Source organism: Ictidomys tridecemlineatus, unplaced genomic scaffold, assembly GCF_052094955.1.
Source record: "Ictidomys tridecemlineatus isolate mIctTri1 unplaced genomic scaffold, mIctTri1.hap1 Scaffold_69, whole genome shotgun sequence".
NCBI lineage: Eukaryota > Metazoa > Chordata > Mammalia > Rodentia > Sciuridae > Ictidomys > Ictidomys tridecemlineatus.
The window spans coordinates 386,696-530,874 of NW_027524892.1; the positions used below are offsets into that span (position 1 = coordinate 386,696).

The 144,179-nt window shown below is 42.0% G+C and overlaps 1 protein-coding gene and 1 long non-coding RNA gene across 13 annotated transcripts; one reads left to right on the forward strand and one right to left on the reverse strand.

Annotated features, from left to right (window-relative positions):
• The first annotated feature begins 27,685 nt into the window (after positions 1 to 27,685).
• On the forward strand, positions 27,686 to 117,338 carry LOC144374416 (palmitoyltransferase ZDHHC19-like). Of its 12 annotated transcripts, none has more exons than XM_078037251.1 (17): positions 27,686 to 27,774; positions 28,196 to 28,338; positions 47,940 to 48,095; positions 48,530 to 48,603; positions 50,228 to 51,126; positions 51,600 to 51,693; positions 63,376 to 63,497; positions 64,007 to 64,146; positions 64,599 to 64,768; positions 65,203 to 65,308; positions 75,360 to 75,597; positions 77,276 to 77,307; positions 77,791 to 77,895; positions 80,282 to 80,519; positions 82,211 to 82,242; positions 82,727 to 82,831; positions 86,655 to 86,819. In XM_078037251.1, exons 5-16 carry the CDS (start codon positions 51,111 to 51,113, stop codon positions 82,811 to 82,813), a joined length of 1,380 nt encoding a protein of 459 aa, XP_077893377.1. In that variant the 5' UTR covers positions 27,686 to 27,774; positions 28,196 to 28,338; positions 47,940 to 48,095; positions 48,530 to 48,603; positions 50,228 to 51,110; the 3' UTR covers positions 82,814 to 82,831; positions 86,655 to 86,819. The 12 variants fall into 12 exon arrangements, 10 of the variants coding, with proteins under 10 accessions (XP_077893377.1, XP_077893386.1, XP_077893385.1 ...); XR_013433820.1 differs by lacking the exons at positions 27,686 to 27,774; positions 86,655 to 86,819 and adding exons at positions 86,917 to 86,954; positions 117,158 to 117,338 and having other exon boundaries at positions 28,066 to 28,338; XM_078037254.1 differs by lacking the exons at positions 27,686 to 27,774; positions 86,655 to 86,819 and adding an exon at positions 117,158 to 117,338 and having other exon boundaries at positions 28,066 to 28,338.
• Positions 117,339 to 137,246: 19,908 nt separating this feature from the next.
• Positions 137,247 to 138,588, reverse strand: LOC144374418 (uncharacterized). The gene is made up of 3 exons (XR_013433824.1): positions 138,502 to 138,588; positions 137,866 to 137,946; positions 137,247 to 137,449 (listed from the first exon to the last, which is right to left on the reverse strand). It is a non-coding gene; the product is annotated as an uncharacterized LOC144374418 (long non-coding RNA).
• Between the last annotated feature and the right edge of the window lie 5,591 nt (positions 138,589 to 144,179).

Sequence of the window (144,179 nt, forward strand, 5' to 3'; positions counted from 1 at the left end):
TCCACTCCTGGTCCTTGCTGGGCACAGCACAGAAGGCCCAGTGACACAGGAGGTCAGTGACACAGGAGGCCAGTGAGGTGCACCCTGCCTGGTGGCCCTGGCCCTGTTGCTCTCCAGCCCTCCTGAGGCTCAGCCAGGAGGCAGGTTGTGCAGTCTCTATGACAAGATTTCACACTCTGTCCAGCGGCTCTCAGAGCGGCCCCTTGGATGGGAAGCTGCCCTTCCTTGCTAGGGGAAAGGGGCCGTTCACTCCCTTCCACTCCATGTTGTGGCACACTCTGGACTGTGGCCATCGTCCCTGGTCACACTCTGGACTGTGGCCCTCACCTCCCACTCACTGAGAACCGCTGAGAGCCTTCTCCTGAGTCTGCCGCTGGGGATCATGTCCACAGCCCTTCCCTGGCCTGGAGGCTGAACCCAAACCCCCACTCAGAGGGTCAGGGTTCCCTCCCCACCCTACACATGAGGCCTCAGGGCACGCACATAGTGGCCTTGACACAACCCAGGGAGAAGGAAGCATTGCCCACTTCACAGGTGCCCGGCGGTGGCGGGGGGCACGTCTCACCTTCCTGGAGGAGCTGGAGGCAGGCTTCAGACTTGGCAGGTGCAGACCACCAGTCTAGGTGGGTTCCTCTCAGAAAGAAAACAGTTTATTCCAGATCAGCTTCAGCTTTAATCTGTGTCCATTGATTAACTTTAATATGTGTATCCACTGTGGGAAAATGATCAGATCTCTCAAAAGATTGAAAATCCAATCAGAGACTAGACTACGGGTCTGGAATTGGGACCAAGGAACCTCATCTGCAGTGGACTAAATCCTGGAAAGACTAATGAGGTCTCCCTGGAATCCGATGCCATCTCGGCCTCTGGTCTGGAAAGCCACCGGCCCGCTCTGCCCCTTTAGCAGCACACAGCTGGGAGCTCGGGGGGCACGCAACCTCCTCGGTCCTCAGCATCTCGGTTTCAGCAGAAAGGTCAGGCAGCACACTGACCTCAGGGTGAAGGGCAGGGCTTCCAGGGCAGGGCTCCCAGGGCAGGGCTGGGGCAGACTTCGGAGACCAGAGGGGACTCTGGCCTTGCAGGGCCCACCAGCCCCTTACCAGGCCTGGGGTCCCCTCTTGGCCTGCACCTGCGAGTTCAGCACCCTCCTCCTCCAGTTCTGGTGCACAGTCTGTGGACCAAGAAAGGACTAAAACTGAAGGGACCTGAAGAGACCCCCTGGGCCCAGTATCTCCCCGTACTGCCGCCAGAGAGAGCACAGCCTGAGGGTCCCAGAGGAGAGCCCTGGGGTTCTTCAACCAAACCTGGCCAGACCTGAACTACCTGGCATTGGTGAGGTCAGGTTGAAAGGCAAATGCACTAACCTAAACAAAAGAGTGTCCACCTTGAGAGGGCCCCACACCTGGTGACCAGGCACTTGCTGCCAGAACGAGGTCTTTTTATTCTTCTTTCCTCTCTTTCTTACTTTCTGCATTCTTTGGGAAACCATATCTGGTTTTAATTCAAATTTCAAGGAAAATACCAAAATTTTGCTTTAATTGTCTTTGTCCAACTTCCTGGGAGTCTGCGAGTGTGTGCTACCCTACTTTCATATCCCCTGCATCGCCTGTGTGGAGTCCTTCCGTGGGGACTTCCCAATTGTCAGAGCTGAGCAGCTACAGGCCCACTGCTCAGATGACCAGCAACTTACCAAAGTGTCTGCATGTAGCTGTGGGGACAAGAGCCCCCACCCCTGTCAGGGCCACCCTCCTCTCAGCCCAACACTCTTAACTCAACAAACAGCCATGTTCCATGAAAAAATGTGAAGCTCTTATGTGACTTAAAGTGCTCATAGGGAGTTGAGTTTGCACTGGAAGCACTGGACCACGGCCACCTGGGGGGGGGCAAGGCCTCCTTCCTCTTCTCCTCTGAGCCCTGCTGAGACCCCTGGGCTCACCTGGTAGCCCAACCAGCAAGCAAGGGTCTCGGGGAGGAGCCTGCCTCTCGGGATCAGGGCCTGAGCTCACCCTTGCCCTCCTCCTGGCCACACTTGGCTTGTTTGGATGCTGTCCCCCACTGTCTGACCAGCCACCACCCAGGGCTGTAGCTGGAGAGATGCTGGTGTTGGTGCCCTGGGAAGCAGCCCACAAGTGACTATGTGTTCAGGCAGCCCTGGTGCTGCCCACATCCAGGGCTCCTGCAGAGAAAAGTGGTAGGGCCATGAGAGAGGCCATGGCTTTGCCAGGCCCAGTGGAATCAAGGGCCGAGGCTGAGACAGGGCAGAGACCTGACCTAATAACCTGGCAATGCCCCGAGGGCCTCACATCCCAAATACAGGGAATTCGAAGAAATCCCACTTCCTAGGGCCTGCATAGGCCAGGGGTGAGGTGGGACCCTGTAATTCTAACGAGGGAGACTCTTGGTAAATCGGCTGAGAGGCAGCGCTGTGTGCTCCAGGTCCTAACTGGCCTCCAGCTCAGTCTCTGCAGTGCCCCTGAGAGGAGCCCTGCTCATTGTGTTGTGCTCCGCTGAGAAGGGCCCCGCAGAGCCTCTGAGTTGTCCAGAAAGGAGGTTCTCAGTGCTGCATCACCGGGGCCTGTGCCCCAGAGCCACAGATTTCTATGCCAGCTCCATCGCCTGAGGCTGGGCTACATCTTCCAGAAGAGCAAGGCATCCAGAGATCCTCAGAAATCCACTGCTGGGTGGGCACGTGCTCGGGAAGCAGAAGGAGCGCTGAGCACTTGGAGGACCTCCAGAGAGGCCACCCCATGCTGCTGAGTGTGGGGGACATGAAAGAAGAAAGGGTTGGAGAGACACAGGAAGCAGGTGCAGATCTCCCCGGTTCCCCTCAACCTGCCTCTGGGAAGGGACTCTGCAGCATCCCTGGACCCCTCCCTGTGGCTCAGAGGTCAGACGTCACTCTGTGTCCCAGTGGGCAGCATGAGAAGCTCACTCCATCTCCTCGTGCCACGTCCAGAGGATGAGATCCCTGGGTCCCTGGGGTCTGATCTCCTGCCGGAGACCTACAGGTGCTGGCTCCCCACCTGCCCCGGCCCTGTTGGAGGAAGGTCTCCTTCATCGTCATCTGCTCTGACCTTACACAGAGGAAAAGGAGAGGGTCTCCCCAGGCCAGAGGCCAGCTGTGCATCTGCTGCAGGGCGGATCAGGCCCGGGAAGGCCTGGTGCTCTCCTGGAAGAGGCGGGAGGCCTCTGCTTTGCTGTTCCAGGAATCCACTGCAGGAAAGAGCCATCCTCTGCCAGCGCGAGCTCATTAAATGGCTTCTGCCGTATTAATCTTTTGTTTCTGCTTAATGGAGGTTACGGTGCATGGGAGAAGGTAAGTGTAAAGGGCAAGGGCTCAGTGCAGAATCTCCATGGGAATGGCAGCTGGGTCTCCAATTGGTGGCTAGCTCCCTGGCACCCACCCCCGCACCCTCTTTATGAGACTCGGGTGGGCAGCACCCCACTCAGCAGCCCGCAGGTCACAGCCCGGGAGGTCGCCAGCTGCGGAGCCCGGCCCACCAGCCTGCCCAGGGCCTGCCCTCCACATCTCCAGGAGTTTCACCAAGTCAGCAGAAAAGCACTGAGTTGAGAGATTTCCTGTGAGCAGAGAGCATGTCTGCGCAGCGACGTTTTCAAAGAGGGGAAAGAGGACTTCTGCCGGGTAGCAGCAGGCTCTGCAGGGCCCGCCAGGCCAGGGCAGGACTCCGTGAGGAGCAGGAGCATCCCTGGGAGCTCCCGGGAGGCTGACCACGGCCTGGGAATCAGGACTTCCCGCGGTGCTGCTGGGGCCCAACAACCCCCGATGAAGGGGCTCCAGGCCACTGGGTCCTGAGTGGCCTTCCCAGAGGAAGCCAGCGAGCAGGACCCAGAGCAGACTGGGAGGCCAGGGAAGGCCAGAGGCTGAGAGGAAAATCTGGAGGTTCTGGCCAGGGGGACACATCTTCCCCCCAGAATATTTCAGCTTCATAGTCTCTATAAATGTTCTCTTTTCACATTCTGGGGTGCTGGGGCTGCTGCTTAAACATATGCTCTGAGGGAGACACAACTCAGCCCAGCACTGTCAGGCTCCTTTGTGAGACCTGCTTCCCTGCCTGGTGGCACTCTGGGTCCCATCCCGGCTCTCCTCTCTGCCCACTCGTGCCCTCTCCAGACCTCTCGGCCACCTACTCAAGCATGTGGTCAGGGTTGTCGGGAGACTTCTCAAGCTCCACGCCTTCAACACCAAAGTGAACCCTGGTCGTGAAAGCTGTGCGTTGGCTCCTGAGTCTGTGTTCTGCCTCTCCGTGGATTTAGTTAAGAGTTCACCCACCCTCCATCTACCCACACCAGCAGTATTTACCAAGCTCTGGGTCTGGACTGCGTTTACACACAGAGCTCCCAACAGAAGGGGAATGTCAGGTTTGAATTAAATAATCTCATGGACCAAGGGGAAATGTCACCAGCAGCACCACCAAGAGACAGAGAACAGACCCACAGGGCACAAATCTGGGGAGCCTGGCCAGGACACTTTCCAAGGGACCGGGGATAGTGTGGGAAGGACTGGGGAGCCACAGGAGCACGAGGGAGGGTGTCTGCTGAGGACGTGGCTGGCTTTGTCTGCTGAGGACTAGGGTTCTCCACTGTGGTGAGTACCCAAGAGCCGTCCTTCAGCTTGGAAGAGTGGTGACTGGGTCAGTGGGACAGAGACCAGCCTGGAACAAACCCAGGGGAGTGGGAAGAGCTCTCCCAGGAGGCACACCTTCGTGGGGAGGGGCGGAGGGGCAGCCAGGTGGAGCTGAGGTCAGGATGGTCCTGAACTGCACTCACCTGTCCTTAACAGGTGAAGAGAGGCCGTGTCTGGGAGCTGCCCACCCCTCCACCCAGCCATCTGTTGCTGCAGCCTGAGTCCCTCCTGGGCAGTGCCCTGGTTGCAGAGAGCTCTTTCCCGCCTCACTGCCCTTCATGGGACATCCTCAGCAACAGCTGGCCACTGCAGGGCTATTAGGGCCCAGCTCCCTTGCCTCCAGAGCAATCCAGGACATCTGCTGTCCGGTCTGGAGCTTTGTTGGCCACTGACTGCACTCCTCACAGTGCTGACCCTGATACCACTGCTCCCAGGCCACCCTCCCCATGTCACTAGGCCAGGGGCTCCTCTGCAAAGGACACTCTGGTCCTCTGTTCTCTTTGGTACACAGGGCCTTCCTTGCCTTGAGGAACAACAGGAAGGCTGGACTCAGTGCTCCCTGGACCCCCTTCCACTCCTCATAGCGACTCCCTGTGCAGCTCATGGGCAGCTTGCCGAGGGACCACAGCCCTGCAGATCTCTGAACCTGCACACGGTGGCTAGAGGTGCCAACAGTGCTCGGCCTGCCTTCTGACCCTTGGGCCTGCTGTAGTCAAGTGCATCCTGCAGCCACAGCCCTCCTCCACTTCTGCCATTCCCTCTGCCTATGACAGGCAGTTTTGATGCATGAGAGCTGAAAAAAAATGATTCTCTTGAATGTGCCAAAATGAAATGAAGAAAGATTATTAACCTGCATGAGAAAATTCAAGCTTCACAAGTTGAGGTGGCTTCAAGGAAACAACCTAAGAGTGAAGGATAGGGCAATCAGTCAGCAATTAGGATTTGGAGCAAGCCTTCAATAATGAGAAGTATATCATCCACACCTCTCATCCTGGGAGAACTGAACAGCCATCACATGCCCAAGACCACCTAGGTAAGAACGTGGCTCAGAAACGTTGGTTTTATTGGGAATTCAAAACTTATTGCTGCTGGGCATGGTGGCACACGCCTGTAATCCCAGCAACTCAGGAGGCTGAGGCAGGAGGATCACAAGTTCAAATCAGCCTCAGCAACTTAATGAGATCCTGTCTAAAATTAAAAAAAAATTAAAAAGGGGTTGGGGATGTGATTCAGTGGTTAAACACTCCTGGTTTCAATCCTTGGTACACACACAAAATAGTTATTGTTATCCTGAGGGTAGATTGTCAGACCCACTCTTTGTAGGTACTTATTTCCTTGTTGAAAGATTCTATGTGTGCTTGATTGTTGTAATTGTTTTTTGACATCTGCCTATTTGATTACAAGGGGAATTGTACAGGGTCATGACTGTTCATGCCTAATATCTACCTTGGCATAGGTAGGTGCTTAATAAACATTGGGCTGGGTGAATTGGTTGGATGAGTGTATACATGGATAGAAGGGTACATGAATGAGAGGGTATACCGATGGATTAGTGGATGAATGTAAGATGGATGGAAGAATGATGGAAAAAATGGTTGGTGGGATAGATGGATGGATGGATAGATGGATGGATGGATGGATGATATGTAGATGGGTAAATGAAAACATAGCTGGGTGGATGGATAGAAGAATACATGTATGTAGATGCCCTCTTAACTTTTGAAAAGTGACTAGTGAGACAAACTGTCAGCATGCGCACACACGAATTATCCACACTCTGGGGATTAGGGGCACTAAGCTTCTATATACCGGATATGATCACTGCTATAATCTAACACCTAACTAAAGACAGTCTTACTTTTGGATGGTCTCCTATCCAAAATAAACCCATTTGCCATAACTATGGATTATTTCTTTCTCATTCCTTCAGGGGACCAACATGATATCTGTTTGATGAGTTTGACAACCTGGGCTTTGCTCTGATGACTTTGGCCATGGTTGGAAGATGGTCTTACATATCAGTCCCCCCATCACTGGATTCCTTTTCTGTTTAGACATGGTTACTCTCCTTCAGGTGCCAACTGTGAGCTCTACCAAGCTGACCTCCTGAACACTCAGGCTGGGAAGCACATTACTTTATACTAGTATTTTGTCTGTCCTTACCAAGAACTGACTTTGCCAGACACCTTACTAGATGTTTCATCCCGAAGGAGTCCTTGTCTCCAAGTCACAATGGCCTGTGCATGTCAGTTGTGAAAACTGTGGCCTGCATAGATCAAACCTTCTTGAATAGATGTAGACAGATAAATGGAGAGTTGGAATCCTCATCAGTCTGATGCCAAGCCAGTTCACTAGGCTTAATTAATCTACCACCAGCCAAGGGAAATGGATGCTAATTCACTGGGCAGTTGCTTTGTTAAGTCTAAGCACTAGAAAGAAAAGAAAGACTCGCTTTGTGAAACTAGTTTCGGGACACAGTGGTGTACGTGACCTGTGCAAGCTATACAAGACACAGCTAGTGATTCTACTCCAACACACAGAGGAGAGGTCACACTCCTATCCACCAGGGTGTGGGTCTACTGCAGGGTCTGACCAAGGGCTTGTTCCTGCCACACTTCACATTGCTCTTGGAACACACTTAGCTCTGCTGACAATGCCAGGTGCTAGCTCCCCAGGTCCCTCTCCAGTCAGACAGCCTCAGGGACAGGAGAGTGGCATGTTCACTTCATTTCTACCACCTGTGGACTCCCCAAGGGCACACCCTGGCTCTTGGGGAGACCAGGGGGAGAGAACACCCAGAACCTGTCATTTCAGTTCATCCACCATCAGCAGTTTGGGGAAACTGAGTCATCTCCTATTACATCAGTTCCACTTGAAAGAAGACGGAATACCAACCTGGAGAGGTCACTGCCACTGTGACATGAAATACCATATTAGAAATCACAGTATAAGCCAGATGTGAGGGCACCCCCTGTAAGCCCAGCAACTCAGGATGCTGAGGCCCAGGGCTGCAAGTTGAAGGCCAGCCTCAGCAACTTAGCAAGACCCTGCTTCAAAATAAAAAAATTAAAAGGGTGGTGATGTGGCTCAGTGGTCCAGCACTCCTGGATTCAATTCTCAGTACCAAAAAACATACTGCGTTATGAGTTCTGGAGTAAAAAGTGGTGCATTATTGTGAACTTGGCTTAACAGTGTGTCACATCACAACTTCTACTCTCCCTCACCAGGAGCACAACCTGTTAACTCCAGGGGTTACAGAGAGAAGAAGCAGAGACGTGCCGCCTGTCCAGAGCTCCACATATTTTCAGGCCCAGTGTCTACATACACTCCCTTTAAACCAGGTGGTCTTGGCACCGGAGAGCAGCCTGCTGCCCAGCATCAGGTTCAGTCCCTGCTCCATGGGCCTCCTCCTTTGAAACTGGTGCTGGGGGCTCTGCTGAGGTCCACAACCCAGATCCCACAGTCAGCATATAGATAAGGACTCTGGACATTGTTACTCACAATTCACGTTCAAGCACAGCACAGTGAGCAGCACTTCCACCCAGCAGGATGGCTAGACCTGAAGGGCTGGATGAACTGTCGGTTCCTGGAAGGTCAGGAACCTCATGTGCGGGAGGGAGTGCACAAGGTACAGCTGCTTTGGAACACACCTGTGCATTTCCTCACCTATGAACACGGAGTTAGCTACTGTGTGACCCAGCAGTTCTCCCAGACACGTTCCATGAGGAGTGAAAACACATGCACACACACTGCCACACGGATGTTTATAGCACCATTATTCCAAAAGGTGGAAACGACCAAAAGTTTGTTATTTGACAGGTGAATAAAGAATGTGTCAGACCAGGCAGTGGGATCTCATTTGGCCACAAAATGAAATGAAGAACTGACATCTGCCTCGATGTGGATGAGCTCTGAGAACACGTTAAGCAGGAGAAGCCGGTTATAAGAGCCTGTAGCACAGTATGCTGTGGTTCAGAGAAACCCCTGGAGCAGGTGTTATAGAGACATGAAGCACTGTGGTGGCCACCGGAGCGGGGTGCGGGCACTCTGCCCCACTGGAAGTGATGACAAAGTGGATGGGATTTCTTCCTGAGGAAATTAGATTCTAAAACTGGCAGTGCTGTGGGTTGTGCATCACCATGGAATGCCAAAGCCCACTGAACTGCACTCTATATGGGTCAACGACATGTTGTTTTGGGACTTGAATCTCGACTACGCTGCTTTTGCAAAACCCCACTCGCCCAAAGCCGCACACACCAGAGTTCTTGTCTCATGCCTCATGAGGGTTTTCAACCCCCACCCCAGCTTGTCAGAAGTAATGGTTGAGAGGAGAGCCATTAAGATGATGATAATTAAGTTAAGCTGTCTATAATTGCTGTGACTGGATGATGCTAGATTGAAACAGGCTGTGTATTCAATTGTATATAGACCCCTGCTGTCCGCCTGGGCGCCAGGTGGGTCTGGGTCTTCTGTGAGCCTGATAAAGGTCTGTAGGACAGACATGTCCTGGCCAGGTCAGTCACTGTGTGACCCTCCCCAAACTCAGGCTCTGGATTAGAGGGGAGCTGAGCCTTTAGAGTGCACTTACTGTAGAACCCTCACCCCCAAGCCAGGGTGGGCGTGTGGGGCCACCAACAGCCACCAGGACCCTCTGTCCCACATGCTGTTATCAAGAGCAGCAGCATCCAAGGGAGGATTAAGCTAGGTCCAAAGTCCTGGGGAAACCAGTCAGCACACTCCAGGCTGACCGCTTCCCTTCTGTGTGATGGATTGTGTTCACTGACGCAGGGAGCCCCCAAGGAGGGAGCAGATAAACGGAGTCCTAAGGAGCCCTGGAAAACACCACAGTACTGAAGACACGCGGCACGACCACAGGCCACCGATTCTTTTGAGGACAGGAATGGAGTCAAAGCTGAAGTCTCTGGGAACACCTGGCTGAGCAGGGCTGGCCTTGGCCGGACATCAAAGCCAGCATCCGATGAAGGGTGCTCAGGACCACCCTCAGATGAGGCCCCACGCTCCTGTAAAAGGGTGCTCTGGGTGGTCCTGCGCTCCTGTGGAAAGGTGCTCAGGACCACCCTCGGGCACCGCCCCACACTCCTGTGGAAGGGTGCTCTGGATGGTCCTGCACTCCTGTAAAAGGGTGCTTAGTACCAACCTAGGACACCACTCCACGCTCCTGTGGAAGGGTGCTCCGGGACCTCCCTTGAATGCCGCCCCACACGTGCCTTTTGCAGGAGGGCAAGGAGAAAGACTGGGAGTTGAGGACAGGGTTAGCGCTGTCAGCAGCTCGACTGCACTGGGGAGGGCGCAGGTGGCATCGGAGGCAGACGGGCATCCTGGGTGTCGCTGGAGCACCCTTTCCTTAAGGAGGAGCACACTTTCTGATAATTATTTCCTTTCTATCCACGATGCAGTGATGGCCTGTGGTGAGCTAGGGTCTGTACACCGTGAAGCTCTGGGTTCTACTCTCCTGGGAGGAGCCGGCTCCACGCAGGAGTCTCCCTGTCTGATGTGCTTCGCCCTTGCCTACCTGGGTGGGGGCTGCGGTCTTCTTGGAGGGACTCGGGACTTGTATTTCTGAACCTTCACTAGTTTCTTTCTCTTTTCCCAACTCATCTTTCCTTAAATTAGCGTTTCTCTGTTGGTTTGAACAATCACAGCAGATGTTCATTGAACGCTGATAAACGCTCAGGTCTGGTGCCGTCTTTCAGGGTTCTTGGTCAGGTTCCTCCTGAAGCCCGTCCTGTTCTCGCCCCCTCCGGCTCATGTGCTAATCACTTTTCTGTCTCCTCTGTGCCTCTTCGAAGGTAGGTAGGTTGGGAGCCTGGGAATCCTGCTGCACAGGACAGCTGTTGACCTCAGGTTTCCATCCTGTTCTGCAGGGATTACAAGCTAAGGCACCAGAGTATCTGACGGATTTAATTCTGGCATGAAAACAGTTCATGGTAGAAAACTGACATTTTAGATCTGCAAGTGATTTTGAGACTCATTTAAGACAGGTGTGTCATTTTTAAAGGGAAAGCATGACTTTGGACAGTTAGGAACAGGATGTGGCCCAGTTCCTGCTTTTGGAATAAAGGCCAGGGAGTGGGTGGGGGGCTTGAAGGGCCCCTCCCACCCCAGCCCCTCCTCCTCAGGATGTGACCCTGTTGGGAAAAGAGGCAGCGCAGCTGGAGTCATTTTGAACCGAGGCCATCCTGGAATGGGGCCTCTGGTGCACACTCCTGAGGGCCAGTCCTGGGGAACAGTGAGGACCGTGCCCTCCCCCTGAATACTGAGCCCAGTCTGTCTCCCTCCTCCTGCCCTCCAGAGCTACTAGGAAGAGCTTTCTCCCTTCCCTCACTAGGACAAGACCTTTGGCCTCTATTTTTCCGCAGAAGAACTACTTTCTCTCTGCAGTCCTCCAACACTGAATCTCCCCCTCCCCCTCCCACCACACTGCAGCTCAGGGTGTCTGTCTGACCTAAATCGCCCTCTTCCCATGTCTCCGAGGTGACAGTTGCTACAGCCCTGACACGGGATAGGTTAAGATGACTCACACGGTTTTTCATTTAACCGGAAAATATCGAGGAAATAAATCACATAAAATGGGTCCGGAGTGGCTGTCCCAAGCTGCTCCCACTCTGGACTGGCTGCGGCCACATTGGGATGCCAGCGACTGTGAACCTTTTATGATTAACACTTAATATTTGTATTTTTCTTTCTATTTTACTTCCCTTTTTATTAGTGTCTCTATTTTCCAGCTGACTCAGTTATTAGTCTTAATTACTTAGCATATAGCATATTTTGGAATGATAAACATGAGTCCTTAAAGTTTGTTTTTATTTATTTATTCATTTTTTAACAGAGGATTGAACCAGGGGTGCTTAACTACTGAGCCACATTCCCAACCATTTTTACTTTTTGAGACAGAGTCTCACTATGTTTCTTAAGGTCTTTCTGGCCTCAAAGTAGCAATCCTCCTGCCTCAGGATTATAGGCATGTGCCAATGCATCTGGCTTGTATTGTTTTTCTTTAAAAGCTGCTTTAAATATTTTGTATTCCTTGAATTTTCATGCAAATTTTAGAATCATTTTGGCAATTTCTGCAAAAAATGGGATCTGGGATATTAATAGGTATTGTGTTGACTATGCGGGTCCATTTTGGACATATTGTCATCTTAACAATGCTGAGTCTTCTGATCTATGATCAAATGACATTTTCATTCATAAAGGCTTCCTCAAATTAATTCAACAGTTATAATCTTCAGAGTATAAGTTTATAATTATTTTGTTAAGTTTATTTTTAATGATTTTGTTCTTTTCAATAGTATTGTGAATAGAATTGTTTTCTTAATTTCTTGATTTTTGTTGATGTGTGTAGAAATATAATTTATTTTGTATGTTGATTTCATCAAACATCTTTATTCTGATGAATTTTTAGCTGTTTTCTTGGGATTACATACATATAATTAAGCAAGGTAAAAATAGAGTGCTACTGTACCCCCTTCTCATCCAGATTTTCCTGTACTGTCAGGTGACCTTGGCCAGACCTCCAGTACAAGGTGATAGGAGCTGGGAAGCCCAGATGCACTGAAGTCGTTCCTGATGTAGGTAGAAAGCACACACGATTTTATATTTAAGCATGACGCTAATTGTCTACCTTTACAGATGCCCATTACAAAGTTGACCTGCACATGAGGTACATAATGAAGTACAATGCTAGTTGTGAGCTCTTACCCAGGACAGTTAACAAATGGCTTTGTTCCTGGCATAGGTAGCGAGTACTCAGTATATCATAATTATGTGTGATGTACTCAGTATATCATAATTATGTGTGATGCTAGTTGTGAGCTGTTACAGATGCCCTTTACCCAGTTGAGTTGCTCCTGATTTCCGCAGAACCTACTCAGCTTTTCATAATTAAGTATTATGTTAGTTGTGAGTTTGGACAGATACCCTTTACCAAGTTGAGTGATTCCTGATGTTAGTAGGAAGGACTCGATCCTTCATACTTAAGAAGGTGCTAGTGATAAGCTTCACAGATGTTCTTCACCAAGTCAGCTGCTCCTGAGGTTTCAAGAAAACACTCAGTCTCACGATTACGCCAGGCTCCTGAGAACCTTTACAGATGCCCTTTACCACCATGAGTTGTATCTGATGTTAGCAGAAAGTACTGTTCCGTAATTAGCTACGATGGGTGTTGTCACCTTTTAGAAATGCCCATAACCAGGCTGAACTGTTCCTGAAGTTACCAGACAGTGCTCAGTCTCTCTGACCTGTGTACAGTGCTAGTCTGAGATATCGCAGGGTTGTTTCTCCAAGGTGCGTGGCTGCTGGTGTGAGAAGGAGCACTTGTCCTGCATCATTAGGAGTCAGGCTGCCAGGGGGCTCTTGGTATTCCCTATTTCACTGGCTCCTGGTATCCGTGGAAGGAACTCAGGCTTCCATAATGACATGGGAGGCTAGTCGTAGGTCAGCAGAGGCTCAGTCTTTATAACTAAGGATCTGGCCCTTGGTGCCCTCAGAAACCCTTTCCCCTTGCCCCCTTGAAACCCTCCTGACGTTGGAAGAAAGCAGTCTGCCTTACATCACACCCTCCCTGTGACCTTGACAGCTGCCATGTAGGAACTCGAGTGACTCCTGATTTACTAAAAAGCAGTTGTTTGTAACCACGCATGATGCTAGTTGAGCACTTTCACACATGCCTTCACCAAGTTGGAGCAAGTCCCTGCCAAGCCCCTGGGTAAGTCCTCTGTCACGGAGGGGGAGCATTTTGTCATACTTCCCATCTGTTTTGTAAGCACGTCTCACGTGTCCTTTGCTCTATTGATAGGATGCATTAGAGCGTTATGTGTACGCGTGTTGAGACTGTCTTGTGTCCCAGGATCCCACATGGTGGTTGGGCACGAGCCTTTAGCGTGTTCTGCCTTGGTTGGCTGTGAAGGATTTTCACTCCATAGTGCAGACAGTGTTTGTTTTCACCTTACAAATCGGCACAAGTGGGACGAGAGGAGGTCGTCCCAGCCCGGTGTGTCACAGGTGGGAATGGTGGCCTGACTGGAGCCCATGTTCCACATGTCCACTCTCTGGAACATGCCAAGTTCAGGGGACACATTTGCTTGATGCCACTGCAGATTCTAAATCAGGATCAGCATGTTGTGTATCCCATGGTCTCCCAAGGGTTCTGTTTTCTCCTATGGCAGATCATTTTCTCAACTGATGTCTTTGGGAAAAAAATGTAAAATTGTTTACTAAAAATCTAATATGCTAGTCTAATGGAGTTTCTGCCCAGCTGCCACAGGTGATCATTTCACACAGTACGCATGTGGGAAAATTCCACGTGAACATCCTAAATGTGTCTAATTTTTGCTTGACAGTGACACCTCAGGCAAGTGGGAGACTGGGAATCATGCTGCGAAGCTACACATGAAACCAGGCGCCCCTGGCCCCCGTGCGCCAGCCAGGGTGCCTGTGGAGAGAGGCTGGAGTAGGCCCCGATGCTGCCGGTGCTTGACTCTGAGTAAAACTTTTCAATAAAACTCTTGTTTGGCTTTATTTCAAATAGGCCAATTTTGTATTTTTCTTAAATTCCCTTAGCATCTGGCACAGTGCTGTGTATAAATTAATCTGATTAAAATTTTCAAATTGATATGAAATTAATCTATAATTTCTAAAAGAGCATACAAATGTGAGCAACAAGTGATGAAGATGCTATTAACACCTAGTACACGTGTGTCAAGTTTCAGGACTGACCATTTGTTTTTCCAGCTCTTCCCATCTAAGGGTCACATTGATGAGGATGTTGGAACGCACGTTGGGTTGGGTGTGATCCTTGATGGAGGATTGTGATGAAGTGTGACAGGGACAGCTTGTCACTCATTGACCCAAAAGGCCAGGCTGCGGGTAAAGCTCCGTGCAGGACAAGTACTGAATCCCAGCTCACAGCAGTGCAAGCCTGTTCTCAGATGAGCTCCCCACACTAGGGTGAACACTTGGCTTGGGGCCCCAGTGCTTCCAGTTCAGGGAGGCTCTCCCCCACTGCTGTGTGTCTACTCACTGGCCTATCTTCATGGCTCATGATGACAGTCACTCCAGACAGTGCATCTGGGCAGGAAGGAGGGCCCAGGCGTGCTGACCCCTAAGCCAGAAGGAGGCCAGAGCCTGTGCAACCACATCCATTGGCCTCCTCTTGGATCTGCTTGCCCAGGACTGCCCAGATGCCCAGCCTGGGCCCTTCAGGAGAGGGGACTGAGAAGACCAGGGATGGCTTAAATCAGGGTGGACAGACACAGCTAGCAAAACCAGGAAGACGAGGGCAGGATGCTGGGTAGATAGCCCAGAGTGACACCTCAGAATCAAGGATGAGCCCAGCCTTGGGGGACAACCTGTGAGTGGCATGGAGCTGGCCTTGACTGAGTCCTGTGTCCAGGGGCCAAGCCAGTTACCAGTGTGGCTGCCACCTAGACTCCTCCCTTTGCCTGTTCCTGCCCTGACCTTTCTGACTGCTGGAGTTGTTCAGAAGCTGCCAGAATTGAGGCTGCCTTCTTCTGACAAGAGTGCAACAGCTCAGCTGCAGCTGTCAGGAACAGCATCCACACTACTATGGAACAGAAACAGCTAGACCTGTGGGTGGGCACCGCTGTCCTGCCCTCTCTCCCTGGCTACCACCCAGTGACTCTCTCCTGGTGGGAAATGGAACCCTGAGGCTGCCCAGGAGCAGGCTCTTCCTGAAAGCTGGCTGCTGCCACGTCTCACCCTTGGTGCACTCTCCAGCTGGGAGCTCTCTGCCTTGGGCTGCAGGCTTTTTTCCCCAAATCCTCGGGCCATTCTGAGTACCTGCTCTGCAGAGGTCCCTGATGGCCATGTGGCACTCGATGCCTCTTCTGATGCTCCCAGAAACCCCATGAGGTGGTGCCCCCACCCCAGGTGGATGAGGAAACTGAGGCCATGAACCTCGTGCAGGAGGCGATGTGGGGTGAGGACTCGGTCCCGCCTCTGCCTCCATCTTCAACCGCAACGGCCATCTCCAGGGCCTTCTCCCAGCGCCTGTTTCTGCCCTGCGCGAGCTCTCCTCTGGGTGCCTGGGAAGGTAGTGCTCGCCGTCCATTCTCAAGCTGCAGCTTAGTGTACATGTATAAACCCCAAGAGTCTTTGCACAAAGTTCAAGGAATAATGCCCGATTATTCCACCCAGGAAGCCGGCAGCACCAGGGTCAAGAAAGAATCCAAGCAGCCCCCAGCCACCCACTCGCCCTGCACGTTTCCTGTGGCTTCTTTTGGTTTGAAGGCAGCCGCCAGGCCCATTTCTGAAAGAACAGAGCCCTTAATACATGTCTGTGAACATGAAGTCCTGGGTTGGCGCCGCTGCCCCTCTCGCTGCTTCACTGTGAACATCTCATTGTGACATTCCTCCTAGTCCCTGTGTGTCCCCCTCCGCGGCAGTTAGCTGTAGAGTGACCCCAGCCAGGTCTACCTCTTCTACTTTGGAAGGAGGGTGGTGGAGTGAAGTTTTGTTCTAATAAGTTCAGTTCTCTTATGACTACTCTCCTCCTTCCTGTGGGAGCCGGTGCCTGGTTCTGAGAATTTGCCGAGTTCGTAGGTGCATAGTTCCCTGTGCATACTGCAGGCTTTCCAACGTGTGTTCTGATTGTCCCAGCAGGGTTGTAGCACTTACTCCATCTGCTGTGTAGTGTGGCATGTTATGAAGGCCCCTGCTTATCTGTCCACTGTGCTTTCTGAGTCTGGTGCCCCTGTGTGCCCACTTCTCGTGCACACATGAAAGTAATCGGCAATGCCCATGGTTTCCTGCAGCAGCCACACAACCTTCGACTCGTGAGAGCCTCCACTGACCCAGAGCCATACCACCTGCTTTGAAGGAGATGTATGTCCCATTTGTTGCACACGCTCACCAAGGACCCGGGAGGCAAGCTGCTGTGGGGTCACCAGCAAGGACACTGGCCCCGAGTGTGCAAGCTGTCACTTAGTTTTTAACACTTCTTAGTTTCTTAACATGAAGAATGCTTCATAAGTTACTAAATCAATGCATGAGTTAGCATGTCTCCACATAAATATGGTACATATACTTTGCGGATGCTCCATAAGTGCTCTTTAATATGATTAGACTGCTAATTCTTAGTTTATTAAATTGGGCATTGCAAATTTATGTTGTTCTTGATAAACAAGCGGAGGTTTTATATTGCTGTCCCCGGTCTCCCTACCAACCCAGCTACAACAATGATTCTTTAAATTAATAAATAGTGACTACATTATGTGTTGGTGTCCCAGGGCTGTTGTGACAAAGTGCCGCAGACTATGTGACATCTGTTAACTCAGTCTGCATACCGGAGGCCCAAAGTTGGGGTCTGCAGGGCCGTGCTCCCTCCAAGTGCACAGGATTTTAAGATCTTTGCCTCTCACAAGGTTCTGGTGGTCTGGTGTTTCACAACACTGGTCCCTACGTGTGTCATTACAGGTTGTTTTCTTTCTGTGTCTTTGTTTTCTCTGATTTTGTAAAGACACCACTCATACTGGATCAGGTTTTTTTTTGAACTTTTTCATCTGTCTCTTAGGAAGTCTTTAGTAAGTCCTTAGTAAACACAGATAGGGAATATATTTTTAATTTTCATTTTTATTTTCCTAGTTTTAGTGGCATTTTACAGTCATATGAATGGTCCCTGTGCAGAGCATCCTGCTCTTGTTTTATAGGTATGATATAAGTTTTAGAATTATGATTTTCTTTCCCTTTTTGCAGTATCTCCCTTTCCTCCATACTCAATTCTTTTATTTTTCTCAATTACATTTTTCTTTTCCGATGTTAAGTGACCCCTATTTATATGTGTGAACGATGTGGGAGCACACTGACTGGGAGCTCACAGTGTGTGGGTGAGCTGGGTAGACGGCTGGATGTTATTACAGATTGGTCAGGCTGAGCAGCCATTTCATCTCAGGACCTTGAATGCCCAAGGGTGAAATTGGGATGATGTAGTTTCACAGAGATTAACACTCCAGCTTCTGCTCGGTACAGGGATCCTAGGAACTGAATAGTTAATCGTCTTATGAGCTGTCATAATATCATATTAAAAGACCACCTTGTTCTCAGCCTCTCATCTCACCTCCTTGTAATATCATGACATAAACCCATGTCTATGCTCTAGATTGTGGACAGGCCTCTGGGAATGTGATTATGGCAGTTATGTGCCTTCTGCATGAGGCAATGCACCTGTTTTTCTCATTACCCAGCATTATTAATGATTCCAATGATTTCTTCAAGCTTCACCAGAGCTGTTTGGCAGACTCTCTTTCATATCACCCTATGCAGATATTTTCCTTATATTGCCTTCTCTGTTAATAAATCATGACTTCTTCATACACAGGTCCCATTTATCATTCGTTGTTATGGATTTATAGACTTTTAAATCTCCCACTATTTTAGGAAGCATAAAGTGCAAAGGTATGTTGTCAGTCCCCAGCTTCAACCAGAAGACAATCGCATTGTTATTCTGTTTCATTTTTCAGTGTGAAGTATCTGTTTCCTTTCTATTGGTTCACTGTGATAATATGTGTTGGAGGGGTTCCTTGTTATAGATTCGTACATGCCCACAAAATGACTCAGTTCATTTTATTCCCCATCACTTCCATTCCTTCCCCTCCTCCTGCTCTGCATTTGGCCTTTTCCACTTAACATAAAAAGTTCCATCTGTTTTCCTGCCTGTGACATACTTTGTTTTTCTTTAAGGCTGAATAAAACTCCATTGTGTATACAAATACTACATTCTCTTTAGCTGTTTATAGGTGCCAGGCCTGGCTTCATACTGTGACCCTTGTGCACTGTGCTGCTATAGCCAGGGGTGGACATTCGTGGCTGCAGTTTGGCAACTTTAAGTCTCTCGGGGAAATCCTGAGGTATGGTAGAGCTGGGTCATATGGTGGCTGCATTCCTGAATGTGCGAGGAACCCCCACCGTCTTTTCCACTGTGATCATATAAATGACAGCCCCACCAATCATGTATCAGTGTAACTTTCCCCCACATCCTCATCAGCAATTACTGTTATTTGTATTTTTGATGATTTCCATTCTCAATGCAGGGAGATGACATCAAAATGTAGTTTTGATTTGCATTTTTCTGACAACTAACGATGTTGGATGTTTTAAAATTTATTGGTTGGCCGTTTTTAATTCTCCTTTTCAGAAATGTCTGTTAGTTCACTTGCTCACTTGTTTTTTTTTTTTCTTTAGTGTTGTTGTGGACTTCTTTATATATACTGGATGTTAATCCTCAGTTGGAAGAGAAGCTAGCAAAGCTCTCTTCCATTCTGATCTTAAATTTTTTATCTTTTGTATAAAAATTAAACTTTTTCATCTGTCTCTAAGGAAGTCTTTAGTAAGTCCTTTGAAGACACAGATAGGGAATAGATTGTACTTTTCTTGGCTGGGCTGAAGTTTTTAAATTTGATGATATCTCTTTTATTAGTTCATAATAAATTAACCCCAACAATTTATTAATCCCAATAATTTATTGATTATTTCCTGAGTTCTAGGAGTGTTATCCAGGAGGTCATTGCCTACCCCTATGTGTTGGAGGGTCGACCTCTGGTTTCATGCAAAGCTTCTGTTGTGGTTCTGAGATCACTGACCCACTTGAGTTGATCTGTGTGGAGGCTGAGAGAGAGTGTTCTAGTTATTCTTCAGTGTGGATATACAGTTTTCTGGTGTGGGCATTTGAGCTCAGGCTTTATCACTGAGCTATGCCCTCAGTCAGGGATTTTAAACTGTTTTTCTTTAGGTGTTTTGTTTGTTTTGTGGCCTCAACATGTGGTGAGAGGGAGGAGCTGCATCTTATTCATTTGTTTTATTTCAAATAATTCCAATTTCAACAGGAGAAATTATTGAACAATGAATTTTTACCCAATGATACGTGAAACGATTTTTTAAAAAAATATGTTGCATTCTGTTTCAGATTTCTGTCCTTTAAAAATGTCATTGTTATCATTTTGATATTAAACTTACACATATTTTCACAAATTTGCAAAATATAACAAAGTACCTAAGAGAACCAGAAACTGGCATCTGTTCATGGTGCCTGGCGTCTGTAATGCGTGTGTGCTCCACTTCAGCTGGACACTGGCATTGCTGTGAGTGCTGAGGAGCCCCACTTAGCCACTTCAGGTCACATGGTGAACCTTGCTCTTGGGCTAGATTTTCTTTTACAGTGTGCCTGGTCACTGCTTATGAGGATTTAATCTTACAAATATGCCAGAATTCATTTCTGCAGGTGATTTCCAACACTGGGCATCACGTCAATTTTAAGTTGTCTATTTACAGTTTCTGACTTGCTCCTGCGTTCACTCTGGGATCCTCGGTGTCTGTGGATTAGCCCTTCTCTTCTGTCACTGAGCATCCTCTGTCATCGCTGCTTCCTTCCACGCTCTGGAATCTGGCCAGTTCCTGGCCAGTGGGCTCCGTGTTCCACCCGTCCCAAGGCAGCTCTGGATGATGCCCCACAGCCCCAGGCTGGCCCTGCACTCTTCAGGCCCCTGACCAGGGTCTCCGCCCTCAGCCTTTGGAGTGGACATGGCCTCCTCCAGGCGTCTCTGCCAGGTAGCTCCTCCTCCTGTACCACATCGTCCCTCGGGCTCCCAGATCCTCAGATGCCACCTTCTAGACGAGGGTTGCCCTTACCACTCAGACGCTCGAATCCTTTCTCAATGTTCCTCATCCACTTTTGCCCAACTTTTTTTTTTCCGGTAGCAGTTTCAGCGTCAAACAGACCATGTAACTCATTACTGTCTCCACCTGCCTTTTCCCTGTCCTCTATCCCCTCAGAAGGGGACCTCCAGGAGGACAGAGTCACCCTGTGCCTGGGCCTACTTTCACAGTGTGTGACACACAACAGGCCTCAACACCCTTGTGAATGAGTGAGGCCCATTCATTGTTTTTCTAAAACGCCCTGTTTTATCCTTGTGTTCCTTTGTCCCTTGCTGACGACCTTTCATGGGTCCTTGGCAGGGGATGAGTGCAGGCTCCTGGACCCTGCAGGGGGCAGGGAAGGATCTGGCTCAGGAAGCCCAGGTGGCAGGAGGGGCTGGTCACTGAGACAGCGGCAGGAGCAGGGCAGGGGTCATGCCGGGGACTGTCCTGGAGCCTCCATGCGCAGTCCTCGCTCTCCTGGAAGGTGTAGAGGAAGGTGCAGGATGGAGCTCTGTGGTCAGGTGGGAGCGTCCTGAGTTTCCTTCGCTGCTCTGCGGAGGGCCACTGGGGGGGAGAGGGAGCAGGGGTGGGGACCCCTCTAAGGAGCCCCTGTGCAGGGGGGTGCTCAGGTCCAGGAAGGGGCCTCAGCAGCAAGACCCCAAGGCAAAGAAGTGTGCCCCTTGGCAGCGTGGCCCCCAGGACTGAAGGATCAAGGCTCTGTGCATCGTTGCACAGGAGGAAGGCAGAGGCCGAGGCCTGGCTCCTGGTCTCTGATCTGAGGGTGCATTCAGCAGCGTGTTCCTGTGTGCATGCAGGAGGTCAGAGTCAGGAGTGCAGTGACTTCCAACCCACGTGTCTGAAGGCTTGGGCTGCTCAGGTGGAGCTCCTTGAGGATGCTCAGAGGGTCTGGAACTGTGGCAGCCTCTGGAACAGAGATGGACGCTGAGGTGTGCAGCCTGTGAGTGGGGCCTGAAGTGCTGGGCAAACCTGAGAACCTAGGGAAGGGAGAGGGGATGGGGAGAAGACCCCCCAGAGGAGGGTCTGGAATGGAATGGAGACAGCCAGCAAAGAGGGAGCCAGCAGAGGCAGCCCTGGGAGAAGGGGCAGCCCACCGGCTCCTCCCAGGATGTGAGGCCCGTGGCCTGGAGGGTAGCTCTGGAAGTGATGGCCAGGAGCCATGACTTGACATTACTTAAGGACAAGGTCGGCAAGCGGGATGGAGAGTTGGAAGAGGTCTGCGGTCCTGCTCTGGGCTCTGAAGAGGAGCGTGCATCCCAGCAGTGGAGCTCCATGAGGGTCCGGCAGCTCCTCTGGACAGACCCTGGAGAGATGCCCAGGAAGCCACAGGGGGCTGTCCCTGCTCTCTGAAGCTCCTTCCACACTCATGCCCTTAGACTGTGGCCCTTCACAGACCTCATCAAGGTGGACGAGTCACCTATCATGTGAGAGGTTCTCTTGGTACAGATGCCCTCCAGAGGGTCAGCCTAGGCCGTGGTGCCTCAGCTTGCTGCAGGTGGCACTGGTACAGGGACACTCTCTGTGCAGTCTTGGTCTGGAGGGGCTATTGAAGACAGCACACGGGGGCCATGGGAGTGCAGCTGTTTCACCAACGGGACAAGAGTCCGAGGAGCTGCTCTCTGACATTCTTGATAAGCTCGAGGAGCACGGAGCACTCTCTCCTGGCAGGTCAGCCAGGGTGGTGTGGCTTGGAGGTGGTGGCGGCTGCCCTGTCACCCCCTGCTGCCTGAATCCCATCATAGCCAGGGGGTGACGAGGAGGTGCTGCGCTCCCTGTTCTGCTGTTCCCCGTGCTGCTGTCACTGCACTCAGTGCTGGCTCCCTACTCTGTCACTGCACTCAATGCTGGCTCCCTACACTGCCACTGCACTCAGTGCTGGCTCCCTACTCTGTCACTGCGCTCTGTGATGGCTCCCTCCACTGCCACTGTGCTTGGTGCTGGCTCTCTACTCTGTCACTGTGCTCGGTGCTGGCTCCCTACTCTGCCACTGCACTCAGTGCTGGCTCCCTACACTGCCACTGCACTCAGTGCTGGCTCCCTACTCTATCACTGCGCTCTGTGCTGGCTCCCTCCACTTCCACTGTGCTTGGTGCTGGCTCTCTACTCTGTCACTGCGCTCGGTGCTGGCTCCCTACTCTGTCACTGCACTTGGTGCTGGCTCCCTATCTGTCACTGCACTCAGTGCTGGCTCTGTGCGCTGTCACTGTGCTTGGTGCTGGCTCTCTTCTCTGTGGACCTGGAATGCAATGGTGTCACCCATGGCAGAGTTGGGCCAACAGAGCCCTGAAGGGAGAGCCTGGGCCTCCTGAGCTGGGAGAGTGCAGCTGGACAAGGGACTAATGGGCACTGAACACACCCAGGCACCCTTTGCGCTACCTGGAGAGAGCCCATCACACACAAGTGGATGACCCTGTGCGAGAGGACAGCACGGCAGGGAGAGGTGGCCGAGTCCCCAGATTCCTGCTGGTGGTGAGACTGGCACTCGAGTGGGGCAGTCTGGCCAGGTCTACCCGGTTTGCCCCTTTGTGTTGAAGAGCGTGCCAGTGTGCACACTGTAACCCACTTTGCCTGCACACCTGTCACAGCCACCTGCCTCTAGCAGACCCGCACTCCTACTCATTGTGGAAACTGTCGCTCTTTGCAACATTACTGGTCAGCTCCCGTCCAGACTCTCCAGCTGATTTTAGCAAGACGGTCTCCCCTCAGCATGTCCGCCTGATGAGTGGCGCTCATGGCCACCTGTCATTAGCAGGAGCTTCCTGAATCTGGTGTCCCTGGCACGATGCAGAGGGAGTGGGCACTTCAGATCCACATGACAGACGACCTGCTCGCTCAGGTGCGCCTGTGTTTCCTCCGCTGACAGCAATGTCACAATTCCTGCTTCTTGTCTGAATATTAATTAGTATTTAAGACTCATTAAGCTGGTTTTAGTGATTTATTTCATCCTGTAATTAGATATTATAATTAGATTATATCTATCAGATTTTCAACTTTCCTTTAATAAGAAATTGTTCAATATGTACAGATAAAAATTTATCAAATTATAACACATCATTTGAGCTAGATATAAATCCGGTTTTGCAATAGTTGAATAATAGCATAATGACAGTGTGGAGTTTTGTTTTTATGGGAATGTGTATTTTCTAGGTGGTGAGTTGTCCCAGGCATTGTGGAACCTTTCCAAGTGACAACTGTCCCTGGAACTAAGCCTGACCTTCAGAAGCGGGAGGACTCTGGTGCCATACCCAGCAGCACCTCTTAACTCTCCTGTCCTGAGACTCCCCGTGGGAACTGGCCTAAAGGGTATGTGTGGCAAGTGGGAATGAGGACCAATGGCAGTCCCAGGTCCTGTGTTGCAGTGCAGCGGTCTCCACACACTGGTCAACCAGTTCCAAAGGCAGATGCAAAGAGCAGTTACTCTCTCTTACTAGGTACTTTAAAGTTTTAAATAATTTTTACAAGGAAACCACCCATGTGTAATCAACAAAACTGTAATCCTTGGCATAAATATGGAATATCATTAGTTTTAATTCAAGCATGGCAGATTTGAAAAACAAATAGAAGTGTAAAATGAAAGGATAAGCCAAGAGAAAATACTTAAAATGGGAAAAATTTTAATAACTCCACAAAAGATTATCCAAATGGCCAGTGAACATATATTCAAGCTCATTATTACTACTCAAGGAAATACAAATTAAAACCACAAGATACCATTACATACACACATATGACAGAACTTAATAATTGAAAATATGTATAAAGAGCAACATGATCTTTTATGTATTCTAGTAGCAGTGAAATCTGTACTAGTTTGGAAAACTGCTTAGTATTATTTCTTAAACTTGAAGATATACATACTTGATGACAAAACATTTTTATCCCTGAATATGTACTACAGAGTAATTAACTGCATAAGTATACCAAGAGACATGCACAAGAATAAAATTATGTCATTTGCAAGTGTAATGGTGGAACTAGAAAATATCATGCTAAATGATATAAACCAATTCCAAGAAACCAAAGGCTGAATGTATTCTCTGATAAATAGATGCTGATCCACAGTGGGAGTGGGGGTAGGGAAGAATGAAGGGCCTTTGGATAGTGCAAAGGAGAGTGAGGGGAGGGTGAGGCATTGAGGATGGGAAGGACATTACAATTAAACAGATACTATTAGCTTATATACATGTATAATTACAGTACTGGTGTGACTCAGCACCATGTACAACCAGAGGAATGAGAATGTATGCTCCATTTGTGTACATTGTGTCAAAATGAATTCTGCTTTACTGTCATGTAAAACCAGTTAGGACAAAAAAAATCACAGTACCTGGCACATAGTAGGTGTTCAATAAATATTGTTAAAATAATTTACACAAAAGAATGTTCATAATAGCAAGTTTTATCAGTAATAGAAAAACATTGTTGGGCTGGGGTTGTGGCTCACTTGTAGAGTTCTCACCTAGCAAGTATGAGGCTCTGGGTTTGATCCTCAGCACCACATAAAAATAAAATATAATAAAAGCAAAAAAAATTTCAACCATAAAAAAATAAATTACATCTTATGCAGAAAACTGGAAGAAAATTTAGTACAACAAACACCATTATCAGTGATGCTTACATACATAACTTTGAGAGATGACAATATTCTTTTTTATATATGTACCACATTTTGTTTATCTGCTCATCTATTGACGAATTCTTGGGATTCCTTCCACCTTTTGGCTACCTTGTACATATCATTCCCTAAGGATTAGTGGTGTTGAATACCTTTTTGGCCCTTTTTTTGAAAAAATATCTTTGTAAGTCCTGTGCCCATTCTCTAACCAGAATTTTTAAATAATTTATAAATAGAAATTCTTTATACATTCAGGACATGGATTGGAGACATGATTTCCATGATACTATTTAGTATTTTAATACTAATTAGTACTCATTCAAAATAAGTTCAGTTTCCTGATACTTTGGAATGAGAATCATAAGAAATAAGGCTGGACTAGTGTGACTTAAGGTTATCACTTTCTTTAGGAATATAAAACACAATATCAGAGTAGATTTTAGCCACTGTTTTAATTTAAAGTGGCTATCTACTTCAGTGACAAGAAAAATCTATTTGTGAACTTAGTATTTAAATAGTTTTTGAATTTTGTTTCCCCAAAGCACATACATTATATGGTCAGATGGAAAAACATTTATATAATGAGAAATTGTTAGATATCATACATACACAGTTGCCTAAAATTTATTTTCAAATATATTGCTGAATTGCTGTTAGTGATAGCAGTATTTTAAAGTTCTTTTTGTAGAAAACATTTTTCTTTTTTGCTCTTTACAAATCGGTCCCCTCGGACATGGTTAATTATAAATCTTGTTTTTCATTTTTTCCTCATATTAATTCATATGAACTACTCTTTATAAAGATGAATTTTAGTTTTAAAAACATTCTTCAATCATTAATAGGAAGAAGAAAATAATCTCATTTCCCAATTCACAAATTCTTTATGATATAATTTTACATTCACATGAAAATATCATTCTGTCCTTCATTGCTAAAGACATATGTACTCTCTGACTTCAGCAAATTTAGAGAAAGTATTGTTTCCTTTTTTTAGGAGGTATCTAGTTTAAAGCTTCAAGGGAAGGTGTATTGTTACACCTCCTAAACCTTTTAGGCACATTCTTCACTTCTCTGTGCTTTACTTCCTTTATTTGTGCCATGTTTATGATAAAAAGGCTTATCTTACAGGGATGTAATAAAGATTAATAAGATAATGCATGAGAGAACATGGACAGAGAAATACAAAATAGTAATCTTTATTGGTTTAATATCTAATTTTTAAGTGTTTATAAAATATGTCATTTATTTTAGTAAATTCTGCCAGGTTTTTTTGGGGGGGTACTTCCCATGTGTAGGAACTCTAGTAAAAATCAATAGAAAAACTATATTTTAAGGTGTTTACATTTTAATGAAGAACACTGAATTACAATATAAGTGGTTAATACAAGTAATATTATGAGACCACCATGGTAGATCTCACTAAATCTGCATAGAGCAATCAGATAAAAATTCATGTGAATTTGTTGGATGAATAATGATTTACCTAGTTAAGTGTGTTTGACCTTAGTTATTTGAATAAGTCATGAAAGATAAATACTGAAGAAGTATTTATATTGCAAATTGAAATGGGAGAATGTAGTAAAATTCTGACTAGATCTTATAATGGGGAAAAATATCCTAAAAATGTTACTGGGAATACTGACAGAACTGGAATATGAAATGTAGATTAGGTAATAGATCTTTATCAATATCTAATTCCCTGAAATGTATCACTGTACTGAGCTTCTGCAAAAAAAAAAGATAAAAGAAAGTAAGGAAGGAAGAAAAGAAAGAAAGAAAATACTTATTCTAAAATATACCACTGAAATATTAAAGGAGTCAATATCAAATATCAAATATTTGATAATTTGTGATACATTTGATTTTTTCATGTATTCCAAAAATGATCTCAAAAGCAATCAGAAATATTTCCTGTTCTTCTCCAAGGAACTGGAAAGTGTCAAAAACTACTCTTAAAAGGAGTAAAATGGTGCACAAGAATGATGAAGTTTGTGGCAAAATGTTAAAAACAAATTACTGACCAAATATATAGGAGTTTATGTGTTATTTATGCAACTTTTCTGTGAATGTGCTGTCGCTTCAAAAGAAAAAAAATAGAGAAAAGGCTTACTTGGAATACAAGTTCATTAAGAGCCACTGTAAATATCCTAAAGGCTAAGTTCATTGGGTATTTAGCAAAGCCAACACTTAGAAAGCATTTGGAGCCCATGAAAGAGTATGATTAATTTGTAAGTGGAGGCTCGGCCTCGCTCAGTGGCGCCATGTGAGGAAAAGTTTGCAGGAGCGCTGCGGGGCCTCGCGCGACCTGACGCCCGCTCCCTCTGCGGCGCCTGGTCACGCCCAGGCCCGAGCGCCAGGCGGCGTCCTGGCCCAGAGCCTCCTCCTCCGACCCCAAGGGTCGCCTGGGGGAATCGCCTTGGGGCTCCTCAGGCGGGTGGAGGAGCAAGTGTCCCAGAAAGACCCACGGTTAGTGCGGGGGGGGGGGGGGGGGGTCGGGGGCGTGTGGCAGGGCGCTCCGGAGGGCAGGCCCCGCGCGGCCCTGGCCCCCCGCCCCCCGCGCGGCCCTGGCCCCCCGCCCCCCGCGCGGCCCTCGCCACCCCCCCCCGCCCCCCGCGCGGCCCTCGCCCCCCGCCCCCCGCGCGGACCCCGGCCCCCCCCCCTGCGGGGCGCCCCGCTACCCCCATTGCGCAGGCCCGGCTGCCCCAGCGTGCATGCCCTGGGCTCAGGAGCGCTGCTGGCCCCCAGCCGCCCCTGTGATCCTGTTGGCTGCTGTCCGGTTCCAGCTGCCACTGGTTGCACCGCTTGGACCTCTTGCAGCCGGGCGGTGAGTTTCCTGCGTGAGCAGCGGCGGGGGCGGGGGCAGGGGCGTTCTCCCTCGCAGGGGCGGGCGAAGTTCCGCGCCCCCACTTTGCTGCGACCTTTGCGGGCTCGCCCGGCGGGTGCGGGCGGTAAGCGTCTGCGCGGGGCGGAGGGACGCCCTGCGGCGGGAGGGAGAGCTCCGTGTCAATTTTTTTCTGGGACCAACCGCTGCTGGAGTCTGTGGCGCTTGGGCGGTGAGCACGGGGACCCCGGCGTGGCAGAGCCATGGATGGACCGGATCGGGGCCTTGGACTCTGCAAAAAGCTGCGGTCAGGGTCGCAGCGAGACCGGGAGATGCGCTCCCGGTCCGTCTGGGAGTTGGCTCGTCGGGCGGTGGGGCCGGCTGGACTCAGGCGCCCTGGCTCGCTTTGTCGTCGGGCTCCTAGGAGGAAGACAATGGGAAGCCCCTGTCCTCCGTCTGGTCCTGCCCAGACCCCCGCGGAGGAAGCGGAGCGCGTCCACCTTGGCCAAAGAGGACATCATCGATGGGTTTGCCAGGACCAGCTTTGTCCCTTTTGAAGGGCTGGAGGTAAGCGCCCCCTCCCCCACGTCTGCCTTTACGCACAAAAATTGGAAAAAAATGGTTTCTGTGTTCCTTCCAGAAACAGCACTGTTACTTGTACTTGGCTTCTGCTCCTAACTTTGCTACTCTGTATGTATTTAACCCTAAGCAAACTTCACAATCTTTTGTACCTCATTTTAAAGGTGTTGAATGTATAGATTACTACTACACCTTCCAGCAGTGGAAGTATGTGATTTTACAGATGACTGAATGCTCTGAATAAGATTAAGAAAGCTTTTTTTTTTTTTTTTTTTTTTTTTTTTTTTTTTTTTTACAGTGTCTACAGGTCATTCCAAAGTGCTGTAAGTGTCCTCAGCTCTTAGGTTGTTTGGTAACATTGAAAACTATAGTATGGAGTTGTTTTTTAAAATAGGCTCAAATTTTCACTTGTCTTAGTGTTTCACTTTGACTTGTAGTGATACCTACTTAGAACTTTAGGGAAGATGGGTTAACTAGTGCAGAGGATGACAAGATGTCTGGAAAAATCATTATTTGAAATACTCTCCAGATAAATAAATAAATATTCTCCCAGTATTAGGGATTGAACTTAAGGGTGCTCTTCACTGAGCTACATCCCCAGCCCTTGTAAGAATTGCTTTATTTTGAGGCATGGTCTTGCTACATTGCCCAAGTTGGCCTTGAACTTGTGATCCTCCTGCCTCAGCCTCCTCCATAGCTAGGATTGCAGGCATGTGCCACCATGCTTGGCACTCTGGTTATATTATTTATTGTGCTGCCATATGAATTTTTCACCTGTTCTTCTAACTAAACTTAATTGTGTGTATGTTTATATATTTATCTATTAGGGGATTCTATCTTAAAATGAAATAGCGGCATAAAAAGGAAAAACCACAAGTATTACAGAAAGTCTTTAAATAGATATTGGTTTTAGTTTTACCATGTATAACCTGTGTATCTTTGTGCAATTTATTCAAATCTCTGATCACCTGGCTCCTTGGATGTGAATTCGAGTGATAACATTGCTTATATTTCTTTATATCTATAGAGTAAATGCTGGCATTACTCAAATAAGAAGGGCTTAGAATTATAACTGTTGATAACTCCTTCAAAAAGATGTTCCAAGAAGTAAAATGGGCCTATGAAAAATTCTTTAAACATAAAGTCCTATCCACCTGTTCATCATTATTAATTGTTACTATTGTTAGGCTTTTCATGCAGAATGCATGCTACTTAATTAATATTTGGATTATCAGATATGAGTTTTAATTTGTGGAATATAGTTTTTCTTTAATGCTATCAAGACATATTGCATTAATATTTATTGGTACTATCTTTGCCTTCCTAGAGAAGTCCCTACATTATCATGATTTATTTAATTTATTGAACGTTTATTTTAAATAAACATTTAAGAATGTATATTTTCTATACTCTGCTTTAGCTATATCAAATTTTGACACACAGTGCTTTGTTTTCAATGTCATTGAAATTACATTGTGATTTGCTATAAAACCCTTGTTTTTTGTAAAAGAATGCTTTTGAAATTTATTCCTGTCCTAATTTTTTTTTATTTGCAATTGGTTTGTTGACAAAACCAGGTCATTTGTTTTATAGTTTGTCTTACTCAAAATTTTGGTAATGTATCCTTGTCACATGTTTCTTTGTCCCCTCTATTTCCTGAAATTTGACTATTAAATCTAGAGCCTTAATCGGGTTTTAGTGACACATCTCTGGCAAGAATATAGTAGCCAGGCATGGTGTAACTCGCCTGTAGTTTCAGCTATGCTGGACGCTGAGGTAGGAGGATTGGTTGAGCCCAGGAGTCAGCCTATACAACACAGGGAGACTCTGCCTCCAAAAAAATAGAGAAAAAAGAAAGAAAACTTCATAGGTATTATTTTTGTGTTACCATTAACTGACAGTAACATGTTATCATCTTTTCTAATGTTAGCCATCAACAATTATTGTCTGCATCTTAAACAGTAATTGATAAAGGACAAGAGTGTATGTAAACATTACTTTTAACTGTTTGTTGAGATATTTCTATAAAACAAACACACTCATATCAGCAATTTGACTCCCCAGATCAAATTCAGTCAGAAAAGGTCATATGAAAATGGGATAATTTCTTTCTCTTTACTGGATGTTTTTTTTTTTTTTTTAAATAATGGACTTGTTCTCTAGCATGAACATGATGAAGCGTTCTTTTCTTAGTATCATTATGAAAGCACAGAATGAAACTTATGTGATTGTTTCAATTATGGAGTCATGACACCAAATTTGTTCAGATTTTTGCATTAGAAACCATCCTGAGTCCTTCTAACATAAACTCCAATATATTTTCATAGTTTTCTTAATTGTTTCAAGATCATCTTGTGCATTTTTATTACTATTATTATTATCAATATATATTATACAAAGTATTGGGTTATACTCTGACATTTCCATATATACATGTATCATATTTTGATCATGTCTACCCTCCATTCTACTTTCTCTTGCTCTTTGCCCACCCCCCAGTATCCTTCCCCCTTCCCAATAATTTCTTTTCTACTTCAATTCATCTCCTTCCCACTTTTTACCCTTTGAAAAAACACTAAGGAATGGTCTATTTGGATTTTTTTTTCTTTTGGTGGTGGTGATGGGGAGGGGGGAACTAGGGATTGAAGCCAGGGGTACTTAGCCATTGACATCCCCTATTTATTTTTACTTTGAGACAGGGTCTCACTCAGTTGCTAGGGCCTTGCTTAGTTGCTGAGGCTGGCCTTGAACTTTTGGTGCTCCTACTTCAGCCTCCCAAACTGCTGGGATTACAGGTATGCACCACTATGCCCAGCTCTAGTTGGATTTTATGGTAAATCTATTTTTAGTTTTTTGAAGAATCTGTAAACGGTTTTCCATACCAGCTATACTAATTTTCATTTTCATCAACAGTTTATACAGATTCATATTTTTTCCACATTTCAACTAGCATTTGTTATTTTATTTTTTGCTTTTGCTTTGGTTTGTTTATTTATATGACAAGAGCCATTCTGAATAGGGTGACAGGAATCTCCATGTAGTTTTTTGTGATTTATTAAGGCTAAAGATATTATTTTTACATATATTTGTTGTCTTGTATTTGTATTCTTTTGAGAAATGTCTGTTCAGATCATTGGTCCAGTTACTGATTGGAATATTTGTTCTTTCTGAAGATTAATTCTCTGTCAGATGAATAGCTGGCAAAGATTTTTCCCCATTCTATAGATTTTCTCTTCACTCTCTTGGTGGTTTCCTTTGCTGTGCAGCAGAGTTTTGATTTATTGTAATCCTATTTGTCAATTGTTGCTTTTGTTTCCTGAGATATCAAAGTACTATTCAGGAAATCATTGCATGTTCCAGTATTTTGAAGTATTTCCTATATGTTTTCTTCCAGTAGTTTCAAAGTCTTAAATTAAGATTTTGATCCATTTTGAGTTGATTTTTCTTCAGGGTGATTGAAATCTAGTTTCAGTCATCTGCATGTGGATATCCAGTTGTCTTAGTACCATTTGTTGAAAAGGCTTTTCTCCAGTATATGACTTTTGGAACTTTATTGAGATCAGCTGTCTGAAGATACATGGGTTTATTTCTGGGTCCTCAATTCATTTATATATATATATATATTTAGAGAGAGAGAGAGAGAGAGAAATTGTAATGAAAATTGTATTATCTGTAAATAGGGAGATATATCTTATTTATGTTTATATTCTTTTTTTAATATTTATTTTTTTAGTTGTAGTTTTACATAATACCTTTATTTTAATGTGGTAGTGAGGATCAAACCCAGGGCCTCACATTTGTGCTAGGCAAGTAAATGCTAAGCCATAACTCCAGCCTCTTTATATTCTTTTTTTTGTATCCATGGATATCTGTTTTTATGTCTATACCAGGTTTTTTTAATTAAATAGCTCTGTAGTATACTTTATTTATTTGCTTGTTTAGTCATTTGTTTATTTAATTTTAGCATTACAATTCTTAATACACCTTTATACCATAATTTATCATATTTTTGATTGTATATAAGGTATGTTGACACCAAATTCACATCTTCATATTTTGTATACTGATGAGGGTCTCTATAGTATATTTTAAAGTAAAGGATTACAATGCCTACATCCTTAGTCCTTTTGCTCAGAATGATTTTGATTATTTGTGGTCTTTGTTCATTCCAGGTGAATTTTAGGATGTTTTTTTTCTATTTCTGTGAAGAACTGTGAAAGATGTCATTGGTATTTTGATTGTGATTGCATTGAATCCATAGATCACTTTCAGTACTATGGCTGTCTTAACAATATTAATTCTTCCAATCCATGAACATGGAGGATCTTTACATCTTCTACTCTCTAATCTCTTTCTTCACTACTTTCCAATTTTCACTGTAGTAATCTTTCGACTCCTTGTTCAAGAAACACTGATTTCTTTCTCAGTCCATTCATTACTGATATATAGAAAAGCTATTGATTTTTGTATATTGATATTGTATCCCTACTACTTTGCTGAATTTATTTATCAGTTTTGAGTCCTTTGGTGGAATCTTCAGGATTTTCTCAGAATATAATTGTATTATCTGCAAATAGGGATAATTCAACTTCCTCCTCTCATATTTATATCACTTTATATATTTTTCTTACCTAATTGCTCTGGCTAAAATTTCAAGCAATGTACTGAATGAAAAGGTTGAGAATAGATACTCTATTTCCTGATTTTAGAGGAAATGCTTTCAGTTTTTCCCCATTCAGAATGATGATGGATATAGTTTTATCATATATAGCTTTTATCATAATAAGGTATCTTCTTTCTATATCTAATTATTCAGAACTTAATCATGAAGGACTGTTGAATTTTACCAAGGACTTTTTCTGCATCTATTGAGATGATCATGTGATGTTTATTCTTGATTCTATTTATGTGCTGTATACTGTATTACATTTATTGATTCATATATATTGAGCCATCATTGCATCCTAGGAATGAAACCAACTTGATCATGATATATGCTCTTTTTAATGTGCTGTTGAATTCCATTTGAAAGTATTTTATTGAGGATATATATTATCTATGTTCATCAGGGACATTGGTCTATAGTTTTTTGTTGTTGTTGTTGTATCCTCATCAAGTTTTGGTAACTGGGTGATATATTGCAGAATGAGTTTGAAAGGGTTTCTTTCCATTTTAATTCATGGAATAGTTTGAGGAGCATTGGTGGTCGTTCTTTAAAAATCTGGTAAAAATTCATCAATGAATCTGTCTGGTTCTTATACTTTTTTGTTGGGAAACTATTTATTACTGCTTCAATCTCATTGCTTATTATAGATCTATTTAGATTTTTTTATGTCCTATTGGTTCGATTATGGTAGGTCATCTGGGCCCAGAAATTTGTTAATTTCTTCTAGAATTTCCAGTGTATTGGTATATAGTTTTACTCAATATTGCTAATGATCCTATGAATTTCAGTGATATGTGTCATATTATCTTTTTTTCATCTCTTTATTTGTTTGGTTTTTCTTTTTTTTTTTTTGGTTTATTAGTAGCTAAGTATTTGTCAATTTTGTTTATCTTTTCAAAGAACCACCTTTTAGTTTAATTGATCCTTTCTATTCTTGTATAAAATAAGTGGTTTTTATCTTGAAATTGCATGTAGACACTGTCTTTTTCTTATAAGACTGCAAGTGCTCCTGCAACCCCTCTAATAAATAAGCACCACCCAACTTTTTTGAGGTCCAATACTATTTCCAAACCACATGTTTCAAACATCCTGCCATCGGATGCACCCAAGAGGAGGCGTGCTCCATTGCCTCCAATGGCAGCATCTCAGAGTGCCCCTCAGGACCTTACAAACATACAGGAGAGGCCAGCTTCTTGTGTGGGGAAATCCACAAGTGTGGAGGAGACTGATAAGGTGGGTAGATTTGTTTTGTTTTACAGGATGAGACAAGGTTACGTAACTTAGACCCCCAAGAAAGTTAGTAACAGTTATTAATATGTAATAACATGAATAAGTACTTAACTAAAATTGGTACTGGGAAAAGATTATATGTAGTTTTATGCAATGAAGAATAAGTTGCTATTTTAAGGAGCTTTTTTTTTTCAAGCAAATAGCTGGTCTATAAACATTAAGTCTTACTTAATGCATATATTACAGATGAAAATGCTTATTTTCAAATGAAAATGTTTTTAAACAACAGTCTTTGTGCTAATTCATGGGCTTCTAATTTGTATGTCTTCTTTACCTAATTTTGAGATTCTGCAGAGGAAATACTGGTGTGTACCTAAAATCAATACTCTATTTTTTAAAATGAGCCTTTTAATAGAACATATTGTGATTACCTTTATGTGTTCTTATGTTCAAAGCATTGTTCTATGTGTACCTTTTCCTTTAAGTTTTATTTTTACTCTTTTTCTTTATTGTCTTATTTTTACTCCCCCAATTATTATTGGTTCCCTTTAATCCTAAATTTTGGAATCTATTAGCAAACAGCTTTTTATGACTAAGCAATCTGAACATTCTTGCTTTATTCATGTGGAAGGTAGATGATTTTTCAAGTAAATGTGATTAAACATAAGATGATGTATTATGTTGCTTGTAATCACACAATGATTTAAATGACTTTGAGAGCAATTTTTATTTTGAAGTATACAATACAACAGGTGGTCTTCTCATATATGGTTGAAGGATTTTATTTCCTCCTCAGAAATTTAGTAAATTCTAGCCTCAAGAAATGAACTCTACCCATCACCTAATATGCATTTGGGTACTTTCTTAATTTAAAAAAATTGATTATAGTTTTTTTGTAAACTATCATGTGTGTCTTTAGAACATAGCAATTTGAATAGAAACACCTCTTTAAAGAAATGCTTAATGAAGTTGTTACTTAGAAAATCAACTCTCTTATTTCTATTAAGACGTCTAATTTAATGTTTGTGGTGTAAAATCTCATAAATCAGGAATTTTTTTCTGTGATGGAGTCATTTTTCTGACAAACTTTTCCAGAGTTACTGCTTGGTAGTTGAGTGAAGCTTTGCAAAAAAGGTGATCATTGAGTTCAGTCTTAAAATGAGTGTGGGAGTCCATCGGTCAGGTGGAGGACCCTGTCCAGAGATTCAGTTCCTGAATACAATAGCTTGCCTGGGTGTGTGCAAGGATCAGATTGAACCAGCAAGGAAATCTAGAACCAAGTTAGGGTCAGAGACTTCATTTTGTGCTTGTAGCTTCTTTGCATTTCTTCATAGCAAAAGCATTTTCAGGGTTTTTTTATACTTGTATTTACCCTAAAATTACATCCTAAGTGTGTAAGTTATTATACTCTCAAGTAGTTACCAAAGCATCTTTTTCTGTATATAGAAATCATCATAGCCCCTGCTTATAAATCTTTCTTCTGGATTTCCTCATTTAATCCATTCCAGTGAAGTTCCTTTGTACTTGGATCCCCAGGAGGTCTAGGTTGTCTCTTAAAATTCTGGACTGTGCTACCAGTGACCTTACTGAAAGCTATTTCTTTTGATTCTCGCCCTCTGCTCTGTGACCACTTGGTGCCCTCTGTTAAGTAATCTTTTTTTAGTATGTTGCCTTTGGCAAACTACACATCTTTATACAATTTTTGATTATTTTTTCTTTTGATCTGGACATCTGGATAGTTCTTTGGTGTATTGTTCAGCAGAACCCAGAATTTTATTTGTTTTTCCCTAGAGAAGCTGAAGAACCATTTTTTATTTATTCATTACAAAAGTGCATGTATGCACACACGTGAATTCTTGGTTTGCCTAGGCATCTTAGTGCCTTTTCCTTACATTCCTGGCCATATTTGATGTGAATAGTCACCCTTTGGTCCTGATTTTTTATCTTCTGCTGCATCTCACTGTGTACCTCCGTACCTTGCACAGATCCAGGAGGAGTCAGTTTTTGTTGTTGTTTTTTTTAGATGGGGATTGAACCAGTGATGCTTTATCACTGAGCAACATCAAAAGGTCTTTTATTTTTAATTTTGAGACAGAGTCTCACTAAGTTGTTGAGGCTGGCTTTGGACTTGCAGTCTTCCTGCCTGAGTCCCTGGGATTACAGGTGTATACCATGGTACCCTGCTAGGAACCAACTTCTTATACTTTAACCACATCCTATTTTTATTTTCCTTGTTGTCACTCTTTTACCCATTGTCTGAATTGGAGATACCTGAATTCATGATTCACTATGTTCACTCTACTCTTTAAGAGGCAGCACATCTGTTCTTTTGTTAAATCCATGGGCTGATAATTTTCACTATGTGATTTTAATAGTGTCCCCCTAGGTCCAGGTCTTAAATAAATGAAGTCATATTTAAAACTAGTGTTTTGTGTATGTACTTATGGGTGTAGAGATGAGAGCATCTTAATTTTAAGTTAGACCCAAATCCACTGGTGAGTATGCCAATGATGAGTCCACAGAGAGGGCACATAAGGTGAAGACAAAGCAAAGGTGATGTCATGCTGCTGCATGCAGCTAAGGAGCACCAGCAGCCAGCAGAAGCCATGGGATCATGGCCTTTCCAACACCTTGATTTCCTTGATTTCAGATTTCTGGCCTTAGAAACCATGAAAGAAGAACTTTGGGTTGATCTAAGCTACTCAGTCATGGTAATTTGTTATAGCAGTTATAGGAAACCAATATATCAGTAATTCCAATTGTAACTCCAATCCTGGTATTCTTCTGGTTGTACCTTGACCTCACTGTTACTTAGTGACTCATTACACCTATAAATCAACATATTTAAAACCAAAATCATTTTTTCCCTCCTAGACTGAAAAGCTAAAGATCATTTTTTAGTTTTTTCCTTATTCTTTCACATCTACTTAGAAACCAATTCTTCACATAGTCACCCTTCATAATGTCTTCCATTTCCTTTGCTGAAGTCATTCTTAGGAAAATACAGGCAGAGTAAAGTGAGAAATAGTATTGAACTTATCCTCAGGATGCTCTAAATGGAGCAAGCTGCCACATTTCTATTTGTTAATTATCACTTCCTAGTTCAGAAACCTCAGTTTGCTGTGATTGATTTTCTGGGTCTCAAGTTTCTTTACAGACTGATCATAACTTTTAAACTTTTAATCCTCATCATTTTCAGGATGATTTTAACTATGACCACAAGATTTGACTTACTGTCTCTCATGTGAAATCCTGCTTCCTTTCCTTTCATAATTGAATGGCCCGATTGCAGGTACAAAAGTGCATGTATGCACACACATGAATTCTTGGTTGCCTAGGCATCTCAGTGCCTTTTCCTTACATTCATTCCTACTATCCCATTCAGTGGATCCTGGTTTTTTTTTTTAACTTAATGAAGAATTTTTTTTTCAGATTTTATCATAGAATACTTTTTACTTTCTCTTAACATGTCTCCCTGTGCCTTTTTATTTTTTTATGTATATGTTTAGGTAGCATGTTCATATATTACATAATGCTAAAGATAAAAAGGGGAATACAGTGAGAATCATCATTTTCTGCTTTGTTCTCAACTAAATTCTTCTGCCCAAGGCAACCAATATTGACAGTTCAAGTCCCTTTCAAGAGCTAATGAATGTATGCAAATTCAAGTCAATACTCATACTACCTATTGTTCTTTTCCCATGGTCATGTGCTACCTATACCATGTTATTCCTCACTTTTGGTACTTAATGATTCATTTTGGATATCCTTATTAGAACATAGAGGACTTCCCTTGTTTAAAGATTGAATAATATTACATTGATGGATATAACAGGATTTACTTACCCTGTCATCTAAAGATAAATATTAGGGTTAAATTGTTATTGTTTAAAGCATAAAGCTCTGTTAAATTTTCCTTTTGTCCTCTTCCAGCTATAGGGCAGGAATTGTATTCTCCAGCAAAATCCTATAACACTGTAGGTATTCAAGAGAATTGGTGGTATAGTACAGAGAATTGACAAACATTAATAAGTAGAGCTTCCACATATCCAAGTATATTATATACAATGAGAATTTGTCATATCACAAAATTTTAGTATTTATTTCAGTTTTGTATTTGTTGAATTTTCTGAAACACTTGGATAACATAGGTTGCTTATATTTAGTTTTATGGTAACTGGACCACGTGGCTTTTAGAAATGTTTTCTTAGGCTTTTATAGAAAATCCAGAATTTTGACAACCTTATATTTAAAAATCAAGGATGAACACCTAAAACATTATATTATATATTACACTGTGCATATAAATATAATTAACCATTGGATTGACATTACTTATATACAGACATTCAGAAAATTCAGCAAAGCATATCAATTACTTAGTTTACTGATTACTTGCTGAGGCTGGTCTTGAACTTGCAATTCTCCTGCCTCAGCCCCCTGAGTTACTAGGATTACAGATGCCACCACTCCTGGCTGAACTTTGAATTTTAACAAGTCACTATTTTATGTGATTGAAAGTATAGGCATGTTGGGGAAAATGTAACTGGAAGAAAAAATATTTGTACAAATCTGTTCTTAAGTATGCAAAGAATTTTAGATACACTTATGTCCTATGATTTTCATTGTCTGTGATGCAAAATAAACTACAAGGGTGCACTGTTTAACAGAAGTACAGTGTTGCAATCTTTTCCATTTTTTTCTTCCTAAAGCAGAAAGCAAATATTGGAAATATTTATGTGATATTAGAAATACAAATGCTTACTTTGTATGAGTAAAGTGACAGAAAATAAGTAAGAGAGATAAATACCAGTAATGTCTGACAGTGATTTATAATTAGCAGTTTTATCCATTTTGAGCTTTGAGTTCATTTTAGTGTTCTTTTAAAGTCACTAATACTATGTTTCCCACAATCAAGGCTTACCAATAAGTTAGTTCAACTGTATCTTGAAAAAAATTGTCAAACATATCTCTTTTATATATTTTTTTGGCTGCCCGTATTTAATAATTTGCCTAATTCCTCTAAGACATTTCTCAATATCGACAAATTAAGATATTTGGATTGTGTTTTTAGAAATTATACTGAAATTATTCACATTACAGGCTGTCGATTTTCTGAGCTGATTTTGACAACTGATTGTGCAGTTTCCAAAAAGAATTCATAAAAGTTTAAAATTAGTAAAATAGTCTAAATTTTTCTTGGAATAGATCTGTACCTAAAATTTTCCCCATTTAAGACTGTATTTTATAGAATATATATTTCACTGTCAATTTCATGTCCTTAAATTTTTCTGTACTTTTTTCCCATTATTTCAGGCTTCATGTCATTTTCCCTATAAAGGTGGATATATTCCTATCTACAAAAATGTTCATTTGAAAAGAAAAACTTTCCAATTAGAATTTTTCTGGCAGTTTTTAATGGAACTTTTGGAGCATTTTGTGGTTCTAATGATTCAAAATGTCAATTCTGTGACAAAATATAAAATATTTGACTCATTCTCTTATTTATGCAAACCATATCCCATGCATTAGTATAGAATATATATACAGTTGTATATAGTAAGACCAACATGTGTGAAAGAGGAAGTCAGAAATGCAGTGACTTGACTTAAATTGAAAGTGACTTATAATTCTGGAACTAAAACTAAGTTCAGAAATCTAGTTTCTGCACTGTATGTGCAGAAACTAGATTTATTACATTAGAAGAAGAGGTAAAAAAGTTGAATTTGTGGATAATCTTGACTCAGAATTCATAGAACCTTTGGGAGAATTTTTCATTTGACATATTTGGTGTGTCTTTGTGGCTTACAGCTATGTGTATACAACACCCACCAGCTTTTCCACTGACCACTAACATGATATGCCATTTTCTTGGGATATTGAGTTGTGACTGAAAACACAGTCGGAATAATCTCTAGTGGATATTTCATTTTGTCTCCTTTTGAATTCTGCTACAAACACTCAAAGATTGAGCAATTGAGACTTTTGACGTCTAGTATTATGCAAGTGAAATTTAATACCTAGAGTATTCATTTTTAATAAGTAACTTAATTTTTTCAAAATATGTGCTGTCTTCATCTTTTACTCACTTTTATATCAATGGCTTACAAGCAGATGATGTATCTGCTTGTATGAGTAGGTATATATTTGTTTTCATTTTACTTAATTGATTTTAATCCTACTTTTCAACAGAGTAATTAAGGTTGTACTCTTCTATATATAAAGTTTGTATTTGTAGTCTTTAAGAAATATACTGTTTTTTAATCCAGATCATCGGGTAACATTTTATTTTCCCCTCCACTCTCCTCTTATCATATGGAAAGTGGACCACACACATCATTCTACAATTGCCTAGGAACAGTGGTTACCATGGCATTTGCAATTTGATACATCAAATACAGCTGTCTGTACTTCCAAAAATATGACTGGTTTCAGTAGAGAAATGCACTGGCACAATATATTTAATCTTTCCCAGATATAAAGCATATTTTGTTATTGTGGTTTTCATAAGGTTCATTTCAAGGGTCAGAATAACAAAAGCAATGGTGAATGCTTATATTATTGACTATTAATATTACATATCAAGTTTAAAGAATATTACCCAGTTAATGTCCACAATAACCCTCTGTATCACTACTTTTTAGTTTTCTGCCCAGTTTACTTCTGACCGAAATGTAAAAAAAAAACTATGCTCATTATAAATTTAAATTTTAAATAAAAATATTATTCAAAGAACTATGGGTTGTGGGATTAATGTGGATTTCTCTTCCTTATCTATTAATATGCAAAAAAGTTGTTTCTCTCTAAAATTGCACAAGATATTCATAAAACCATATTGAAAACCATCAGTGTTAGGAGGCTTTCTTGACCAATCCTTGTGGTTCAAAGTTCACTTAGCCTGTCTGCCATGGGAGAGATTCACCTTTCAGTGGTAATTGGTTTGTGATAACAGAGGCCAGGGCAGAGAGAAGTGGGCATCTTTCCTAGAATGATGGTGATAAGCTTATAGAGGTGGGGCACTGTCTGGAATGAAGCCAGCTATACATCTTTGGTGCATTTTTTGGAATCAACTGAATTGGCCCCAGTTTGTTTACCTGTTGGTGTTGCATATTCCCCTACCCTGTCCCTAGAAAGACTTCTGCTAAAATGATAACAGAAGACTAGAGTTACCACCATTCCCTATCTTTAAGCTTGATCATGGGTTCTGCGCTCTTCTGGTTCATCCTGTCTTTTCCCCACAAGATATACTATTGAGAGAGGCCCTCATCTTTGGTCTTTAACAAAATGTAATAAGCAAAGGTTTCTCAATAACAAGAATTGGTTGTATGCTATCACACAAAATTGTAGGGCTTATGAAATGAAAGTGCATGTTGCTTCAAGAGAAGTGTAAAAACATTTTCAGGTCATAACACAAGTTGAAAAATTTGTAATTTATTTCTTCTTTGCATAGAGAAGGGCTGGAAAAAAGAAGTATATTGTGGCAGAACAGGAATTGTTGTGGTTTGGAGTATGGTTACATTCTATTCTTGGGCCTATGATTTTTTTTTTGTCCTTGTCATTTTCTTTTCCATCATCATCTTCATTGAATTTCTCTGTGGCTTGGTTTTCTTCTCTGTAGAATAAGGTTTTGTAACTGTGTTCATCAAAGTGTCTTCCAGCTCTAGTATTGTAAAATTATTTTGATCCTTTTATTGTCTTTTAAAATTGGATGAAAGGGCTTTGTTGTGGGAAGCTTTGATCAGTGGTAATGAGATGGTGATGCCTACTTCAACTCTGTGAGGATTTATGAAACCTAAACTACAGAAACAACTTAAGACATTGAATAATGGACATCTTTCTCCCTGGACTCCTGAAGGACCACGTGGGTATCACTAAAAAGTGCTCAAAGACTTAGTTTCATGAAGATGTGTTCAAGTTAATGAAGTTGCTTAGATATTCAAGTTAATGAACTTGAATATTTCATACTATCTCATAGTATTTACAAGGAATATATAGCTGGCAAAGAATAATGTTGATCTGTACCTTAAAAATATATATATATGTGTAAATATATATATATATATATACATATATATATGTAAATATATATATATAAATAATTTATAATAATTTTACAGGATTTCTTAGGTTCTCTATATTTACCCCGATCCTCCCCACATGTGAAAATAATATTGTAAACAGATAATAAAAAAACTCCTAATAGATACATTAAATAACATTATTAAAATTAGGCTACTGTTTATATGCCTTATTTGATTTTTTTCTTTTTGTGTTCTTTTCTAGAATGCATTGATTCCAGTGACCCACATCTTATGATTCACCTAATGATTAATAAGTGACCTAGTAACTAGTGCAAAGCTAGTCCTCAGCTAGTCATCAGTCTTTTGAACATTATTTAATTCTGTTTTCAACTTTTATTTAGTTTCATTTAAACCAGTGAATTTTGATTTGGATGAGAATTGTGGGACATTAATGATCTGGCCTGGTTTTCAACCTGACGTTGCCCTTTTTGCTAGAGGATTCTGTTTTTTCCTTGTAGTGTTTCCCTTTTCACAGAGCACACGGTTTGGTGATGTGTGTTTCTATTACAGGTGCAGTGGTCACTAATGGCAGACAGACTTATCAGTAGCTTTAACTAAATTAAATAATTGAATATCTCTAATGATTAACCATAACAGTTTCTCCTGGTAAATAGAAACCTATTTTCTCATATTGTAAACCCTTTAGACTTAAAATAATTAAATTTTAACCACTGTTGAATATATATGTATGTATGTATGTGTGTATATATATATATATATATATATATATATATATATATATATATATATATATATATATATATAAAAATTTGACCAAAGGAAATGTATCCTGGTTATAAAAGGTAAACATTTATAAATTATTCTTTATTTAATTCTTCATGTAAACTTCACCTGTTAGATTGTTCAGGTTTATATACTCTAATGCATATTCACGTACTCATCACCAGCATTTAACAAACTAGTGTTAATTATTTAACTTTTATTAAAGTCCTTCATGGTATGATGAAATAAGTTGAGGTGATTAAAGGTGGAGAATTTTAGAACAGCGAATTCGGCTTATGCAGCAGACTAAGCACAGGTTCCTGAATATTGAACACTGTTGTGTTTTAAAGTTGATCATAACTGAGATTGATTCCAATAGGACCCCCAATTCCACTTTTACCAAAGAGAAAGGCAGTCATAAATATTTCCTTTTTTAAACATTTATACTTTTCACTTTAACCTTAATAACTATCATGTTTTTATTTTGTTTACGGAATACATTCACATGTCATGTAATAATAGCTGATAAATATGGAACATGTACTGTGTACTAGGCACCATTTTATATATGCTGAGATCATTTAAGGATCACAGCACCTTTTAACATAGATATGGTTACTTTTTATAGATGAGGAGACTGAAGGTCACAGAGACAGTAAATGACACATTTCTTGGTTCTCCCCCTAGTGTTGACCCCATAGTCCATTTTGGGGATCACCATTATGGTGAGCTATCTTCCAACATAAAAAAAAAAAACTTCTATGAACCTCCCTCTGGTTCACACTAGGTGATTGAATTCTGATCAGTGCAAAAGTACAGTTACTTGGAGACTATTGGGAGCACATCCTGAAGGACACAGGAGAATATATTCTAAATGGAAACTTGTGTATTACTTAAAGAACTGTGGTAATTTAGGAAGTCTACTTTCTTGGCTACAATCTAACCAAGAAGTACTAAAGGGTTTTAATGTAAATACTCCATTTTTCCTGCAGACTTTCACCCAAGAGGAGGATATGTTCAGTAGATACAGACCATCTTTTCCTCAAGACCAAGTACTCCTCCAGGTTTTCTTAGTAGTGATATTTTAGTCAGCCTCAAAAAACTTCAAATTTGACTTTTAGTAACTTTGTTTGGCTGTTACCTTAGCTGACTGAAGCTCTTTTCTGAGAGTGTCTTTTTATAAAAACAACTAACCTCTTCTGTATTCCATAGGATGACTGAAAATATAAAGCTATTTTTTAAATGCTATTACTGGTGTTACATCTCAAAATTTACATTTCTATTATTAATCTTGTTTTGATTAACTAATCTCACAATTCTTATTAATTCAGAACTCCTGCTTTTGGATCATCTTATACTAATTGTTACATTTATATTCTGTCTCTTTATTTAGCAAGTTTTTACTATTAATTATAAGATGGAATCTAGTTATGACAGGCACAAGTTCTACCTCATATCAATTAGTAAAAATCATGTCTCTCCTAATGTCCTTGTTCTGAGGGTCTGTGGTTCAAACTGCAACTCTAGAAATGTATGCCAATTTATACCAGTGTTTTGTAGAATGATTATACCATATATGCTTCCCAAGGTATCCATAGCTTTGCATTCCCTCAATTGTCTTCATAAATGCTATTTATTTATTCTGACAAGTTTTAAATTCCTTGTTCATAGAAATATACATATTCTGTACAAAAATTCTAGCTTATTTTAGGATCTCCAGACTGATAAATATATGAATATGTGGGTATTCTGTATTTGAGTTATGGATATGTTTACATGAATTTGTGAGTATAAAAATTTCTCTATTTTTAAAATTTCTATGCTGTCTGCTTTACTGTATTATGAAAGTCTTTAGCTCTTAAACACTATTGTCTGTGAAGTTCATATCATGACTGCTTTTAGCATGTAATAGGTGAGATCCATAAGTGACAGTGATTGAGAATATGGCCTAAGGTGGAAGTATTTTTATTATATACCTCATGAAAGCAATCAGTCAAAACATGAGAAAGATGAAACTAAGGAGGAAGATCAAAGATGTCATTCCTTGGTGTGCTTTTACTGTATTGTTACTAATAAACCAGGTCTGCAGTGATAGTCATGCTTGAATAAGGCTAAACTGAAGTCAGTTTCTCAAGAAATAACATCTGTAGATTTTTAGAGAAATATTTTAAAATGTTCTTTTAGCATTTAACCATCTCCTTGAGTTTCTCTGAATTTGCTAATACTATGAGAGATCAAGTGAAAGTTTCAGACCACAGAGGCATTATAATCTACTCAAATCAGTATTTACTGCTAATTCCTCACTATGTTTCTATATCATCTGTTTATTACTGAGGATCCTTCTCTTGAATTATTTTAGAGGTCTGTTGGGGATCCATCCCATGACCTCCCGGTGGGGGATGATCACGATAGTTAATCAGAATTGACTTTAGTGGTTCAGAATCAAAATATGAGTTTGAGTGGCAGGTTTTCTTTTCTTGCTAGATTATTAGAGGTCTGAGTTCTGAAAGAAGGAACAGCGTAATATGATGGCAAGGGCTAGCTATAACTATATATCAACTGATATGGTAGAAGTTTAATATTTGGGGGGATGATGAGATCACCAGCCACCTTATCTCTCCTTCCTTAAGAGGAATTATGAATGAGGGGTTTGTATAGTATAGAATCTGCCATGTAGGCTTGTGTTTCTGTCCCTGTGGTGATCCATCGTTGTCTTTAGTATCTCACACAGTTGGCAATGATGATAGCTTTTAAATCATTTTTTTTCTTTTGGGGCAGGTTTTTTTCCTCTGGCAGAAGTATTAGAAAGTTATGAAATAGTAAATTCGTCACTTTTTTCTGGATGTGTAGCAAAGCACAAAGACAGGGAACTTCTTATGTATTGGACTATTTTGCTTGGATGTACTTACATGGTCCTGTAAGAGTGGAATGACCCAAATTTACACAAACATCTAGTCCAAGTTTATCAAGACTTCTTACCCATGAAGAAGAAAATACAGAATTCATTTTCCACTCACTTAAATATTTATTGAGAAACTTCTGTATGCCAAACAATTGTTCCAGAATTACAGCAATGAGCAAAATAGAAAAACAAGTTCCTGCCCTTATAGCCAATTCCAGTGGAAGCAGATAATAAAGCAGTAAATAAGCCAAAAGCTGTTAAAGGCTTATAGTAAAAAATAAAGCTTGGAAATGGGATAGAAAATTTTGGAGTCAGGGAGGAAGGCATTGAAAGGTGACATGTGAGAAATAACCAGAAGGAAATGAGGGAGGGAAACATTAAGCTATCAGAAGGAAGAATGTTCTAGGTATAGGAACAGCCAGGGTAGCCATCCCAGGAACTCTCCAGGCACCATGAGAGGCAGCAAAAAGGCCATTGTGACTGGAGTGAGCTATTCTGTCCTTGCAGATGGTCAGAGACATCTAGGAACCAGGACATCAATTAAAAGGACTTAGATTTTCTGTGCCAATTGGGAAAATACTAGAAGGTTTTGAACAAAACATCCGAAAGTGACTTACACACTTTAACAGGATCTTTTCTTCCTGCTATGTTGAGAAAAGACAGTAGGCATGCAGTGTACAAGCAGAGCCCTGTTAGAGTGTTGTCATTGATTCAGACTCTATGGTAGAAGTCAAGCTGATGCTCAGTGTCTTTTAAGGGAGGAGCCAACAGGGTAGATTTGTTATGGATGATGAGAGAGGAGATGACAGCAAATAGAAAGATGACTTGCTCTTTGCTGAGATAAAGACCATGAGAAGTACAGAGTTTGGGGTAGAAGGAAGAAAAGGAATGACTGCTAAGATTTCAGGTTTAGACGTGCTAAGTTGAAGTGGCCTTGATGTGGAGACCAAAACAGGTCATCGGATGGAGTAGACATGAATTTACAATCATCAGCATGTATATAAAACTTACAGGTAACAAATCATCAAGAAAGTGTGAGTATAGATATTAACAAGAATATGGCCAGAGTTCTGGTGACACCAATGTTGGTCAGAAGATGAAAACTAATGCACCAAGAAAGCAGAGCAGCCAGAGTATGGATCTGTTGAGAGTGAGAAATGTGGTGTTCTGGGTAAGAAAAAGCACTACAGAAGGGAGGTCATGTGTGTTTATTGCTGCTAACAGGTCCAAAAAAAAAAGTGTTCTGAGAAATGACCACTGATTTATTTGTGGTCAAGGTCATTGGTGATTTTGATAGGAAAAGTGTTAGTGGGTCAAGGGTTGGTAAAAGTTTAATTGGGAAACTCAAGTGGGAAAAGAGAAATTGCAGAAATAAAGTATGAACAATTCTAAGTTTTGTTATAAGTGAAAGAGCAAAGATAGTGTGGCAGTTGGCCAGGAGGCATCAATCTGCCTGAGGAGGCAGGATAGTCCTAGCTTCTGCAGACATTCACCTGCCAGGAATGTGAGCAGTAGCCACTTGTAGTCTGTGACCTCAAGGACCTTATCTTGGGCAAATATAAATTCTTGAAACATTTTCCACTGATACACTGGTGCTAAAAAGAGATAGATTAACCAAGCCAGCTATTAGTGTACCAGTACTCTTCTCCTTTTCAACCCTTACTTTACATTCAATAATTTCTCCGATTCTTCTGTAAAAGTTAGTTTTTAACAGTATTTCTCAAAAGCCTTTTACATTTCAGTTTGTTATTTTCGTATTTGTCCCCTGTCCTAGTCTAAGTTAATTGGGGAGGGATATATTTTATTTTTCCTTATATTTTACCTTACTTCTGCACAGATTTTCTTTGTTTCATAACTATTTTTTAATAAATTACTATTGTGATTCATTTTGGTAGATGATGGATTTGTTTTAAAGATCAGTGTCTTCATAAAGTTTGCAATTAATTTCTATTCATAGGATTGTGTTTGGTGGTTTTGTTTTTTACAGAGTCCCTGTGAAGCAAGCATAGTGAGAACAGGCTCACTGCGGCTCAGTAGCTCCTCCCTTGGGGAACTTCATCTTTGAGGAGAACAAAGTGAAAAGCACCTTCCCTACCCTCCAAAGCAGCCCAACGTTGAAGCGATGGAAATGGCCGAGTGACTGGTAATGTTACTTTTCCCATTAACACTTTCATTTGTATTATGTTCTGCTTAATACAAACAGAAATGATATGTTTGTCTTTTTATTAAATAATGATATTTAGGATTTATAAATAGTCCCTGATTATTCTCACTTGACTGCTTTCTATGAATCTGCAACACAAAATAAAATGACAAAATTATATGGCTTCATTATCCGAAAATGAGCAGATTGTAATTTGTAAACTTATTTAGAAAACATTGCCACTCCAGGATTGACTTATATAGTAAGAGAAATGAATCTAAGTGGAATTTTGTCATTTCACAGTTGGGTAGTAAAATGACTTTTAGCAAGGTCAAGGCTCAATTATTTCTGGATTATATATAAAAAAGCTACAGTGAAGCTGTAAAGGTGCTTTATGTATGAGGCTTGTTTATATATTGTGTTGTTCCTTTCAGCCCTGCAGTTAGTAGATGGGATTCCTCCAACAGTGCTTTGGAAACAAGCTCTCCTGAGGGGCCATCCAGCCCAGGTATGACACCTTGACTCCACTCTGTGTCAGTACTGAAAAAGAATTTCCATGACAGTTGAGGAATAGATTTAATTAGAATGCTCTATGAAAGAGATCAGATTTTTTGACCTCATTTCCCAAATTTATTTCATGGAATGAATTCTCCTTCCCTTACTCCCCCCAGGAGTAGGGATTAGAGTCTGAAACTGACACAAAATCAACATTTCAGTTCTGGAATTATACCTGGAGGACTTTCCCTGTTTGGTCTCTTGTTTTTCCTTATTCAGTGTCAGGTTGACATTTGTTAACCTCCTTCCCAAGAGTACTGACACATCATAGTTAGAAACGTTTAGTATGTTTTGGGAAAAAATTTACATTAAAATATAAGCATAGTTTTTTAAGCAATGCTTCTAGGTATGAATTCAATGACCAGGTATCCTACTGTCATGGTAAAAATTTGTTACCCTGAAAATACTTTCTATTATATAACTTGCATTATCAGTTCTCCTCAAATAAGTAACTGAACTAAATTTTATTAAAAGCATGTACACTATGAGAAAATTTTATGTGCATTTTGACTTATATGTTCAATTATCAATATTAAATTTGCATATATACTGGTATATATTGTTTATAGGATATATTTTTCATCCCCATGTTTACCAAATTTGTAATCACATGACTCACATTTTACTTATGCCTGTATCAACATGTGGTTTTATATATGCTTTCATACATAATTTCACAGTATATTCTTATGAATATTGATATTTCCCAATTCACATATTCATTCTTACACTAAAACCCTAACACAATCCAAAATTTTATATTGACCTTTATATTACTTCTACAAGAAAGGCAAATTTTACTTCAATCCTTGTACACCAATAAGAATTTTAAAGTGTATTTTGACTTTTATTTTCAATGATCAATATTAAATTCACATACATATCACTGTATATAATTTATAGAATATATCCTTGAAACTCCCTATTTACAAAATGTCTCATCATATGATTCATATAACAGTCTCCCTAATGTCATACCATGCATGTTTTTTATGTATTTTTTAACATATTTTCACACATTCATCTTATGAATACAGATATTTCCCAGTATACATGTCCATTCTTTAACCGTAATCCTAACTCAAACCAAAATTTTTTATTATCTTTACATTACCTTTTTATCTAAATCCAGTTTGACTTGAATCCATGTAGTCCAATAAATTTTAAATTGTATTTTGACTTCTATTTTAATTGTTTAATGATAAATCTGCATCTATACTAATATATGTAATTTATAGGTTATATCCTCACCTCCACTTATATACAACATGTATAATCACATTACTTATATTGTATTCTTCTCTGTGTCATAACATGTATGTTTATATATGTTTTGGTACATTTTTAATGTAAATTCTTAGGACTGTTCATATTTTCACATACACATGTTAATCTTTAACCCTACCACTAACTCAAACCAAAATTTCATATTAACCCTAACCTTACCTCTACATGTTAACCAATTTTACATAAATCCATGTGACCAGGTGTATATGTGCCTGTGAGTGCTAGCTGTGCTTACTGGTTCAGATATGTACGTGTGTGTATATGTATATATACATATATATATCTGACAGGAGACCTCAGCAGTCTTGTGCAGCCAGGCAATTGCATCATCACTACCAGGTCCCTGGATTGGCACCAGCAGGTTTCCATGTTTGGCCAGAATTATTTAGTGCTGAGCACCGCATTGGCCAGAACTCCAGTCCTCCCAGAAGTTGAAGCCAGGAGGACTGTGAGAACTACCTTGGCTCCAAACAGCAAAAGTTGTGCATGGACCCCAACCTCAAGCGCTACTGCAGGGGAGCGGGGGTATGACACAACATTCCTGCACTGCCTTCTACACTGTGGCCCAGACAAGGAACCGGCACCCTACACCACCTCCTGGGCAAGTTCTGCAGCGCCCCTTCCTGCAACACAAGCCATCCTCCCCATCTTCCCGGGAACTCTGCTTCTCGCTCGCCCTCCCTGCACATCATGTGGCCCCACCCCTATATTGTTGGGCACAGCCCTGCCCTCAACTCATAAGTGAATGCATGATGTGCACACGCACGAACGCAAGACGCGGTCATGTTCCACGCGCACATGCACGCACACACGCACGCACGCATGCACAGACACACTGCGAACTACTTCTGTGCAGTGGGTTTCCGGCGGCCTAGAAGTTTCAGGCAGATGGTGGAGAAGCACGTATCTTCAAGTAGCTGAGGACCTACCTTTGCAAGGCTGCCTGGCCTGCTCTGCTCCTGGCCAAGAAGCTTTGTCGCCTCTGGGATGAAGTCCCTTCCAGCTTTCAACTTTGCGGTTCCTGGTGAGAATGTGAGGCCTCCCACAAAGGCAGCCTGGCACTCACCACTGTGCTCCTGTTGGACATTGTGAATCCCAGTGGAGAGCCTCAGGTAGAGAGGGCACCAGTGTGTCCAGCAGTTCGTGGGGTGTAGCACTGGCTGGGGCGGTGTCATGGGACCAGAGCTGGGTAAGTAATGCATGGGGAGGAGGCAAAGTGTGTCTCTCTCCCTGTAAGGTGGTTCATGGATGTGCAGACCCTGCTGAGTCCTGTTTGGGATAGGAACCTTGCTGGATAGTTCTTAGGGAACCAGAAGCAGGGTGGGATAGGAGGTGGGAGGGGTAGAGGTGGGTGATGTAGGAGCTTCGTGGGGTAGGAGCTGGGTGGGATAGTGCAGGGGAGGGTGTGCTCTGTGCTATCCATGGGAGGCAGTAACTGAAGGGGTGACCATGCTGAGGCTTGTGGGGGAAGGGTCCTGGCTGGAGATCTTAGGGGACCCGAGCTGGGTGGGGTAGTGTCTGGGGAGAAGGTGCACTGTGCCTGTTGCTGCTAGGCATTACCTTGTAACATTCCTGGGCAAAAACCCACCCTCAACACACAGACGAGTGCGTGAGGCATACAAGCTTGGGCGGGCATATTGCAAGCTGTTTCTGTGCTCTGAGTTTCCAGGCATCCAGAAGTGGCCAGTAGACAGTGGAGAAGCATGTTCCTCAAGTACCTGAGATCCTTCCTGCTGAACCTGGGAGCAGAGCCAAGGTAGGGAGACCTCCAGTGTCGTCAGCAATGTGTGGTGTATGGCCCTGGCTGGAGAGGTGTTCGGGGACCAGACTGGATGGGGTAGGTGCTAGGTGTGGTAGTGTGTGAGGAGGGGGCACGCTGTTTCTGTAAAGTGGTGCCTGGAGAGGAAGCTCATGCTGAGGCCTTTGGGGGCACTGCCCTGGCTGAAGAGGCTTCAGGGGAACGGAGCTGGGTGAGGTAGTTGGTAGGGAGGGGCACACTGTGTTTGTACCTGTGAGGAGATGCCTGGAGGGGGCGCTCTTGCTGAGGCCTGTGGGTACAAGGCCCTCACTGGGGAGGTGTTAGGGCACCAGGAACTGGATGGGGTAGTACATGGGGAGGGTACTTGCTGTGCCTGTCACTGCAATGCAGTGCCTACAGTGGATGCTTGTGCTGAGGCCTGGGGGGTGCAGTCCTGGCTGGAGAGTTATTGGGAGACCAGAGCTGAATGGGGTGGAGCTTGGTGGGGTAGGAACTTTTGTGGGGAGAGGTGCACTGTGCCTGTTCTTGCTAGGGGTTAGCTAGAGGGGGCAGTTTTCCTGAGGCTTGTAGGGGCACAACCCTGGCTGGAGAGGTCTTAGGGGACCAGAGCTGGGTGAGGTAGTACCTTGGGAGGGCTGAACTGTTTCTATAACTGTGAAGTAGGGCCTGGGAACATCCCAGCACATATCCCCGCCCTTGACACACATGTGCATGCAGTTTGCACACATTCACTGATTCATGCAGGAACTTATTCCAAACTTCATCTGCACAGTGGATTTCTGGGCAGCCTAAAAGTATACTGCAGATTGTGGAGAAGCTAGGGCCTTCAAATCACAGAGATCCTTTCTACTGATGGCTGCCTGGGCTGCTCCAGTCTTGCCCCTAGACTATGTCACCCTCTGGGAAGGTGTTCTTGCCGTCCTTTCTCATTTATGCTTCCTGGTGAGGATGTTGGGCCTCCCACAGGGGCAGCATGGCCCTCACCACCACCTCCTGTTGGTCTTTGTGGGCTTATGAGGACAGTCTCAGGTAGGGAGGACTCCAGTGTCCCCAGTGGTATGTGGCATATGGCCCTGGGTGGAGAGGTTTTAGGGGACCAGAGCTGGGTGGTGAAGAAGTTTGGTGGGTAATGTGTGGTGATGGGGCACACTGTGCCTGTCTCTGCGAGGCAGTTACTTGAGGGGGCGCTCATGCTGAGGTCTGGAGGGGGCGCGCAGCCCTGGCTGGAGAGGCATTGGGGATTGGAGCTAGATGAGTTAGAGCTGGGTGGGGTAGTGTGTGTGGAGGGGGCATGCTGTGCTGGCCCCTTGAGAGGGGCCTCTTTCTGAGGCCTGTGGGGGTTGGACCCTTGCAGGAGAGGTGTCCTTGGACCAGAGGCTAGGTGGGGTAGGGTGTGGGGAGGGGACACTCAGTGCCTGTGGCTGCAAGGTGATGACTGGAGCAGACACAGGTGGTGAGGCCTCTGGAGGCGCCACACTGGCTGGAGAGGTGCAGAGGGACTGGCAGCTATGTGGGGTAGTGGCTGCCTGCTCTGAGTGAGTGCCTGGAGGGGGCATTAGTGCTAAGGCCTGTTGAGGTGGGGAAGTGTGGCATAGGAGTTAGTGTGCTGTTCCTGGGTGCTCTTGAGCTGAGTGGGTGTGGCAGAGGTTGCAGGGCAGTGGGGCAGAGGCACTTGGGTGCTGTTCCTGGGTGCTCCTGGAGGCAGCTGAGTTTGTGTGGTAGAGGTTTTAGGGCTGATACCTGGCTTCAATAGTGGGGCCTTGTTGGGGGAGTAAGTGTGAAGGGAAACTTTGGTTGGGGGCTAACCTGAATGGGGGGATGTTGAAGGGAGAAAGAGGAACACCTGGTTTAAATGGGAGTATGCATGTATCATTTTTAAAGTTGTGCATATGGTGTATCATTTTAAAAGCTGTGTTCTAAACTTTATCTGCCAGTGTTTTCTTTTGTTTGTCCCCCCAAAAGAGTAAATTACAAGTTTTCAGTGTAAGTCTATTCTCTACATTCTGTACATATAATTTATGTGTTTTTCTTGTACCTTTTATTTTATTACAATTAGGTGATTTGTAATGATTCATTGTTTATATATCAATGACTTTCATATTTTAAATCAATCATTTTTATGGAAACCATTTTTGTAAGTCCTCATTTACTTTGCTTTTTAGTTCACTATTTCCCAGTAAGTACAATTACTCATCCATTGGCATTTCCCTTTTTGCTGTGCAAAGTATTTCATTCTGAAATACTTTGATGTGTATTTTGTCCAATGTGTCTTACTCAAGCTTCATGGAAATTTAATTATCAGTTGTTTTTGTCTGATATTCTTAACTTCCACTCATTTACTGGCATATGTCATCACTTTGTTCTTCTTTAAAACTGAGTAATATTCCATTGTGCATATTGACCACATTTTCTTTATCTGTTCATCTGTTGAAGGACACCTAGGTTGGTTCCATAGTAAAACTCTTTTGTGAGTTGAGCTACTTTATAGCATTGATGTGGCTGCATCACTGTAGTATGCTGATTTTAAGTCTATTGGAAATAGACTGAGAAGTGGGATAGCTGGGTCAAATGGTGGTTTCATTCCAAGTTTTCTGAGAAATCTCCATACTGCTTTCCATGATGATTACATCAATTTGCAGTCCAACCAGCAATCTATGAGTGTGTCTTTTCCCCCACATCCTCACCAACATTTATTTTTGCATATGCAGTAAGTTAGGAGAAACCAGAATGACAACACTTTACCTTCTCAATCAAACAGCATCATGCTAACTGAATGATCAAAGTTCAACATTAACTGTACTTGACAACAGATGTTAAGTTTCCCACCCCCTACTCCATGAAATAAGTATCATCTGTCCAATTCTTGTAGAAAATGTTTTGCCTAAAACAGATCATGAGGAGGCAATCAGAAACATTCAAATTCTGCAAAACAACTGTTCAGGACACTTCCACAATGTCAGTGCTGTATAAAAAATGTCAGAAAACCATTATAGATTACAGGATTCTAAAGAAAAATGACAACAAAATGCAACACGTGATCCTTGATCATATCCTGTATATTTAAAAAATCCAGCTATAATGGATTTAGGAAAATTTGAATATGGAATATATACCTTGATAGTAGTTTCATATCAATATCAAATTTCCTCAAAGTGATATTAGTATGGTGGTACAAGAAAATTTTCCTATACATACCAAAATATTAAAATTGATGAATTTAGCTGAATACATATTGGTGTCATGCTAATCTTCATTTTTGCTTAACCTCATTTACATATAGAAAAGTATACAGATTATGGTGCACATCATTTTACTGTTCTTGAAACTTTCCTATAGGATTGAACATTTTAAAATAGCATTTTAATGGGAAAAAAAGCAGTGTTAGACAAAGTTCTACATAGTCTGAGTTAGTTGCACCTACCTAAGCACACAGATTCTAAAACTAACTTTGCTTCTACCAGATGGCTCTTCTACTTGGGGCAGTGCTCTGAGGTCAAGGTAAATTGCTTTGCCTCTTACTAGCCCTTGCCTCAAGCCTCAAAAATCTCTGGGAAGTAAAACAGTGAAACATCACAGGTCCACTATGTCTTGTGGAAGCTTTGTACCACAGACAGAATTCTCCATAGCCAAGGAGAAGAGTTACACCTAGGATTGTTTACCACATGGAGATTTTCTTAGCCAGGTGTGTGTCCCTCCTGCACCCCACTGCCCTACCTGAGGGACAGGGCTGGCAAATTTGCAGAAGTCAGGGAGGTCAAAAGCAATCCTGATTTCTTCCTTTTGAAAATTCACATGTTGGAAGTTCTCTGGTGGGCTGAGATGACCAAGTGTGGGGTCAGCTGGCAGGAAAGCACTCCAAGTAGCTCCTTCCACCTCCCTACAAGCTCCCATGGAGAGGCCAGGAGAAGCAGCATATGCAGTCAGAAAACAAAAGGACCCCAGTCTTCCCCAAGTGTGGGCTCCCTGCACTGGTTGGTGTGAAAGACTGAGGGGAAGCAGGGAGTCTCCTCAGGCAGGACCCTATGGGTTTCTTCCTTCCCCTCTTTTGCCAGCACCAAGCTCCTAAAGGCAAAGAGAGCTGGAGAGAATTCTTGGGCAAACCCAGTGGGAAGTCCTGAAGGAAACAACATTTCCTGTGAACTTGCTTGTGGGGTGGCACAGTGATTAGTTAGAACTTTACAAACAGATGCGGGCATATTTGTCTTCCAAGCTGGTAAAGCAAGTTTTAGTGTAGCAGGGCTCAAAGTCATTTTCAAAGTCAAATGTTATCAGTCTATTCCCCATTTGCTAATCATACACCCATGCACTCAGAGCAAGCACATATGTTCAAATGCTCAGTTGCCTGTCTCCCCCCTCTGCCATCTCTCCATGCTTTGCCTTCCTCCCAGGTGCACAGGCTGTGGAAGTACTGACTGTGCCCAGTGAAAGACAGGAAGACGAGTCTCAAAGAACCTGGAGCTTGCTCTAATAACTTGGCTTCTCCTTCAAAGAGCCTTCTAAACTCCCTCCACTCCTTTACTCCCACTCAATGAAGAATAGTAAAGCTCAGATTTTGCATAAAATTCTTGTTCTATTAAAAAATCTGTCCTCTCTTATTCATAAAGCAATCCAAGAGAAGGATTATGCATTTGATTGAATTGGTTGGTTTTGTATCAGGTCTCTGAGACAGGACAAACATTTTAAGTGAAATCACACATTCAAATTTTGTTTGTATAGTCTAGTTTCACCTGGAAAAGTCAGTATGTTACTAAGAATATTTTCTTCCATCTTCAAAGTGGTGAAGTATTTGGAGGCCAGTACCCAGGGTTGTGAATTCTTCCCTCAATTTCATTATTTCATTGTTTTCATTTGAGCTTCTTTATAGCAATGTAAATATATGTATTTCAACAGTCTATCCCAGACAACATCAAATTGTATAATTTTACTCTTGACAACATCTCTATGGCACTGACTAGAAAGGGTTTATTTACCCTAGGAAGAATATCAATTAAAAATCAAATGTTCTCAAAACTCTTTACACTTATGTTGGAGCTAAATAGCACAAGAGCTACCAGAGTTCTTCCTGCTACTAATATCATGGTTTCATGGTAAGACCAGGCACAGTATGAAGAAATAAATTTCAGTAGCAAAGGTAGGTCCCTCTCTAACAATATATATATATATATATATATGTATATATATTTCAACATAGAAGATAATCCTAGAAGAAGATAATGCCTGCATTCCAGCTATGGTGCTGCCCTGAGCGGCAGAGTGATAGAAGGGGATCTTGTCATTGCCCAAAACTTTTCCCATGCCATGCTCCATCAAACAGAACCCTGAGGGCAGCATATGTGGCCTGGATGTATCGAAGGACCTTTCAAATGCCCTGGTGCCCACATTGCTCCTCCCACTGCCCACCCAAGACCTTCCACTGTCCCTGTTGTAACATCTTTGTGGACATGAGTGTTCCACCTCCCTGTCCGCTCACCAACCCATCCCTGGACACCTGGTCAGGACCAGGAAACTCACAGCATAAGTGGGCCACAGGTGGGTATGAGTCCATCTTCCCAGTCTGCTAAAAGTGGCTCCCTGCTACTCTTGCTCACTTCCATCTGTTATTGCCTCCAGTTCTGCACCTGTCCTGGGAGGCTGGCCTTGCTTGCACAGGTGCTGACATGCAAAGGGCATCCCCTCTGTGCTGAGCCTGGTGGAGTCAGGGGGAGGAAAGGCAGTGACTGTGCCCTCCCCTGGCTTGCTGATACTAGATTCCCAGCCTTTTTTGCTGACTGCTGCCTGGTCCTGGGGATCATTGCATGTCTTGGTCTGGGTGTCCTAGTTGTAGGGTTTCCTGGTTCTGAGTGTGTTTGTCTGATGTGCCCACCCTGCTCGGGTTCACAAGTGCAGATGGCTGGATGGGCAAGGGTGTTTTTTTCATCCTCATCCAGTATCTGAGAAAACAGAGGCCCAGAGTTTTTATGTCCTGCTCCAAGTGACACCAGGCAGATCTTGTCTCTAAAAATCTCGCTCAGAACAGGTGACCTGATGTGCTATGGGGCTAACTGTGCCCTAACCATGGAAATGCCAGGTTGTCCTTGAGATGAGAACCTGTGTGTAGGGCCAAGAGCAGGCAGCCTAGGGGGCTGAGTTGGGGAAGACCTGAGCATTTGGGGGTGATGGAAGTCAGGTCAGATAGACCCTTGAGGTCTGCCTCCTCTCCCCTAGGAGTTGGACCACCACTGTGGGCAGGTGAGCAACAGCTTGAGGTATCTGAACATCTGGCATTTCCTGCTGCTACTTGTGTCCCTTTGCCTGTACCTGGGTGCCCTTCTGGTGATGTGCATCGTCTTCCTTGTGGCCACCACGGTGATGTCATTATCCTTGGACAAAGCCATGGCTAGCCACACAGTCCCAAGGGCCCACACTGGGAATAGCATTCCTATAGAGTATTTATACATTCACCAATTGAAGGATTGTTCATTGTATCTAGTTTTTCCATAGTGTTTTAGTTTTGTTTTGTTTGTACCAGGGATTGAACCCAGGGGTGCTTAACCACTGAGCTGCATCTCTGATCCATCTGCCCCCTTTATTTTTCTTAAAGGTTTTTTTTCTTTTGAGTCAGGGTCTCATTGAATTGCTTAGAACCTTGCTAATTTGCTGAGGCTGGCTTTGAACTTGCAATCCTTCAGTCTTAGCCTCCCAAGTGGCTAGAACTTAGGCACACGCCACTGTGCCTAGCTAGTTTTTCACAGCTATAAAGAAAGCTGCTACAAACATTGGTGTACAGGCATGTGAACCTAAGTTTTCATTTCTGTTGGGTCAATTCTTAGGGGTGGCATTGCTGAGTCATAAGGTAACTGTAGGTGGAACTCTGTAGAAAATTGCCATTTTTCTTTCAAAATCACTGTACCATTCCTAATTTCTACCAGCAAAGTATGAAAATTCCAGTTGCTCCCCATCCTTACCAACATTTCACACTGTCATTTGTTCTTGTTTTGTTTTCTCTTTTTATTGAAGCCTTTCTAATAAATGAGTAGTGGCATCTCATTTAAGCTCCAGGTTATGTTTTCCTAATGAGCAATGATGTTGAGCTTATTTTTATGTCTTCTTGTCCATTGGTAGGTCTTTGGCAAAGTGTTGGCTCCAATCTACTTCTCTTTTAAAAATTATTGTTTTCTTTCCTTACTAAGTTATAAGAGTTGTGTACACTGGGTTGAGATCTATGTTTTCCAAATTTTTCTTGCAATCTGTGGCTTTTCATTCAATTTTCTTAATAGCATCTTCCGAAGAACAGAAGTTCTTAGTGGTGTTGTTTTCCCAGTTCTGGAGATTGAATCGAGGTGCTCTGCCACTGAGTGTTGTTATTTATTCTACTTGGAAAATCATGTCCTCTGTGAGGAACAGTTTTATTTTCTTCTTTCCAACATGTGTGTTTTTATTTCTTTTTCTTCTTAGTGTTGACTAGGAATGATAGGAGTGGGCATCTCTGCCGTGAGATTCCTTTAGTATGGCAATCGCTTGATTAAAGGCTCTTTCAGGGAGACTGGTGGGCAGCATCAGTAGGGGGAGGTGAAGCTGCAGACTCTGAGACAACTGAAAAGACAGAGGATCCTGTCTGCTCATCACCTCCCATCCTTTTATTCAGCACCCCACCACTGCCATATGTGGTTCCCTCCCACCTGTGACTCTTGAGCTTGGCCCTTTTTCCTCAGCCCTGTGGTCTGCCTGTCTTCTCCTCTGTCCAGCTTCACTCCATCATTGAGTTTGCCTGGCAGCCTTTTCCCTTCCTCCATCCTGTGGTTCTTCCAGCCCCAGGTCAGGCCATAGGCCCTTCCTCCTCTGCTCAGAATGAGGCCCTCCATGTCCAGGATCACTATTCTCAAGGGACCTAAATGTGGTCTGCCCTCTGGGATTCCCCAGTCAGGGTTCCTTTCTATTATTGGAAGCACCCATCTCAGGCATTGATCCCATGCTCCAACTTCACTCCCTTTCTACTCTGCCCCCTGACTGCAACTCCTCCTGGAGTCCCTTGCTTGGTGGTTGGTGGCAAGGTCTCTGGAGCCAGACCTCATAAGTCCAAATCACAGCTCTAGAACTAACCAGCAGGGAGACCTTAGGTAACTACTTAGCCCCTGGTCAGTCAACTTCCCTATCTGTAAAACAGAGATTGTGGTATAATTCATGTAAACCACATAGAACAGTGGCTGTACCAGAAAGTGCCCTGTGTGTTGAATACAGACCACAATAAATGTTGGTGGATGAGGATGTGGGGGGAAAGGTACACTCATACACTGCTGGTGGGACTGCAAATTGGTGTAACCAATCTGGAAAGCAGTATGGAGATTCCTTAGAAAACTTTAAATGGAACCACCATTTGACCCAACTATCCCTCTCCTAGGTCTATTCCCAAATGACTTAAAATCAGCATAGTACAGAGACACAGCCACATCCATGTTTATAGAAGCTCAGTTCACAATAACTAAACTGTGGAAACAGCCTGGATGCCCGTGAATAGATGAATGGATAGAGAAACTGTGGTATATATATACCTAATGGAATATTACTACTCAGCATTAAAAGAAAATAAAATTATGTGCAGGTAAATGAATGGAGTTAGAGAATATCATGCTAATTGAAGTAAGCCAATCCTCAAAAACCAAAGGCTGAATGTTCTCTCTGATAAGAAAAAAATGGAGGAACTTTGATGAGGCAAAGGGGAGGCAGAGGTGAGGATGGGGCATGGGGATAGGAAAGATGGTGGAATGAGATGGACATCATTACCCTAAGTACATGTATGAATGCACATATGGTGTGATGCTACATCAGGTACAAGCATAGAAATGTAAAGTTGTGCTACAGTTGTGTACAATGAATTAAAATGCATTGTGCTGTTATATATAACTAATTTAAAAAACCAAAAAACAAACAAGCAAACAAAGAAAACCTAAGGCTAGCATGGTCTGCTACAAAGCTCAATAGACCTGGTATTTATGATTCTAGAACCACTCCTGACCTTTTTTCATGACCCAATGCATGTCATTCCTTTTTGTGCTAAAACAGAAATCGACATAAAATTTGAAGGTAGACTGTGACTCAAACATCATTGCATTCTCAGTAGAAACACAATTGACCAAGAGAAAGCTGAAAAAAAAATGTTCAACATTACTAATCCTTAGAGAAATGCAAGTTAGAATCATAATGAGATACCCTCCCACACCTATTAGAATGACTATTATCAAAAAGACCAAAGAACCAGCGGCACATGCCTTAATACCAGTAACTCAAGAGGCTGAGGTGGGAGGATTATAAATTCAAGGTAAACCTCAGCAACTTAGTGAGACCTGATCTCAGAATAAAACTTAAAAAGGTCTGCAGTTGTGTATCTGGGTAATGTACCCCTGGGTTCAACTTGAGTATAAATAAAAGAAAAAGAAAGACAAAAGATATTAAGTACTGGTCTGGATGGGGAGAAACTAGAATTCTTGTAGAATGTTTGGTGGAATTTAAATTAGTCTAGTCATTAGGAAAATCAATATGGGAAGTTTCTTTAAAAATCAAAAATAGAGCTCAGTTGGTAGAGTGCTTGCCATGCATGGACAAGGCCCTGGGTTCAATCCCCAGCACCAAAAAAAAAAAAAAATTACCCTACAGTCCAGACATCCAACTACTTGGTATATATCCAAAGGAAATGGCATCAGTGTATTAATAGATATCTGCACCCCATGTTCATTGCAGTAATATTCTCAGAACCTAGAAATGGGAAAAGCTGTGTCTATCAGTGGGTGAGTTGATATAAAAAATGTGGTTTAGTAATATAAGGGGACACTATTTAGTCTTTAAATAAAATTAGGAAGTCCTGTCACTTGTGGCATTGAATGAGGGAGGCCAAAGGACATTTTACTGGGGGAAATAAGCGAGGCATAGGACAACTATCACATGATCTCACCTACATGTGGAATCTATAAAAGTTGAACTCATAGAAACAGAGAGCAGAATGGTGACTGCCAGGGGCCCAGGAGTGGCTGGGCTGTGGATGGGGGAGATGCTGGTCCCAGGAAGCCAAATTGCACTTAGATGAGGGGGATGAGTTTAAGGGATCTATTGTACAATAAGATGACTACAGTTAATAATAACATACAACAGAATGAGTACAGTTGATAATGTTATATACACTGGAAAATGACTCAGAGAATAGATTTCAAGGGTTCTCAACACAAAAAAGAATATGAAATAATGTATATGTATACATGTTTCAAAATATGTTTTATGCCATAAATATGTACAAATTATTATCATTATGTTATCATCATCATCATCATCAGGGATTGTACGGAGGGTTGCTTAACTATTGAGTCACGTCCCCAGCCCATTTTATGTTTTATGTTGAGACAGAAGTATGTCATAAAACCCACCCTGGAAGTGAAGGAAACTGGGAAGATATTTAGTTGGTAGCTTGCTACCTCCTCCCCAAAATGGAGCTTTGTTACAACAGAAAGGAAGAAGTGGCACTAGGATAAGCGAGGACCACTTATGCCTACTTCCATTAGCACTGGGCCTGAAAGGGGGATAACTAACCATCACCAAACTTCTCCCCATAAACCATATGACATGGTCTCTGTATTAGATGCTTTCTGTTGCTCTAACAAAATACCCAAGAATGGGTACTTTATAAAGATATGAGGTTTATTTAGCACAGAATGCAACATTTGGTAGCCCCTGAGACTGATCTTTGGTGAGAGTGATTACAACATGGTGAATGGCATCATGGTGGGAAGACATGCAAGGGGTCGAGACTGAATGGCCAGAAACTGGGGAGGATGAGTCTTGTTCATTTTATAACACCCCCTCTCACAGGAACTAACAGGGACCCATGAGAAGTTCATTACTCCCTTCCAAGGGCCTCATCCCCAGTGGCCAAATTACCTCCCACTAGGCCCCACCTCTTGCAGGTTCTACCCCCTCAACACTGCCACACCGAGGACCTAGCCTCCAGCCTAAGAACCTTTGGGGGATAAACTACATCCATCCTCACAAGCTCCAACAAAGCCACATTGTAAGAGCAGGATGTCCCCGTCCAGAAGTGTGTATGTGAGGCCAGGGGAAGGTTGATATCAGTGGGCACAGGAAGCAGCCAGAGCCCCCATTCCGGAACCTCTCTGATGTCACACTTGTAGTCATGGTACTCTGGGTGCCAAGCCAGGAGAAGGAGCAGTTGGCTCTCATTTGTTTGAGAGCAGTCATCGCAGCATGACTGTATCAAACGATTTATTGTCCCCACCCCGACCCCCAGCCAGATCCTGGCTATTCTCAAGCCTCTGGGCTTATTTCACTGTGGCAGCCCTGGTGTATCTAAGTGCTGTGTTCTTTATATTTCCGTGAGTCTCCGGGCCAGCTGTGGGTTCTCAAAAAGAGACAGAAGGGAAATAGACAGTGAGAGTGCAGAGGCAGGGAGGTGGAGGGAGGCCAAGAGGGGAAGGAGGATATTTAGTGGGAAGCACAGAGATGTGGGGAGCCTGAGGATTTGGGGGGACTGTTGGAGCCTGGTAATGCTGGTGACATTTGGTGGAGGGAATGGGGTCTGTCTCTAGCCTGGATATTCAGATCTGTCCTTAAGGTGTGTGGGTCTGACCTCAGGTGAGCCGGGCCTCATGGGGGCTCCGGGTTGCCCCCGACTAGAATGGAGTCTGGCTCTGATTTCAGAGGCCGAGCACTGGCGCAAAATGGAGAGTGGGCCTACCCAGTGGTCTCCGGACTTCTCTGCCTCCTGAGTTTGTATAGCCTCATTGGCATGAATTTTTCAGACCCAGGAATCTTGCACAGAGGTAAGGCCTCGGACTCCTGGGAGAGGGAGGTGGCACCCCAAGGCTGGTGCCTACAGGGGTCATTTGTAAAGGGCTGACCCCACCTGTGGCCTCAGGATCCCTTCTTACCCTGTCACTATTACTTGGGCCCTGGCACTTCGTTTCCCAAGCCACTGAAGTGTGAAAAACAGAATCCTGGAGGTTTTCCAGTTGCTTTAGAAGGGAGGACGGGCCAAGAGAGGCAGCAGGCTCTTCCAACCACGCAGTTCCCCCTTCCTCCTTCCCATTTCACATCCAACTCCAAGCACTGATCACTATTCCACAGGGGGAGCTCCATGTAGAGCTCCTGTGCTGGACAGCCCTTCTCTCTGACTGCCACCCATCTGAGTGGTCAGCTTGCTCAACAGGGACTGGGGTTCCCCTGCCCTCCTCCTCCCCACCTTCTTGATGCCCAGTGATGCTATGGGGTTGCCCTGAGCATCAGAGTAATACAAGGGCCTCCTCCATTCCCACACCTCTCTCCCTGCCAGGCGCCTTCAAGCAGGACCCTGAGACTGTATACATGGCACGAGTGAATGGCAGGTTGTACCACATGCCGTGGTGTCCCACGTGTTATTTTCACCGCCTGCCCCGAACCTTCCACTGCAAAAGGTGTGACATCTGTGTGGAGGTGAGTGCTCCTCCTCCCTGTCCACTCACCAACCTATCTCCTTGCACCTGGCCAGGACCAGGAACCTCACATCATGAGTGGGCCAGGTGGGGGTATCAGACCATATTCCCAGAGTGCTTCATGTGGCACTCTGGGAACATGGTTCACAAGAGCAGACAGCCGGTAGTGGAAGGGCATTTTTTTCATCCTTTTCCAGTACTTGAGGAAATGGAGGCCCAGAGTTTTCATGTCCTGGTCCACGTGACACCAGGCAGGTCTTGTCTCTAAAGACCTCACTCAGGACAGGTGACTTGATGAGCCATGGGGTCCTAACTGTGCTCTCACTGAGATGGGAACCCTTATGTAAGGTCAACAGCAGGTGGCCTAGAGGGCTGCGTTAGGGGAGGCCCCAGGATTAGGGAGTGATGGAGGCCATTCCAGAAGGACCCTCAGACCTGTCTCCTCTCCCCTAGGAGTTCGACCACCATTGCAGGTGGGTGAATAACTGCGTGGGGCGCCGAAACATCTGGCTCTACCTGCTACTCCTCGTGTCCCTGTGCCTCTATCTGGGTACCGTGCTGGCCACCTGCGTGGTTTTCATCATATGCAGGAGGAACGTGGCATTTTTGGACAAAATCATGACGTATCCACACACTCCCAAGGGCGCACACTGGGAAGTGCTGATGTGGTGGGGAGGGAGGGGCAAACAGCCCAGTAGGGTCAGGGTGACAGGGGAGGGGCTGACGTGGGCGGGGCTAGAGGGAGAAGTCACTTGGCAGGACCTGTGAAGGACATTTGGAAGGCCAGTGGAGTCAGGAACATGGACGAGATAGGATACCTGTGGAGTTAAGAATCTAGGGGCCCTCAGAGTAGGGTAATGAAAGTTGAAAAGGGACAGGTGGGAGGACAGTGTGGTGGAGGGAGGTTTCCCTTGGTTGTACTGGACTAACTGTCCAGTCCATGGAGGGAGAGCCATGGGCAGTGCTACCTGGGGTGGGAGGTAAGGAGGGAGCAGTGGGGTCGAAAGCAGGCCAGGGAGGAGCTCTTCCATGGCTTCCATTCTTAGCCTGTGCACAGCATCCTAGTGGCTGTACCCACTGGGGCCCTCCTGGTCCCGCTCATCCTGCAATTGTTCATCAAGGCAGTGGCGGTGGGCACCGCAAGGCAACCCTATGAGGAGAAGGTAAGTGGTGAGTGTGTGTGCCCTTGGCTGTGTGGAGGCATCTTGCACCTCTTCAATTAGACACTTTGTGCACTTTCTCCACTGCCCTTGGCCTTGATGATGCCTCATGAGTCCTTCCAGACCCACCTCTGAAGATGCAGCTCAGATATTTCTATACCCTGGAGCTTGGGGCCATTCTGCTTCCTGGGTGCATTGCATTGAAAGCCTACTGTGTGGGCTGGGGATGTGGCTCAAGTGGTAGTGCGCTCGCCTAGCATGCGAGCGGCCAGGATTCAATCCTCAGCACCACATACAAACAAAGATGTTGTGTCTGCCAAGAACTAAAAAGTAAATATTAAAAAATTCTTAAAAAAAAAAGAAAGCCTACTGTGTGCTGGGTGTTCTAGGTGGTAGTTATTTGAGGGATGGGTGTAGGGGTGAGTAAGTACATCATGCACTTGTGTTGATAAGCAACCTGCCATCAGAATAACACTGGGAGACACCAGGAACACTCTGAGCAAGGGGTCAGTCCTGAGTGGTGTAGCCAACAGGAAGAGACTGGGAGTTTGGCGAAGCCCACGCTGTAGAGGAGAACATGCCACTCTTTGTGTCCTAGGTGTGCTTTTGGAGAGGCAGACAGGAGGGCATTGACTGTGAGAGGTACAATTTTGTAGAAAGGCACAGAAATCTGAAAGTAGGGTGTTAACAGAATGATGAAGAAATGGATCCTAGTTCAAGGACAAGGTGACATGGGCAATGAGGTTGACCCTATGGGAGTCAAGATTAGAAAGGCCCAGAAAGCCAAGCTTGGGATTTTGTTTGGAAGAACTGGAAACCTGGGAGCCATGAAAAATTTTGTGAAAATGTCATTCATTGAGGGGTAATTAGAAACAGTAAATTCACCCTTTTTCATCTATAGTTAGGGATTTTGACAAATGACATTGTGTACTCTCCATCAAGATCAAGGTTAACCAGTTTCACTACCCCAGAAAATCCTTTCATCTCTTGTTGTCATTTTCTCTCCCTGAGTCCTTGTGGTTTTTCTCTTTCCAGAATCATGCATCAATGGTGTTTTGGGCTTTCTAGTCTGGCTTCATTCACTGAGCACGATGCATTTGAGATTCATCTATGTAGTTGCTCATATCAGTAGTTTATTTTCTTTTGTTTCTTGTAGTATGTATTTCCCTACAGACTATTTGTACATTCACCAATTGAAGTATTTTTACTTTGCATCTAGGTTTTGGCAGAATTTTTGTTTTGTTTTTGTACCAGGGATTGAACCCAGAGGTGCTTAACCACTGAGCAACAATCCCAGCCTCACCCACCCCACAACCAGCACCCTTATGTTTTCTTTTTGAAAAATTTTTAAAATTTTGAGAAAGGGTCTTACTAAGTTGCTTAAGGCCTTCCTAAGTTACTGAGGCTTTGAACTTGTCACCCACTTGCCTTAGCCTCCCAAGCCATTAAAGTCATGGGGAACTGTGCCCAGCCAGTTTCAGGCAGTTATAAATAAAGCTGCTACAACAACCATTGATGCATAGACATGTGGACATAAGTTTTCATTTCTGTTGGGTAAATTGTTAAGGGTGGCATTGCTGAGTCATGAGATAAACTTATGGGACATTTTAGAAAACAACTCTACTGTTTCTATTTTGTACCAGCAATAAATGAGAATTCCAGTTGCTCCACATCCTCACTAGCATTTGATACTGTCATTGGTCACTATTCTTTTTTGTTTTCAAATTGTAGCCTGTCTAATAAATGAGTAGTGGTATATCACTAGGGCTCCACTCTGTATTTTCCTAATGACTAATGGTGTTGAGCATATTTTTGTGTCTTATAAGCCATGGGTATATTGATGGTGAAGTGTTTGCTCCAAACTTTGCCCATTTAAAAAAAAAAACTGTGTTGTTTTCTTATTGAGTTTCAGGAGTTCTCTATACTGGATTCAGATGTATGTGTTGCAAATCTTTTCTTGCAATTCATGGCTTGACATTTTATTTTCTTCATCGCATCTTCCAAAGAGCAGGAGTCCTTAGTGTTGATGTTTTTCCAGCACTGAGGATCGAACCAGGGGTGCTCGATCACTGAGCTTCTTCCCCAGCATTCGTTGTTGTTCACTCTAAAAGGAACCTCATGTCCTGTGGAGCAGTTTCTTTGCTTTCTTCCCCATCTGTGTCTTTATTGCTTTTTCTTTGAGCATCCACTAGGAATGATATAGTGGGCATCTTTGCCCTGGGATTCCTTTAGTATGGCCATCACTTAACTAAAGGCTCTTTCAGGAAGACTGGTGGGCGGCATCAGTGGGGGAGGGGAAGCTTCAGACCCTGAGATAGCTGAACAGACAGAGAAGCCTGTCTGCTCATCACCTCCCATCCACCACTGCCATATGTGGTTCCCTCCCAGCTGTGACTCCTGTGCTTGGCCCTTATTCCTCAGCCCTGTGGTCTTCCTGTCTTCTCCTCTCTCCAGCTTCTAGTATCATCATTGACTTTGCCTGGCAGCCTGTTCCATTCCTCCATCCTGTGGTTTTTCCTGCCCTAGGTCAGGCCTTAGTCCATTGCTCTTCCTCCTCTGCTCAGAGTGAGGCCTTCCATGTCTAGGATCCCCAAGTCTCAAGGGACCTAAATGTGGTCTGCCCTCTAAGATTCACCAGACAGGGCTTTTTTCTATTAATGGCAGCACTAATTTCAGGCATTGATTTCATGCTCCAACTTTCACTCCCAGCATACTCCATTCCCTGACTGCAACTCCTCCTAGACTCACTTGCTTGGTGGTTGGTGGCAAAGACTCTGGTGAAGACCACATAAGTTCAAATCGGAGCTCTAGAACTGAGCAGCAGGGAGACCTGGGGTATGCTACTCAGCCCCTGGTCACTCAATTTCCCTATCTGTAAAACAGGGAATTGTGGGTTAATTCATGTAAACCTCTTATAGAAGAGTGGATGGCACCAGAGAGTGCCCTGTGTGCTGCTGTTACATCACTACCATTCCTTCCCATGGTCATCTACACATGTTTGTGCTCATCTTAAAAGTCATACAAGTCCCAGCCTTAACATCCCAGGCCTCCACTCCACCTGTTGTACCTTCTGGGCCTTATTTCCTGATCTTGTTCACTAGCTCCCCCTTCACTTTCTGGCCCAGCTCAGCCCAGCCCTTGCTGTCAGGATGATGCTCTCATTAATGGCCAAATTCAGCAGACATCTTCAGACTACTCTTTCTGGTCTAGACACAGCCTCTGAAACCAGAAGTCGCTGTCTCAGCACTTAACTCTCTGGGCTTCTCCTCTGCATGTACCTGGGTGGTGTGAGCTGGGTTGCCTACATGGTTCCCATGATACTCTCTCTATGCTCTACCCTTTCCACTCCCCTTGGTGCACAGGGCCTCAGGTTGCAGCTGCCCTCACCCACTGAAAGTAGGCTGGCCATGCTGTTTGCGGTGTGCTTTCCATCCCCAGTGCAGTGACGGGGCTTTGTTTTTTTGCTACTCGGTATTAAACCCAGGGGCACTTTACCACTGAGCTACATTCCCAGTCCCTGCTACTTTTTATTATGAATCAGGGTCTCACTAAGTTGCTGAGGCTGGTCTCAAACCTGCCTTAGTTTCCCAAATCACTGGGATTACAGGTGTGTGCCACCCTTCCTGGTTGGACCCAAGCATTTTTGATGCCCTGAAATATTTCTGATGGGGGTGCATCTCCGTGGTAGAGTGTGTGCTTAGCATGTGCAAGGCCCTGAATTCTTCAATCCCCAGCACACAGAGAAAAGACATCTGAATCAATGAGTGAACCATCAAACAGAAGAACCAACATTTGGGGATAGAAGGAAAGAGGAAAGGAACAGAGAGAAGAATTGTGTCCTGACCCCCCAGGATAAGGAGAAGGAGAGACAACAGGAAGTTGGGCAGAAGATGGGGCAAGAAGAAGATGCTGCTGAATTTTGGTCCTGTGGAGTGTGAGGGTGTTTGAGACACAGAATTGGAACAGGAGCCCCAAGAGTGGAGCCAGTGAGAGAGGCTGGTCTGGGTGCCTCAAAGCTGTTGGATTCCAGTTGTGTGTGATAGGGTTCCATGTGGGGGGAGGACGGTATTCACATTTACTGCTCAGTTCTTACAAATTTACTATCATTCCTTAAACATTTTCTATACTTTATGTACAATCAATATTTTCTGCACATGATATATATCTAATCAAATATTCTTTCTCAAAGTTTAAAGATTCTGTAATTTTTTAATGCTCTGCTATTAGTTTATTTCTTTTGGTACTAGGGATTGAACCCACAGGTGCTTTACCACCAAAGCTGCATCCCTAATCCTTGCTCTATTTTGTTTTGAGATAGGGTGTCACTAAATTGTTGAGGGCCTTGCTAAGTTGTTGAGGCTGGCCTTGAACTTGTGATCCTCCAGCCTCAAAATCCCAATTCCTTGGGGTTACAGGTGTGTGCCACTGTACCTGGTGGTATACTCATTTCTTATGTGCTGTGAACACCTTAAAGGAAGCAGAACCTCATAGAGGACATTGATTCGAGTTGCTTTTTTGGACATATTCCAGAGCTGTTCTGATGTGGAATCATCTTTCCTTTGGAGAGGAGAGTGTTGAAGATGAAAGTCTTCATGTGTAGGCCATTGGAGACTTGGGGTGGATAGAGGTGCTGCTGGGCCACTTTCTACTATAACAGAGTATTTTCTACCTAAAGCTCATGAAGTTGGGGTGAAACTCAACCTGTTCTGGAAGGAGGAGTGGTCAAGGCTGATGGATTGACTCAGGGGAAAGAGAAAGTAGAATAAGGGAGAGGAGAAGCCAGTCAGAGTCCTGGGAAGGACATGACCTTTGAGCTTGGCCTTTCCTGCTTTGTGTACTGAAGGTCTTCAGCTCAGATTTTCTTGGAAAATCTGATTTTTGACTAGGGAAATATGTCTGGGCATCCCCTGCTGCCGCTGGTCTCCCAGATAGTGAAACTCAATGAAGGTAGATTTTTAGAAAAATCGAGTGGTAAGACAGTCAAGTGGGAGTGGGGTGGTGACATGATCTTTGGATCAGTTGAGCAGAACACCAGGAGATAGACCTTAAAAGGTACCTGGAAGGATGAGGTGAGAGGACAGGTGAGGCCAATGGAGACAGAGCAAGGATCCTGCAAAGGGAAGCACTAGGGGTTGAGAGCCCTGAGAAGGCAGGAGAGGTGGGTGCTCGGTCAGCACTGTCTGGGGACAGCTGCTCACAAGTGGGTCGAGGGAGGTCACGCTTCCTGGGAGCCTGGGAAGACAGGAGGCCCTGGGTCACTCTTGGGCACTCCTGTACCTAGAGCCTGGCCACAGGCCCAGGTTGAGCCCTGGATTGACTGACCAACTTAGCAAGTGTCCCTGAGAGATGGCCGTACCCAGTCCTGCTGATTCTGAGCTCCTCTTCCCTTCCTCATCTCCCTCCAGTATGACAAGGCATTCAATGTGGGCTGCCCAACAAACTGTTACATCGCACTCTGTGCACCCTTGGGACCTAAGTAAGTTGGTAAACCAAGGGCTCAAGTGGTGGACCCTGGGGCTGGTGGGGGGAGTGAAGCTTGGTCTAGTTCCCTGGTCCCTGTCCCCAGCTCCCAGCCTTAACACTCCTGTTCCTTTCCTTTGGGATTTTCTCCAGGGCACTCTGGGAGTTTCTGGGAATTTCACTCTTCCTTGGTGTTGTAGGTTCTTGCCCCAAGAAATGTGCTTGAGGGGAATGGCAGCCTGGATAAGGCTCCTGGGCTCTGTGCTTTCCCAGCTGAGGGTGAGAGTGGTCAGGGAGTCCAGGCCAAGGTGGGTAGTGACTCCTTGCATTTGGCCTGTTGCTTCCCAGGTACATGTCCGAGGCGGTCTGCATTCAGGTGGACCAGGGGACCAACTGGGGGCCAAAAGAACACCTTAAAGACTTCCTTTGGCCCAGGTGCACCACTCAGGCCCCCCCAAGGAGTGACAAGGCTGCACCTGTACAGAAGGAAAGGAGTATCGGGTGTGCTTTGAATCATGAGGATCTGTGGTTGCACATGTGATGGGGGAAGCCCCGGATGTAGGGCTGGCCCTGAAGCTGAAGCACTTGGAGCATAAGGAGTGGGATTATGGACCTGGAGGGTGCAGGGTCCAGGTCACAGGGCTTCAGAGCACACCCAGGTGTCCCTGGATAGAGAAAGAGAAAAGACTGAAACACACTTTCTGGTTGGCTTGGTGCCAGTCCTTACTTTTTTGGTCCCCAGTTTCCTCATCTATTAATGAGGACTGAGAGTAATCTAGTAGTTTATGTTTCAAAGAAAATTCTGTTTCTTTTATATGTGTTTGTGTATGTGTGGTGTATGTGTGCATGTGTGTATGTATGTACATGTATAAATATCAGTTGTAGATGGACACATATATTTATTTTATTTGTTTATTTTTATGTGATGCCATGGATCGAACCTAGTTCCTCATGCATGCGAGGCAAGAACTCTACCCCAGAGCCACAACCCCAGCACTCCAAATTCTTTATTTATGGAAATTTTTGACATACAATGTGAAACATTTGTGTGGAGCATTAGGTGTACAGTGGGGTGGGTAACCCACAGTGTCCCCCATGGTCTCTTGCAGTAATGTGGTGCCAGCCCTCTCCCTTGTCCTGACTCTAGGCACCAAGGGACTTGACTGTGAGTTGTGGGGTGGAGGGTAGGGAGATCCCGCATGTACTGACTCTGTGTTTACCTTCTGATCAGCCCAGTGGTGCATTGGGAGGCTTCTAAGGGAAGCTTGGCCTCCTATTCTCCCTTCACACCCAGCAATGCCAGGACAAGCACCAGAAGTTCATCTCCTGAGCCCCATGTGGGGGTCTCTTGTTCCTGAGCCCTCACTCCCCTGTTGAGAGTGCCAAGAACCCCATGTCTGTTATATACACATGTTTGGTGCTGCTTCCTATGGCAGCTGTGCCTATGTGTCCTAGGTTCAGGGAAGTGTGGGTGGAGGCTCTGAGGGGCTGGGACAGAGCCCTCCTGGAAGGGAAGATCCTTGTTCTCTGGAGACTCAAGCTCATGAACCAACACTGCCTGACTCTTGGCTGGAAAGGATTCCATATAATAGGAAGGGAACTTGTTTATTATGAGTCCTAATAGGCTATTAGATTAGTCAGAAATTACAAAGTTTCAGTTAAACATGAGTAAGTTTTGAAGATATAATGGTCAATAAGGTTGTTCCAGTTAATTTACTGCACACTTGAAAAGTGATAATGCAGTTGGGCACAGGAGTGCCCATCTATAAGCTCAGCTACTCAAGAAACTGAGGCAGGAGGGTCACAAGTCAAGGATCAGTAACTTAAAGAGAATTGTGTTCTGTATCAAAAAAAAAGTTTTGGGGATGTAGGTCAATGGTAACACACCCTTGAATTCAATCCTCAGATGTGGAAAAGGAAAGAAAAATTGACCATCAGTTTTGTGGGTTTTCTGTTTGTTTGAGGTGGAGTTCCCAGTATGTTGGCCAGGCCAGTCTTGAACTTCTGAGGTCAAGCAAACCTCCTGTGTAAGTGTGCTGAGTCCTGGAAGGCAGGTGTGCACCACTGGACTGGCTAGAAAAGGGATTGTAAACTGGGTTTGGTGGCACATGACTAATTGCAGCAACTCAGGAACTCAGGCAGCTTTAGGCCAGCCTCTGCAATTAGCAAGACTGTATCTCAAAATAAGAACAGCTAGGGATAAAGCCAAGTGGTAGGATGTCCTTAGGCTCAACCCCCCCAGTGCTGGGGGAAAGTGTGTGTACAAACACATACACACACACGCACACACACACACACATAGATATAAAGATATATACATATATATTTCATTATATAGGAGGATTAGTAGATTTTAGATTTCTGCTTTGGGGCTAGTAATGAATAAGCATGAAAACTCATGTCCTTGAGCATGCTAGGCAAGAGCTCTACCATTGAGCCACACCAGAGACCTTACATTTAAATTTGGATTATTTTCTCACTGTTAGTTATTAGAGTACCCCACTTTTATCTCTTTTTTTTCCCATTTTTCGTGGTATGAGGTGGGGCTTCCTCTGATGCTCAGACTGGTCTCAAATTTGTGGGCTGCAGTGACTCTCCTGCTCCTGATTTCTGAGCAGGGGGGATTACAGGTGCATGCCACCACACTTGGCTGTACAATCTCATATTGATAAGACATTTTACATGGGATAGGAATCCCAGAATAAAAAAGAGCAATTTAAGATGACTGGGCATAGTGATGTCTGCCTATCATCCCAGTAGCTCAGGAGGCTTAGGGAGAAGGATCATAAGTTAGAGACCAGCCTGGGCAGTTTTAGCAAGACCCTATCTCAAAGTAAAAAGGGCTGGGAATGTAGCTCAGTGGTATAATGCTCCTGGCTTCAATACCTAGTACTTCCAAAAGCAAATTAAAGAATAAAAACATTATGGCTGGGGATGTGGCTCACTGTTACAGTGCTTGCCCAGCAGGCATGAAGCCTGGGTTAGAGCATTAGTACTACATAAAAATAAATAAAATAAAGGTATTGTGTCCATCTACAACTAATATTTTTATTAAAAATAAACATGAAAGCTTGGCTTTGTGGCACATGCCTGTATTTCCAGCTACTTTGCAGACTGATACAAAAAGATAACTTGAGTCCATGAGTTTGAGATAAGCCTGGGGAAAATGGTGAGACCGTAAATCCCGAATAATAATAGTAATAATCATCATCATCATAATAACTTGTGTAGCCAAGCACGTTGGTTGGTTCACCCTTGTAATCCCAGAGGCTCCAGGTAGTGGTAGGATGATCACAGGTTTGATGCAGGTGTTGGCGTCTTAACAAGACTCTTGTCCCAAATTTGCAAAAGGGTAGAGGGACTGGGGATGAAGCTCAGTGTTAAAACACCCCTGGATGCAGTCACCAGTCCAGCAGATGGGGGAGGAAAAAAGCCAATTTGACTCCATAACATTAAGAACTTGGGACTACAGGTAACTTGTGGTAATGTTTAACCTGTCTCAAAAAATAAAAAGGCTGAAGGTATGGCTGAGTGGTTGAGTGCCCCTTACCAGCTTGATGCCCTGGGTTTAATCCCAAATACCAAACAGCAAAAAAAAAAAAAAAAAAAATTAAAAATCCTTTATGTGTATATCCCAAATCACAAATGAATATCGTACTTTTTCACATACATACATTTTGACTCAGAAATGGAATGTTTAGCATGTGTGTCCTTGGGGAACCAGAGAACAGCACATATTATGGGTTTTGTCCCATTATTTAGCTAGCAAAATGTGTTCAAAATCAACTCAAATATCATTAGTAGTAAATTGGTTAAAAATATGGCATGACCATGTAATGTACTACAAGATTATTTGAAATGAATTTAGGGGAAAAATTTTGTAATGTTTTCCTGGGTTCAGTAGGGCATGATTGTAATCCCAGCAGCTTGTGAGACTGATTTAGGAGGTTTTCAAGTTCAAAGCCAGACTCAGCAACTAAGCGAGGAACTAAGCAATTTACTGAGACCCTGTCTCAAAAAATAAAAAGGCTGAAGGTATGGCTGAGTGGTGGAGTGCCCCTGAATTCAATCCCTGGTACTCCTCCTCCTCCCCACCAAAAAAGATCTGAAACAGTAATCACTGTATAAAGTGGGTTCTTGGTTTCAAATCCCTACATTTGTATTCCCTGAATTGCTGAGGTTGGAATGGACATGCCGTCCTGGGTTCTCTGTCAAAGCCTAGGGAAGAACCAGTAATAAGAAAGGATCCTTCTTTCTGTCTGCTGTCTCCTGACTTTTGCTCATGGCTCAAGCCTTTTCAATTAGGAGCTACTCTGGTAGGTGATGAACAAGGGGAAATACAGGTTTGACAGTTCTGTCCCTCTCCCCAAACAAACCCAGCACTCCATTCCCATTCCTCTGTTTGGACCTTTCCTGTTGATTTGCAAAATAAGTATGGAAAAGTAGAGTTTTAGAAAAGGAGACCATTTAGAATTTAGTCAAATCTAAAATTATGTGTATGGGTTTGTTTTATGTATGTTGATATTTATGTCTGAAAATTGATGGTATTAGAGCAATTCAAACCACAACTCATGTCTGAATTTCCCTTTGTTAGGGCATGCCAGAGCAGGGGGCTCAGTTGCCACAAACCTTCAGGGTCCTCAAAGGAAAGCCAACGGAGCATCCTCTAGCTGTGCGGGGTGTCAACAAGTATTATAACGCCAGCACCTTGAAGAAGAAAAATCTCAGATTTCCTCCTACTGGTGAGACCTCAGACAGTGGTAAAAGACTGAATCCCATGGAAACTTGTGAAGCACTGATAGATAAAAAGATCATTTCTGGAAAAATAAAAGGTAAACTGTATTGTTCCTACTTTCTCCTACATAGATACTGCTTTTTGTCAACTCTCGGGAAGGCTCTTGAACATATCTGGAGATTGAGGATTTCATTGATCTCATAATTTTGTTACAAATGGAATTGGATCTGTTACATTTTCCTCCATATTTCTTATACATTATAATTCAACATGATAGTGGGATTCACAATTGTTCCATGTTGTTACATTTACTTGGGGTTTTCTTTTCCTCCTCATGGGTTTAAATGCTTTTTGGTTGAGAAAGAAAAATTGTGGATTTCTAGACATGTTTATGGTTTATGCTAGAGATATTTTTTTTGTCATTGGCCTAAAAGGAATTCTTGTTTATAAATGCATAGACCTTGAAATAAAATCATTTTCTATTCAAAAATTACATTCAAATACATAAAAATAAATACCTCACCTCAAAGAAGTACTTATTCCTCAGAAATAGAATCTAAGTGGGTAAGAGTTGAAGTATACTGGATTTTTAAAAACAGTTTGTGTAAGGCAGCATCGGAATGAAGTCCAATGGTGCAGTTGGTTGACTGATCCCTGGTATGTCTTTGGAGATTTATTTAGACTCTCCTTCTCCACGCTGGTTCTCCTGCTTTCACTTCTTTGCACTATACATTAAAAGATGCAAAATCATTTCTCCAATTTCTCTCTGGGTAGATTTTGCCCATAACAACCCCAAGATTCATAATTTTTATTTAATATGTTTTCCATCTCTAAAGTCATATATATAGTTTTAAAAAATAATCTAAGTATGCAAAAATCATATGTGGTTGGATTAATTATGTTTAATGTGTTTACATCATCACAGAGATAAAGGCTATGTTTAAAAAAGAAGTAGACTTCTTTTTAAGTAATACTGATCTTGACTTTTTCTATAAAAAACTTACCTGGTATCCTTAGGAAAACATCTTACTTTTACCTAGAACTTCTGTGTCAACTAGTAAGTTGCATTTTACAAAGAAACAAACCATGTCAAATATAATTCTTTTCCCAGTTGCCATGTTTGGTGGCTTTATATCCCCTTGCTCCTTCGTACTCAAGAATATTTATCATATCATGTTTACTGCTTAAGAAAGTATCTTAAACAAGGAATGTTTTATTTTAATACAACTTGGGTGGGTATGGTTTTCATTACACTTTGGTGGGGGCAGGGTACCGGGGATTGAACCCAGGGGCACTCAACCCCTGAACCACATCCCCAGCTCTATTTTGGATCTTATGTAGGGGCAGGGTTGCATTGAGTTTCTAAGCACCTAGCTAAATTGCTGAGGCTGGCTTGGAACACAAGATCCTCCTGTCTCTGCCTCTTGAGCCCCTTGGATTATAGGCATGGAATTACCAGGCCAGGACTCATTACATTTTAATAACTTGATTGAAGTATAATTTACATTCCATGAAATCCAGTTATTTGAATGATCAACTCAGGTTTTTCAAAATGTGTTTTTAAGGTTTCATTAAGATTAAAGAGTTAGTAGCTGAGTCTTATATAAATTTTATTTTTAAGTTACTATTGCTATCATTTCTAGATAAGTAATTCTGCTTAAAATGAAATTGGTTTTAACACATTTCACATGCTCCTCTTTTATATTATTTTTGTTTTTGTCATAGAAATGGTTTCTGTGGTAAATTGTTAACATTCCTTTCCCTTTCATTTTCAGAGAAGGATTGCTTCCCTTTTGGAACACCTGCAGTAAGTTGATGATGTATTTCTTATAGTTCTTGCTCTGATTAAGGTTACCACAAGAAATCTGTTTTTTATTTTTTTAAATTTCTAAAATAAAAGGTAGGGCTGGGGTTGTGGCTCAGTGGTAGTGTGCTTGCCTGGCATGCATGAGGCACTGGGTTCGATTCTCAGCACCACATACAAATAAATAAAATAAAGGTTCATCAACAACTTTAAAAAAATGTTTAAAAAAATAAAATGAAGTAAAGAAATATTTAATGTTTCTAAATAGCACTCAAGAATATTTATCATATATGCTTATTTACTTTTCCATATTTCAGAAAATCATCTTTATTTTTTAATTGAATATATTGTAACCAGTGAGGTTTAGTCATTTAAAAATTAGCTATGGAAAAAATAACTTCTTAAAGTTTGTTTAATAAAAGGAGACCTGGTCACATGTTAATCTTTGTCTTTTCCTGGCTTGTCTTCCTTTGCTCCTGAACACAGCTGAACACCAAGGTGCCAGATACATTAGCAATAATAATGGAGGAAAATGATGGTGATGGAGAGGTGTGGCCTTTCACTGCCCCAGGACATGGCCACACAAGACCAGTGAGTGACTAAATACCTAGTGTGCACATCTGTGTTCGAAAAACAGCTGTTTGCATTTGACTTTCAGAGATAATTTCAAAAAGCTTCAAGTTTAAAATATTATACTCTGAGAAGATTAATTTAAGATTAAATTTTTTGCCTAAAGAATAATCATCAAAAACCACTTTTTTGAAAAATAAAAATCAATGGCTTCTTTAAAAGTTAGAATACTTAACTCACTGCTTTTTTCTTTCCATGTTTTGTCCCGTTTTCCAGAGAGATCATCTGTTGCTCTGTTTTTTCTGTGTTTCATATTGTGGGTAACTCTTCTACCTAAAACGTAGATCTTTCGTCTTCCCCAGATTATGTAATTTATTTCTCATTTTGACATTTCTCTCAAAGCCTTGATTGCATTTTAAAGACAGTTGAGAGTTAAATTCCTCACCTGATGAGGGAGAATTTCAGTAATAATGAGCTCAGATGGAGCCAGGTAGAGAAGTAGTAAGGGGGCTGGACTGTGATGTGGTGGCTCTGAGGACTGCCATTGGATTCCCATCTCATGACAGAAGGCTGTGTTTTCTATATTCCTTACAACTGGCTCTTTGAAGTGAAAGGGAGGGTAGGCAATATGTTTGTATAAAATGTTTTGAGACTGGATTAATGATAGATTATTGTAGTGGAAACTACCACAGTGAAACATAAAGATACAATTGAAAACAACTTTTAAATGCAATAGCATCAGTGAGCTGTGAGACAGTTTCAAGGGTTTTCATGATGTGTAATGAAGTTCTGATAGAAAAAAACAACCCAAAAGTCTATCTCCCAAAAGCTATTAACAGCTTCGTCAAATAAAGTAAAGTTAAAAGCACCTCTACCAACCTGAATAAGTAAATGTCTTGTCTCTTATAAAAGTATCTTTAAAAGATAAAACCATTTAACTAAAAATAATAACAGTGAAGCAAGGAGATATGCTTGTAAAATGACAATTAGAGCTTCCAGGCCAAGAACAACAACCCTAAGATTATTTTCCTGTGTGACATGGGGTGTCACATGATGGTGGAATGTGATCATTCAAAGATGCAAACATTCAAAAATAAGAGGGAGCCTTACCTAATCACTAAGCACCTTAAGGCCTTGGTTTAATCCCAACCACCAAACAACAAAAAAGAAAAAAGAAAAAAAATGTGTTTAAAAATCCCTTCATGTGGGGGCTGGGGATGTGGCTCAAGCGGTAGCGTGCTCGCCTGGCATGCGTGAGGCCCGGGTTCGATCCTCAGCACCACATACCAACAAAGATGTTCTGTCCGCCGAGAACTAAAAAATAAATATTAAAAATTTTCTCTCTCTCTCTCTCTCTCTCTCTCTCTCTCTCTCTCTCTCTCCTCTCTCTCTCTCCTCTCTCACTCTCACTTTAAAAAAAAATCCCTTCATGTATCTATTGCAAATCATAAATGAATATGTTACTTTCACCTACATTCCTTTTGACCTAGAAATGTAATTTTTAGCATGTGTGTCCTAGGGAAACCATGGAACTGCATAGACTATGGTTTGTGTCCCATTATTTTGATAGCAAAATGTAGCAAAAAGTCAACTCAAATATCATTAGTAGTAAATTAATTAAAAATATGGCATGACCATTTAATGTACTACTAGATTATTTCAAATGAATTTAAGGGAAACAAAAAAAGATGTAATGTATTGCTGGGTTCAGTGGAGCATGACTGTAATCACAGAAGCTAGTGAGGCTGATTCAGGAGGTTTGCAAGTTCAAAGCCAGACTCAGCAACTAAGCCAGGAACTAAGCAATTTAGTGGGACCCTTTCTCAAAAAATAAAAAGGCTGAGGGTATGGCTGAGTGGTTGAGTGCCCCTGAATTCAATCCCTGGTACTCCTCCTCCTCCCACCTAAAAAGATCTGAAACACTAAAAACTGTATAAAGTGGGTTCTTGGTTTCAAATCCCTACATTTGTATTCCCTGAATTGCTGGAGTTGGAATGGGCCTGCCTCCCTGTGTTCTCTATCTGTGTAAAGCTAGAGCAGAACCAGACATAACCAAGCATCCTTCTTCCTGTTTGCTGTCCCCTGACTTATACTCTTGGCTTAAGGCTTTTCAATTAGGAGCTACTCTGGTGGGTGATGAACAAGGGGAAATACAGGTTTGACAGTTCTGTCCCTCTCCCCAAACAAACCCAGCACTCCATTCCCATTCCTCTGTTTGGACCTTTCCTGTTGATTTGTAAAATAAATATGGAAAAGTAGAGTTTTAGAAAAGGAGACCATTTAGAATTTAGTCAAATCTAAAATTATGTGTATGGGTTTGTTTTATGTATGTTGATATTTATGTCTGAAAATTGATGGTATTAGAGCAATTCAAACCACAACTCATGTCTGAATTTCTCTTTGTTAGAGCATGCCAGAGCAGGGGGCTCAGTTGCCACAAACCTTCAGGGTCCTCAAAGGAAAGCCAACGGAGCATCTTCTAGCTGTGCGGGGTGTCAACAAGTATTATAACGCCAGCACCTTGAAGAAGAAAAATCTCAGATTTCCTCCTACTGGTGAGACCTCAGACAGTGGTAAAAGACTGAATCCCATGGAAACTTGTGAAGCACTGATAGATAAAAAGATCATTTCTGGAAAAATAAAAGGTAAACTGTATTGTTCCTACTTTCTCCTACATAGATACTGCTTTTTGTCAACTCTCGGGAAGGCTCTTGAACATCATCTAGAGATTGAGGATTTCATTGATCTCATAATTTTGTTACAAATGGAATTGGATCTGTTACATTTTCCTCCATATTTCTTATACATTATAATTCAACATGATAGTGGGATTCACAATTGTTCCATGTTGTTACATTTACTTGGGGTTTTCTTTTCCTCCTCATGGGTTTAAATGATTTTTAGTTGAGAAGGAAAAATTGTGGATTTCTAGACATGTTTATGGTTTATGCTAGAGATATTTTTTTTGTCATTGGCCTAGAAGGAATTCTTGTTTACAAATGCATAGATCTTGAAATAAAATCATTTTCTATTAAAAAATTACATTCAAATACATAAAATAAATACCTTACCTCAAAGAAGTACTTATTCCTCAGAAATAGAATCTAAGTGGGTAAGAGTTGAAGTGTACTGGATTTTTAAAAACAGTTTGTGTAAGGCCGCATCAGAATGAAGTCTACGTGGTGCAGTTGGTTGACTGATCCCTGGAATATCTTTGGAGATTTAGTTAGACTCTCCTTCTCCACGCTGGTTCTCCTGCTTTCACTTCTTTGCACTATACATTAAAAGATGCAAAATCATTTCTCCAATTTCTCTCTGGGTAGATTTTGCCCATAACAACCCCAAGATTCATAATTTTTATTTAATATGTTTTCCGTCTCTAAAGTCATATATATATATATATAGTTTTAAAAAATAATCTTAAGTATGCAAAAATCAAATGTGGTTGGATTAATTGTATTTAATATGTTTACATCATCACAGAGATAAAGGCTATGTTTAAAAAAGAAGTAGACTTCTTTTCAAGTAATACTGATCTTGACTTTTTCTATAAAAAACTTACCTGGTATCCTTAGGAAAACATCTTACTTTTACCTAGAACTTCTGTGTCAACTAGTAAGTTGCATTTTACAAAGAAACAAACCATGTCAAATATAATTCTTTTCCCAGTTGCCATGTTTGGTGGCTTTATATCCCCTTGCTCCTTCGTACTCAAGAATATTTATCATATCACGTTTACTGCTTAAGAAAGTATCTTAAACAAGGAATGTTTTATTTTAATACAACTTGGGTGGGTATGGTTTTCATTACACTTTGGTGGGGGCAGGGTACCGGGGATTGAACCCAGGGGCACTCAATCCCTGAACCACATCCCCAGCTCTATTTTGTGTCTTATGTAGGGGCAGGGTTGCATTGAGTTTCTAAGCACCTAGCTAAATTGCTGAGGCTGGCTTGGAACACAAGATCCTCCTGTCTCTGCCTCTTGAGCCCCTTGGATTATAGGCATGGAATTACCAGGCCAGGACTCCATTACATTTTAATAACTTGATTGAAGTATAATTTACATTCCATGAAATCCAGTCATTTGAATGATCAATTCAGGTTTTTCAAAATGTGTTTTTAAGGTTTCATTAAGATTAAAGAGTTAGTAGCTGAGTCTTATATAAATTTTATTTTTAAGTTACTATTACTATCATATTTCTAGAGAAGTAATTCTGCTTAAAATGAAATCGGTTTTAACACATTTCACTTGCTCTTCTTTTATATTATTTTTCTTTTTGTCATAGAAAAGTTTTCTGTGGTAAATTGTTAACATTCCTTTCCCTTTCATTTTCAGAGAAGGATTGCTTCCCTTCTGGAACACCTGCAGTAAGTTGATGATGTATTTCTTATAGTTCTTGCTTCAATTAAGGTTACCAAAAGAAACCTGTTTTTCATTTTTTTTTTAATTTCTAAAATAAGAGGTTGGACTGGGATTGTGGCTTAGTCGTAGTGTGCTTGCCTCGCATGCATGAGGCACTGGGTTCGACTCTCAGCACCACATACAAATAAATAAAATAAAGGTTCATTAACAACTTTAAAAAAATATTTAAAAAAATAAAGTGAAGTAAAGAAATATTTAATGTTTCTAAATAGCACTCAAGAATATTTATCATATATGCTTATTTACTTTTCCATATTTCAGAAAATCATCTTTATTTTTTAATTGAATATATTGTAACCAGTGAGGTTTAGTCATTTAAAAATTAGCTATGGAAAAATAACTTCTTAAAGTTTGTTTAATAAAAGGAGACCTGGTCACATGTTAATCTTTGTCTTTTCCTGGCTTGTCTTCCTTTGCTCCTGAACACAGCTGAACACCAAGGTGCCGGAAACATTAGCAATAGTAATGGAGGAAGATGATGGTGATGGAGAGGTGCAGCCTTTCACTGTCCCATGACATGGCCATACAAGACAAGTGAGTGACTAATGACCCTGGTGTGCACATCTGTGCATGTGTGTTGAAAAAACTGCTGTTTGCATTTGACTTTCAGAGATAATTTCAAAAAGCTTCAAGTTTAAAATATTTTACTCTGAGAAGATTAATTTAAGATTAAATTAAAGTTTTTACCTAAAGAGTACTCATCAAAAACCACTTTTTTGAAAAATAAAAATCGATGGCTTCTTTAAAAGTTAGAATACTTAACTCACTGCTTTTTTCTTTCCATGTTTTGTCCTCTTTTCCAGAGAGGTCATCTATTGCTCTGTTTTTTCTCTGTTTCATAATGTGGGTAACTCTTCTACCTAAAACGTAGATCTTTCCTCTTCCCCAGATTATGTACTCTATTTCTCATTTTGACATTTCTCTCAAAGCCTTGATGGCATTCGAAAGACAGTTGAGAGTGAAATTTCTCCCCAGCTGAGGAGAATTTCAACCGTAATGAGCTCAGGTGGAGCCAGGGAGAGAAGTAGTAAGGGGGCTGGACTGTGATGTGGTGGCTCTGAGGACCGCCATTTGATTCCCATCTCATGACAGAAGGCTGTGTTTTCTATATTCCTTACAACTGGCTTTTTGAAGTGAAAGGGAGGGGTAGGCATTATATTTGTTAAAATATTTTGAGACTTGATTAATGATAGATTATTTTTGTGGAAACTACCACAGTGAAACATAAAGATAGAAATGAAAACTTTTAAATGCAATAGCATCAGTAAGCTGTGAGACAATTTCAAGGGTTTTCATCATGTGTATTGAATTTCTGATAGAAAAAACTAACCCAGAAATGTATGTCCCAATAGCTAAATAATAGCTTCCTCAAATAAAGTAAAGTCAAAAGTACTTCTACCTACCTGAACAAATAAATGTCTGTCTGTTATAAAAGTATCTTTAAAAGATAAAACAATTTAAATAAAAATAGTAACAGTGGAGGCAGGAGGTATGCATAAGTAAAATGACAATAAGAGCATCCGGGCCAAGAACAACCACCCTAAGATTCTTGTTCTGTGTGACATGGTGTGTCATGTGATAGTCGAGTGTGATCATTGAAAGATGCAAACATTCAATAATAAGATGGAGTCTTAGCTAATCACTAAGGAAAGAAAGAATAAAAAAGTGAAAAATGAGAGATGGAGCAACAGGAATGCTCCTGCATTGCTAATGGGAGGCTCCACTCCAGAAGAGGGTTTTTTCAGTTTCCCACAAAATGAAACATGACCTTACCACATAACCCAGCAATGTGTTTCTAGGTATTTACCCCCATGCATTGAGATGTGTCCACACATAAACCTGTGCAAAATTTTTATAGCATCTTTATTCATATTTGCTAAATCTGGAACGAGATGTGTTTCAAAAAGTGAATGTGAGGACTGTGTGCAGTTCAGTGGTAGAGCACATGGCTAGCCTGCTGAGGCCCTGGATTCCATCCCCAGCACCACAATATAAACAAAAGAAATGTATGTGCTACATCCATACAGTAGAATAGTATTCATGGATTAAAAACTGAGATATCATAACACCAAAAGGCATGAAAGAATTTTATCTTATCTCTTTATTTATAACAGGGAAATAACTTGGATAATTGACTACATGCCTATGGTGTGGGCATATTATTCTCTGAAAGATCTTTAAGAGCATAGTGCTTAGTGTTGCCCTTCCATCTAAAGGGGCTAGATGCTCTCCAATTCCAAGTGTAGCGTGTGGGCTAGAAGTGTTCAATCCATGGTAGGGTACTTGCCTAGCATGTAATTTAGGACATCTCAAGTATGAGGAGTTTTAAAAAATCATTGATTGCAGGGATTCAGGGGTGTGAAGAGGATGAGTAGTAGGTTTTTAGGGCAGTGAATTTATTTAGTATGATGTTATAATGGTAGATACACAGAACAATATTCATTTTTCAAATCCCATAGAATTATATAACCCAATAGAAAGAGTGAACTCTAATGTTAAGTGTTAGCTTTGGATTAATAGACGTAAGTTCGTATTTGTTCATTTGTGGTAGAGTGCTTGCCCGACATATACGAGTCCCCATGGTTCAAGCCCCAGCACCTCCAAAAATCAACAAAAGTGTATTAATATATAGATATGTATCCACAATAGGTATCATTGTAGTAAGTATATTGCACTGTAATGCAAGATATCAATAAGAAAATGAGGGGCCAACATGGGAACATTTCAGGATCCACATTTTAAGACCCAGTATGCATTTGGAAAAAGCATTTGCAAGGCTATCTAGTTGTCTTTTCAGTTTTGGAGAAGGTCAGCGGGATCCCTTAAGTGTTCTTCCTGTGTCAGAGGCAACTTAGCGAGGGTCCCTATTGTCTGCTCACTTTTAAACCTAAAATTTATACTAAAAATCCATTAATTAGAAATAATTTCACTTCTAGAAACTTAAAGGTAATAATCAAAAATTAAAGAATACAAAGATTTTATAAAGGGGATTGGTTAAATTATGAAAACACCCATATTAAGGCACTATTCAATTTAGCCATTAGAATCATTTTATGGTCAGTTCTTAGGAATGATGTAACTGGCATATAGCTTTTGAAGGAAGAGAGTGTCAGTATATCCAAATCATTTTGAACTGTGACTTTTAAAAAGCTTGTGAAGTTTTAACAGGATAGTCCATATTGATAGAAGGATTGTCATCATTTTTCTTAATACTTTTATGCATCTCAGGTTGATTTTGTTTTCTTTAAGCAAATGTATTGTATTTATACTTAACCCAGTAAAGATGAAGCTGCCAGGCCTTGGGGGCACACACCTGTAATCTCATCTTCTGGAGAGGCTCAGGCAGGAGGATCTCAAATTGGAGCCTGCCTGGGCCACTTAGAGATACCCTGTCTCCAAATAAAGTGAAAAGAGGACTGGTGTATAGCTCAGTGGGAGAGCACTTATTTGCCTAGCATATTCCTGGGTTCAGTTCCTGCACCACCTCCTACAAAGAAAGGGCAGTGGTGGGGGGAGTTGGTGAAGAAAGAATTGAGGGAGGAAAGGAGGGAAGTTGAAGAAGGAGGAGGAGGAAGAAGAGGAGGAGGAGGAGAAGGAAGAGGAGGAGGAGGAGGAGAAACAATAAAGGAAGGGGAAGGCGGGAGGATACAAAATTCAAGCAGGAAGAGAGAATGATAACCTCATTTTACTCACTGTAGTATTTATAGTGATTTTCTTTGTAGAATGCAGAGGGGCTAGAGATGTTGTTCAGTGGTAGAGTGCTTTGCCAGCATGCACAAGGCCCTGAGTTTGGTTCTAACACCACACACACACACACACATACACACACATACACACACATACACACACACACACACACACTCAAAATAGTTCCAGTAACTTGATAAATTATATTATAACTTGTTGAGCTACCTTATAAATGTCATAAATGCTATACTCAATGGTTGTACACCTGTGATCCCAGTGACTGGGGAGCCTAAAGAGGGAGGATCACAAGTTTAAGTCCAGCCTTAAGAAGTGGGGTAGATCCTATCTGAGAAATTTAAAAGAAGGTTTAGGGATGTAGTTCACTGGTAAAGCCACCATGGGTTCAATCAAATATCGTGTCCTTTTGATACTGACATGAGTGTATTAATGGTCTATTTAACTGTTGACTTTTAGAATTTAGAACAATTAAAAACAACTGTTTTCCAAACAGCTTATAAAAGTTATGGTTGTGACTAAGAGAGGTTTGGGGCAGGTATTAAAATATGGGTTGTTTAAGTCAACTGTATTCATAAGTAGTCTTCAGGCCTTAGTTGAAAGTACATAAAATGTTTTGCTTCTAAATTATGCACTTTTTATTTTCTCTTTGCAGTACCCACTCCCGAACATGGTGAAATGGCTCACAAGTTAATGCCTCACATCTTGGGAGCCAAGGAGGTTCTCCAGAAAAAAAACTATGAATGGCATCCTACTCTTTTAATTTTCTGGAAAGGAAAATGTTAAAAATTTTAATAATTAAAGGGTTCATTGTTTTAAAGGACTGGTACCATTAAATTTGCCATTTTAGCCCTGTTAAGTGGACAACTCAGAGGCATTAATTACACTCACAATATTGTACAACCTTCTGTTTCCAGCACACTTTTGTCCCTCCAAACAGAAGCTCTACCACCATGTAAGTAAGAACTCCCATTCCTCCTCCTCCACCCCTGGCTGCCACCATTCTTTTTTCTTTTCTTTTATTTGTTCTAATTAGTTATACATGGCAGTAGAAGGCACTTTCACACATCATACACAAATGGAGTATAGCTTCTCATGTTTCTGGTTGTACGTGATGTAGAATCACATCAGTCATGTGGTCACACATGCACCTAGGGCAATAATGTCTACTCTTCTTCCCACCCCATACCTGGCTCCTCTCCTTTCCCTCCCCTCTGCCTAATCCAAAGTAACTTCATTCTTCCATAGCCACGCTCCTTATTGTGAATTAGTGTCAAATATCAGAGAAAACATTTAAACTGTGGTTTTTGGAATTGGCCTATTTTGCTTACTATGATATTCTTTACTTCCACTCATTTACTGGCAGATGCCATCACTTTGTTCTTCTTTAAAACTGAGTAATATTCCATTGTGCATATTGACCACATTTTCTTTATCTGTTCCTGTGTTGAAGGACACTCAGGTTGGTTCCATAGTAAAATTCTTGTGAGTTGAGCTACTTTATAGCATTGATGTGGTTGGAAATAGACTGAGAAGTGGGATAACTGGGTCAATTGGTGGTTTCATTCCAAGTTTTCTGAGGAATCTCCATACTGCTTTCCATGATGGTTACATCAATTTGCAGTTCTACCAGCAATCTATGAGTGGGTCTTTTCCCCTACATCCTCACCAACATTTATTTTTGCTTGTCTTCTTGATAATTGCCATTCTGACTGAAGTGAAATGAAATCTGAGAGTAGTTTTGATTTGTATTTCTTGAATTGCTAGAGATGTTGAAAATTTTTTCACATATTTGTTGATGAACATACATCTTCTGAGAATTGTCTGCTCAGTTCCTTAGACCATTTATTGATTGGGTTATTTGGTTCGGGGATGTTAAGATTTTTGAAATCTTTATATATCCTGGAAGTTAGTGCTCTATCTGATATGTGTGTAGTAAAGATGTTCTGCTACTCTGTGGGCTCTCTCTTCACATTGTTGATCATTCCCTTTGCTGAGAAGAAGCTTCTGAGTTTGAATCCATCCCATTCATTGGTAAGGAATATCATTTTATGGCCCAGAATATGATCTGTTTCAATTAATTTATGAAGTGCCCTTAAAGGGAACGGGAGTTCTGTAGTTGTTGGGTGTTGTATTATATAACATCAGTTAGGCTGAGGTAGTTGATACTGTTCCTCCATCCTTCTATTTACCCATTTAATGTATTTACTGAGAGACAGGTATCAAAATCTCCCGCAATGGTTGGTAACTGTTTCTCCCTTTCATTCTGTTGATTTTTGTTTTATATATTTTGAAGCTCTGTTACTTAGTGCAAGAGCATTAATTATTGTCATATCTATCTTCAGGATTTCTATTTATGCTAATACTTTTGCAGTTTATTTTATCTTATATTAATACAGCAGTTCCAACTTTTCGTTCTTTATTTTTGCATTATTATTTTCCTGACTTTTTAACTTTCAATCTATCTGTATCTTTAGATTTTAAGCACATCTTTTGTAGCCATGATTAAGTCTTGATTTTTTAACCCATTCTGATAATCTCTGCTTTTTAACTAGGTGTTTAATTCATTCTGTCCAATGTACTACTGATATATTTGGACTTAGGCCTCATATTTTGCTCTTTGTTTCCTGTTTGTACCATCTGACCTCTGCTCTTCTGTTCTTACTTTTCTGCAGTCTTAAATTTTAACCATCAACTTAGAATTAATGTCTTTATTTAAAATTTAAAAACCTTCTAAGTCCATACACTATTACTTTATATTATTTTTTTGGTACCAGGGGCATACCTAGGGGCACTTAATCACTGAGCCACATCTCCAGTCCCCCTTTTTTTTAATTTTTAGAGACTGGGTCTCAGTACAGTTTTTATGGCCTTGCTAAGTTGCTGAAGCTAGCTTTGATACTCCTGCCTCAGCCTGAGTCGCTGGGATTGCAGACATGTGCCACCACACTCGCCCAGTCCATACTAATTTTAACCTCCTATTATATGCCACATTTCTGAGAAAAATTCCAGTTCCATACCTGATAAATCCCACCATACAATGCTGTCATTTTTCTTTAAACTGTAGGATATTTTTTAAATGAATTAAGAGAAAAATGTGATAGTTTGAAACTATGCTCCTGCATAATTTACATAGTTACCATTTCTGGCACTCATATCATTCTGAGGATCTGATCATCTACTGGTACCACTTTACTTTCATCCAGAGACCTTCATTTAGTGTTTCTTGGAGTACAGGTCTGCTGGTGATGGGTTCTGCCAGCTTTTCTTTATCAGAATTGTCTCCATTTTCTCTTAATACTTCATATATTGATTTCAATATACAAAGTGTATACATATATAAAGTATATACATATATACACACATTATGTGTATTCATGTTTATGAAGTTATTTGGTTTTTTTGGCTTGATATAGAATTCTAGTTTGACAATTTTTCCTTTCAGTTCTTGTTTAAAAAATTAAACTATTCTTAGAATAGTTTTTTATTTAAAGAAAAATTGCATGGATATAAAGACATAGTTCTCCTATGCTCTACACCCAGCTGTCCTTATTATTATACCTTTTGTTAATATGGCACACTTATTAGAATTGATGAACCAGTATATTCTGGAGAGATGATGGAGAAATAGTACACCACTGAGGTCATTTAATTTTTCAAATTTTTCATAGAATTTACCAGCAAAGCCAAAGAAACCTGATGTTTTCTCTTTTAGAAGGTTGTGAGCTTTTTATTTATTTTCCTTAATAGAAACAGACCTATTCAGATTGTCTATTTCTCCCTGTGTGAGTGTGAGTAGTTTAGTTTGTCAAGGAACCCATCTATTTTAGCTGAGATATCAAATTTGTGGACATAAAGTGGTTTGTATTAACTTTCTATAGTTTTTAATTTTATTGATTTTTCTTTTTGCTTGCTTTAGGCTTAAATTGCTCTTTTGGCTTTGGCTTTTAAAAGCTAGATTACTGAGTTTAGCCCACTCTTCTTCTCTCATCTGTGTCTTCAGTGCTATAAATTCCACTAAGTGCACTAAATGCTTACACAGTTCATTGGATAAATTGTTAATTTTGATAAATTGTAATTTCTTTTGTTGAATTCAAAATATTTAAAAATTTCCCTTGGGACTATTTTTACTCATTTGTTATTTACAAATGTATTATTGAATTCCCAAATATTTGTGGATTTTTCAGTTCTTTTTCTATTGGTGATTTTCAGCTTAATTTCGTTGTGATATAAGAATATATTTGATTTTCAATCTCTTCAATTTATTGATGACTATTTTATGATACAGGACACAGTGTGCCTTTCTGAATTTTATGTAAACTTGAAAAGAATGTGTACTCTATTCTTTTGGGGGAAAGTATTTCAGAATTCCAATAAGATCAGGTTGATTGACAGTACCATTCTGGTCAACTATATCCTTATTGATTTTCTGCCTGTTTCATCTATCAAGCCCTGACAGAAGTTTTTGGAAGTTTCCAACTATATAGTAGTAAATTTTGTCAATTTCTCCTTGAGTTATATCAGTTTTGGTGTCACATATTTAGATTTCTGTTGCTAAATTCTTACATATTTAGAATTGCTATGTCTTCTTGGAGTTTGTCCCTCTTTATTGCTGATAATTTTCCATATTCTGAAATGTACTTTATGTAAAATCAATATAGCTATTGCAGATGCCCACTGATTAGTTGGTATAGTGCATCTCTGTCCATCATTTGGCTCTAATTGTAACTGGGTCTTCCTAATCAAAGTGGCTTTTTTTACAGACAATATATGGTAGAGTCTTGTTTCTTATTCCGTTTGACACTTTGTTCTTTTAATTGGCATATTTAGAGTAGTCACATTTAGAGTGATTATTGGTAGAGTTGGAGTAGTATTTATTGTATTTATAACTTTTTTCTCTATATTGCCTTTGTTCTTTACGCATTTTCCCATTTCTCTGGTTATATGAGCATTTTATATGATTTCATTTATTCCCTCTCTTAGAATATCAACTATCCTCCTTTATCAGATGTTTAGTAGTTGCCCCAGAGTTTGCAATGTACATCATAAGAATATAAGAACATCCTCAAATAATACTCCACCCTTTCACGTGTAGGGCAGGTACTCTATGATATTGCTCTCATTAATTTCACTTTTTCCTATGCTATAATCACCCAATATATGGTTACTGTTACCGCTCTAAACACATGGTTATCTTTTATATCAGGAATAAGACAAAGAAAGATGGCATTTCACATTTATTTTTTCGCCAGTGCTCTCATTTTCTTTATGTAGATCCAGGTTACATCATTTTTCTTCTCCTTGAAGAACTTGTTTGAACGTTGGCTCAGAGCAGGTTGCTGGTGATAAATACCCTTTGTTTTTGTTTATGTGAGAAACTCTATTTCTGCTTCACTTTTGAAGAATAATTTCACTGTTTTAGTCAGCTTTTGCATCACTGTGACCAAAATACCCAACAAGAAACAATTTAGAGGAGGAAAAATTTATTTTAGCTCACATTTATAGAGGTTCAGTCCATGGTCAGCTGATTCCATAGTGCTGGGCTCAAGCTGAGTCAGAACATGAGGGCAGAAGGTGGCAGAAGAAAGAAGCTCAGAACATGACAGCCAGGAAAGAGAGAGAGAGAGAGAGAGAGAGAGAGAGAGAGAGAGAGAAGCACTTCAGTTCACCAGGAACAAAAATACAAGCCCCAAGGCATGCCCCTAGTTGACCCATCTCTCTACAGATATCACTGGGTTAATTCATATCAGTGGATTCATCTACTTGAGTAGGCTACAACTCTCACAATCCAACTTTCCACATGGAGGCCTCTGGGTCCTGAGTCCTCACCCACTCCCTCATGATGTTTTCACCTTCATAAATAATATATATTATTTAACCCTGGCCTGCCTGTCTATTCTACATTCAGAGAAACCTGTTTCCTGAGGGTATGGGGAGGCTCTGAGGGGCTGGGACAGAGCCCTCCTGGAAGGGGAGATCCTAGCTCTCTGGAGACCCAAGCTCAGGAACCAACACTGTCTGGCTCTTTGACCTTGGGCAAGACACTTAACATTTCTCTCATCCTTAAAATATGGCGACAGTAATAATCACAGTGACTGACATGGCTGGCTTCCTGGAAAGGGCTGGAGATGAGAGGAGAGAAAACCAATCATCCAGGATAATACCAAATGTACCTCAAACACAGAAATAAAACTTATTATTAGTTTTAATTGTGTGTATTCTTTAGGAGTGTGTGTGTGTGTGTGTGTGTGTGTGTGTGAGAGAGAGAGAGAGAGAGAGAGAGAGAGAGAGAGAGAGAGAGAGAGAGAGAGAGAGAGAGAGAGAGAGAGAGAGAGAGAGAGAGAGAGAGAGAGAGAGAAGAGTCATTATGTGTGGTACTGGAGATCAAATCCAACCCAGGGTCTTTTGCATGGTAGGCATGCACTGTACCACTGAGCTACAGCAGTCCCAGCTCTTTTTTATTTTCAGACATGATCTCACTAAATTGACCAGGCTGGCCTCCAACTTGTGGTCCTCTTTTCTTAGCCTCCCACACAGCCTCCCAAGACTTTACAGGAATTCAGTGTCATAACTGGCTTAGGATTTGCTATATGTAAGATCTTGCTATCTGCCAATAGATAATTTTTCTCCTTTTTTTTCCAATCAGATATTTAATTTTTTTCTTGCCTAATTTCTTTGGCTGTAACTTTTAATAAATATGTTATTTTTTCATAAATGCCCTTCATCATGTTGAAGAAGTTTTCTTTTGTCTTTGTTTTGTGTGTGTATTTGAAGTATGGAAAGGTATTAGATTTTTTCAAATGTTTTTCTGCATCAAATGATTATGTTGAATTTTTCCTTCACTATTAATGTATAGTGTACTAGATAATTGGCATTATTCCAAGTTAGTGTTTAATAATAATTAAGACCAGGGTCAAGACTTTAAGATACTATATTCAAGAAACTGGGGGGAAAATCACTCCATAAACTCACTACATGGTATGTCATAAGAATGCACCTTATAAAATCTTTCTACACATAGTAGTTAGCTGCAAGAAACCATTCTTAGTTTAGGAAAATAGTGTTCCAAATTTCAGGGTAAACTACTAGCAACCTTCAACTCTTCTGTGTGGCAATATCCGATTTTTGTTTCCAAACTCTTCAACCTTAGCCTAAATTATGGAGTCTGGAGTGCTTTTCTCCAACCGTGTGATTACCAATATTGTCAATTTTTGCAGTGATCTGATGAGATGTAGTCTGACGTGTATCTTGCATTCATTTCCTGAGCATGTGCTCAATAAGGTGAGATCCTGCATGATGTTGGGGTCAGTCTTGGTCATCTCCCCAAATAATGCATCAGACTATCACCTATATGACATTTTTTGGAGAGGAGGTTGTGTGCTAGGGGTTTAACCTAGGGATGCTTTACCACCGAGTTTCATCCCCAGGTCTTTTTATTTTTTATTAGAGACAGGGTCTCATTAAGTTGCAGAGGACCTAAGTTACTGAGGTTGGCTTTGAACTTGTGATTCTCCTTTCTCAGCCTCCAGAGTCACTGGATTTATAGGCATGCCCCACCATGGCCAGCTACACTCCAATCTTTCTTGTACCAGGGTATTTTTGGTACAGGAGACTGAACCCAGGGGTGCTTATCACTGAGGTACTTCTAAAGCCCTTTGTATTTTTTATTATGAGAGTTGCTGAGGCTGACTTTGATATTTCCATCCTTCTGTCTCAGTCTCTCAGTCACTGGGATTACAGTTTGTGCCAGCATGTCCCAGGTGATAAGATTATGTTTTAAATGCTAAATTTTAAAGCTTTTGATATTTTCATTTTTCATAATTATTATTGTCCTTTAATCATTTTATAGGCCCATCTTTGTCTCTTTTAATAGATTTCTACTTTTAAAAGTCTGTTTATCTAATATAAGTATAGCTATTTCTACCCCCTAAATTTGTTTGCATGAAATAGCTTCCTTCATCCCTCAATTCACAAGTTTTTACTGCACAGTTAAAAACACATGAACTGTAGCAGCATAACAGTACATTTTGTTTTATTATTCATTCTGCCAGTCTTAATCTTTTAATTGGGTACTTTAATTTACATTCAACTTTTGTATAGTTAAGAACATATTGCTATTAAATCATTAATTTTTTACTGGTTGCTTTCATTTTATTTCATTTGTTACTTTCTTATTTATCCTTGATTTGGTGATTTCTGTATGGATAAGGTGATTCTTTTTCTCTTTTGTATATCTGCTGTCCTAGTGAGTTTTGTAGTTTTACATATATTAATGACAAAGCCTTCACATCTGGAAATAGGACTCTGATAAGAATTTATTTATTTATTATAATTAGGTATATATGACAGCAGAATGCATTTTGATTCGTTGTACACAATTTCAGCACAACTTTTCATTTATCTTGTTGTACACAATGTAGCATTGTACCATATGTGTAATCATACATGTACCTAGGGTAATGATGTCCATCTCATTTCACTGTCTTTCTTGCTCCCATGTCCCCTCCCCACCACTTCCTCCCTTTTTCCCAAAGTTCTTCCATTTCCCCCATGCCCACCCCCTCTCCCATTATGGATCAGCATTCACTTATCAGAAATAATAGTTGGCCTTTGGTATTTTGGGATTGGCTGACTTCGCTTAGCAAGATATTCTTTAACTCCATCCATTTACCTGCAAATGCCATAATTTTATTCTCTTTTAATGCTGAGTAATCAATATTCCATTGTGTATATATGCCACAGTTTCTTTATCTATTCATCTATTAAAGGGCATCTAGACTGCTTCCACAATTTAGCTATTGTGAGTTGAGCTGCTATAAATAAACATTGATGTGGCTGTGTCAACAAAGTATGCTGATTTTAAGTCCTTTGGGTATAGACCAAGGAGTGGAATAGCTGGGTCAAATGGTGGTTTCATTCCAAGTTTTCAAAGGAATCTCCACATTGTGGTAAGCATTTCTTTTAAGGCTGGTCTGGTGGCAAGTTTTCTCAATTTTTGCTTATCTTGGAAAAGATTTATCTTTTAATTCTAAATGTTAGTATGCCTGCCTGCCTGCCTTCTTCCCTTCCTTATGTTTTGACTTTAAAGACCTTATCCCAATCTTTCCTTATCTTTACAGTTTCTTCTGAGAAAACAGCTTTTCATTTATATACGTCCTGATGCTTTTCTCTTTCTGCTTTTAAAATTCTCTCCTAGACTTCTAACACTTTGACTATATTATGCCTCAAAGAAGACTTTTATTTTGGAAAATCTGTTTGGTTTTTTTGGACTACATGGGCTTAGATTTTCACATTTTTCTTAAAATTTTGATGATTTCAGTTATTATTATGTTAAGTAGGCTTTCTATAACTATTTCTTCTTCTCTTCGTCTGGAACATAATAATGCAAGTATTTGCTTAGTATTATCCCATAAGTGTCATAGTCTTTCCTTATTCCTTTTTACTTATTTTTTAAACTTGTTCATCTGAGTAAAAAAAGATATTTCAAAAGATATTTGAAGACATTTCAAAGAAGTGTCTTGAAGCTGAGAATTTGTTGTTGTTGTTATTCTGCTTGATCTAGTCTATTGTTGAGGCATTTGACTACATTTTTGAATGCAATTTGTTGACTGCTTTAGTTCTAAGATTTCTGTTTGGTTCTGACCTCTGCTGAATTTTCTTACTGAAAGCATGAGCTGATTTTCTAGTTTTGTTAAGATGTCTAGTTTGTGTTGATTCTCATTGAGTTTCCTTTAAGTCACCATTTCAAATTATTTTTCAGGTAATTTATTAATTTCCCTTTCCGTGAGATCTGTCATTAGAATTATTTTATCCTTTAGAAGCATAACATTATGTTGGTTTTTCATATTTTTTGTCACTTTAATTCTAGGTGGGCACAGCAGTTTGGTCTCTATGTAGTGTTTCCAGCTAGAATCAGGCTAGTGATACTTGTGGATGTGTGGGTGGTTTACAGAATTGCTTTGTGATCTGGGATTCAGCTTTCTTATGAAGGGCAGGTTTTCTGGTGGCTCTGGACACAGTATCTGCAGCCGTAGGTGAAAGGTACTTGTAGTTTCTGTAGGTCATGTAGGAATGGGGCAACTCTAGTAGGCCTAGGCATGTGTCATGTGGCTGGTGTGACAACAGAAGCAAGAAATTGTCAATTACTAATAAACCCATGGGTGAGGGGCTGTTCTGGAAGGCACAGGTGGGTTTGGCACTGTGTGTATAGTAGTAGGGCATGGGGTACCCACTGATGTCTGAGGACTACATAGAGCCAGATCACTCTCATGGCCCTGGGTAGCATGAAACAGTGCCCCCAACAGTGGGGATGGTGTATTTGTCTTTGTCAGAGGACAGTGTAGGGACCCAACCTCACCAGTGTGCTCAGAAGGAGCCTGTCAGTGTCAGAGGACTGTGTTGATTGCCTTTGTTTGTGCTGATTGCCTTTGGTTATGCCACTCACAGGTCTCTTGGTTATTTCTTCAGTTGTGAGTAGGTAATTCAGGCTGTTTTCTAGTATTTCAGGGCCTCTGTGGGCTGTGATACTCAAAGAAAGCCCCCTCAGTACATTTTAGGTCCATGTATAGGGGGGCAGGTTGGCCTGCTTCTTGGGACCATGGGTTGGTAGAATTCCAAAATGGTTCATGTAGCAGGAACTTAGTGGGAGAGGATACAGCATAGGTTGACCCCTTTCTCTTGGGTAATGTAGCAGCTTGAATTCCTTAGAAGCACCCCAACTTGAACGCAGGAGCTGTGAGGACTTTAGGTCTCTCTAGCGGCAAATATGTCAGTTGCTCATTATGTTAGTGAAGGCTGCTGAAGACCTCCTGATTACGGATTCCCGTATTAAATCTCTTGTATTTGGGGGTTTATCTCAACTAGGCAGTTAAGATGGTAGATGTTCTGGGTTTATTCCCTTCTTTACAAGGCTATCCTGGGTCTCTGTTCTCCATAGCATTTCTGTCACATTCCTAGTGTACTCTGGCACTCTCCTTCAAATGCTTCAATGGAATATGTGTTATTTTTATTTGTGTTTTTTTTTCTTCTGCTTTGGAGGGAAGTGCACCAGACATCTCTAATCAGCAGTCTTGCTGATGTCAACCCTCCATATGGTTGCTCTTTTTAGTTTTGAGGAAAAGCACACCAAACCAGATTCTAGGGCTACCTTCTTTTTGTACAGTCCCCAGGGTTTCCTTCTGGATAATTTGTCCTTACATTCTCAAAGATCTTAGGCTTCCAAAGAACTTGTGCATCTTGAGAATATCTTTAGAGCAGTTTCAACCTTCAGCTTGCAGATAGGAAACACAAAATGGCTATTAATCATTCTCATGGGGAAAACAGCTTATAACTAGAGAATTCCAAGGCCTATTTAGTCTCTATTCATGGGAACCAAAGACTGAAAAAAAATATGATTGTCATTTTTCCTTGTTCAGACATAAGACAGACAGATAGATAGATAGATAGATAAATGGAGTTCTTACATCATGTAACATTATGTTGCTAACATGAATTAAAGCCTTACAAAATTTTACAAATAGAACTAAAAAATTAAGTTTTTGTCATTGTAGATAAAATAGCATGGTCAGAGTTTTCTGAGTATGAAATAATACATAGACTTGAAATTTTTATAGAAACAATTGACAGAAATGTTAAGCATGACTTAGGAGGGACAAAATGAAGACAGTTATTTTTCAAAAAGGGTTTGTGAATGAAAATGCAGAGAGCAGAGTTAGGGATAATTGGAACTATTTTTCTGAGTGACTGAAAGAATATTTGTGCTATTAACTGCACTAAGAAAAATGTTGTACACACTGGGCCTATTCAGAAAGTGGAGTCTGGCCTTTGGGCTGTCAATCCTGTATGTTTCTACCACTCTAAATTTGGCATGCAGATGGTACTCATCATTACAATTGTTGTTTAACATTTATTGAATATTGACAGTGTGCTAAGCCTGGTGTGGAATATTGGAAAGGCATTCATTTCTGCACATTCCCCCTCCCACCTCCATCTGGTTCCTTCATTTTAGTATTGTCATGTTTCTTGGCACTTTGAAGTTGGTCATTGGCTTGTTATTCACTTAATAATTACCAACGACATGACACATGATGAAAAGATTTGAAGCATTTTAAAAGCTCATTCATTTATCAAGCCACCATTTGTGGGAGATGGGTGCATGACATTAGTTTAAACTTTGATCGAATAAGGGTTGTAATGTTTTTAGTATGCATGCAATTTTATGAAGAGTTTTACCTTTATTAGGTTACCTTGATCTTAACAAAAATGGAAAATATTGTTTTAGTTCAAAATCTTTAAAATCACATCGAAATGCACAGGATTATATAAGATTCTAATTTATAATGCAAATATAAATTTATAATATAAATATAATTAAAATTATAATCTATAATTGTACAATTTATAAAATTATCATCAGTGCTCCCCACATATGCATAATATGGATTTTTAAAGTAAAATTAAAGATTATGGAAAAATCAGAATCCTTTCTGTTTTTACCACAGCACAATTTACCTCTTCCCTACTCTTCCAGAAGTAAACATCATCATAACTTGGCAAATTTTTCATCCTTTTAGCCAGATATACATGTTTCTTTTGAGAATATATAATATAGTTTACTCTGTTTTAAATTTTAATTATTTTGCTCTATGCATTTCCTTTTAAAAAAGGAAATTTTTATGTTCAACATTATATTTACGGTATCTATAATTAAGCTTAACTATTGTTTAGCACTCTATCTCTAATTTTGGAAATAAATTATATTTTTTTCATACAGTGTTTTAAATAGACATTTTGCTTCCAATCTTTGCTATTACTTTTTAAAATTTTTATTCTTTGCTTTTATTAGTGCATTGTAGTTGTGCATAATAGTTGGATTCATTTTGATATGATCATACATGCATGAAATTGACTTTACTCCATTTCTGTCCCCTATGCTTGCTTCTCCTTTCTCTCCCCTTCTCCCTCCCCTTCCTCTATTCTACTGATCTACCTTCCACTCACTTATTTATTTTTAATGAGGCTTCATAGATATACATATAGCTGGAATTCATTGTGGTGTATTTCTGCATGCACATAGAGTTATTTTGTAAAGTACACAGAAGAAAGGATATTATAAAGATAAAAGTATAAATTGATACAATCAAATCATTTGCTATCATTTAGACAGAATATTTCAGAGAAGCAAAATAGAGGAAAATGTTTGGCTTACTTTATAAGTCTAGTATAACTTGATATTAAAAAGAAATAAGGACAATGTAAGAAAATTATAGAATAACTTTGTTTTGTCTACATAAATGTAACTATATTGAATAAGTTAAGCAAACATAATCTAGCAGTGTATGTGAATGAGTGTGTAATGTATTATCAACAAATGAGCTATCATTATGCATTTATTAAAATAGCTAAAAGTAAAATGACTGATAATATCAAGTACCTGTGAGAGTGTAGAGCAACTAGAATATGTATATGTTATTAATGGAATACAAATTGATAGACATTTAAGAAATCAGTTTGGTTATTTGCAATTTTGTTGATAATTTGATATAAGTGGAGAAATGAAGTATGTATTTATTTAAAAAAAAACTTGGGTTGCAAAGTTTATTGCAGCTTTATTTATAATGGCTAAAATCTCAAAACAACTCAAATGCCAAAAAACTGTTGACTAGATAAACTATGGAATACATGCATTGGAATGCTGTTTAGCAGTAACACAAGTAATTACTAATTCATGCAGTTTCATGGACGAACTGCACATTCATCATGCTAAGTAAAATAAGACTGATTCAAAAGGCTACAAATTGTATTATTCCATTCATGTTATGTCCTGGAAGAGTTACAACTATAAGAAAACAGTTTAGCCAAAGGACTAAATGTGAAGGAAGTAGATTGACTACAAAAGACCATGTGGTAATTTGTGGGGTGATATGAATATTCATTCTCTGTTTTCTCTCATATGCGGAAGCTAACCCACAATAAAAGTAGAGGGATAAAAAAGAATAGAATTCAGTTGAGTAGACAAAGGGGAATGAGAGAAGGGAGGGGAGATGGGAAAAGGAAAGAGTGGAATGAATCTGACATAACATTCCCATGTACATAAGTGAAAAATACCATGGTGAATCTCACTATGTATACATCCACAAGAAATTAATTTAAAAAAAAAATCACTATGGGTAAGTGGCAGAAAGATCAGAAGAGGGAAGGGAACAGGGGTGGGAGGAGGGATGGGGAAGGAGAGACACTGGGGACTGAATTAGAACAAGATATATTCCATGCTTTCATAATTATGCCAAAATGGATTCATGTATAACTAAAAAGATAAATTTTAAAGTTTCATTCTCTTAATTTTGACAATTCTTGTATGGCTGTGTGCATGTCTTAAAAATTATAGAACTGAACTCAGAAAAAAAATAATTCTATCATATTTGAATTATAACCAATAAACCTGACTTTGTCGGTAGGTTTTATACACACTAATGGGAGTTTTATTCCTACATGCTTGATATCAATAATGTTATTTTAGATGAAATGCTTTCCAAAATCCAGTCTTGAACTCTTGCTAAAGCATAAAGTTTTGTTTAATTTTATTGTCTTGGATAAATCCCAATAACTTGCAGAACTTTTACATAAATTCTAATTTGTAAAAATATGTTTGGATTTTTATTTGTGCACAATTATCTCAACAGTAGCTCATAAAATTTTTGCTCATTCTTAAAAAATAATTTTAAAAACGCAGAAAATAAAGTTCATAGATATTGTCATTCACTGAAGTCTATAGGGCTTAAACATGGCAGAACTGTAACACCTATCCTGATTTTTTAAATACAACCCCAGTGTTTTCTAATTAATTTTAAAATAATTTGTTTTAATTATTTCATTTAACATATTTGTATTGAAAGTGTTATGTTTGCAAGGTTGCAGTGGATACCTCTTTTCTGGGCCAGCCTAACACTTTTTTATTTTTAAATAATACATTCTCCATTTCCCTTGCCCTAATATCACACTCCATCTAGGAATTTAGGTGGGGGTAATACATGTATATCTTATCAGGGTGCCACATACTCTGTTTATAGTAAATGGATTAGGGATCATTAAATGGCACCATTATTAATATTCAATCCTAGAAATTTTACTGGATTAATTTGATAAGAGGAGCAATCTCTCTGTCAGGCCTGCAGAGCTATAGAATATAAACTCAGTGTTGCCAGAGGCTGAGGTGTGGTGAAACTTTCCTAGGGTAGAGAACCAGCACAGAAGACAACAGAGCTGCGATGAACTTCTGTTGGCATCATTCATTCAATATTCCCTGAAGCCATAGAGATCCCTGGAATTAACACTTATGTGAAATAATGAACTTCCTTTTCTTTTTGGAATGGGCTTGAATATGAAATCATCTCCTGATTTACTGAGTCACAAAATGAGACATTAGCTCACATGTAATTTATGCCCTCAAGAACTCAGGGACTTGGAAAAATAATACACATAAATTTATTATAGTAATAACGTTGCTATGTTACTTTAATTGATTACCTCACTTAACTGATTATCTCACATTCCAGAACATTAGTAAGAATAAATTGAGTTAAGTAAATAGGAACCATTTTCTCATGCAAGCCAAAAAGTTAGTAGTATTTTAAATTTAAATAGAGGGAAATTTTAAAGACGATAGTCATCCAGTAAAGAGATATAATCCAAATAAACTAAATTCAGATTTCATCTTTTACTGTTGGCAGCTTTTTGGACATATTTTATTTCAAAGACCTAGATTTCTTAATATAAATGTTGAAGGTCAGATGAAGACTAGGTCATTCCAAACATTTAAAGATAAATGCTTTTTCCATTTGTTGGAAAAAAATCACAAGGCAATAAACTCCAGATCTACTATCAGGAGAGAAGAATGAGACAAGGACCCTTCCCAACTTACCTAGCCAAAGACCTCTCATTCATTGATCACTGCTTTCTGCCATTTGTTTGTCATATATTGTTAAATAAAAGCTGAAGAAATAAATATCAGAATCTACAACATAAAAAGTATTGTTAAATAACATTTTTAGAAATTCAATAAGTTGGAAATCAATCAAAAATGAAAAAAAACACTTTAACTCAAATGATGATTTATATTAAAACCTTGAATTTAAGAAAAAGTAAATTTTTTAGACATAACTTGTGTGAGATGTATAAAGAAGTTTACTAAATGGTAATAAGGCTAAACCATGAAAACTTAGGTAAGTACTTATCACTCTCTGTAATACAAGTACAGCATATAAGCTGGTCTGTTTTATTCAGCTTTTTCATCTGTGACCAAAACACCTGATAAGAACAACTTAAAGGAGGAAAAGTTTATTTGGGACTCAGGGTTTCAGAGATCTCAGTCCATTGGTAGCTGACCATTGCTCTGGACCCAAGATGAGGCAGTACATCATGGGGGAAGACGCCCAGCAGAGAAATGCTGCTCAACACAAGGCAAGGTCAGGAAAGAGAGGTAGAGGGCTGGGGGAGGGAGAAGGGGAGAGAAAACTGGAGAGAGGGGAAGCTTGCACATGGGAAAGATGCATCATTCTAGGGCACACCCCCAGTGACTCACCTCCTCCAGCCACACCCCACTTGCCTTCAGTTATCACCCAGTCAGTCCATTCAAACTAGGATAAACTGATTAGGTTACAGGTCCCCCAATCCAATCATTTCACCTCCAAGCACTCCTGTATTAACACAGGAGCTTTGGGGGGAACACTTTATATATAAACCTTAACACTGCCTAAATGTCAAGTATATCTTCAATGCACATTTTGTTTTAAAGAGATGCATTAAACCTAGAGAACAATTCAGAGAAAATTGACATCTTTATTATATTGAGTTCTATACCCCATAAACATTCTATGCTTCTTCCTTTATATAGGTCCTCTATTTCTTCCAATCTCATTTTGTAATTTGTAGGATGCAAATCCTCTGTTATATTAGACTTTTGCTTAATAATGTTTCCTTTTATGTTTTTTAAGCTATTGTCAATTGTGTCTCAAATTTTATTTCTAGTACATAAAAGTGTAGTTGATTTTTGTAATTTATTTGTAAACCCTGAAATTTTGTTGAACTCACTTAACAGTTTTATGATTTTTAAAAATACAATAGTAATCATGAGAGATTGGGAAGGTTGTAGGGGTAGCATAGATAAAGAAAAGTAGATTTGATCAGTTTTTCTGGTATACAGGTGTTAAAATATGACACTGAACCCCATTAAAGCATACAATTAATGCATAAACATTTTTTAAATGTGATATGTGTGTGTGTACAATGAAAACTACATAGCCTTTAAAAAGAAGAAAATTTTGTCTTTGTGAAAATAGAATCCTTAAGATTTTTCATATAGACAATTATATCATATATGCAAATGAGGATAATTTTATTTTTACTTTTCAATTGATAATGCCTTGCATTTCTTTCCCTACTTTTACTGCAAGGACTAGAACTTCTAGGTGAACAGAGTAGTGAAAACAATACTTGGAGGGAAAGTATACAATCTCTCAGCTTTAGATAGGGTATTAGCTGGGATACTAAGTATAATTGTAGGTATGCTTTAATTAATGAACTAGCCCAATTTGTTTACATGTATGAAGAGTTTTAGTCGTGAATTATTGTTGGATTTTATCAAATTCTCCTTCTGTTTTACTTTATGTAATCACTTGATATTCATATTTAGCTTGCTTATGTGATTAAATTGATTGATTTTAAATGTCAAACTTGCCTTCCATCATAGAAAAGATTCCACTTCCCCCCTGGAGGTGGGAGAGTCCTCTACCCTGTGTGAGGTAGTGGTTTGGGGAGCTCCTCCCCGACACCCAGGTTAGAGGGGCCTCTCCCCTTTAGTGGGGCGTGGGCTCTACCCTGGGTGTGGTATTGGTACAGGGAACTCCCACTTCACAACCAGGTTAGGGGGGCCTCCCCCGGAGGAGGGAGTGCCCTCTACCCTGGGTGCATTAGTGGTGTGGGAAGCTTCCCCTGGACACCCAGGTTAGAGGGGCTCTCTACTGGCAGGAAGACTACCCTCTACACTGGTTGTGGTAGTGATGTTGGGAGCTCCTCCCCACCCCGAGACCCAGGTTAGAGGGGTCATCTCCCTGGAGGGGGGAGTGGTGTGTACCTTGGGTGTCTTAGTGGTGTGGGGAGCTCTCTCTGGACACCCAGGTTAGAGGGGCCTACCCCTGGAGCGGGGAGTGGCCTCAACCCTGGGTGCAGTAGTGGTTGGGGGAATTCATCCTGACACTCAGGTTATAGGGGCCTCTACCCTTGGTGCAGTAGAGGTGTGGGGAGCTCCCCCACAACACCAAGGTTAGAGGGGCCTCCCACCTGGAGGGGAGAGTGGCCTCTATCCTGGGTGTAGTAGTTCTGTGGGAAGCTCCCCCCTGACATCCAGGTTCAAGGGGCCTCCCCTCTGGAGGTTGGAGTGGCCTCTAACCTAGGTGTGGTAGTGGTGTGGGGAGCTCCCCCTGGACAGCCAAGTTAAAGGGGCCTCCCCCCTGGAGGGGGGAGAGGTCTCTATCATGGGTGAGGCAGTGGTGTGGGGAGCTTCCACTCCACATCTAGGTTAGAGGGTCCTCTCTCCTTGAGGGGGAGTGGCCAAAAGCATGAGTGCTTTAGGGGTTTGGGGATCTCCTCACCAACACCCATGTTAGAGGGGCCTCAACCCTGGAGAGGAGAGTGTCCTCTACCCTGGGTGCAGTATTGGTGTGGGGAACTCCCCCCTGACACCCAGTTTAGAGGGACCTCACCCCTGGAGCGGGGAGTGGCCTCTACCCTGGTTGTGATAGTGGTGTGGGGAGCTCCCTGGACACCAAGGTTAGATGAGCCTCCCCCCAGGAGGGGGGACTCCCCCTCTGTCCTGGTTGCGGTGGGGAGCTTCCCACCAGTGCCCAGATTAGAGGGGCCTCCCCCTGTAGGGGGTAGTGGCCTCTACCCTGGGTGCAGTAGCAGTATGTGAAGCTCCCGCTGACACACAGGTTAGAGGGGCCTCCCTCCTGGAGCGGGGAGTGTTCTCTACCCGGGGTGCAGTAGTGTTGTGGGGAGCTCCCCTACAGCACCCAGGTTAGAGGGGCCTGCGCTGTGGAAGGGGAGTGGCCTCTACCCTGGGTGCAGTACTCGTTAGAGGGGTGGCCCCCCTGGAGGGGGGAATGTCCTCTACCCTGGGTGCAGTAGTGGAATGGGGAGCTCCCCGAACACACAGGTTAGAGGAGCTTCCCCCCCTGGAGGGGGGAGTGGCCTCTATCCTGTGTGCACTAGTTTTGTAGGGAGCTCTCCTCCATACACCCAGGTTAGAGGGGCCTCCCCCTAATTGGGGAGTGGCCTCTAACTTCTGTGTCATAGTGGGATGGGGAGCTCCCAGCCACACCCAGGTTAGAGAGGCCTCCCCCTGGAGGAAGGAGTAGTCTCTACCATGGGTGCAGTATTAGTGTGGGTAATTCCCCACACACACACACTAGTTAGAGGGGCCTCCCCACTAGACTGGCGAGTGGCCTCTACACTTGGTGAAGTATTGGTGTGTGGAGATTCCCCCAACACCAAGGTTAGAGAGACCTACCCCCTCGAGAGGGAGGGGGGGAGTGTCCTCAACCCTGGGTGGGATAGTGGTGTGGGAATCTCCCCACCACACCCAGGTTAGAGGGGCCTCCCCCCCGGAGGAAAGAGTAGTCTCTACCATGGGTGAGCTATTGGTGTGGGGAACTCCCCATCCACACACAGGTTAGAGGGGCCTCCCCACTAGATGGGGTAGTGGCCTCTACCCGGGGTGCCATAGTAGGGTAGGGAGCTCTCCCCTGACACCCAGGTTAGAGGAGATTTCCCCCCCAGCAGGGTGTGGTCTCTAGCCTGGGTGCAGTACTTGTGTGGGGAGCTCCCTCTGGACACCCAGGTTACAGGGGCCTCTGTACTGGCAAGGGACTACCCTCTACCTTCCTTGTGGTAGTGATGTGGGGAGCTCCCCCCAACACATCCATGTCAGAGGGGACCTGCCCCTGGAGGGGGGAGTGGCCTCTACCCTGGTTGCTGTAGTGGTGTGGGGAGCTCCTCCCGACACCCAGGTTAGATGAGCCTCCCCCAAGGAGGGGGGACTGCCCCTCTGCCCTGGGTGCTGTGGGGAGCTCCCCCTGACACCCAGGTTGGAGGTGCCTCCCACTTCGAGGGGGGAGTGCCTCTCTACCCTGGGTACAGTGGTGGTGTGGGGATCTCCCCCCAACACCCAGGTTTGATGGGTCTTCCCCCTCGAGGGGGAAGCAGGGCAGGGGGCACTCCTGCCTCCAGTGGGGAGAAGCCTCCAACCAAGGTGTCCAGAGGAGCTCCAAAAGGCACCCAAGGCAGAAGGGCACTCCCCCCTCCAGGGGGGATGCCCCTCCAATCTGGGTATAGGATGGAGCTCCCCAATGCACCCAGGGTAGAGGGGCACTCCAACCTACAGGGGTGAGGCCCCTCAAACCTGGGTGTTGGGTAGAGCTCCCCACCAGACCCAGGGCAGAGGGACACTCCCCCATCCAGAGGGGAGGCCCTTTCGAACCTGGGTGTCTGGTAGAGCTCACCACAGCATCCAAGGCAGAGGGGCACTCGCCCCTAGGCCCCTCGTACCTGGGTGGCATGGGGAGATTCCCACCACACCCATGGTGGAGGGGCACTCTCCCCTCGAGTGGGGAGACCCCTTTAACCTTAACCGGGTGTCCAGGGAAGCTCCCCACACCACCACTGTACCCAGGTAAGCAGCACTCTCCCTCCAGAGGGATGCCCCTGGAACCTGGGTGTGTGTGTGGGGGGAGCTCCCTGCACCACCACAGCACCCAGGGAAGAGGGGCACTCCCCCCTCTAGGGGGGAGGCCCCTCTCACCTGGGTGTCAAGGGGGAGCTCCCCACACCGCCATCTCACGCAGGGTAGAGGGCACTCCCTGCTGTATGAGGGAGGCCCCTCTAACCTGGATGTTGGGGGGAGCTCCCCACCTCACTTCCTCACCCAGGGTAGAGTGCACTCCCCCCTCTAGGGGGGAAGATCCTCTAACCTGGGTGTCAGGGTGGAGCTTGAGAGGTGAGGCCCCTCTATCCTGGGTGTCTGGGGGTAGCTCCCCACACCACCATCTCACCCAGGGTAGAGGGGCACTCCCCCCTCCAGGGGGATGCCGCTGTCACCTGAGCATGGCGGGGGGGGGCTCTCCATACCGCCAGTACACCCAGAATCGAGGGGGACTCCCCCCTCCAGAGAGAGGCCCCTCTCACCTGGTTGTCAGGGGGGAGCTCCCCACACCGATGTCACACTCATGGTGTGGGGAAGAGCTCCCCACAGAACTACTGCACCCAGGGTAGAGGGCACTCCCTGGTGGAGGGGGTAGGCCTCTCAAACCTGGGTGTGTGTGGGAGGCGCTCCCCACACCACCACCACACCCAGCGTAGAAGGGCACTCCCCCTTCGAGGGGGCAGGCCCCTCTAACCTGGGTGTGGAGGGGTGGAGCTCCCCACACCTCCACTGCACCCAGGGTAGAAGGGCAATCCCTCCTCCAGGGAGGAGGCCCCTCTATCCTGGGTGATAGGGGAGCTTCCCACACTGCCACACCGCCACTGCACCCCTGGTATAGGGGCACTCCCCCCTCCAGGGTGGAAGCCCCTCTCACCTGAATATGTGGGGGGGAGCTCCCCACACCGCCACCACACCCAGGGAAGAGGAACTTTCCCCCCCTCTAGGGGGAGGGCCCTCTAACCGGGGTTTGAGGGGAGGAGCTCCCCACACCGCCACAGCACCCAGGTTAAAGGAGCACTCCCCCAACTAGGGGAGAGGCCTCTCTACCCTGGGTGTTGGAGGAGCTCCCCACAGCACTCAGGGTAGGGGGCACTCCCCCCTCTAAGTGGCAGGCCCCTCTACCCTGGGTGTCTGGGGGGGACAACTCACTGCACCCAGGGTAGGAGGGTACTCCCCTCTCTAGGGCTCAGGCCCCTCTACCCTGGGTGTCAGGGAGGACCTCCCCACCGCGAACCGTGTACAGGTGCACTCCCCCCCACTATGAGTCCAGGCACCTCTACCCTGAGTGTTTGGGGGATCTCCCCTCTGCATCCAGTGTAGGGGGCCTCTTCTCCCTCTAGGGTGGGTCCCCTCTACCCTGGGTGTGTGTGGGAGTTCCCCACCGCACTACTGCACCCAGGGTAGAGGGCACTCCCCCATCTAGCGGGGAGGCCCCTCTAACCTGGGTGTGGTGGGGTAGAGCTCCCCACACCACCACCACACCAGTGTAGAGGAGCACTACCCCCTCAGGGAGAGGTCCCTCTAACCTAGGGGTGAGGGGGAGCTCCCCACACTGCCACCACATCCAGGGTAGAGGGGCACTCCCCCCTCCAGGGGGGGGCCTCTCTCACCTGGTTGTAGGTGGGGAGCTACCAACACTGCCACCACACCCAGGGTCGAGGGGCACTTCCCCCTCGCAGGGGGAGGCCCTTCTCACCTGGGTTTTGGTGGTAGCTTCCCACACCACCAGCTTACCCAGGGTAGAGGGGCACTGCCCCCTCGAGTGGGGAGGCCCCTCTCCCCTGGGTGTCTGGGGAGTTCCCCACATGGCCAAAGCACCCAGGGTAGAGTGGCACTCCCCCCTCTAGTGGGCAGGCCTCTCAAACCTGTGTGTTGCGGGGAAGCTCCCCACACAGCCACAGCACCCAGGGTATCATAAGCATAAGCAAGAAGAATTTTTAGTTCCAAATGCCATTAGAGAAACACAGATTCTGTCAAAAAAATCCTTACTTTGCTAAATATTTTTTTAACTTAGCAAAGGACTTTAGAGATTAAGTATAATGAATCCAAGCATAAGTGCCATTTACATCCAAAGTGTGATTTTCATGTACAAGCTGACTTCAGATGAAACCTCTCAAAATCATATTCATCTTCCAAAGGAGATGAGAGAGCTGTTCATATTTTCCAAAATCTCAATCTCTGGGTTCAAACTATTATGTTTATATTACTAGAAGATTTCTTTTTTTTATAAAAGATTGCAGTGTTTCAGCCAATGGTTAGGAAATAAATTGTTCACTGTTTGGAAAACAATTGACTTTCTCAGGTAGCTAGAGGGTTTGGCATGCTTTGGGACTTTGCAGAAAACATAGAACTACATTAACATAACCCAATTTCAAACAGACATGCTTGGAACATTGGAGAGCTGAAGGGGCCTCTGAGAGTATTTAGTCAAGAGGCATGATTTTAAAGATAGGAAAACCAAGGTCTAAAAATAAAAGAAAGATATGCAGATTTATGCTGTAAGTTGAGTTGATCTCATTCTTCTGAGTTTCAGTTCTTCAGGCATTGCATTCCATTAATATATCATTTTCCATTCTTTATCAGTTAGTTTTTTAGGACATACAGTGTGCCAAGCCTACTGGAGATACAAAGAGAGATATATAAGAGAACCTTTGAACTCAAGGAGTTTAATAACATGGTGAAGAAAAAACAATAACTGCAAACCCAACAGAACATTTAAAAAGTTGCTATATTTAATCAAATGGGATTATATCTGACAATGGTTGACATCTGCAATGTGTAAGGAATTACAAAAACTCGATGCCAAAAAAGAAAAATTTTAAGTGAGCAATAAACATAAATAGACATTTCTCAAAAGAAGATATAAAAAAGGCCATGTATATATTAAAGAAAAAACTCCTAATCATCAGGGAACTAATCATCAGGGAACTACAAATAAAAACCACAATAAGATATTACCTTACTCTGGTAAAAATGGCTTTCATCAAAAACACTAAAGATAGCAAGTAGTGATGAGAACTGGTGGAGAAAAGGGAACTCTTGTACATTGTTGGTGAGAATGTAAATTAGTACAAACCTTATCAAAGACAGCTTAGGGTGTCTCAAAAAATTGTAAGTAGAGCTACAATCCCACCACTGGGTACTTATATCAAATGAAATGAAATCTGTATGTTAAAGAGACACCTGTGCTCCCATGATTATTACAGCACTGTTTGCAATAGCCAAGAAATGGAAAAAATCTAAACATCATCTGATGAATAGATAAAGAAAAGGTGGTGTATATATACAGTGGAATAGTATTCATAAAAAGAATGAAATCCTTTTATTTGAAGCAATACAAGTGGAACTGAAGATGATCATGTTAAGAGAAATAAGCCATGCACAGAAAGCCAAGTACCACACAATCTCACTCATATGTAGACTTTTAAAAAGTTGATCTCATAGAAGTTGAGAGTAGAATGGTGGTTATAAGAGGCTGGGGAAAGCAGAAGTTTGGGAAATGTTGATCAATGGGTACCAAGTTGAAGTTACTTAAGGGTAAGAAATTCTAGTATGCTGTTTTTGCACAGTAGTGCAACTATAGATAACAAAAATGTACTGTATATTTCAAAAACTAGAAGAAAGACTTGAATTTTTTTACCATAAAAAATGATAAATGAGGTGATAATATATTTAACCTGATTTGAACATTATGCAATGTTTACATGAATTGAAAGGAGATGAAGTGTAGATAGCAGTAAGATGACAAGTTTATGTATATTGTGTGATGGGTTTGAGCTTGAACTATAGATTATAAAAAATATTCTGAAAAGTTTAAGTTGAGAGAGTGATATGATATTATTTTCAATTTAGAATTACAAGTATATAAATGTGGAGATTTTACTGTAGTATAAAAAGACCAGCAGCAAAGAGAACAAATTGGAGGAAACTGCAGAAAGGAAGCAAGAAAGACAGATGTTATAAATAAAGAGTAGCAATGAGGATTCAGACAAGAGAAATGGAGGTATACATTTCATAGGTGTTCATAATTGATTAGATACAGAGAGTAAGGAAAGAAAAGCTGGGGATAACTGTAAGATTTCTGTGTCAAACTTCTGTTGGATTAACATTTATCCCAATGGGAAATCCAAAAAGATAAGCATGATTGGGAAGGGAATTTAGGGCATGCTGATTTCAAGATGCTACAGTGCATTTCACGTACAGTGGATATATATGTCAAAAATCCAGGAATTTTCTCTGGGATAGATCTACTTAAGTACATCTAGTTGCTACTTAAGGATATTATTTCCAATAATATTTTGACCAAATTGGTAAGTATGATCCCAGATTCATTATTGTGTAATTCTCCTGGACCTCTCCAGTCTAATTTAATTCTTCTCTTCCTTCTTTTTCTATTTTCCTCATTTAAGAAAACACATTAGGTTGGGTCTAGAGTTATAAATTTGAATTTTGAGTAACTTTTCATTTATATTCCAGTCTCATAATTTTGGTCAAGTTGTACATTGTGAAAATTGGATTCTCATATCAATAAGGTATCAGTGATCTACAGCTCATTTTGGATACAACTGTAAAATGAAGTAATAAATATGAAAAAAGTTTGGAACAAAATGTAGATTGAAAGGGAGTGTATTATTGTGATGGTGGTGATGCAAAATCACACTCCAGTAATATACCATGGCCCGAGACTATAAAAATAAGTGCATGCACTTGCACACATATATGCATAAACACACTCTGCTCATTTTGGCACCCACTGTCTTTATTGGATCTTTAATATATTCTATTTGGATTATTACGTTCTCTTTTCCTTTTTCTATTTATTATTCTCTCCTAATGACCTATGTGCTACATTAACTCAAAACTGTTTTTCTTTAAACATTTTCATGTCATGGCTTACTAGCTTCCTAGGTCTTGTGCAAATCACTTCAACCAGTTCACTCTTCTATCAAATGTGGTTACTACCACTTAACATCACATGGAAGTTGTAAGAACAGAAAAAGATAATGCATAGGAAAGACCTTACAAATTAAATTATTATATAAACATATATTTTCTTAACTTTATTTTTATTGTTGTTAAACCGGTTATCATGTCATCCTTCTCAAAGATATTTTTAAAAAAAAAAACTTCTTTTAGGGGCTGTAGCTGTGGCTCATGAGTAGAAAGCTTGCCTTGCATGTGTGAGGCACTGGGTTCAATCCTCAGAACCACATAAAAATAAATAAAGAATATAAAGATATTGTGTTATATATATATATATATATATATATATATATATATATATATATATATATATATTCTTGTTTTCATGTCAAGACTTGATTTATCTTCTTAGATTTCAAAGACTAGATTCTCCCTATTGCATTCCCAACATTATGTTCATAATCCTCTTTGACTCAGTTTATATGCTCATCATCCTCTGATCATTGACCCTGTTAAGACCATATGTTATTGCTAGGACAATTTTCATCTTAAAAACATACTCCTACCTGATACTATGTTATTTTCCCTATTTCCTTTCACTTATAGCTCCACTCCCCCAAAATTCCTATTAGCTGTCTAAACTTCCCCATCCTATATTCTTTCCACAGCATTTGACAGAATTGCTCCCAGCATTGTGATAAATCATCTTTATTTGGAATTTAGATCACCATCTTCTCTTGGTTCTTTTCACAGATTAATCACAGTTTACTCTCCATGTCTTTTGCTAGGTCCTCCTGATTTTCTTGATGTCCGAATGAGGAAGTTTCTGAACTATGTCATTGAACACATTCCCTGTCTCCAGTGCTTCCTAAGTGAGCTCATTCTGTACTATGACATTAATTACCACTTATACACTGCTAATGACTCTTTTTTTGATGTTGTTAATAACTCTAATCTCCACCTCCAGCCCTGAATCGTCCTTTCAATTTCAGACTCACAGTCTTCTGATTTGCTACCTTTAAATGCTGATAATAATCTTAAACATAACATGTCTAAACTATAATTTTATTTTTCTCCTCTAACGTTGTTACTGTCCCAAAGGTCTCCATCTCAGAAATTGTAAACACCATATCTTCACTTAAACAAAATTGCCTCCAGTTTTCTCTGGCTCTTCTTTTCCTTTCACATGTGACATCAAGCCTTTGTTAGTTTTGTGAGCCTGCTGTTACCAGGTATCTCAAAAGATTACTGCCTTAAAATTTATTCTCTAACAGTTCTGGAGTCTAGAAGTCCAAAATTAGTTTAACAGACCAATTAAGGTGCCAGAGGATCTGGAGGAGAATCTGTTCCTTGTCTCTTTGGGTGAGTCCTTGCATTCCTTGACTTCTGACTTAGAATCAACCTCTACTTCGGTGGTGGCATTGCCTTCACTTTTTCTGTTTTCATGTTGAGGCTCCCTGTACCTTTCTTATCACACTGTGATGGCATTTAGGGCCCACACCAATAAAGCAAGATAATCTTTTTTTCCTCAAAATTTTCAACCAGATCTGCAAAAGATCCTTTTTTTCAAATAATATAGCAGGTTTCAAGGATTAAGAGCTGATATTTTGGATAAATGTTATTCAGCCTCCTGCAGTATCTATAAACACATCCTAAATTATATCCAGCACTTTCTCATGGCTTCTTCAGTGGCTTCTAAATCTGTCATCCCTTTCCTAGATTATAGCAGCACTTCTAGCTTGATCTTCCTGCTAAAGAACTTTTCCTTTTGAGGCTATTTTTTAAGACAGCAATTAGGGCAGTCATTTAAAAGGAATATTATTCAACCATAAAATAGATGAAATCTTGTCATCATGGAAACATGGATGGAACTGGAGGGTCTTTTATTAGATACAATTAGCAAGGCAAAGAAAAATATTGCAAGTTCTCATTCTTTTGCAAAAGATGAAAAGTCGAATCTCATAGAAGAAGAGTGGAGTGATCACTAGAGGCTAAGAAGAAGAGGAGAGAGGGGATCAAGAGAGATTTGATAATGAGTACTACAGCACAACAACATAAGAGGAGCTAGTTTAGTATTCTATAGCACAGAAGAATTTCTGCAGTCTATAACAATTTATTATATATTTCAAAACAACCAGAGGAATCTGAATTTTCCCAATTCACAGAAATTATAAATGTTTAAGTATCTGGAAGTGCTAATTGCCCTGATTTTGTTATTACATATCATATGCATGGGTCAACTATGCATACAATATATGTATGTACAAATATTGTGACAATTTAAAAACCTGAGATCATGCCACTGTTCCTGCTCATAGCATTCTAAGGCCTTGTCTTCCTCAGAGCCAGATTTACAGGCTCTGCTTCACCTGTTCTCCCACCTTTGCTCCAAATCATCTTTTATTACAACTTCTTTTCTAGGCTACTCAGTGAGACATCTGGTTTCTCTGATGCTTCTTGGACACACCAGATCTGCTATTAGCTCATGCATTTTGTTCTTCTAGGAAGACCTCAAGTTATTATCAGATTTTCCCCCTCACTTTACTAAATATTTCTGTTCAAATATATTTTCAAAGTGGCTTTTATGAACCACTCAATTTAAAGAGCAAGCTCTCTCCCTATATTGTTCTTTAATCAATAGTTAGGGTTCTTTTATTTTCTTTTAATTTTGGAACACTTATCACCACATATTTATTTGTTTATGCACTGTCAATCACATGCAATGCAATGTAAGCCTCCTGTCAGTTTTGTTCCTGAACATGAACATCATTTTCTTATTACCAGAGAATAAGCCTTATATATTCAACAGAATGGTATAATGACACTCTTTGTTCTAGTGTTGGTTTACACTCTAAAGACTTTTGATAAAGCCAGAAGTTCTAAGCACCCCTACATCACAGAGATAACCAACTTTACTGGTGTATCTGATTAGGAGAAAGAGAAATTATTGTATAAATAGTAAATCATGGTCAAGAGAATGCCTCCATCATTTAAAAATAACTGAAATATGTTTATATTATCAAATTCAGGAATAAAACTTAACTATAAATAATGTAAGAGCATTGTGACAATCCTAAACACACAGGTAATGAATTGTTGGAGTCTGTAAACAAGTCAGGATGGTGCCTGGCATTTTGCCAGGGGGAGTGGTTTATGAAGTGGCGCCAGTGAGCCATTAAGTGTGGAGATTTCTTATTGATTGACTGCTGTATCTAGTTTATGTTAATTAAGATAAGCTGTGTGGAATGTATAAATACCTCTGTTGTCCTACAATAAAGGGCTCCCACTCCTGCTGTATCAATCTACACAAGTTATTCGTCACCACCCAGTTATTTTGCTGCAGCTGGACTGCAGCAATGAATAATTGCTTGACTAAGCAAGTAGACATAGGAAAGAGGGACAAGAAGAAAAAGGTGAATATTAGTTGGTTAATTGATGTAATGGGAGGGATCATGGGTCTAATTTATTTTGGTAATGTGAGAGTCTAGACCGCGGTATATGCTGATTCAAAACATTTATTAGTTGAATGAACAAATGATAAGTGTGGAATATATCTTCTTGGGCAGATTAGTGATATTATAAGCTAACAGCATTTTAAATAAAAAAATACTAACTAAAACCTATGATTACTCAATGGAAGACACTTCTATTGGCCACCCTTTCCTTGAGTCTTCATTCTCAGAATTAAACATCTATGGAATTGATACAAAAATGCATTGGAATAGCGATTTTACATTCCCATGCTGGGTAGAGTTGCAATACTTCATTTTTTAATATCCCAATGCTGGCATACTACACCCATACAATTTTCAAAACAGGCAAGAGAGAAAAGGCTCTCAGAGTTATATAGATTAGAATACAATTCTGAGCAGAGATTCTTTTCTAGTTGGGTGCCCTTGCCCAAGTCAGTTAACTTATTTGAGCCTCAATTTGATAATAATCATCCTAATAATGATAAGGTGATAAATAAAAAATATATTCATTATTTTGGTCACTTTATGTGAAGCACTGTGCTAAGCACTTCATAAATTACATTGCATGAAATTTGCTAAACATCTGTAAAATGGATATACTAGTAATATTTTAATGTTGACCTCATATTCTGTAATAATTGCAGTCAACTGAATGAAGAGATCTTAGGGAAATCTACAATTGGACTGAAGTTCCCTTTAATTTCTTCTCTGCATAACTCATCCTTCAGCTGAGTTTCCCATCATATACATCACTTATCGAGCCAACGGATCTCGGGTGGATACTCTCCAGTTATGACTCAGTCCTGAATCTCTAACCAATTACTTTCTACCTTCATTCTGTCTTTTTTTTAACTCACCTGGAATACATTTTTCTGTTTTATTTCCACTTTCCAACTTGGTTTGCCTATGATTTCTGTGTCCTCTTGCCCTCCTTGCCACAACATTCTATTTATTTTAAACCTAAAATTAAAAACTTATTTTTTTTTACAGAAAAGCATGACACAGTCAAGGGAAAAGGTTTCTGTTAGAATTTGTGCATTTCAAAAATATTATTGTGTTTCCTATCACTATTTTTTTCTTCGTAATGATATTTTTAAAAACTAGATTTTAGTTTTTGAAACGGATTTAAATTCACAGAAAAAAATGAGCAGAGATTACAAAGATGGCACACCTTCCCCCTGTATTTCTCATGCTTAGCCTCCCCTATTAGAAATATGCCCCATTAGAATGGTGTAGTTGTTATAATCACTGAATCCATATTAACACACAGTGATCACCTAAAGTTCAAGGTTTACCTTAGCATTTTCTATTGCTCTGTATGTGCCTTGGGTCCGGGCAAATGTGCATGACCTACACCACCACTGCAGTATCATGTAGAGAAGAATCCCTGCCCTAAAAATTCTTCTGTGCTGGTCTTTTCCTATAAAAATCCTTCTGTACTGGGCTATTCATGTAATGTCATTTAAAAATGATTGCATACTATTCCACTAATGGAACAATTATAATTTACTTTATCTGTCTCATGTTAGAATCTATTTAGAAACTGTTTACAATGTTTGTTCTTACTATTAGTCCTGCTCCATTGTGGCTAAAACTTTGTGTCTGTTGAGAGTTAAAAGCCTTAGGATAAATCACTGAGATGATCGAAACTTGGATACATTACTAAAAATATTGAGATGATTAGATTTTATGTTTACACTTTCTCATATCCTAAGATTATACTAAATGTTTTGAAGAAATCTTTGCCAACTTCTTAGATGAAAAAAGCTTTAAATTATGTAATTTGCGTTTTTTGATTAAGACAACATTTTAATATATCTTTATCCATTTATGGTTGTTTTTTTTTTTGTGTGTGTGTGATTTCTATTGGTATCACTCAATCCTTTCTTAATTAGAGCATTATTTTTATAAGGACTTGAAGGAGATCTTCAAAAATTAAGGATATTGATCTTTCATGAGTCATAACTTAAAAATAACTTTCCACCTTGTTATCTTTCTTTTTTCCAGTTTTATTTGAAGATTACTTTGGATTTATAGAAGATGGAAAAACAATCTAGAAAACTCCTGTCTACTGTATATCCATCTTCTCATTGTGTTAACATCTTATATAACCCACAAAATAATGATGAAAACTAAAATATTAAATTTGTTGGAATTCTATTAAATAAATAGCAGTGCTTGAATTTTATTCATTTTCCATAAATGTCTTTTTTTTGTTTTAATACCAAATCCAGTTCAGGATAACACATGGCACTTAGACCTCATGTCTCCTTGGTCTATTAAAATCTGTGTGGTTCTCAGTCACTCCCTCTCACAGAGGTGACTTCTGACACCTTTGAAAATCATGCCTTTAACTTTTAAATGTTAGTTTTAGAGATATTTACATCGTATGCATTTTTATGCTAAACACATTAGTAATCTCCTTCATGGTTTCTGCCTTTGGTACCAGATATGCAACTCTTAAAAAGTATTGTCTTGCCACAGATCACACAAATATTTAATATTATATTATGGTAGGTTTGCTGTTTCATTTATTTATAATGAATTTTAATTTCTCTGGAATTTATTCTGGAATAAGCCATGAAATAGAAATATAAGTTACTCTTTTGTCCCCAGGTGATCAAACATTTGTTCCATTTTTTTGAATAACCTGACTTATAAAATAACTTTCACATCCTTTGTGATTCTTATTATTCTTTTTAATCACCAATCCTATTCTGTTTTATTTATAAAACATGTTTTATTTGTAAATGTCTTATATTTATAATATGTTTTATTTATAAAATGTATTTATAGTAACATGTTTTAATATTGCTATTTTATTATTATTTTTTTTTGGTAATTCCAAAGTTTTCTTCCCTTGAGGCACACAACACAGGTGAGGGGAGGACTCACACATTCACCCTAACAAGACACAGACCTGAGCACCACCTCTTGGATGGCAGCATCCATTCACAGCACACACAGCCATAGCCGTGGGCACCAGCAGGGGCCAGCAAGCAGGGCATGGCCCAAGTCTGTGGCGGCTCTGGGTGCCCGTCAGCATAAAGCAATAAATACTAACACAGGACATGCAGAAGGGAAGCCTAGGCTATGACGGAGACAGAGGTGGGGGTTTTCTCATACGTCCAAGCACAGTGGCGACATTTCAAATATTGCAAGGAAAACCACACGTTTCGGTGCATGTGTGAAGTTTGTTTTATACTGCTCTACCATGAAAGTTACTAGCCAACAAAAGAGCTTTCAGTCACTGTTTTATGAACTCATTTTGAAATATGAATCTGTGGCCAAAAGTCAACACATCTGATGAGAATCTCTAACAGAGAAGTAAGGGAGCACAGCAAATCAAAAGAAAAAACAAGACACAATGAATGGGGAAAAAGATAACTTCAGAAAACCATAAATAATCTCCTGAAAGAGTTGGCAGGGTCAACATCAAAATATTATAAAAATAAAATGTAACATTTAGAAATAAGAAAGTATGAAAAAAGTGTTTTCCTTAACTTTTAAAGATATAATTACTGAAACAAAAATGTTACTTCAAAATGCAAACAATAAATTAAGGATATTATCCAGAAAGTAGGAGAAAAAGACAAAAAAAGTTGAAAGAGAATAAATGATAAAAAATAGATCAATTTAAGAAGCTCAACATCTGATTCATATGATTTCAAATTACAGAAGAAAAAATTGAAAGTAGGAACATACCACAGAAATAATATAAGAAAAAGAAAAATCAGGATTTGTCTCCAGATTAAAAGGTTTACATTACACAGTGCCCTGCAAAATGAATTTTTTCAAGTTCCACCCAAGACAAATGAAACTTCAGAACATCAGTAATAAAGAGATGACCCTAGAAACTTTCAGAGAGAAAACAAACAAAAATATATCTCAAAAGGGAATTCTTTAAAAACAACAGTATGTAAATAAATAACAATAAAGAAACGCCTTCAAAAGAGTGAAAATGACTAAAACTATATTCAATAAGACTACTACTGAGCTGTTAGCTTTATATCAAAGCATTTTCAGGCTGGTGAATACTCAAAAATATTTCTCATGATTCCCTAGCAAAGTACACCATCAAGAGAGAAAGAAATCATAATACCCAGGAAGCAGGGTATTCAATACATTTTTTCCAGAAAAAAGCAAAGAATTTCAAGGTGAGAACAGCAGGGTGTGGTAATCCTGAAGAGAAACCCCTCCAGACAATTTCAAGAGCAATGCCAAGAGAGGGGAGGCACCCCCAGACTCCCCACAGAGCTGCCACCTGGAAAGCTATATTAAGAATGTTTAGCCAGTTTCTTGGGAGGGTTGTAAAGATTTGATCAAAGGATTGAAGAAAATGCAGCAAATAAAACAGGGCAAATATTAACCACATGAAAAAAATAAATCAATGTTTTTGTAGCCAAAGGGACATTAATAATATTTAGTTTGGAAAACCTACTCATTCTTTCATTCAATAAACATATTAAAATCCTAGCATACCCCGGGCTCTGTGACAAGGATGAGTGAGATGCAACCCTCATTCTCAGCAGTAGGGTTTTTGACCTTCAACCCTGCCACATATATACCAAGGAGTTACAATCCATAACACCAGCCTACAACCTCACCTTTCATGATATGCACATGCTCCTATCCAAAACCCTCCTCACAGAGGAACAAAGATGAGTCTGGAAACAAGCCCTCAACTATGCTGATTAAGTCCACCAAACTACACCTGCCCATGAGCACTGAGTAGGTCCCTAACCAAAATACCAATTGGGATTATAATTCTCCAGAGGGTCAGACAAGAAGGGACCAATTCATCACCTGCCTACTGACAGGGAACTCATAAAGCAATCAGTTATGATCATCTCTAAGAGGTAATTCAAGATAAAAATGAAAACACTTCCTCCTATTTAAACCACCTGACTGAAGCCTTACTCCAATATACCAACTTAGATCCCAAGTCACCTGATGGTCCAAACTTACTCATGAAGTACTTCTCCTATAGCTTCCCTGACATTAAAACCAAACTTAAAAGCTGGAGCAAGATCCCCTCACCCCACAGGCTCAAGTACTTGAGGAAGCCTTCAATGGCAGAGATGGAAAGTCCCACAAAGTTGAATATCAAATGCTAACCAAAGCATTTCTGCAATCTCCTGCTGCTGATACTGCCCCTTCAACCCACAGAAAACACTCCAGAACATTTTATAGGTATGGTCAGCTGGGAAACTGGGCAAAATTTTGCTCTAATTCTCGCTAACTTCCCACTCCCTGTCCTAAATATCCCAGGTGGACCATTGTTGATTGCCCTCTTGCCCAGAGAGATAGGAGGTCACACAGCCCCACCTCACCACAGGCAGACCTTCTGAGACTGGCTACAGAAAACTAACAGGGTCCAGGATCCCAGCACCCAAAGACTACCATCACAGGCACCCAGGGTAACCATTGTGGTAGCAGGTAGGCTCATCTCTTTCCTCTTGGACACCTGGGCTATATTCTCAGTACTTGTCCAATTTGTGGGACCCACTTCTACCTCCATAACCTCCACTGTTGGGGTAGAAGGCAAACCATATCAACTATTATTAACCCCACCTCTCACATGCTCCATTCACGAGATCCCTTTCTCCCACTCTTTCCTCATTATTTCCCAAGCCCCATTCCCTTTCTAGGTTGACATCTCCTAAGTAAATTTGGATCTTCCACTTTTCCCAGGAGGGGCTCTCTCCCAGACTCTCCTCCACTCCCACTCCTCCTCCTTCTAGCACCTACCACCACCCCCTCATCAATATCCTGGCCCCCATCCTTGATCAATCCCAGTTATGAGACATACACAACCCCTCTGTAGCCACACACCAAGGTCCCTTCCTCATCACACCCCAAAACCCTTCTCTTTTCTCATCCCAATCCCAATACCCCCTACCTCTAAAGAGCCTCAGGAGACTCAGACCCATCATTTATGACCTCCTAGCCAAAGGCCTATTGCTTTCGCTTTGTACAGATGCCCCTTATAACACATCCATTCTCCATGTCAAGTAACCCTCAGGCACCTTCTGTTTGGACCAAGACCTCTGACTCACCAACTCAGCAGTGGTCAGGTAAACCCCATTGCTCCAAGTCCATGTACTCTCTTGCTCTCCATCACCACCTGAACAGCACACTATTTAATTCTAGACCTTAAGGATGCCTCCTTCTCCATTCTCTTGCACAAAGATTCTCAAGACCCCTTTGTTCTTACCTGGCCTGACCCAGACATCCAGGTGTCCACTAAACTTGCATGGACAGTCCTTCCTCAGGGATTTAGAGATAATCTCACCTGCCTATACTTGTTACCATCATTCCTCCTCCAATATGTGGATGACCTTCTTCTCTGCAGTCTCTCCCTATATCAAAGTAAAACCCACACAGCCAAATTACTGAACTTCTTGGCCTTGCAAGGATATTGTGTCTCCCTCTCTAAGGTTCAGCTCTCTCTTACTGCAATCATTTATTTGGGCTTCCAACTAATCCTGTCCCACAAGGCCATTACTATGGATTGAAAAAAAACTCATTTCTCACCTTCCTGTTCCCACTACCAAGGCTGAAGATCTCTCATTCCTGGAATTAACAGAAGACTTTCAGGCATGGATACCCAATGACTCTTTGATGGCTCAACCCCTTTATGTCAGCACAAAGGGCCCCCTCGTGGAGCCTCTCATCACACCCATCAACACTCCCCTCGGCCTCCAGCAAGCCTTCCTGCAGGCCTCAGGCCTTCACTTGCCTGATCCGTCTCACCCCTTTTTCTGTATGTAACAGAAAACAAGGATTCACCCAGGAGCTCGAGGCCACCAGGTGGGACCATCCTGTGCAGCAGTGGCATTTCTCTCGGAGCGTCTTGACCCAGCAATATGGGGACGGGCACCTTACCTCCGGGTACTGGCCTCCTCAGACATCCTGATCCAGGAGTCAAAGAAACTAACATTTGGGTCACCTCTAACTGTCCTCTTCCCCACCCCTTAACTGGATTACTCTCCTGTAAGGGTCTTGAGACCCTGCCCCCTTCCCACATTCTTTCCCTTCAGATCTCAATGATTGAAGACCCTGCTCCAACCTTCAAAACTTGCCCATCCCTCAACTCTGATTCCTCCTCCTAGTGACTCCAATCCACATCAACCTCTCCATTCCTGTACAGAGACCTTAGAACAATTGCTCCCCATCCCTCCCATACTCAGGAAGGACTCTTGCCAACTCCCTCATATACCTGGTTCATGGATGGGAGTCCCTTTTTATATAAAGGCCTTAGAATAGCAGGCCTTTATGTAAAAAAAAATAGAAGTTATAGAGGCTAACCCCCTACCCCCTAACACCACCAATCAACAAGCAGAACTAATAGCTCCAACCTAAGCCTTTATTCTAGCAAAGAGTATGTCTCTAACATTTATACAGATGCTAAATATGCCTTTCATATATTATTAGCTCACACAGCAATATGGAAAGAATGGGGACCCATGACTACCAAAGACTCCTCTATCTCCAATGTTTCATACATCATTGTCATCCTAAAGGCTCCCTCCTTCCTCTCCTATTGGCAGAGTACACTGCAAAGCATATCAGACAGATAATTCTATTATGACAGCCGGCAACAGCCTGCCAGACCAAATGGTTCAGCAGGCAGCTCTATTCTACCTCCCCAACAAAGAATCCAACACCATTTTTCTTTCTACACCCCCAGACACTGTCCAAATGACACCTACATCCCCAAAACTACCCAAGGTACCCATTACATCCTCACTATCTACACCACTTACTTCCCCCTAACCTGTCTTTTCTAAGGGACTTTCCCATACAATCTCTAACCCTCACCCATAACCATACCAAATTCCTCCAGGACCTCTCCCCTTCTTGTTACTATCAATTTCTTTTCATCCTATGGACAGATCTGGCCTCTGACCCAGGACTTCAAGTCCTCTCACTTCCAGCTCATTCAGGACTTATATTTTCAGGGATCCTTCATTGACTTTATCCCAACTGAAACTAACCTCTTTCCTCACTCTCTCCTCTATGTCCTTTCCTTCTTCCATATGCCATGATCATCCTATTACACCTCCTTCTCTGCTTCCTTCTCATGGCTCCCAGAATCCTCCTGGCACTCGTTATGCTTGGCAGTTTAAGATATATGCAATGGGCAGAAAACCTCCACTTTCAATCATCACCACCTTCTCTCCCATTAAGGGCTGTCACATTCAACTTGCACAGATCTGCATCACCAAATGTTTTACTGGGCCAAATACACACAAACAAGCTTTTCCTATCACCATTTCTATCTCTGGTTAACTTCTGATAACTCCAATACATGCAACTACATGGATTGGAAGGGATGTTCCAAATGGTCCTGCAATGACCATTATATGGATAGTAGATATGGCTCTTTCCAACAGACCTTTGCTTTTCAACAGACAAACCCCCTACTTCTCCAAACCCCTACGATAGGGTCCTGCCTTTACTTACTTTCAGGATTGATGATCCTTGAGACACAAAATGGGAAAAAGGAGTAACTGGCTCCATAGACCTTTATGTAAGAAACTCAGACCCTCATGGATCCATCCAGATAATCTGAACCTATGACCAAATACCACACACCCCATTAGATATAGGTCATTGATATTGTAAAGGACAGCTCCCATGAAATCTCCCAAAACTTACAAAAGAGACGCCCTCAAACTTCCTAGCTCTAAATCATGTATTATTCTCTCTCCGTCTTACACCATATAGTAAATCAGTCCCTTTATAAACAAGACTGCTTCATATGTGGCCCAATGGATGATCAACCTATATTAGCCATTCTCCTATCCAATGTGGCCTTACCCATCAACTCTTGTATCCCCATTTTACAAAAGTTCACTGACAGCTGTCATTTCATACAGCAGGGCTAAACAGGTCTTGCTGGAACACCCCAACTAACACCCACACCAGCTCCCTTGCTCTCTACACCATATCATCATGGGGTCAGACTCTTCCATGAGCCCCCCAGGAACTCACTTCTTATGCCAAAATAATTCCCTCACAATATGCATCAATACTTCCACCCCAGGCCTTTGCATCTTGATTGTCCTTTCTCCCAGCTCACTCTCTATACTTCAGCAGAGATGGCTGTATTCATTTTACCCTCCATCGTGACAACACAATCTAAGTGGGCAGTCGTCCTTCCAGTCCTCATAGTCATCAGTCTAACATCCTCACTGGTAACCCTGGGGACAGAAGAGAGAGCTCTTGGACATAGCCTTAACTTGGCCTCCCAACTTGACCAACTTGGCGAGGAAGTAGTCTAATCCATGGACACTTCAACTGAGGCGATCTGCCTCCTACAGGCTCAGCTCCTCTCCCTGGCAGAAGTCACCCTACAAAACAGGAGGGCAATAGACCTAATAATAGCCGAAAATGGAGGCACTGGCCTTTTCCTTGGAGAACAATGTTGTTACTATGTCAACCAATCAGGAAAAGTGGAACAAAACATAGAAACCTTACAGAATCTAACAGCTATGCTCAAACTCACGTTCTCTGGCCACTCCCTGCTTCCTCTCTTCCCAGTCTAGGGAACCCATCCTTACTTGGGGCTTACACCTTCTGGGATCTCTCTCTGCCATTTCTCTGCCTGATGTTTTTGTTATCATGTGTTTTTAAGTGTTTACAGGAAGCCATCATGAAAAGAACTAAGACCTTGACGAACCAAGTGGTCAATGAGACACTTCTGAGGGAATATACTCTCTTGACAGAAGAAACCCCTCTAGGACCTGCCTCTGTCCCTGTCACCCACCCCCATGCCAGCAGGAAGTAGCCAAAGAAGAAGAAACCTCCATCCATAAGCCACCCTAAATCCCAATATTAAAACCAAAAGGAAGCTGTTGGCATGACTAAAGCCATCCTCCTTTCCCCACCCCCACTTTATGAATACTGTTCTTATCCTCAAGAAATAGAAACTGGCCCATACTTGAGGTAGAAACTTGCCAGTCTTTGGTCTTGTTCTCTCATTGAGAGATAAAGACTTGCCCATCTCTGTTCCCAAGAAACAGAAACTTGCCTTCCGCAAGAAGGCATTTAAAGATATTCGTTCCTCTCTAAGCATTTTTGGCTACATCCTGTAAATTTAGATACACTGCATTTTTATTCCAATTCATTTCAAAAGATTTATAACCATTCATGTGATCTATGCTTCATCTACGTATTATTTAGAGTGTATTATTTAATTCTCAAATATTTGGGATTTTTCAGTTATCTTTCTGCTACTAATTTCTTAATTCCATCATGATCAAAGAACTTAATTTATATGATTTTCATCCTCTTAAACTTTTGACAGTGGTTTTATGGTCTACATTATGGTCTTTTCTAATGGCTATTCTATATTAATTTGAAAAATTATACAAACATTCTACTTTGTTAACTACTTCTCCTTTTAGTTCTATCAGGTTTGCTTCATGTATTTTAAATCTCTATAATTAATTGTTAATATATTAGAATTATGTTGTCTTGATGAATTCATTTTCATGATTAGATATAATCCTTCATTATCCTTGATAATAATTCTTGCTCTGAAATCTTTTGTCTAATATTAACGTGGCCACTAAGCTTTCTTTTCATTAGTGGTTACATGATACATCTTTGTTCATCCTGTTACTTTAAACAATCATCCTATTTGTATGTAAAGTGTGTAACTTGAAATCTAGCAAATAGCTCAGTCTTGCTTCCTGACCCATTGAGATGGTCTATGTCTTTTAACTGGAGTATTTAGACTACTTAAATTTAATGAAATCATCATTAAATGTCAGCTTGCTTCCTGTTTCCTGCTTTTTACACTGTTCTTTATTCCTTTTCTCTTCTTCACTTGCCTTGTTTGGGGTTTGCCATATTTCTAGTATTCCATTTTATCTCAAGTTAAAATGGCTTGTTATCTGTACCTCTTTGTTTCTGTTGAAATCCTTCTCATTGTTGTTTTAGCTGTTGCTCTAAGTTTTGTAACATACATATTCAATTTATTTCAGTCAACCTACAAAAAATAAAATACCACTTCACCTATAGTGTGAAACTTTACAACAGTATATCTAAAAAAGTTATATGCATGTGTGTACAGTAGACGGAAGTTCTACATCACTGGTTGCCCATCCCATCCTTTGTGCCTTACTGTAGTTCATTTTAGTTTTACATTGTAAATCCCACAGTGAACTTTTATTAATGTTGCTTTCAACACTTAAAAATGGAAAAAAATAATTCTTATGCATTTGTATTTGTATATTTATGATTTATGATTCTCTTTAGCTTTTTGTACAAATCTAATAGCATTTTTTCTTCTGCTTAAAAAACTTTTGTCATCATTTATTTTAGTTTAGGTCTGCCGGCAGTAAATTCTCTTAGATATTGATGCCTAAAAAATATTTTTTAGAGTACTGTGGATTGAATTCTGGCTACTCTACAACTGAACTCCTTCCCCACTCCACTTTTTTTTTTTTTTGAGAAAGAGTCAAACTAAGTTGCCCAGGTTGGCCTTGAACTTAGTACCACAACTCCAGCCTTGAAATGTCTTCACCTGCATTCTTGAAAGACATTTTTGTTGGAGATGGAGTTCAATATTGTCAGGATTTTTTTTCAGCCCTTTAAAGATTTTGCTCTATTATTACACAGAATTTTTCAGGTTGCCATACAAAGCTCCACAGAAATTTATCTTCTCACAGTTTTGGAGACGACAAGTTCCAGATCAAGGTGTTACTAGAGTGAGTTTCTTCTGAGATCTCTCCTTGGCTTGTGAAAGGCCATCGTCTCCCAGTCTCCATGTGGTATTCCCTCTGTGTTACTGGGTTCTATTCTCTTCCTATGAGGAGACTAGTCATATGGAGTAGGACCCAACCTAATGGCTTTATTTTAACTTAATTCCCTCTAAGGTCTCTATGCTTTCTTAAGTATTTTGTGTTTAGAACTTCAACACACGAATTTGGGAGGTATATATTCAGACATGAGAATCGTTTTGCAACAAGAAATGTACTATGATTAGCTTTGAGCCTATGTGTGTAATGTTTTGTTTGTTTGTTTTGTTTTGTTTTCCTGTATTGGGAATTGAACCCAGAGCTTTGTGCATCCTGGGCAGGTACTCTACCACCAAGCTACACCACCATAGTTTCTTTGAATATTTTGTTTGCCACTGTTTTTCAAGAATTTGCTCAAGATGTTTCTTCCAGAATTTTTATTCTGTATTTTTTCTTCTTAGAGATTGTTGAAATTTTAAATCTGATACTTTTGCACTCTAGGAAATTATAAATATATAAGCCCTTACTTCTTCAAATATTTTTCTGTCTCCTTCCATTTTTCTTTCCTCTACTTTCTTCAACACAAGACGTGTGTTTCTGGTGACTAGTTTAATGTGTGTCTACCAATTCCATTGGTTGTTTCTATGTTTGCTTCCATGGATATTATATCCTAATAAGTACATGTAATTCTATCCTGCCTCCTTGTAAATTTGATAGATTTGTATTGGATGTCAGATATTTTGAATTTCACATTGGGGCCTGGGTTTTGTTATTTTGTTTTGACTTGTTTTGTTTTGTACTGGTGAGGAGCAGGTTGTGCCCCACTCTGTGTGATTCTGTGATACATAAAACAGTAATTTTCAGGCTGTGTTTAACCCTGAGTTATTCCATGTTAGAAGCACTTTGCTATAAGTTACTCTATTTTGAGTACAGGTGCCAAGATAGAAGAAATCCACACCTTGTTTATATAAGTAAACCACTGTAGTGGAGTAGGTCGCTCAGAAAACACCAAGTCCCCATTTTGTCCAAATTGAAGAGTTTTTATCCTGACCAGCTGGGACTGCTCCCTACCTGACCAAGTTGTTTCTGTGGGAAACAGCCTGGAACCTCAGTGTTTTAGGTTATTCAAAGGCAAAATCTGCAAAAACCACATCCAGGTTGAGGAAGCTGCAAGTACAGAACCTGAACTGAGACCTTAGCAAAACAATGAAACGTCCTTAATCATATTTTCAGTCACATTCAGTTTTCTCATGGGATTTTCCATTATCATGATCAAAAGATAAATTGATCAAAGTGACCCTAGCCAAATACAAGTTAAAGAATGGATACTGAAATTTACTCAATTATTCCCAATAAGGTATATTGCTGAAGAAAAATGAAGACTAAAGAGAACAGATGAGATAAAGAGATAAGACCAGGCACTAACATCACATGAATTATATATATAATATATAAGACATATATATGAAGTGTTTAAGATATTAAAAATTAAGATTGGGGTAATCCAAGATGGCAGGCCAGAGGGAGGCAGCATTCTGTATCACTATGTGACCTGGGATTCAAGTAGTGAGAATATTGCTTTCTGCAAGCAATATTACTATTTCCTGTGCAGGAATCATGGCCACCCTGCTCATGCAGGGCCCCAGGCCTCAGTGTCTGAGTAGGTCTCCCAACTACTTGCTCATGCAGGACTAATGGGTGCCTGAGTGGGACCATTGGCATCAGCACCTGCCAGAACTTTTGGCCACCCACCCAAGCACAAATCCCAGATTCAGCCCCCCTGCAGGACACCTGGCTGCTACCCATATGCAGGAACTCTGGCCTCCACTCCCATGTGGGCCCCCATATACCAACGTGGAGCCCCCCTGTCTCCTCCATCTGGGACTCTGCAGCAGCGAAGATAGTCCCCAATGTGTGGTAGCCTGCCTGTACCTGGGAACTTTATCCAGGCTCTGAAGACAGCTGATAGCCACACACTGGTATCTCTGCCCTCAGGATGGTGGAGCTAGTCTCTGAACTCATCGTTCAATGCCATCACCTGGCTCTCCCCACCCAACTGACACCCCATCACTGAAAGCAATCGCCTCCATCTTGGGTCACCTTCATCACCACCTTTAGTGGGGGCAACTCCCACATTGGAACTCAGGCTTGTCAGGTACCAGTTACTAACTCCCCCATCTCCCCAGCAGTCTCTAACCTGGCACAGTGACTGCCCAATGCAAAAAAGCTCTTAGCATGGCAGGTACGCAGCATATAAGAGCCCCATAGACAAAGGACTCTTATTATAAAGCAGTAAGGGAGATGGTGAGTGTGATACAGTTTACAGGCGAACACAGAGACCAGGAACTAGAAGGTCTTCAGATGAGATAAAGATAAGACCAGGCACTCACATCACACGAGCATGCCCAAAATGAGATCCTTGAGGTGCAATCTCCCTTTGGGGACAGAGAGGTCCCATACCCCACTTCCAGGTACCCTCTACCCAGGACCAATCCTTCCTCCCTGGTTACCTTTGCCATCCTGAGGGCAGAGATACCAGCTAACAACAAGCAACCTCACCCATCGGATGAGAAGGGAAGCAGGAAAGACACTGATCTCCAATAGAAACAATCCTTGTTTCTTCCTTTGAGATTTTTTTAAAAATCAAGAATCAATAAATGGGATTGATTCAAAATAAAGAGCTTCTTTTCAGCAAATGAAACAATCTGTGAGGTGAATAGAGAGCTTATAGAATGGGAGAAAATTTTTACCACTTGCACATCAAATGGAGCTGTAGTCTCTAGGGTATATAAAGAACTCAAAAAGCCAAATGCCCCCCCCAAAAAAAAAAGAAGCACCACCAATAAATGGGCCAAGGAATTGAACAGACATCTCTCAGAAGGAGATATACAATCAATCAACAAATATATGAAAAAATGCTCATCATCTCTAGCAATCAGAGAAATGTAAATCAAAACTACTCAAGATTTCATCTCACTCCTGTCAGAATGGCAGTTATTATGAAGACAAACAACAGTAAGTGTTGGTGAGAATGTGGGGAAAAAGGCACACTCATACATTGCTGGTGGGACTGCAAATTGGTGCAGCTAATATGGAAGCAGTATGGAGATGCCTTGGAAAACTGGTAATGGAACCCATTTGACCCAGCTATCCCACTCCTTGGTTTTTACCCAAAGGACTTAAAAACAGCATACTACAGGGACACAGCCACATTAATCATAATTAATGATTATAGCAGCACAATTCACAATAGTTAACTGTGGAACCAACCTAGATGCCTATCAGTAGATGAATGGATAAAGAAAATGTGGCATATATACACAATGGAATATTACTCAGCATTAAAAGAGAATAACATCATGACATTTGCAGGTAAATGGATGGAGTTGGAGAATGTAATGCTAAGTGAAGTTAGCCAATCCCCTCCTAAAATAAAAAAAATGCTGAATGTTTTCTCTGATATAATGAGGCTGATTCATGGTGGGTTTGGGAGGGGAGCATGGGAGAATTAGAGGAAGTCTAGATAGGCAAAGAGGTGGTAGGCAAAGAGAGAAGGTATTGGGGTAAAAAAGATGGTGGAATGTTATGGTCATCAATACCCTAAATACATGTATGAAAACATGAATGGTGTGAATATACTTTGTATACAACAAAACATATGAAACATTGTGTTATATATGTATAATATAAGTTGTAATGCATTCTGCTGTGATATTGCAGCACAACTTTTCATTTCTCTGGTTGTACAAGACATAGCATTGCACATTATGTGCATTCACACATGTGTATCTAGGGTAATGATATCCATCTCATTTCACCATCTTTTCTTTCCTTCCCTCACTTTCCTACCCTTTGCCCAATCAAAGCTCCTCCATTTTTCCCAAGCCTTCCTCCATTATGGACCGGCATCCACTTATCAGAGAGAACATTCAGGTTTGGGGGGATTGGCTTACTTCACTTAGCATGATATTCTTTAACATCATCCATTTCATCTCAGTCAGAATGGCAGTTATCAAGAATACAAACAACATAGCTAATCCCAAAGAAACAATGCTGAATGTTTTCTCTGATATAAGGTGACTGACTCATAGTGTAATAGGGAGGGAGAGCATAGGAGGAATAGAAGAACTCTAGATAGGGGAAAGGGGTGGGAGAGGAAGGGAGAGGGCAGAGGGTTAGCAATGATGGTGGAATATGATGGACATCATTATCCAAAGTACATGTAAGAAGACACAAATTGGTGTGAATACACTTCATATACAACCAGAGATATAAAAATTGTGCTCTATATGTGTAATATGAATTATAATGCATTCCACTGTCATTTATTTTTTTTAAAATCAATAAAATAAAATAATGTTTTAAAGCAAAGTTTTCATGTTCAGAAAATTTTCAAAAAAGGATATAAAATGGGTTAGTTTGAGATGTTAGTGTTTCTTCAACTGCCTAGTTTAAAATTCCTTCTCCTTTATGAAGCAACAGCTGGGAGAAGTTGAAAAAAAAGAATACAAACAAAATAAGTGTTGGTGAGGAAGTAGGGAAAAGGCACACTCATACATTGCTGGTGGGACTGCAGATTGGAGCAACCAATTTGGAAAGCAGTATGGAGATTCCTTGGAAAACTTGGAATGGAACCACAATTTAACCCAGCTATCCCACTCCTCAATCTACACTCAAGGCCATTGCCCCATCAGGGGAAAAACCCAGGATTAGCAGAGCTAGAAAGGCTAGGGTTGGGCACTGTTCTTATGCAGAACTAAGCTAGGTCCTGTAAATCCTGGGCTTGGATCATCCTGAACAGGTCTCTCATTTACAATTTGAGGTCAAGGGAGACTGGAGACACTGTCTGGTGCTCACATGGAATCCCAGGCCTCCACCTGCACCTTCTCCTGTCCTAACCAAAATTGCTGCCACATTTCCAACCTTCCCCTGTCAGGAGTGCTATAGCTCCATCAAAGGTCATTGATTTAGGGCAGCAGGATTTAAAACACACCTCTGCTTCAGTCCTCCCTTTCTCAGCCCCAGTTCCTCCTTCTGCTGCATCATAATGGGGACCCCAGGCGCCCTTCTTGCACACACTCTTGCTGACTGATGATGGATGGGTTCCCTTCTAGGGGGTCAGCTCCTGCCCCAGTGCCCAGCACAGCACCCACTCTGCCCCAGCCGGCCTCTTCCGCTCTGCCTATTGGAAGTGTCCTTGTGCTCCCAGGCTCCCTCTTCTCCAGGAAGGCTTCTCCCACTCCAGTTGACAGAGACCCGTCATCCTCTTACCCTTGGATGCATTGCCTATGGCTTAGTTTTCTGTTGTTCAGAATGGTTCAAACTGTGACCATCACATTGTTCATGAAGAATCATATAATTTTATCTGTTAATTAAAAATAAGTAAATACTGTACTTAGCAACCAATAAGAATAGATGGCAGCTGTCAGGCTTAAGTGACAGTCTTCAGAGGCCCCCTGCAGTGCCAAAACTCTTCAGCTCCTGGACTGTGGGGAGTCCCAGAGAATCCCAGGAAAGGGGCTGTGCAGCTGGAAGGGCCCCATATGCAGCCAAACAGAGGGACACTGGCAGATGAGGACAGGTAAAAGCTGTCAACAACGAGTTTGCCCATCTTGGTGAATACCAACTTAGTATAAATCCTGCCAATTACCAGAAAAAAAAAACTTAAAATAAGATTTAATCTTACTAAACCATTTTTAAAAGGAAAAAAATGGAAATTGATTGCTAAATTGTAGGTTCCAGGGCAGATGGAATCCTCAAAAGACCCTATTTCAATAAACCTAGTCAATTATTTTCATTTACAAACTTAGCAAAGAAATCCGCATTTTATCAAGCTCTCAGAGAGATTTTGATGTAAATTGGAAATTTAAAAACCATGGCCTTGCCACTTAGCTTCCTGCCCCATTTGTAAACACTTTTAAGGCAGGATTTGTTTCCTAATGCTTTGAAGGTGCGCCATTCAGAGCACATAATTTGAAATTTCAGGGTCAGGTGCTGGGGCTTAGTGGACATCCTGTCTCCATGCTCATTCAAAAGGGTCTGATTGCCACCCCCAATTTAAAAACATATATTTATATATGCATATATATGTGCATATATATGTATATGTTTTATGCAGCATGCTAGAAATACATACACAAAAACTAAAATTGAGATACAATTTCTGTGGAAAAAGTACTTATTACCTGGAATTCATTTTAATGTTTAGTTTTCTGTTCTATTCTGAAGGAAGGAAGATTGGGTAGGGCCAATAAAGCTGAGCTCACAATCCAATGAGTCATATCTCACAGCTTCAGAAACACTGATCTAGGACTCACAGCCTAGTTTGGAAGTGTCAAGAAGCAGCACAGAAAATAGAAGGAGGCCAGTAGAGTAGAGGAAGGGGGGAGATAGGGAGGGAAAGGGTAAGGATGTTGGCCAAATTACAGTGTTATATTGTGTGCATGTATGTATATGAGAATGGATTCCAACATTCTGTATTATTATAATGAACAAATAAAAAGTTTTTTAAAAAGAAGCAGCACAGTGAAGTGGCTAAAAATACAGACCCTGGGAGCAAGCTGCCAAATTCAAGTTGCTGTTCTCCCACTTAACTATCTTTGTGAATTTGGGCAAGAGTTATGCTTTCTATACCTCAATTTCTTTTCCTATATAATAGGATAATAAGAATAAGTTTCTCCTCCAGCTGGTGTGAGAATTAGGTGAGGTAATATATAAGTTCAGAAAATTTCCAGGCATCTAGTAAGAATGTTCAAAGCATTAGCTGCGGCCGCCTCCTTCTTCTTCATCACCACCATCAATGTTGATCCTCCAGTTATCCTTTCCTAAAACAAGGCTAAATTGCAATACCACTGGTGGAAAAAACAAAAGGCAATATCAAAGAGTTTATTTGCAAAGCTGTACAAAACTCCACAGTGTGCAGGGCAGGGTGTAGCAATTCTCTGGGCCCCTGGACAGGCAGACTGCCCTCCTGCTCCTGTTTGCAGGGGAGGAGTGGGAGGGGCTTCTGTTTCCAGCCATGGTACTGGTCCTGGAGAACATGAGTTCTGGTACTGAATGGCTCTTTCTGCCTTCCACTAGCAAACATTTTATTTTCTTGATCACAGTTTGATGCACTGAGAATCCCAAAGCTTCCAGGTTGAGAAAGGCTTCTGCCAGGGTCTGACTATTGAGGTTCCCCCCAAATTCCTATGTTGAAACCTACCCCCCATGCAATAGTGTTAAGAGGTAGGACCTTCAGGAGGTGATGAGCTCATGAGGGCTTTACCCTCATTTTACCGTTTTGCCATATGAGGACTGAGTGGAGAGCAGCTTTGACCAGATGATCTTGGACCTCTCAGACTCTAGAAGTGAGAGCAATAAATCTCTTTCCTTTATAAATGACCCAGAATAAGGTATTTTGTTATAGCAGCCTAACACATAAAGGCAACTTCTTTCTTACAATGAATCCTGGGGACCATATTAGAATGTTAGTCCATAGTAAGGAAGATTGGGTTTCTTTTCTTATCAATTCATTACACTCAATCCACTTGATTGTCCTGGGAAGAAAGGGAGGGACAGGGCAGGAACAACCCACAGGGAAGGTTTAAAAGAAGGGAAAAGCAAACCTTTCAATTATTCCAAAGGCCAGCATAATTTAACCAACCTCTCCCAGCAGCACCTCAGATACATGGATGGCAAAATTAAGAGGCACCTGCTATCAGATGGGAGGCGGATACATTTCTAGAACTTTCTACCAGTCACCCAAAAAACAAATTCAGGAACAAAAGCACTGGAGATTTGTAGTAAACGTTTCATTGGTCATGATGATCAAAAGATGATGGTTAACACACACACACACACACACACACACACACACACACACACACACACACCTCATTCCTCCTGCTGCTAGGCAGAGTGACATGTCTGCCTTGCACTGCTCTGGCTGGGCTTTTTATCCTGTGGGCCCTGCAGCCACGGCTCCTCAGGACTCTGCCCATCATTCACCCTGAACTTCCACTGCCCCTTGTTCTCATCTTCCCTCAACAGGGTGCCTGGAGGCTGCTCTTCCAGGCAGAGCCGTGAAAATTGGAGGCCTTGGTCACCTTATTCTGCAGTGGGTAGTGTCGCAATGTCCGTGACTTCTTCTCCTTTCCAAACTCTCCTTCTTTCCCCTCTCCCACCCCAGAAACAAACAGGATGGCTTCACTGGTCAATTCTTTACATGTACAAACACCAAAAGCAGAGGAAACGCCCCTAGGCCCCCCCTCCTCCCCAAACCCAGCGCTGGGAGAGCAGTCGAAGGGGAGGCTGCTGGAACCGGAGCTGTGGGACTGTACAGCTTTCCTGGAAACTTCTTTGGCCTCTTGGCTTTACCTGGAGGCCTCTTCCTACAACTCCTTGTTTTTCCACCCCTCTTCCGCATGCTTGTCCTGGGAAGAAAGGGAGGGACAGGGCAGGTCACACAGGCTGCCCGGGCCTAAAGGAAGGCAGAGGGGTGAGAGAAGGGCAGCACAGGATGGCTATCAGGAACAGCGGAGCAGTGTCGGCCAAGGCGTCCTGGGAGTGGCAGAATGCGGCAGGTGAGTGAGCCCAGGGACAGGTGGGTCCCAGCCTCCCACAGGGCCCCCAGCCTCTTTCCCCCTTATCTGGCTACTGTGACCGCTGGACTGGCAGCTTGGCTTGACTTATTATAGGGAGCTGCTGGGGTAGCTTGTGCGGGAGGAGCCCCTAGGAGAGCAGGACCACTGCAAGCCCCGCCTACAAGTCACCAGTCTGCGCCATCTGCCTGAATTCCTGGTCCATTCCCCTTATTGCTTATTGCCCACCCCCCTCCGCCTCCTTCACCTGCTTTCTTATGGTAAGAGATCCTTCATTTGTAATTCAGCCCAAAGGCAGGCCCCGCCCTCTGCGGCCCGCCAGCTGCATGGCCAGCTACATGGCCAGCTGCATGGCCTCAGCTGACTCCTCAAGGTGGGCCACATTCTCTGATCATGGCCGGGCCTGGAGGGCGCCTCTGGCACCTCCTGAGCTCCTTAGGCAGTGTCCACCTGCAGTGCTGCATCCTGCCTGCCTCATGCTACTGCTCACTGTGCAAACTTCCAGATCCTCTTGTCTTCTAGTTTGTATTTCCCACAATGGCACCTTGCATTTGGCAGGTGCTGGGTAAATGACCCGCCTTCCAGTCCCTGGTATAATCACGTTCAAATGGCAGAATTGACTGGAAGTAGACCCATTGAGGCAACCCAGGCTCCCAAGCTAGACCTTAATCTAGAGCTCTGTCCCTACAGAGGACCTGGAACTTCCCATGGGTTGGAGGCAGAGAGCAGTGTAGATCAAGCAGTGTTCTCAAACTCTACCATGTGTCAGCATCACCTGGGAACCTCTATGGTCCCCAGAGACCAACCCTAGAAAGCCATGGTAGTAGGTGTGTGGCAGGGTCCAAGTATGTGTAGTTTTAAACTTTGCACCAAATAATTCTGGTGTAGACCACTGGTGACCCAAAGACTGGCCCAGAAGGTTTTCCCACCCCACCTGCTGTCTCCTCCAGTGAATAAAGGTGAGTAGGATCAAGGTCCCAGAGAAAGATGCCATCTCAAATGTCTATGCTGGCACCTTGCTGCCTGGAGTCTACCCTACCTCCACAGCTCATGTTCCCCAGTGTGAACCTTTCCAATTGCTTCTCAGGTGAGCTCCTGGGCCCTGGGTTTCCAGCCTCCCTTTCCTTGTCTCCAAAGACCCTCTCAGTGATGAAAGCCTAGTGACACAATGGTGGGCTGTTCTCCCTAACAAAGGCAAGCAAAGAGCCACCTGGATGCAGAGCTGAAGCACTGGTTTCTAGTCCCAACTCTGCCCATGTTAGCTATGTCATCCAGCACAATCATCTGACTCTCTGACTGGTTTGCTCATCTACATCAAGGATAATGCCTGTTCTGCTTACCACCATGGAATTGTGAGGCAGTAGTATAATGAGACAGAAGTGTTTGCAAATAGTCTTTCAAACTCTCTATCACCAGACCAGCCTCAATTATTTGTTTTGGACGTGGCCTCTGAGCCCATGCCCCCTTCTATTGTGACTGTAGATTTTTATTTTTTTTTTCAAGAGTTTGTCTCGATTCATCCCTTATTAATTGGGGAAGCCTGAAATCAGACCCAGATTGCTTCCCGCCCACAGGGTACTTGGTAGAGGCCTTGGTGCCCCTCAAAGGATAGCATCAGAGTGAGGGGCTGGCACGTGCTGACCAGAGCCAGGGCCTGCACAACGTACAGATCCCTGGAGAAGAAAGTATCTTCTCTAGCTCCCTCCTGCCCATGCTAAGAGGGAGCGAAAAAAAAAAAAAAAAGGGAAGCACTTACCTTCCTTCATTCCTCGGCCACTTCTAGTTTCTTCTGGATCTCTTCCAGTGATGGGTCTTGCCGCCAGTGAAAATAGGCATTGAACTCGGGCATCCATCAAAGGAAGGTGGCTTCAGGATGACTTTGAAGGACTAGCCCGAGGTGCATTTGTTCAGTTCAATGACTTCCATGTCCAAGATGACGCACCAGTTCAGGTCCCTTGTGTCTGCTGCTTGATGAGAGCGAGGACTGCTTACCTGCTGAAGAATAGCTGGGACCCCTAAAACATGCACATGGACCAGGAGAGCTGGGTCCCTGTGGCAAACCAGTGGCCATGGGTCTGGTTCTGTCCTGAGCACTGCTACTTAAGGTCAGAGGGCTGATAGGGCCCAAGGTCCATAGCCACAGTAAGGCCCCAGGCTCCTCAATTAGGGCCCTGGGGACATGTGATGTCTGACACCAGCCACAGCAACAGCAGCTGCCTTGGCTTCTGCCTCTACCACCAGCCTCCTCCGAGGATTAGCTCTTTCACCCATTGTCCTTGCTGGTGTCAGACAGTGGTGCATTTTACCCACTGCCCACCCAGGCCCCTCCTCGTCCTGCTACCCACTGACTGTGTGGCCTGTGGACACTGACTGCTCCTACCCTGTTCTCTTCTTTCTGTCCATTCAGCACTGTCTTTCATCTGGCTTTGATCTTTCCTCCTACACGGTTTCCCACACCAGCCTAAACAGAAAAGACAATCCCAGGTCATCCAAACCCACCATCACCTACTGCCAGGACAACCACACCCCTTCCTCTCAACAGGAAATAGGAGGTGACCTGTCCCCCACACCCAGCAGGAGAACCTGGACATGCAGTGTCTAGGAACCATCTCTGACACTGGCCCCGAGCAGTACAGCCACCACAGCCCAGGCAGGAAGCCCTCTTCCCACCTCCAGACTCTTGGAGCATCTCCTCCTTCCCTAGGAGACCCCTCAACCACCCGTGTCCCCTCTTCCCTTCTGGTTTGTTCCTGAGGGTGGACTCTCTCCCTTGGTGTTGTTTGTTCAAGAAATGAACAAAGGTGAAGCTAAGAGGGAGTGCTCTAGAAAGGGCCTGATTCAGATCCCAGCTGCCATCTAGTACCCCAGGCTAGACCCCTGCAGCTCGGACCCTGGCACTCTGGGTAGGAGCATGTGCACGGGAAGGAGAGTTTCATGAAATGGGGGCTGGGGACTGCACCCTCATGCACAGGAGGGAGCCTCTACTCCTTTCTTCCTCAACTGAGTCCTCACTGACCTTCATATATGTAAGATGACTTATTCAGAAGGTCAGCCAGGAAGCAGGAGAAGAACAGGGACACCAGTGGGAGCTCCTCCATCTTCTTTTTTTTTAAAGAGAGAATGAGAGAGGAGAGAGAGAGAATTTTTAATATTTATTAGTTCTCGGCGGACACAACATCTTTGTTGGTATGTGGTGCTGAGGATCGAACCCAGGCTGCACGCATGCCAGGCGAGCATGCTACCGCTTGAGCCACATCCCCACGGCTGTGGAAACATCAGGCAGGTAAAGTTGGGGACCCTGGCTGGCCTCAGAGACCCACATCTACATGAGTTGGCCTGGAGTTTTTAGCTCCAGAAATGCACCCAAGCCACCTGCACCTCTCACATCTGGAAGCACCTCCTTAGGATTGTGGCGTGTGATTCAGCCCCTCATCTGTCCCCTTCCAGAGCACCCAGTGGCCCTATCTAGTATTTCTCCACTCCTAGCACCAAATGCCAGGCATCCTCAGGTATAGATTTCAAGCACCACCACCAGCCCCCAGCTTGACTCTGGGACCCAGCTTTCTGTCTCCCCATGCTCACCCTGGATGGGTCACTTCTTTGGCATTGGGATGTAGAAAATCCATGCTCCATTCTACCAGAAACACTGGGTAGTGTCACACAAAGGGTGGAGAAGAAGACAGGACAGGGAGTCATCACTGTCCTCTGCTCCACACTGGGTGCTAAGTGGGGCTGCTATTCCTGACCTTCCTAGCACAGTGGCCAAAGCCAGCATGACTGGTGTCCATGAGGCAAGAGTGTATCTCCACCACCACCAATTCCCTCTGTGTTTGGAGGTCACAGTTCAGAGCCACCCAGGCCACAGTGGTGACCCCTGTCCGTCCCTCCCCACTTCCCTAGAGATAGTGGACATGCTTTTGTGCTCAGCATTCTCAGGCCTTCTCAGCAGCAACCTGCCCAGCACAGAGCCAATTGTGCTCTTTTACAATTGAAAACATAAGTGACTGCAGAAATACTGCATGGGCATTTAAAAAACTTTAAAAGAAAAAATACACCAATGAGCAAAAGGAAGAAAAACTTCAGTTATACTCCCACACACCACCCGGGGACTGAGATGGTCAGGAGCCACCATGGTGGGACAAAGGCTGGGATAAGAATAAAAGCCCTTCCTCCTCATGGGAGATATCTCCATGCTCTACCCCTGTGCTCTCTTCCCAGGCCTGTGGTTAGACCTGCTAAAAGCACAAAGGCAAAATGTTTGCACAAGAAGAAATTGTTACTGGGGGGAGAGAGGGTGGTCAAAAAACTCTAATTGCACTTATTTTTATTCACTTTCAAAATCATTACTTTGGGGCCAGGTGTACTGGTGCATGTTCAGTAATTCCAGTGACTTCAGAAGCTAGGGCCAGAAAATCACAAGTTCAAGGCCACCTTTGGCAAATTTGTGAGACCTTGCCTCAAAATAGAATATTAAAAAGGGGCTAGATAAACCAAATTCCTTCTGATGAACCGCTAATTTTTTCCTGACTTGAAACTGGGGTCCAGGATAGTCTTTAGTGCCACCTCACCAGGTTATTTTGAGAATTAAGGGAGAAGATGTGTCTAAGTACATGTAATGCACTCAATATCCAATAGCTGTTGCTCGTATTTGTTTGCTGCCTTAATTTATCTTTATTTTTTGCTGTGGCACTGGGGTCAGCCAATTCTGCTTAGTGCTACGAGTTCCTGAAGAACTGATATTTTCCCTCTCTTAGTCCATTCTTGCTGCTATAGCAAAATACCAGATGGGATGATTTATAAACAATATGTTTATTGCTCACAGTTCAGAGGCAGGGAAGCCAAGATCAAGGCACCAGCAGATTGATGTCCAGTGGGGGCCTGTTCCCTCTTGTCATGTCCTCCATGTTGGAAGGGCTGTGGGCACCTTCTGGCCTCTTGCATGAGGGCACCAATCCTATTCCTGATGTCCATCCTGTGAACAAGCACCTCCTAAAGCCCCCACCTTTTTATACCATCTCCTTGGATATGGAGTGCCACACATATGAAGTCTGGTGGGGGCCAACATTCAGATGGTGATTCTCCTGGGAATGCCATCAGAGCTCTTCCAGATCCCATCTCCTCCGTTAATGCTCCTTCTCTGTCCCAGGACCCCAGCTGGCTCCCTGATTTTCTTTCATCCTCCTGAGATTTGGGGATTTACAACTTTTAATTTTATTTCTTCCTGCTTTAAACTCCATGTCTTACAGGATGTTATAGGACAAATAAACTCGAAGAACACGGATGGAGGTTTTGAAGATTACAAATCTACTTAGAAATATAAAAGGATCATAATTAAAATTAATCCCATTGGTTGTGCTTTTGATTCAGTGGCAGTTTTGGTTTTGAAAAGCAAGATCTCAGTTTAGGTTTAGGTCCTGCCTGTCCTGTATTAGTGAGAAGTGGTCCCTCCTAATTAAATGGTGATTGTAGGATGCTCTTGTGAGTGCCAGAAGCTTCATCTACTTTTATTACTTTTGGATTGAGTTTTAATTGAGTGCATATTTTTAGTAATTTACTTTTTCAACTGACAGTGTATGGTGTCAATCACATCACATGCATTTTTACCAACAAGTTAATTTGAATTACCAACTTTTTTTCCCTTTTGGTGAGGGGGTCAATTGCCTTCTAATCACCCTGGAAAACATGAGGGGCTCATTCTCACTATCATTGTCATTTTGTCTTCTTTGTGTCTCTTAGAAGTTTCCGGCATTTGCTGCAGTAGTTATAGGATTACAGAAATGCCCTCCACATCTCTTGGGGGGAGATGGTGCTGGGGGCGATGGGCTGGGTGTTAAGGTGTCCTGTACCCCCCAGTTGTGTTACAGATTAGATATCGGATCTGTAGATGGTCTTCCCTGTCGCCCTTGGGAGTTCTCCCCTAGTAAAGTCTAGAGCCCTTGTGGGCACAGGCCCTCTCCTGTACATGCCTCTGGATTTCCCTCTACACTGTGCTGAGGGTAAGTGACCCAGAAAGCCAGGCCCAGGCTTCAATCCAGCTCCATACCTGCGTCAGTCACTTAGCTTTCTGGACCGTGGTTTCCTCTTCTCTGGGATGGAAGCCATGATGGCGCTGAGGGAGGGAGCTCTCTCCTGCCAGGGCCACCCTAGATGCCTGCCATCAGGGCATGTCACTTAGAATTGTGTGGTTACCATTATTAGGAAGTTTATGTATTCTGTAGTTATTCATTAAGTGAATAAAAGAACAAGGCATATTTTTCTCTTTGAAAAATATCCTGTGATGAGATCTTTAATTTACTAGGGTAGTAAGCATGTAACTCAGGGGTTTCTTAACCTTGGCATGACTTTGAGATTTGGGGCCAGATAAGTTCATATTGTGGAGGTAGGGGGAGGTTCAAACAACTGATGTCCCTGGCCTCTACCCTCTAGATGGCTGAAGTATTCCCAGTCATGACATCCAAAAATGTCCCAGGCACTGCCAAACATCCTCTGTGGGGGGGGGGGCAGGGACTACTGATATAGCTAATAAGTGAGAAAGGATAAAAGAAAAGAGAAGATCTTTTTGTTCTTAGATATGTTTCTCCCTCCCAGCTGGTTCTATGTTGTCTAAAATAAAGATGAGACCTTTTCAAGGGAGCATTCAAGCTGCCCCCTTAGGCTTTAGTTGGGAGTGGTCATTTGCTATTGCACTACTAAGTTAGATTACAATTCTCAACTATTTTTATGTCTCTTATTTCCATTTAAACATATCCATATCAGGAGAACTTAAAGCATTGAAAGTTCCCAACAGCCTGAGCATTTCTTTTAGATTGACAGACCCTTCAACATGGAGTAAGTCTATATATAGCTTAGGAAGGTTACCCAGCAGCTAACTGCAAAATTGTCATCCTGTGATAATTTGAAAAGTAAAGTGTGCAACCATTACTACTTATAAAAACATGCCTTTCTAAGTTCTTCAGATGAGGTAATCTTCATTTCCTGAATGTTTTTCTGCACCTTAGTTTCTGAGTTGCAGTTTATTTTCAATAGCAAACATTTCAGCTTATATGTGATGAATGATCAAATTGGATGAAACCCTCAAATGTTTAGATTTTCTCACCATCTGTAATGTACAGGTACAGATCAGCTTGGGTCTGCATTGTGCAATAGAACAAAAGAATGTTAGAAGTATCATAAATTTTAATTTAAATAAAAAATATAACCAGATTCTGGAAACCTGATTTAGTGGGTCTTTGGGTTTGGCTTCCTAATATTGTCTTCTGTGCTGATGACAATCCCAAGGGAGGCAGCAGGACCTTGTTGATTCAGTGGAATATTAATGTCCCAGAGTGACAAGTCTATTTAAATTGATTGGCTCTGAGAAGCCGCATGGAGCACAGGATTTTTTTTATGAAGATTGCCAGGTTTCAGGTTGCTTTTGAGAGCCCCTGTTTATACTGAAGTGCGCTGTAAAATAAGGCTGCTGTCTCAGGAGGAGAAACAATCAAAGGCCTGCATCTTGCATGATTCCAGGGAGCACATAGATTAAAAGGAAGATGAAGAGCCAGAAAAGACACCGTGTTCTTGCTCCACAGTCCTGCTCATCTCCGGCAAGCCCTGATTAGACTTCTGGTAAACCAGGGACTTATAGTAGGATGTTGATTTCTGTTTATAAGGAAATTTTTTTGTGAACTGAGAATTTGCCACACTGGAGTTGTTTCACGTTATTAGAGAAAAATTAACTCAGGAAATTCATCCCACACCCCTTCATACCCAAATCAAACCCTGAGACAAGGACTTGAGGACAAATAGATTTTTTCAAAGGTTGCTTTTGGGAAGTAGCCTGGCAGGGTGCGGGTGGGGGAGTGAGTTGGGAAGAGACAATGCTAATCCAGTGACCTCAGGCTCCTGAGCAGTTGCTTGTGGGTTACTGGGACTCAGCCCTGCTGGGCCCTCTGAGAGATGAGCAGAATCCATCTGGGAGATACCCCAAGGGACAAAGACACTGGGGGATTTATCTTCCAATTCTGGCCCCTCATGGGGGCAGGGTACACTTTTCCCACTTGCTGTGGCACGGAGGTAGCTCCTCAGTCCCACTGGACTGACAGCAGGCTCTCCCCCATGACCTTGCAATCCTGACTTGCTGAGCTGATTACACAACCAGTGCCCCAGAAGCAGGCTACAGGTGGCCCAGCAGGAAGCTGGCAAGGGCTGGCCCACCCTTGTGGTGTGTCACCTCCTGTTGCAGGAAGGCAGCCTGGGCTGGGCTGCCTAGGAAGGATGCCATCAGGATTGGGGCTGGTGGAGAAGAAAAAAGAAAGTGACTACTGCGCCTGCCTCCTACTGTCCTCGGGGGCCTGGCCTGACTCCCAGGGAAAGTGAACTAAGAGGGCTGGAACATCATTTTTCCCCTTTGGCACTAGTTTGGGATGTTTTCCACTGCAGTAGCAGAAGTCCAGGCTTGAGAGTGGATTAGACAGGTGTCTTTTCCTTGTATCTCACTAGGAGTCTTAAGGTTGGTGGTCAATGTCCAAAGCTGGCCTTGGTTTAGAGAAGACAACATGGACCTGAGTTTCTTCTCCTATTCATCAATTCCCTTGGCTTCCTGCTTTGTCACCTCTTGATTCCAAGACAGTCACCAGACCTCTGTTAGGAGGCAATGGCAACAGCAGCATATACACTTGTCCCTGTTCTCAGGAGGTAAATACCCCATAGGGC

Bases quoted from the DNA above. Each gene is read 5' to 3' on its own strand.
- LOC144374416 (XM_078037251.1), top strand. The intron at 51,694-63,375 runs GTAGGGAGACCT...CTCTGATTTCAG, and splicing joins AACCTGGGAGCAGAGCCAAG to AGGCCGAGCACTGGCGCAAA. The intron at 64,147-64,598 runs GTGAGTGCTCCT...CCTCTCCCCTAG, and splicing joins GGTGTGACATCTGTGTGGAG to GAGTTCGACCACCATTGCAG.